The 121,896-nt window shown below is 40.8% G+C and overlaps 5 protein-coding genes across 6 annotated transcripts in view; 4 read left to right on the plus strand and 1 right to left on the minus strand.

Moving 5' to 3' along the window:
• Positions 1 to 43,710, plus strand: part of LOC139626998 (uncharacterized protein C1orf21 homolog) — a 246,058-nt gene extending 202,348 nt beyond the window's left edge. The window contains exon 7 of the transcript XR_011692482.1: positions 43,681 to 43,710. The gene's annotated coding sequence lies outside the window, so the exon portion shown is untranslated. The remainder of the gene's footprint in view (positions 1 to 43,680) is intronic.
• sema6bb (sema domain, transmembrane domain (TM), and cytoplasmic domain, (semaphorin) 6Bb) overlaps positions 1 to 51,958 on the plus strand; it is a 117,865-nt gene extending 65,907 nt beyond the window's left edge. The window contains exons 7-18 of the mRNA XM_071487587.1: positions 6,522 to 6,620; positions 8,174 to 8,264; positions 8,793 to 8,912; positions 9,643 to 9,731; positions 10,605 to 10,822; positions 17,256 to 17,387; positions 17,952 to 18,101; positions 19,671 to 19,850; positions 22,532 to 22,672; positions 24,902 to 24,979; positions 28,950 to 29,008; positions 48,031 to 51,958. Of these exons, the coding sequence (XP_071343688.1) occupies positions 6,522 to 6,620; positions 8,174 to 8,264; positions 8,793 to 8,912; positions 9,643 to 9,731; positions 10,605 to 10,822; positions 17,256 to 17,387; positions 17,952 to 18,101; positions 19,671 to 19,850; positions 22,532 to 22,672; positions 24,902 to 24,979; positions 28,950 to 29,008; positions 48,031 to 48,938 (2,265 nt within the window). The 3' untranslated portion in view covers positions 48,939 to 51,958. The remainder of the gene's footprint in view (positions 1 to 6,521; positions 6,621 to 8,173; positions 8,265 to 8,792; positions 8,913 to 9,642; positions 9,732 to 10,604; positions 10,823 to 17,255; positions 17,388 to 17,951; positions 18,102 to 19,670; positions 19,851 to 22,531; positions 22,673 to 24,901; positions 24,980 to 28,949; positions 29,009 to 48,030) is intronic.
• Positions 51,959 to 81,044: 29,086 nt separating this feature from the next.
• Positions 81,045 to 95,862, plus strand: rorca (RAR-related orphan receptor C a). Its single transcript, XM_071487592.1, has 10 exons — positions 81,045 to 81,397; positions 87,799 to 87,884; positions 88,019 to 88,160; positions 88,312 to 88,752; positions 89,012 to 89,133; positions 89,579 to 89,711; positions 90,930 to 91,037; positions 91,189 to 91,299; positions 92,186 to 92,298; positions 92,425 to 95,862. The coding sequence occupies exons 1-10, from the start codon at positions 81,391 to 81,393 to the stop codon at positions 92,584 to 92,586; spliced, it is 1,425 nt and encodes a 474-aa protein (XP_071343693.1). The 5' UTR covers positions 81,045 to 81,390; the 3' UTR covers positions 92,587 to 95,862.
• Positions 95,863 to 97,994: 2,132 nt separating this feature from the next.
• sh3gl1b (SH3-domain GRB2-like 1b) lies at positions 97,995 to 113,360 on the plus strand. 2 transcript variants are annotated; one of them, XM_071487594.1, is made up of 10 exons: positions 98,033 to 98,403; positions 104,074 to 104,142; positions 104,705 to 104,777; positions 104,860 to 105,003; positions 105,336 to 105,469; positions 105,660 to 105,818; positions 107,271 to 107,374; positions 107,542 to 107,675; positions 108,400 to 108,447; positions 110,624 to 113,360. In XM_071487594.1, the coding sequence occupies exons 1-10, from the start codon at positions 98,359 to 98,361 to the stop codon at positions 110,815 to 110,817; spliced, it is 1,104 nt and encodes a 367-aa protein (XP_071343695.1). In that variant the 5' UTR covers positions 98,033 to 98,358; the 3' UTR covers positions 110,818 to 113,360. The 2 variants fall into 2 exon arrangements, with proteins under 2 accessions (XP_071343696.1, XP_071343695.1); XM_071487595.1 differs by lacking the exon at positions 108,400 to 108,447 and having other exon boundaries at positions 97,995 to 98,403.
• Positions 113,361 to 113,517: 157 nt separating this feature from the next.
• On the minus strand, positions 113,518 to 120,511 carry mpnd (MPN domain containing). Its single transcript, XM_071487593.1, has 13 exons — positions 120,038 to 120,511; positions 119,304 to 119,506; positions 118,887 to 119,108; positions 117,996 to 118,095; positions 117,812 to 117,890; positions 117,625 to 117,721; positions 117,464 to 117,536; positions 117,277 to 117,353; positions 116,434 to 116,602; positions 115,103 to 115,173; positions 114,862 to 114,951; positions 114,669 to 114,761; positions 113,518 to 114,545 (listed from the first exon to the last, which is right to left on the minus strand). The coding sequence occupies exons 1-13, from the start codon at positions 120,039 to 120,041 to the stop codon at positions 114,459 to 114,461; spliced, it is 1,365 nt and encodes a 454-aa protein (XP_071343694.1). The 5' UTR covers positions 120,042 to 120,511; the 3' UTR covers positions 113,518 to 114,458.
• Positions 120,512 to 121,896: the final 1,385 nt, after the last annotated feature.

The following is a 121,896-nucleotide window of genomic DNA, read 5'->3' on the forward strand; positions in this document are numbered from 1 at the left end:
GCTCCATCTTTATCTGACTATAATGCATGCAGACACACAACATGCTGGTTCTTACATACATGTAGGTGGGATCACCAACCCCTTTCTACATACGTGCTGCACGTTCATGCATATTCATGACTTCAAGTGTTCAAAGTGGTTTTTTTTAGCAACTGTCTATCCTACACATAGATGAACACAATTAAAAAAGAAAATCTCTACAAACGCATCTGTCAGGAAGCCATTTTCTGTGTCCCTCCCACGCCTTCTCTCACCCTCTGCACCCCTCTTTCTCTCCTCCCCTTCACCTCCTGAAAATGTCCTGTTCTGCTTGGGGGATGGTTGTGTCAGATGTGATACATTCGCCACCTCGTAATTGGTTTTGTAATTAAATATTTCTGCTTGGTTGATCACAAAGGACATAGTATTCCCCCTAATTAGGCTGAAAATTCAATATCCTAATTCTTTTGCCTTTTTACTTTTCCCGCGTTGACCAAGTGATTGTTGATGAATGCAACAGTCGCCTCGCTGTCACTCACAAATTCCCATCATATCTTCTTTTGTCCTTTGCTTTCCGATGTGGCTTTATCTCTCCTGTATTTGCCATTTTCATTGTCTCTTGCTGTCATTGCCTCCCCTTCTGTCACCCCTTCCCTTTCTCTTCCAGTGAAAGCAAAAGACAGTAAGAGGTAGAGGGGAGACGTCCCCCAGAGGTGGCTCTGTGCCAACATATCAGGCCATGGCAATGTGGCATGCACATGCAAACAAAGGCAATTCCATATAGAACGCTTTTAAAGAGCATTTGGGCATCGTTATAAGCAGCACTTAGCGAGATTGTTTGATCAATACAGCGTTGATCTTGCTCTCGGAGGAGCCCTGGGTTTTCAATCGTCCAAACCGAATGCCTTTTCTTGGTTGGACTGTCAGAGGATTTGGTTTCACAGCCTTTTTTTTTTTTAGCTCCTAAATTAATCAATTCGAAATACCACACGTGGAGTCACTTTCATTCCTTCTAGTTGTGGTTTTAAATCTCACTGACGTTTCATGTATTTAAAGTTTCTAGTTTCCCTGCCTTTTTTATTGAATCTCTGAGCTCATTTTACACTTTACTGTACATTATAGGTTTTGCTAGCTGTTTTTTCTCTCTGCAAGTTGTCCCCCACTTGGGACAAGATTGATTTAAATTCAACCTTTATTGTATCACAGTGTTCAGAAGTTCAGAAGTTGTCATTTTGAGAACATTACCACACTCACAACTCATATTTATGGTGTAAGACAACAACAAAAAATTTCCAGTATAATGAAGTAATGATGACACAGTTCTCGGTTAGCACAGCGAATGATGCAAAACACAAATAAACTTAATGTCAGCTTTCCAGATGTTTGTGCAGCATTTTCTTCCCTTCAATTACTTTTTGATTCTTTTTTTCCCATTATCTTGGCTGTCTGTATTGATTTATCTTCAGTTTTGTGATATGTTTTAATTGTAGTGTATATTATGTATCTGGACTGGGAATTTGCAGCTGTGATTTCTCTTGTGTACTTGCATGATGTCATTATAAGGTTTTTTTTTTTAAATTTGGCCTAATGAAGGTTTAGTGACTAAAAGATCATGAAATACCTGCATTGGACTTCTGTGTGCAGAGCCTCTTTTCCTCCATATGATCCCAAGAAGCCAGTTTTCTTACAGTATCACACACACATTAATCACAGTTTGGTTAATGTGACAGTTTGCCAGTTTTCTCAGCAGGTTGTCAGACAGAGAGCCATCCAGAGGTGACTCGGGTTAAGTGTTGTGGTCAAGGATTTAACGCCGGTGTGTGCGGGTGTGTTTGTAAATGCCTGGCGTGTGTATGTGTCCACCGGGGAGTGGAGGTCAGCTGACATGACGATCTGTAGGTCCTGCTGCAGGTCAGCTCCACCACTGAGGCTGCCACATGGCTGACTGGCCTGGAAAAATTCTTCTGGTTTTCTATGTTTCTGTCTCTCTCTTCGTCGCTCCCTCTCTCTCTCCTATCTCTATTATCTCACTTTCTCTTCCTCTCTTCCTCCCTCTGGTGTCTGATGTTTGTTTGTGGCCTGTGGTGTGTTCAGTCAGAATTACCATCAAACACAGAAGAAGGGTTGCAGAGGGACACGGATTAGCTTTAACATGCTGAGTAAGACCGCAGCACTCAGAGCAGCACATTGCTGCTAATTTGGTACCGCTGTTAATTTATCCTCCACCCACATGCACATAAACATACACACGCTTTCTTTCTTTCACTCAAAATTGTGCATCAGGGATTTTTCTGGAAGTGACAGGCCTGTTGGTTATGAGTGGAGAAGAGGGCTTCCCAATCCTTGTGTGTGTGAGTGTGTGTTGTGTATACAGTACATGTGTGTGTGTGTGTGTGTGTGTGTGTGTGTGTGTGTGTGTTTGAGTATGTGTGGGAGAGTTCTGGCTCAATGGCGGCTCTTGGCAGAGCAGAGCTCTCCTCTCCCTGGTCACTAACATCAGGGGACCAGCCAGGCATGTAATGGAAACTTTGGAGATTTAGAGGAGCAGCTTGCTAAATATGACCCCCTGATGTGCTTCCTTAGATGGCTCCTATTGTACGAACATTACTAAAGCAGGTCAGCAGGATTACTTGTTATATTTTATTAGATTATAAAAAATGCTGTGGTTGCTCCTAAATCTGGGAAAAGAGCAGAAGATTTTACAACTTATCAACCTGTTTTGTGTTTGGGTTAGACCAAACACAAGAATGCTGATTGTAGCCAGGGGTAAAACCCTGACTTCATTAGGTTTTGGGATAAAGCCTCATCGTCAGAACAAACATTGAGCCCGGGCTTAGGCCAAATGAGAAGGCTGTTTATCATCTCAGTATAAAGGTAGCATTACCGACAATAGATGGAAAGCAGATGCAGAAGGTCGAGTCTCCGGAGTTTTAATGGTGTCTGACTGATGCCGGTTGTTTGGAGCAGATGTTGTTGTAGCAACAGAGACCTGGTTGTCAATCCTCTGACTGTGTGTGTGATCACTGGCATTTATATGACCAGGAATACTTTTGTATATACGTGTTTTTGTGTGTCAAAGGAAAATGTCTGTGTCTGTGGCAGAAATCACAAAGGCGTGGAATGCAATTGCGCGGTGAACATCTGCAGAGTAGAACTCGCTTGGCTAACATCTGCCTCAAGAGCAAGAAACTGATTAAAAACCTGCCAAACGCAAAGTCTCTAGTTTTTATAAATGCAGATTGACACATGCAAACTTGCTCATGGACTCACATATACATGCTTCTAGACGATCTCTCCCTATCTCTCACCACCCTTTCCCTCGATCTTTAAATCTCCCTGTCCATTCACAACTAAGTCCCTATTTGCACTGAGGCTTGTGCTCCTGTGTAACTCATCTGTGCTGCAGATTAATTTTTCAGAGCCCAGGCAGCTCTGCCACTGTCAGTAAGAGGAGCAGGAGGAGGTTGGAGGAAGAGGAGGAGGAGGGCTGCAGTCGTCTGGGTCTCGGAAAGGCTTGCCAGCCTGCACAGGTGGCGTTTTGTCTGGATTCTGCCCAGGGAGTGAGGGAGCAGAGAGAAGGGAGGAGGCAGAGGGAGAATAAGGAGGCACCAGGACGTACAGCATTTGGATTTATGTATAATTGTTTAATTCTGTGACTCACTGCTTTATAATTCCTTTTATAATTGGGTTTTGTTTGTTTTTTTTATGTGGAAACCACAGTAAAAGCCTAATCCTGCTGACTGAATAGTGCTTTAATAAAGAAAGATCCATACCTGGAAGTGCCAAATTGCTTCCTGGAACTGATGAATAAGGGTTAATGAAATATGTGTATGCAGCAGGGGATGAATTTTGACGATATCTGTTAAGTGCAAATGACAATCAAAGCTCAATAGCTGAAATGTTACAAAGGCTCCAACCCTGTTTTTATCCTGTAGCCATGAAATGTTTCATTTTATGTGTACAAGCACTGCCAATTGCCCACATTTGTGCAGTGGCTTGGCTCTTTGAAGTATTTACTCCCCTCTTTGAGATACTGGCAGTGGGACTGGGTTGTTATTAAGAGTGCTTCATCTGGCTTTGTGATTACAGCTCTGACCAAGCTGACAGACTGCAACCCCACCGACAAACAGCATGCAAATGATACTCACACATGAGCACGCATCTGTGCTGTGATACACAGATACACACACAAATGCACGGACATACACACACAGATGTAGGCTATGCACACATGAACACATGCTGTTATGTGGGGAGTGACACACATACATATAGAGCGGCTGTCGCTCCTCAATTTGTCGCATAGTGCTGCGCCATTAGAAATTTACACTTCACACTTGACACAGCCCCTGCACCAACACGCGCACGCACACACACACACACACACACACACACACACAAAAACACTTCCTTCTTTCCTGTTTTTTTGCTGTTGAAAAACGAGAAGCCTGCAGGGAGTGAAGTGGGAAGGTGGAGGGGCAGAGGGATGTAGGGTGGAGCATCTGGAATAACACTCACCCGTCTCCCATATCACTGCTGTCCCTCTGATCTCTTCCACACACACACACACACAATCATAGTCATTTGACATACCCACTATCACCACCACCACTGCTTGTGCTCCAGCCCTACTTCGCTTTCCGATGATATCAGTGTGAGTGGTGGTCTTCAAGTAGACCCCATCTGGTGTGTGTGTGCGTGTGTGTGTGTGTGTGTGGCTGGTGCCATCCTGACTTGGAAACTAGTTTGAGGAGGGTTGCTGGCTGTTGTCCACCAGTGATCTACTGTATATCACCACTCACTCTACACTCACACACACACACACACACACAGGTGGCGGACTCGGCTCTGCAAAGACAAACTGCTGTCAGTACTTTTTGGCTTTTAAAGTCAAAGGTCATGGCTGGAATTTAGGTTTAATACTTGGGAAAAACTCCTGCTCACACAGATTCACTGCTGTGTTGACAGGTTTTTTTGTTTGTTTGCTATCATGTTACCTTTTGGTTGTAAAGCCTTCACTGTGCTGCTCACAGTCTCAAGTGAGAGATCGAAACTCCCTCTGAGGTCCTAAGATAAGTCTGAGTGATCACTAGATGATAAAGAAAGAACAATAAACCTTTATGTTACCCATACTGTAAGTATGTTTATATTGTCTAACTTTTTACCTGTGAAATCCTACAATCAAAAAAGCTGCAATGATAAAATTACTTTAATCAAACTGCACACAAGGCCAAGCCTTTGGTGAGAGGCCATAGATGTTGTATTGCTTTATTTTAAAGGGGTCACAAGCCAAAAAGGTTGCATATATATCAATCGTTAGAATCTAATCTCAATCTCATCTGTAGGAAATATGTGAAAAGCTAATAAAAAGTCGGTCCATACTTTAGGTCCGTGATTCCAGACCATACAGTTCTTATACCCCAGGGGAAACTCCTCTAATTCTGGTAAACAGAAGTAGCTTAACAAATTTGATAAAAGTTAAAAGATAAAAATTATAATATGATTTTGACATATTGAGCCAACTGTAGCTAGATAGCTAGCTAAAAGTCACGAATAAGCTGCTTGAATATTTATGTAAATGATAATGATCAAACGTAAAAGTCTGAGCATTTATCATAAAGTAGTGGATCAAACAATTTAAATAGATTGCTAATGGAAAAACAGGTGGATAGATAGCTAAAAGTTAAATAGCTAGTGAAAGTAATGGTGAAAATTGTAAGTTAACTAGTCAAAAGTGATGACTAAATGTTTGAATAGTCTGCTAAAATAGTGGATTAGTAAAACGTAATAATGTAAGTAATAGCTAAATAATAGCAATACGTTTTTAGCTAAAAGTAAAATCACTGAAATAGATAACAAAATGTAACTGAACCAGTGTTGCAGAATTGTATGATCAACAATGTAAAGGGTAATTCAGAGATTACATGTGTTTAGCGATTTCTACTATGAACACACTGACTTTTTTGTGGAGGCAAGAGATTAACTTGAATGTCATTTTTCTCTGTTTCACTAAACCAACATTTATTACCATCTGGCACTGTGGGGGAAAAGCAGCCATTAAGTCATGTGGTGCTTACACGACTTCTCATTTCAAAGAAAGAGCATGGAAGAATGAAACCATGACTCAGGTTTATTTAGTCATTAGACGGGCATCATGTAGTTTGACACCTCACGGTGGAGGAATTAGCCTTAAATCTGTTACTTGTTTTAAAATCCTGAAGCTGGTTTAGATTACCATCTGTCAATCAACAGCAACTGTGTACGTGTGTATCTGTGTGTGCATGTGTGAAGAGGGTAGACACTTAAATTCTCTGCAGGCTACATTCAGACTGTATCAACATGATTGACAGCGTTAATGGTGTGATAATTCCACACATCAGGCAACTGAAAAGCTTCATTTCACAGTGCGGGCTGTATAATCAGTCTGAAAAATAAACTCAGTTTTTCCTCTATTCACTCCATCTTTTTTTCCTTTCTTCTCTTCAGTTTTAGCCCTCCCGCATATTAAGCTCTGCCTCTCTTCATTTCTCTTTTTCCTGCAGGATGAATGCCGTAACTTCATGAAGGTGCTGCTCAGCAGGCAAGGAGGCCTGTTTGTGTGTGGGACCAATGCCTTCAACCCACTCTGTGCCAATTATACTGTAAGTAAAGACTGAGCATGCTCACACCTACCATCACAACACCACCTGCACCAAACATGTGACTGGTCCACACCGTGCATTAATTCTTACGACTGGTTTGGCGTCATTGACAAATGGCTTATCTGTATTTCCAGAAGAGAGGCTCCGCTTCCATAGTATAATTACTAAGTCTGTTCAGGTGAAAATTTACAGCTTGATTAAAGTTGTTTGCTTAGCGCTCGAGGCAGTGTTGACTTCCTCTTCAGGAGTTATTTATCCTTGTTCTCTGGCAGCTCCAGTGCCTTGTTTTCCTGAGATACAACAGTTGTTATTTCTCAGTGGTTAAACTTTGTGGTCTGCTGAGCCTGTTATCATTGAGAGTCAGGGACAACGGATAATCAAGAAGAACATACAGAGTGAAAAAGAGGAAGAGGAGGGTATTCAGAGACAAGGGTGCTGTAGACGTGACTTGTTTGTCTGGTTTGATTTTCTGTTGCTGGTGGTTAAGAAAGCAAAGCAACTTTGCAGTTGGACGCAGAATTTTAGAGACAGCAGGGCTCAGGCTACAAGTGTAAGTGTTGGCTGACCCGATTCATACATTTGTCAGACTCTGAAGATATGTATCCATCCAAGAGCAACTCACCTGAATCCTCCAACATGCAAGCTGAATGTACTCCACTTCCCACCCAATCCCTGTCTCTCTCAATTACAGTAACAATTTTAAACTTGTGGAAGAAAAACTACACATAAATATTAATCATCGGCTCGGCTGATTTCACATCATTCAGCAGGAATATTAAATGAGGGATAAAGGCAGTTGGGCTGGAGAGAGGAAGAGAAGAGGGGAAAAAATCCTTTCACTATCAAAGGCTTTTTTAGATAAGTGTTATTTTCAGTCTCTCACATTTCAAACATAGTGGGACACTGTGACGTACCTGGCCCATTATCTGTCAGCCACTAATGACATTCTACAACAGTGTATAACACACCTGTCTCTGCCTGATAGGCTGTCTTTTACTCTGGGGACTAGTTAGCGATGCGAGCTACTGTTTTATTTATAGCAGGGTTTTAATGAAATGACACCTATAAATTATTTCATTTTTAACTGTGGATGAGTATTCCAGTGTGCTGCTGAAATAGTTTGCTTGAGGCTTTTTTTTTTTTTGTGTGTGTTTGTGACAGTGTTTGTGAAAATGAAAACGGTAGAGAGAGAGAGATGCAGAGATTTCACTGTATATACCCGTATGTGTACGTTTGTGTGAGAGCTGGAAACTTGTTTGAATTACCAGCGTGACTCTGTGTGGGTGTATGGACCTCTGTGTGTCTGCATGTGTGTGTGTGTGTGTGTGTGTGTGTTTATCTGTTTTATCTATGTATGAGAATGTGACTCTTGTTGTTGCTGCTCTGCCTAATTGCCACCAGTGAATCATTAGTTTGCACTTACGGTAACACTCCCTAATTGCCATTCTCTTGTGCCTTGTTTTCATGATGCTGCTGTAGACGCATTCATATTGTTTGGAGTTTGCTGATTGATGTATCCATCTGTGTGTGTTTATGTGTGCACGGGGTAACAGGGGGACAATCTGGAGATGGTCGGGGACACAGTCAGTGGGATGGCGAGATGCCCTTATGACCCCAAACACGCCAACGTAGCTCTGTTTGCAGGTAAGACACACCTTTTGTTTTAGTCCCGCCTGTGCGCGGATCACACGTTTACTTTTAGTAGTCGCGGCAATGAATATCATTTGCAGAACATCATTGAAAGATATTTTGACACCTCAATATGTTAAATAAGCTCAGTAAAACTGAGTGACTGTGATTCTTCAATTTTATTCATCTCTTGTGTTTACTTCATCAGATTTAAACACTTCACCATAATCAAATCAACAGTGTTCTGGGGCTGTACTGTACTGTAGGGAGCCATTACTGTTCAGCCATCAGTCCATTATCTCACATTAGCTAGCAGTAAAAAAAAAAATGCAGTTTCTTGCATGGGAGTAGTGCAAAGTTGCAATTATGTCACTACAATTACATTGTTGACTGGTCAGTCATGTCAGGTTTATGATGCAGGGCTTTCAGAAGCGGTAACATTGACTCTGGCTTTATTGTTTGCAGTTATGCTGTTGCTTTGGCAGGCTGTCCAACTCACTAATGTGTGTGTGTGTGTGTGTGTGTGTGTGTGTTTTGTGTCAGAGGGGAATCTGTTTACAGCCACAGTGACAGACTTCCTGGCCATTGATGCGGTGATCTATCGTAGCCTTGGGGACAGTCCCGCTTTGCGCACCGTGAAGCATGACTCCAAGTGGTTCAGAGGTACCTGAATGTGTGTGTGTGTATTGTGTGTGTGCCTCTGTATACTTGTCAAGGCATTTTTTTTTTCTTTTTTTGTTTTGTGTTTTGCAGGTGTACATGCATTAGTGCAATTCTCTTAAGCACGTCTTCTCGTAAGCATCGTGTCTGTTATTGTTGTCGTCAGAGTGTGATGGGTTGAGTGTGTGTCCACATCACTTAGCTGCATACAGGATCAATACATGTGTCAGTAGCAGAGGGCTGAGTCAGCAGGCTGACGACTCTGTGTTCAGGTCACTGGGCACGAACCTGTCAAACTTACTGCTCCTTGACAGAGTTTTGATGATCCACATCAAGGCCGGTCCGCAGTCAAACCTAACCATGACAACGGGACAGTCAAAAAAACACAATATCAGACATACAGGTTGTAGCCGGTCCCCGGTGTAATAGCACCGCAATGCATAGCGTGAAACTAATTTCTCAGAAACATCAGGGAGCCATAATGTGCTTATTGTTTGGTGTGAAATCCCCTTTCACCATGCAATGAAATTAAGCATGGCCTGTGGCTCTTTCTCACTGCCCTCATGTTACCTCGGTGTCATGGGAGTGAACAATGCATTTGCAAATGGACACGCTGTTTGCTGTACACTTTCTCATGCTGCATTATATTTCATCAAACCTTTACTCTCCACAAACCGTATGTACTTTCCCCTTCTTCTCCTCTCTCTCACCATTTCGCTCTCTCACAATACAGAGCCGTATTTTGTCAGTGCTGTGGAGTGGGGACCTCACATCTACTTCTTCTTCAGAGAGATAGCCATGGAGTTCAATTACCTGGAGAAGGTATAGAAGTCATTCTGATGAACGTATCCTCTTTTCCTTCTGTACTTTCAGTATTTACACAGAGGAACCGCTGGTCCTTTCAAAGCATTTTTTAAAAGGACTGTAGAGTATGTGAAACGTGTCGTTAAAATGCACCACCATGAAAGGAGATGCATACCTAATATCCCTCTGCTGCTATTATTTGAATGCCAATTCAACTCTTTTCCCACAGCTACACTGACCTTTCATCCTCGTATTTGTTTGTCTGCATATCTAATCCAACAAATCATGGTCTGAGCAAACAACTCATGTCTTTATTAACCTGAGAGAGGTCCTTTTTTTATATAGTGACTGTATATTCCCTGCCCTTACCAGATAAGCAAGCTAAGTGTACATCTTTAAGAAAAAAATAGCAGCATCAATAAACCTAGTACCATGATAAATTAGCAATTCACATTTGGGAAAAAGCGCTTGCACAAGGTCTCTGGCTTTGACTTGTTTACAGAAAGCAGAGTAAATGGATACTTAAACAGCATCACCGTTATTTAGATGAAAGTGTTCAAAGAAATAATTTTGAGATGCGCTGACATTTTCATGAATAATTGATATTAAATTTACCATTATAAAACAATGATCTGTCAGAACAGGGTTTCTGCATTGCAAATAGCATGCAAATGACTCTTTAGAGATCACCCTGGAGTTGAACAAAGCTTTTAAACAAAACCTTTTTGAAGATGAAACCCAAAGCTTGGGAAATATTTCCTAGCTCCCTGCCTCGTCATTGGAGTGGTATGTGAGCCGTAGGATGGATATGCCTGTCAGTATCTTGCAAATGTATTTTGCACACTCATTTTCTATGGTTATGTCTGCTTCTCCCTGCCTGACTTCTCACAGGTGGTGGTGTCTCGTGTGGCCCGGGTGTGCAAACGAGACCAGGGCGGGTCTCAGCGCGTCCTTGAGAAGCAGTGGACGTCGTTCCTGAAAGCCCGTCTCAACTGCTCCGTCCCCGGTGATTCCCACTTCTACTTTAACCTGCTCCACTCCACCAGTCCCATCATCAGGATGCACGGCAGGGACATCATCCTGGGGGTGTTCTCCACACCAGCTAACAGGTACCACATAGACAAAACATGTGCTGAAAAATCTGTAGACAGTGACGTACACTTAAGTTGTGTCCCACAGTTCTGTCAGATGAACCCAAGTACCCCTTTATCAACTCTACAACAGTGTTATTGACCATTAAACCAATACATTTAGCTAACTGTTTCAAACTCTCTGCTCTTTTGTTAGTTTGCACAAACTGACTCAATGAGGACATATTTTTATATTCTAGTTGTAATTTCTGTTTTTTCAAATTAGTGCTTCTCAAATTACTACAACTGCTACTTATTGCTATTCCACAATCTTTCCACAACCCCAGGCAACTGCAGATCCTGGTTGGGAATCACTGATTAAGATCAATACTCAGCCTTTCTGCCTTCAAATAAGAAGCTGTATTTGTGTGTATATGTGTGTGCACTTGTGTGACTGTGAGGGTTGAAATGAGAGAGAGATTTCAATCGATGCCCTGTCTCAGAGAGAAAGGGGGAATCACACTGAGAGTTTTTTAAGAAATACACAGACATAGAAAGAGCAACTTGACATACTTCCTGGGGAGACGGGGATAGACACCCGGTGTGAAGCTACACTCATCTTGAAAATGTAGTGGACCACCACAGTTTGTTCCTTCACCTGTGAAATCAGAAAGAGCAAGGCTTCCTATGGGCCAAGCAAAGCTCTGGAGAAATGAAAGAGGCGTGTGTGGAGGTGCAAAGGTCAGGATTGTGGGGTACAGAGTAATTTAAGACACATGGAACGCTTTCACTAAGGACAAAGGGGCGATTTGTTGAAAGACAAAATTAAATTGAAAAAAGGTGAGAGGAGAGAAGAGGAGAGGTGAGGAGAGGAGTGATGCTGCCTGGTAAATGGGGAATAATTGGAGAGTGAGGGTGTTTTCAGAGCCAGAGACAACACAGACAGCAAACCAGAGAAACTGAACAACAGTTGAGCTACACATACATACACTTCTGATGCTTTAGATGCACCAAATACAGGATTGTTTCAGCTCTAACCAAGAACAACTTGTGAAAACTTTTCACAAATCACTAGTGTTGAGTCCTAACTTTTCCTAAAATGAAGGCGAAGACCACCAGTGGAAAAATTCCCCCTTGTATCCAGTGCAAATAGTTTTTCAATTCCCCCGTCTCGTTTCCAATGCATTAAGCGTAATCTGCTTTGTTTGAAGATACTGACACAGAAAGTGGTGTATTTTTTTTCAACAATACAAAGAAAAATATGATCTTAATACTGAATATAATCTTTACTAAGAGGTGTGTGTGTGTGTGTGTGTGTGGAGGAACATTCAAGCGGCACACAGATGAACAGGTACTCTGTGCTTTAAAATAAAGTGTTTTTATATCATGTTGCAGCCTAAGTGGCTTAAATCATAGAAGAGAATCCAGTATATTTTTCTTTGATGGCTCACTCACCTTACACTACCATAATGGCCCCAATACCACTTAGCATGTCTGGTAGTGCGTGCACATTATAGCCAATATTTAGAAATACTAACAACTGCCTGCTATTTAACTCTGGACTAGGACAATACAGTCTCTCACTTCATTGTAGCCAGCAGCATAACTATCACCTTGTCAGTGTTCCCAGTATAATACCATCTCTGTGTCTTTGAAAATAAAGCACTTTACTAGTTGCAGGGCAGTGTCTCAAAGCAGAGGTCTTCCCATCTTACAGTATGAGACAGGAGAGAAATAGAGGAAGGGAAAAAAAAAAAACAATGATCAAGTAAATACAAAAAGGAGAGAGGGCACATAGGGGAGTAAAGAAGGAGATGGCGAGCAAGAGGGGGAGAGACGGATGAGAAACTCTTGGAGGAGGAAGTCAATAATGGACAACACGTGCATCCCTCGCTCTCTGAGATCTAAAACTGTTTCATCAGCTGCATCTTATCTGCGTGTTTGGAAAGGCTACTCTGTGAGAGGAGGCCACTGCCTGCAGAGACAGATGGAAGCTTCACACAGACAGACACACACACACACTCCCACTTTCATACACAAACACACACGTCCACAAACACACTTAACAATGGTTCCCAGATAACAGCATTTACAGCTTGCCACAGAGGAGAACCAGCTGAACTCACACACACACACACACACACACACACACACACACACACACACGCCCCTGCCTGGGTAAACTGCTACTGGGTCCTATTTTAAATAACTTCCAGCCACGACAGAGAGAAAGGGAGGTTTAGACGGATGGATAAGGAGACGTGTGATGGAGCAAAATGAACACAAAGAGAAAGAGGGAATGTGTGAGGTGAGCTGCAAAACTCCCACTAGCCCCATGTGTCCCACTGTGCCACACTGGCTAAGTGCTTGCCAGACAAATTGCTTTGGCTGGCAGCGTGCAGTGAAAACAGCATGAAGCAGGACCTGTGACTGGAGGAATAGCTACTCTTTCCTGCCATTTGGCCCTGTGCAGCATGTATGGGGCTTTAGCATGAGAATGACAGGATGGAGTCAAGATTTTACCCTTTTCATGTACAGTCTATTGTTTTACTAAGAATCTCCCCTGGACTCTCTGAAGTTACTCATCTCCCCCAGTGCCCACACTCCAGTGATAATTTTACAGCTACATACCAGCTCCTTCACTGTTATGGAGCTGCATTTGTAGAATCCTTCAGTCATTGCTTCCAGGGTATAAAATTGCCCCCGGTTGCCAGTTCCTTTGTGCACCCACCTCTGAAGCCCCAGGCCCTTCCTCTCAAAGACGTCTGAAAGAAGCTTCAATTTCCTGCACTCACACTCCTGATGCTGAAGTGGTCAAGGAAGCATAAGGAGAAACAATATAAGACCACTGGGGAGAAGAAGACAGAAAAGTGTATTTTCTGCTTTATTTAGCAACATAAATAAGTGTATGTCAAAAGAACAGCAACAGGATGTCAAATGGAAGTATTACTGTCATCCTGCTGCACTGGGCTGGAATAAAAACAGAAACAATTGTTATTATTTAGCTATTGTTGTGGCAGCTGAAATGTCTATTGCTGCTTGAGTAGACTGATGTAGGCTCATCAGGCTTAATGAAGTCATGCAGGAATGCAAGGAAAAACATCCCATGCAAAGTGAAGCCAATCTAGTGCATCCTGAATGTGGGAGGCCATGTTTGGTTTTGGCTGTAAAGAATCCCACGTGACAGGGTCAGACGGCAAGATGTCCCTCTGGGAAAACACGGCAGAGGAGGGGAAATGAGGAGGACGAGGAGCAGGAGGAGAACAGGTTTACAGCGCCAGGAGAAGTGAGGCACAAGGGAGGATGCACAGATGTGCGAGCCAGTCCCCCTCGGGCCCGCAAATGGGGAAGGAAGAGGAATACATGGTTAGGTAGCTACCTGGAGACACAGAAATGGGTATGGGAAAGGAACACCACATGTAGGTGACAGCAGAGCCATGTCACAAGGAAATACAGAGTTGTTACAGAAGTGTTAGCTTGTCCACAAGGACCAGGATAGTCAGGTTAGGGAGAGAAGAGAAAATCCCCAGGGAAGTGATGTGAAAAGGTCAAGGAAAAGTATGAAAATTGGGTTACTTGAAGAGAGAAAAAAAAAAACATCAGGCTGGAGGTTTTGCTGGAGAATAGATGAAAGTGAAAAAAATGATGTAATAATATTAAGAATAAAGATAAAGGGTAGACCTTCAGAGGGTGCAGAGGGTCTGGAATTTGAAGGTTTATTATGAAAGTTTTTTGATACAGTTTTTATGCTGTTTAAATATTCATAAAGTCAACTACTAGTGCACCTTTTTTTTATCCAAGTCTGACAGATTACAGACCAGAAATGGACCATACATTGTCCCATTCTAAAGGACCGTATATGACTATACATTACACATATATGTGGTGTGTGGTGTGCAACTCCCCCTAAAACTGCAGTTTGTCATTTTTACACAACTAGACTGTCCTGTGTTCATTAGTGAGCTTAGTGATTTCTTTACATTTGGACAGAGCTAAATGTTTCCTTCTGTTTCCAGTTTTTATGCTAAGCTCAGCGAACAGTCCACTGGTTTCAGCTTCATATTTACCACAGTGAGAATGAGAGAGAGTGGCCTCGATCTTCTCATTTAACTCTGGCAAGAAAACAAATAAGTGTATTTTCCAAAATGTCAAAGTGTTTCTAAAACATTTCTAAACACATTTTGGGTTAATTAGACTGAAGGTAATTAGCTTAGTACAAAGCCACGACCCTTGCAAAGTTTCTGCCGCTGTGGTGGCCAAACAGTTTCTCTGATTTTACTGAAAAAAAATAGGATAAAGTGTATCTGAAACCCCTCTGGCTCCATTTCATGTTTGGTATAAATCAAGTCAAGTCAGTCAGTCTAGTCACCAACAAAAAATAGTTCCGATTTGGAAGTAAGAAAATGTACAAAGACTTACAGGAAATGGTCCAATTGGCAAGCTGGTGCTGTACATACAATCAGACTAAGTGTGTGGGATTTATGACCTTTGAATTAATAAACATTTTAATGGATTTTTTGTTAAATTGACTGTGACTGTGGTATGTGGTGAATTTCAAGTCTCCACACTTTATCTATCTAATTAAAGGATTGACTTTGAAACGCCCACCTTCTTCTCATCTTCCTCGTCTTCTCCTAAGAGGCATCGTGTATCAGTGAGGGCTGTGTTATTCCAAGCTCTCAGTGACCTTGTTGAATAGTGAAAAAGAACCTATGACTCCACAGCAGCTCTCTCAAACGGACACTGTATGTGTCAAGCCTGGACAGCCTGTCACTCAACCACAGTCAAGGAGAAAGACTGAAGGAAGGACAAACTCCAACGGACAGAGAGAGAGAGGAAAGAGCTTAATTTGAAAGTAAACAAAGAAAAGTAGTCTCAAGTGTGGAGAGTGACTGAGAAAATTATTGAAAATTAAATTTGTGTCCAAAAAAATCAACATGAATGGACCAAGAAACAAAAGCAGGAGAGACTACAACAGAGAGAACATTTAAATAATTGAAAGAATTCAGAGAGAAAAACAGCCTGGGGCCTTTTGTCTTGCGTCTGTTAGACAAAGATCGTTACATGGGGCAAACCTAATGACCTGCAGCAAGAGAGGAAGAGAGGGTGGAGAAAGGTAGAGGAAGTAAGCCAAACTGGCGTTGGTGCAGAGCTGGCAGACATGTCACACCTCACATCTGGTGCGTGCGGTCTTGAGAGAGAGATGCCGTATCGTCCACAGCTCCGCCCGCAGCTCCGCCACGCTGGCCGGGTTAGAGTTGCATCCCTGCCTATGAATGATAACTACTACAGGAGACGCCAAGACCTGATCAACTGCAACATCAGAGAGAACAGCTCCCTGCTGCAACTAAAATCCAGCCTTCAGGCGCTGCCTTCTCACTGGGAGACTCAAGAGAAACACTGCTCATAATCACGGGGGCACAGACACTCAAATCCGCAGTTGGACATTTGTTTTTTAAGAAAAAGAAAAACAGAAAAAGAAACAGATGGGGTATGTGTGGGATTCATGTAGCAGCAGGCAGCAGGTGATTCAGTCTCTTTTTTCACTCATGTATTAGCACTTAGTCACTAGCTCTCACACCGCACACACGCCATTAGTCATTGATGGGGACACATTCAGAGCAGAGAGTTGAGTCTCGGAGCAGGAAGCATGGGATGTTTTTTTTTTTTTAACTAACTTCTTATCTCATCCTGACACTGCTCTGTTTGTTTCTGTCTCTGTAGTTTCTGTAGCCTTAAACAGAAAACGTAGCGTCAGACACAGTGAAGAGATAATCAAATTTTTTGTGAATGTGTTTCTATTTGTTGCAACTGTGCGAATTGTGTCTGTGAGCATGTGTGTGGGCTATGGACAAGTCTTTTGGAACAGATGTTCTGTTCCCTGTTGCAGGGTTCACGAGTAGTTAAACAGCCTCTGAGGTGCACAGAGCTTTTTACTGGAACAACGTGTTGTTGGGTTCATTTACAAGAATCTTCCCCTCCTTTGTGAAAGGCAGAAAATTCAGTGACTCATTTCCTATTTCGTTTCATATTCCAGGAATTCCAGCCAAGATCTTTTCATGGGTCTAATCTAGCCTCTGCATCCGTTGCTTATCTATTCTTCACCCACAGAGTTGACAGCATCTATTTTATCTTGTCTTTCTCTGCCTCTCAATAATAATTTCCTTTTGTGTTCGAGCATTGACTGTCAAAACACGAACAGCCCAAATCCAGTTTGTCATCTTCACTGTGTGTCGGTCCCTTTCTCACACTCACAAATGACTTTCTATATTTTAACTTCTACTCTTGAGTCTTATTTTTCAGAGAAGGTATTCTCTACTTTATCTTTTTTTTCCGTCACTTATTTTTTCTGTACCCCTGACTGAAGTGAAACCCACTTGATGCAAGACTGACAGTCACTTTGTGTCAGGTCAAAGTGTTTTATCAATCAACAGTCCCTGTCTCAACCTGTCGCACCACTCTGTCTCTCTAGTATCCCAGGTTCAGCGGTGTGTGCCTTTGACATGGAGCAGCTGGCGGCGGTGTTTGATGGGAGGTTCAAGGAGCAGAAATCACCCGAGTCTATTTGGACGCCTGTTCCAGATGAAGTCATCCCAAAGCCAAGGTGCAGATGGCTGTAATCAATTTATGCATCTGTGTTCAGGTGGTTAATCAGGGAACCATGAAAAGAAAACAGTATAATGAACAACTTTTATTTAAGTTAGCCATGATTCTGTCTCAGTCAGTGGGTTTTGCAGGGTGAAGTGCATGTCAAGGAAAAACAAGTCTGATTAAATATACAATAATGTAATGGTGAATGCATTAAGATACTGCATGTGGTATTACAGCCTCTGAAAACTTTGTTCAATGAACTGAAAGTCACGTAGAGGTGCGAAATGCATTTTTCACATGGATAGAGCTCTTTTCTAAAGGCACGTCTTCACCTCATTCAAATATCCATCACTTTCAAATACTTATATACAAACATATACAAAATATGAGCTTTTGAGAAAATCAAATCAGTCACTTGTTCAAAAAGAATATCTGTCTGAATCTGAGGCATTCAGACAGTCTAGACTGTTTAATTATATAACTGCATCTTCACCAAGGCCTGAAGTAGGCCGAAATGAGAACATTATTCTGCCTGTGTGCTGTGTGCTAAACTTGTGCTGAAACTTCTTGTCTCCAGACCCGGTGGCTGTGCTGTTGAAGGATCCAGGTTTAATTCTTCCAATTCTTTCCCTGATGACATGCTCAACTTTGTCAAGACCCATCCTCTGATGGATGAAGCTGTCCCGTCGCTCGGACAAAGACCCTGGATAGTCAGAACCATGGTTAGGTGAGCGTGAACTCAGACAAGCAGTCAAACGCCAACTCTGTATCCTAGAAATGATGTTAATGTGCCAATAATTTGCTGCAGCAAACACATTATGAAAGAACTGTATTGCCACTTCAATTATATTTCTTATCAATATGACGAGGAACCGTTTTTAATGAACATATCTGACAAGCTGTAAAATGTTTATATAGAACACATTTGTAATATAACCTCATTCATTTGTTTCAATATTCATTCATGGCAACTAAAGTATAATAAAAGCTCTTTTACAGAAATAGTGCATACTGAGTGAATACTTTAAATACTGAAAAAGTCAGAAGCAACTACTTTATTAACATTTAACAAAAATCCTTGAGGTATAATTCACAAAAAGTGCTTTTGTTGCTTAAATCTAACCTCATGCAACAGAGGATATGAATTCCAGTCTCCAGTGTCAAAGTCCTTGCATAATAACCATCGACTCAGACCACCTCCATGTGACTTCTGTGCAATACTAAAATGTTCTGCTCTCAAATAAATGAACATAATCCAAGCACCAATTACATTTCTCTTCAACCATATTTGACAAAGTGGTTTCGTATTTTACAAACTTAATTTCTGTACGAAAAAGAGTGTGGTGAGTTTTAACTCACAAATATTGCATGCTGGGAAGTCTGCTAATAAGCTAATAAATTGCTTTTTTCTCCCTAGAGACTTAATGAGTTTATTCAACACTCGGCAGTGCATTCATTCAAATCATCACAAGACTTCAAGGCAGAAGACAGCCTGAAAATAAAACCTGGCCTGGCCTGAAAATAAAAGCTGGAAATTTTGAGCTGACTTAACTTTAAATGAACAAAACTTATATATTTATATTGAATCAATGATAAAACATTAGTTGATTCCACTAAATTCCCGTGTGATGTTTTAGGGCTGCAAACACAAACAGATGTATCTCTGCACACACACACGTGGCCTGCCTGCTCCTTCTGTTGATGTTACCCTGGTTTGGTGTTGAAGCCTGTGGTAACAGGCAAACAGCTGTAACACATCAAGTCTCACATAAATGCACGCATTCCTCTCTCTATCTCTCTCTCTGTCTCTCTCGCGCTCCACAATCTACCACTGCCGTCCGGCCACCGGGGGATTATAGGGACTGGATGTATGTGGAATATTAAACACCCAGCATAACATGGCTTCTATTCTCGTTTATTGACTCATACACACAGGACTGTGTGTAGTTCAGCAACACTCAGCTATTGTTCCAGAACAAGCCCATTTACTTGACTGATATTATTAATGACTGAACGGCTGCTGTAATTAGTTTATTATGCAAATTTGATGAGCAGTTTTTTCTCTGTGGAATTCATTTCATTTTACAGTAACTTAAGAGAAAATGGCATATTATGATTTAAATTCACAAGAGTCCATATTTTACACCTAAAACAATCAGCTGTAATGCACTTAAATCATAAACTTGCCTTGAGGAGCTACTTGAATATGCTTTTAGCTTTTATTGAAGAATAGTCCCAAATGAGCCACACAGCTGTGTGGCGTTAATGTAATGCTCTGTCTCTCTCTTGCCTGCAGGTACCAGCTGAATAAGATTGTGGTGGACACAGAAGCAGGGTCTTACAGAAACCGGACCGTCCTGTTCCTCGGGTCGAGCAGAGGGACCATCCTCAAGTTCCTCATCATGCCTAACCAGGACAACACCGTCACCAACAGCAACATCTTCCTGGAGGAACTGGAGGGATTCAACCCTGACAAGTAAGATGTTGAAGCTAAATAAAAGGAAAATGTTAAAAGATTTTTTCACCATTTTGTGAAAAACGCTTAGTCGCTTTCTTGCTGAGAGTTGGATCAGAACATTGATACCACTTTCCTGTTTGTCTATTAAATATCAAGCTAACAGCTAGGTAGCATAGCTTAGCACTACAAACAGTGGTAAACAGCCTGGGTCTGTCCAAAGGTAATTAAATCACCTACTAGCACCTCTAAAACTCACCAGTTCACACATTAGATCTTGTTTGTTTAGTCCATATATATAAACTGAAGTGTCATGTCATTGCCATGTTGTCTTCAGAGGGGGGTTATGTGCTCCTTGTTATTTCTTGGCAGCATGCAATGACTTCCTAGAGCGCTGTTGTCACTTTGAGGTTGCCTGATGTGTTCATTAGTGAGCTTTAAAGATGTTGCTGGGCAATATTTTTTATTTTATTTTTATTTTTAATTTTTTTTACACACTAGCTCTTTCCTCCTGTGTCCACTTTACACTAGGCTAAGTTAACCAGCTGTTTAAGCTACATTTCCCAAAATGTGGAACTACACCTTTAAGACACATGAGAAGGACTGATGTAAAACGGCTCACAAAGGGAAGATATACAGCAGCAGTCCGGGGCTGGAGGTGTGAATCACCTAGAAAGGAAAAAAAACAAAAAAACATGATGTCCTGGAAACGTGATGTGTCCTGAATTATGCAGAAAACCTCACCTTTTCTCCAAGAGATGCACATAATTGTTTCGGCTCTGACTGAGACGCTGCCACCCCATGCAGAGAATACAGATAGGGCAAACAGAAAAGAACAGGATTAGAGTCTAATATTCATTATCAAATCTGAACATCTTCTAATGAGGTGGAGATGTACTGTAGGATGACATTAGGGGAAAGACATCCGAAAGTAATGAAATGATGACAAAATCACATTATCCTTAATCTTGACCAAAATTACACTCTGTCGGGAAAAATGACCCTTTATCTTCGATCTGAAGCTGAATCATATTTAATATGTGGCTCTTGACAAAAGATCGGAGTGAATCGGGCTTGTCCCTCTCTAATTAGCATTTTGCATGAAGCAGGAAACTCTGAGGCTTCACTGGATGCCCATCAGTACATAAGAAACACTGAACACAATACCTTTTCAATCTTCATTTTTGCTTTTGTTCTTTGTTGAGATGCACTGTTTTACATGGAGGAGAGCTGTAGGGGCGGTGGGGGGTGGAAGATTGTCACACAGAGGCAGGCACATTTGGCTGGTGATTATCTTTCACCAGGGCTAATTAGAGGCATTTTAAAAGAAACTACATGTTTCCAAACACTGGCTTTCTGTCATGGTAATTGTGCTTCCTGATATATGTGCCATTTTTCTGCAGCAAGGGGGGAAAGGGATTATTTCTTGAACCAACTGGCTGGAAACACACTTTCTTCCGATGCTACAGTCCAATTTACTTGTACTATTTCATTTCTTATCTAGTTATAAACTTCCTTCCTTTCCCATTCCCATCCAAAATACACTCACCAATTTGTGTCCCAGCTCATTTGTTCAGCTTCACACATGGCGAACTGAGGGATAGTGATGGCAAATGAAATGAGGGGACTTTGTGATGAATGAGCTGGTGTAGACTGGAGCCAGTGTGTGAGGGTTAATTTGGTGTGCATGGTGAGCCCACCAGGAGGTCACTGACAGTCCAGCTATCACAGCAGTCACCCAGCTAATCAGGAGACAGAGCACAGCCGCTTTTTTTTTTTTGTCCTTTTATGCTCCAGGCCACCCCCCAACCTCACCTTACATACACAGACAAAGCAAAGCCTTGTGTGCTGCAATAAACCCCAGGGTATGTAAAAGCATGGCCGCTAACCTCTAAGAGATCAGCACAGATAGAAATCACTGGTTTATGACTGGTGTGTTGCCATAATGAACAAGGGAATGAACTGAAAGAGATGCAACACTAATAAAGTCTGTATTTTCTCCCCCTGCCTGATCCTGGTCCTGTCCCTCTGTCACAAGTCTCTCATTTTTGATTCTGCCTTTTTCCTCCATTTGTTAGTTGTATATTCTACTTTCTCCACTTTCTCTACATCTCTCCTTCTCCTTTTCCTCACCTTCTGTGATGCAGGCTGTGAAGAATGACTCACAGCTTGGCCTTAGCAGAATGATAGATTTATCTTAATGACTGTGGGCCTACCTCAATGTTATTACCATAAACCATCCACATACAACTGATGCATGAGTGCACATGTGCATAAAAAGGTATAAATCTGCCACATGAAGGCAGGTTGTTGCCGCCTATAGTAGCTCGAAGTGCCAATTAGATGTGATTCAGCTCCTGGCTGCAGTTTTTTTTTTTTTTTGATGGTCAGCAGACCTCTCAAACCTCTACAATCAGCACAGCACATATTTGGGTTGACATTGTGACATCCAGAAAGACAGATGACCTCTCATCAGTTTTATTGTGGCTTTTATTTATAGAACTGTTAGTGTTTGGTTTTTTGGTCTTTCACAATGAGTCATAAGGAATACTTTGCTCTTGCCATGATGCTCAGAGTGAGGTCAGAGATTTATTGTGCAGTCTCGGTCTGGTAATTGAAGTTACCTAATGTGTTTGTGTGTGTGTGTGTGTGTGTATGTGTGTGTGTGTGCGCCTGCCTGTGTGTGTGTGTGTGTGTTGCAGGTGTGCAGAAGACTCTCCTCAGGCCAGGCAGCTGTTGTCTCTGACTCTGGACCGAGCGAGCCACACACTCCTCCTCGCCTTTCCCTCCTGTGTGGTCAGAGTACCAGTGGCACGGTGCCAGCTCTATTCCCGATGCATGAAGTAAGTCTGCACCAAATACTGTGCAAGCAGGGACACAAGAGTGCAGCAGGGGCAGCATAATAAAAAGCCAGGTGACCATGCAAGAAGTATTTTGCCTTCACAAGTGTCCTTGAGGAAGACTCGGTGGAGCTCTGCCAGCTCCGGACTTGCTGTTCTGCAGCTGACCTGAATTTCCTTGCAATGATAATAACAATAACAACAGCCACTGTGCCCTTGAGCAAGGTGGTAAACTGTTAACTGCTGTGTAATATCAAAATGACCCAAAACACAATAAAATGTGCCAGTAAATGAGAAGAAAATCTAATAAAAGCCGTTAGCGTAATACACTGTCATTAAAACTAATGCTGTATTATCGCCTCAGCCAGCAATTTTAACTTTATCATAGATGCACTGTAATTGTACAAGATGATAATAATAATAATATTCTCTGACACTACATAATAGCGTCAATAAATGATAATAATAAATGATAATAGATATGAGAACACTGAACATGTATTCTTTCTTCATCCAGCAGTTATTAGATTATCAGAAGCCTCAGAGAAAAAGTTTCCCACTTAGTGTTGTGAATGTTGTGACAGCGTTTAACTTTAAAGAGCAGCTGTGGAAAAGAGCAAGTACCCTGAGTGTACTACTCCTATCTTAATCAGAAAAACGCATACATTCAGTGTGATATATTCCATATCATTCATAGTGAACGATACTTCATCTGCATACGCCCACACCAACACCACGATACAGACTCCCTCTCCCTGACTGGCACACTTACTGAGCCTCGATGCCCGTGGCTGTGGCCTGTTAGGCTCCACTGACACATTAACACAAGCTGGTACACACCGCAGCACATCAGGCGTGCAGTGTGTTCAGTGAACCAGGTGAGTCATACAAGAGTGAAATCCAGAGCACATTAAGAAACGTTCACATGCTCTCTGAGGTGTGGAAAATGCGAGCGTTTATGTGTTTAGATGCGAGCATGAGAATTAATGTGCGAGTATATTCAACATTTCTTTGTGACGCTTCAGCAGCTTCAGGTTTTTAACCTTTGAAGAGTGTTTGTGAGAACTTTTCATCTTGTATGTTAGCAGCTAATGGACTGATTCCTGTCTGACCAGCTTTCAGCCTGCACGGTCAAATAAATCGTTAATAATGTAACATCTTACAGTAAATGGTCTCCTCTCCAGTATGTACAGAGCATACACTTGCAGATTGACCTTTTGACCTCAATTACTCCTCATATAGACTCATCTTTAAAAACTCATGTTTTGCTGTCAACCACAGAGCAAGCAGACCATATCAAAGGTTTTGGTCAGCAGTGACTAATCCCTTATGGGCCGCGATGCCACAGACTCTTAGATTAATGTTCTACCTTCCAGTCAAAAAATGCTTTCTATTCATGACACTAGTTTAGACTGGAAATCCTGCCCAGTGAACATCTCACTGGCTTTGTGTTTTTGTCAGAATCACATCATCATTGTGTGGCAGTGTAGTAACTCTCCTTATAACTGCAGTCAAGGACATTCTGATATCTGATATTTTAGAGATTGAGAACAAATATGGAGTAAAAGATGATGTAGAAGTATCTCATTTATGAACCATGTCTTCTGAGAATCTGATTCAAAAGACAAGTCTTAAGCAGCATGGATGCTGTGGTTACTGTAATGACAATTTGCTGAGCTCTTGCATGTAAAAGGTTGTTGCTGTACAAATCGCTCTCATATCTCAGGATGTCTGAATTTCCTAAAACAATCTTAGATCAGATTCCACATACTAGATTTTTCCAGAGGTTTGAACTGCACTGCAAGTTTTGAACTTGTAAGTTGACCAGTTTTGTCCAAATGCTTTTTCCAAGGTCAAGGATAAACCTTCACACTTATACTTGAATCACTTCTATGCACCAACATGGAGTATTTTTAAAACTATCGCTGCTCAAGTGCATTGTCTCAGCCCAACTAGAAAATGAATGACATTATCGAGCAAGCTCCAAGTTTCACTAGTTGGAAATGGCAGAAATCAATGGCTTCCTCTGAGGTAGAAACTCAGTCTACAAATATATGACATTCTGTAGAAAATTGTAATAATTTGCTGGTGTTTGTGCTTTGTAGCTGATGGTCTAAAATGTGCAGAAAGCATCAGTATGGTCCTTTAAATTACAGCCAAGATCAAGCAGAGCAGAACACCTGAAAACCTGGAGTTAACGTGAATAAAGTGAATTTTTGTGTGTCTCTGCAGGAACTGTATCGCCTCCAGGGATCCTTACTGTGGCTGGACCAGAGGAAGCACCTGCTCTTTCCTCAGACCTGGGACCAGGTATAACACCTTTCTGTTTGCACTAAGCAACACCATGACACACACACTGTTTGCTCTGCTTTATACATTACACAGTACCCGCTATATGTCACCACACTGCCACTCTGCCTGCCTGGTTTATTCATCTGCACATCTGAAGATGTAAGTGTTGTTTTACCACCTTTCTCTGCTCTTTCACTTTAATACAACACTTTTTTTTCTGAACTGAATTTGTTTTGTTTTGATTTATTTCTACCTTTATCATTCCTCTCAAGGTTATTTTTCTGACAGCACACCCATAGAGACATCCTATAAATTATTTATTTGGTCTGGAAGTCCTTCGGTCTGTCTGCAACTATTTGAGCCTCTGAGCAACATCTGTGCCCTCTAAGTAGCCTGTCACACAGTCTGCTCTGTTTACCCGTATTGATTCAACGTGTCTGCAGCTGCTGTTAAACAACGGCCTTTCACTTTGCTTGTTATCAAGTAGTGGACATATAAAACTCTGTAGATGTGCAGAGTTTGGTGTTTGTCTCTTGTGTAACACTGTTGGTATTATGCACAGGTACCCAGACAGTGTGCTGTCTGGGTGTGTGCATGAATGTGTGTATCTGCCTGGATGTGTTTTTGTGTGTGTGTGTGTATGTGTGTGTGTGTGTGTGTGTGCGTGTGTGTGTGTGTGTGTGTGTGTGTGACCTCCCTCTTCTCCTGCTACTGAAACGCAGCGGTCTGTCTTGACAGCTCACCTCCAGTCGCAGCTTGCTTCCTCCAGTGAAATCAAATCTCTCTTTAGTCGGGCTGCTTACTGAATTAGGTTTGCAAAACACAGGTGTAGTACCAGCAGAACAGACAACATGGGCCTTAAAGACCACCTCAGGCTGCCTGCTTATACTATTAAAGGCCTCTGTGTTGGTCTTGATTTGATTTACCAAGGGCGGTCAACTCGACAATCGATTTTGCATCGAGTTACTGTGGATTTCCTCTTTGTGGAATAATGCAACCTCTCTTTGCAAACTGACGCCAGAGGAGAACTCAGCAACTGACATTATATAACATCAGATTGTGATGTGGGCTGTTTCTGAGGAAGAGAAGTCTTGTACTTTTTAATGAAAGGAGTTCTTGTGGTTGTTTTACTGCGAAGTAAAATGGTTTTACGTTTGTATGTGTGCGTATGTGTGTTTCTAATTATCAAATTTTGTTCACTGTAGTTATGGTACTGCCAGACAAGGTGGTATAAACTAACTTCTGCAAGGTGACAAAACAACTGTTTATTAATCACATTTAATTAATATTTCAACCATTTATTCATTACTTGTAGTTAACTGTTAACTAACTAAACCCTCTTAACTGCAACATGTGGTGTTCTGGTGTTGTAGCTGACTCAATATATGGAGATTAGTTTTTTTATTAAATAATAATTTTTATTTCATTAAATTAGTTGAGCCACTCCATAATCTTTCCACGTACCCTCTGGCTATCCCCTGAGATACAAATACTCCTGGCCGGGTATCTGTAAACATTCTCCACAGGACTCAATATGCATAAACATATGGTCTTTATCACTTTCTGCTTTATTATGAAGCCTGGGAGAATTTGTTCGAAATAAAGAACAGGGAACAAAACATGCAAGCACACACAGATGCACAGACAGAGCTAACTCATATAAAGTAAATGACCCACAGTTCATCAGAGGCAGCCAACTGAGCACAAAACATTGTTCTTTATTAAGATGACAATCGCTGTAGGTTCGCAGCACAGTTGGACTCATTTGTCACAATGTTTTCTAGGCATTAAAAGCACACATGTTGGCTGCACTGCTGCCTGAGCCTTTAGCTAATTGCAGAATACTGATGTCTCTTGTCCCAGTGAGCTCAATTCAGCATCCCCGGGCAGTGCATGCTCTGGTTCTTCAAAGGTTGTTTGTGCGCCAAATGGTGCTTCAGTGTAAACCATGAAAAACGCTTAAATAGTTGTTTACTTCTTCATAGCAATTTTCCACGTTAATCCAAATTGTCTTCAGTGGTTTTGACTGATTGATTAAAACAACAGATCATGACAAAGAAACATTTCTCTGTACATCCTTGATGGGACAGGACATTTTCAGATCCTTTTTTTCTATCACGGCTGCTTCCCTGAAGGCTTTATAATTTTTAATAAGATCACATATGTCTTAATCTCACTTAAATTATTACATAGGCTTGCATCAGGTCAGGGCATCTCTCCTGCCAAGTTCACTGATACAACACATCCTTACTAAGACAGCCCTGAAGTGTTTGGTTAGTGTGACTCAAGTCTCAGTGGTTCATTCTAGCAATTTATGCCCAAGTCATCAAATGAAATTATAGATCACGCATTAAAGTCAAAGGGATTTTTTTTTTTTTTTTTTAATTGAAGGAATAGTTTGACATTTTGGGAAATACATGTATTTGCTTTCTTGCCAAGAGTTAAATGAGCTCAACCAAGAGATGGTTTAAACATGTAACTCTTTTTACATTTTTTTTTAAAAGTTATTTTTTCGGGCTTTTGCATTTATTATAGTGACAGTGAGAGAGACAGGAAAGGGGGGGAGAGAGAGATAATGACATGCAGCAAAGGGCCACGGGTCGGACCCAAACCCGGGCCGCTGCAGCAAGGACCAAAGTTCAAACAAATTAGATGAAATATGTTAATTAGGGAGCTTTACAGGTATTTTTTTTACCTTCAGACAGAGCCAGGCTACCTGTTCCCCCCAGTTTACAGTCATTAAGCTGAACTAAGCTAACTTGTTTCTTCCTGTAGTTTAATATTCACAGTTCAGACATGAGAGTTTTATCAATCTTCTGATCTAACTCTCAGCAAGGACGTAAATATGTGTATTTCTCAAAATACCTTTAATACACTTTTTGTTGTGTATGTAGATGTTAAGGTTACAAAAGTAGTCTCCAGTGTTAATTATTTCTAAAGCACATACCACCACTGTGTTACATGGGCATGGTCATGATGTATAACTGTTGATTTGTCGGTGTGTGTGTGTGTGTGTGTGTGTGTGTGTGTGTGTGTGTTGTTTTCCCATATCAGTTATAGCAAAAACTAAAACAACCATGTCTCATGTTTTACCTTAATCACTCCATTACCAGTGTTTACAATGCATGGTCTGCATTGTAAATGTATTCTGTACTGACATATACATAGAAACACACACATCCATACACACACTAACTCAGCCTGTCCATTGCAACTTTTCTATTTTCCCCAGTACCCTGAAAGCAGATGTGGTTTTCTTTCTAAGCACCTGGTCTGTGCTGTTCTCATTTCCTCTCTGCTTCCGCACTTCATCGTATATTATTGTCCATAGTTTTCCATGCTCCCCTGTTGCCCAAATAGGAAATTAGTTTTTAAGCACGGGGTTGTAGAAATAAGATATGTCATCATTTCTGTAAAATAATAGGAAGGTTTTTGTTTTTGTTGAATGTTTAATGTATCTGACAAATTACTTTTTAACAAGGGTGTTTTTCATAAAGTTGATATGATGATCTTATGATTTTTTTTGAGAACCTCCTTACCTTAAAGCAGCATATTAATGACGGACTCCCTGATACTTGAAGGCATGAGGTTTATATCTACACCACAAATATCTCATGTGAAGACGCTGACCTAGAAATATTTGCAATTTGGTGCATTGATTAGCTTAATTAATTACCCTGCAGGCGCAAGTGGTTAACTTCAAATTATAAAGATGATTATTGCAAGATATTAGGCAGCTCAAAGGCCTCTTCTGTTCTACTGCTGTTTTAAATGTTTTTTTTTCTCACTTTCTTCACAATAAAAACAGACTTCAAAATCCTTGGTGTCAAAGGAGCTTGCAGAGATGTACGCTTCCTTGTTACTTGTCCTCTGCCGTAACATTGAGATAGTTTTCCTCTATCAGAGTAGATCTGTGCTGTGTGTCAGTGGCCGAGTTGCTGTGCCTCTGTGTCTTCTGATTAATGACTGTGTCTCTTCTCCTCTGCAGACTGCCGTTCGAGCAAGATGTTGAACAGGGAAACGTGGCCCACTTGGGTGACTGTGACGGTAAGAGGAGTGATTCTCAGACTGTGTGTGCGTGTGTTTGTGTGTGTGTGTTTTGCCCACAAGTGTTAAAGCTAATCGCGCTCTTGTCTTTGCCCAGATCCTTACATAACTTGTGTATCTGCAGGGTACACAACAATACAGTAAAACAGAGGAAGAGCCTGGTAGTTTCAGTTTATACAGAGGAAATCCACAAATAAACACAGAGACAAGTCCCAGTCCAGCTCACTGCTCTGTAGTATCTCACTTCTCCCAAGAGTAACCACCAGGATCCAACACGAAGACGGTCTGCTAGTTTCGTTTTGTCTCTGTGCCGGCAAGAAAATCCCTGTGTATGTTTTAGCTAACTTTGTTCTCCTTGCTGTTTACTCTGTCCTTACTTGTATGCTATCTTTGCTTTGGTCTGGTAGGTTTTGTTGCATGTACATGGTGGTTAATTATATTCAACTCCAGCTTGAATTCCCCTTGATGTTTCCTTTTCTTTTTTTTTCCCCCATCCCCATATCGTTATGAAAATAGAAGTGGTACACAGCAAAGCAAAATCTCTATTCTAGATACACAGAGGTTTTGGATACTCCCATGACACCCCCTCGCTTTGATGTGAGAGCTAATTCCAATGCGTGCAAATTAATCCTTTGCTTCTGAAAGTTCCCTGAGTTCATGTGCCGTGCTCCCCGAGAAAAGAACAGATAAATATTGCATAATCGGCACCCGCATACAACTCTAATCCTGTTTCAGATGGGTGCTCTGTTTGATGCTGCTCTCTCACTTCAGGTCCTCTGACCACCAAACCACGGGGGACGGCCTCTGTAACTGATGGCTGATGCTCTTTCTCTCTGTGCACGGGGAAGTTAAGCTGGTTATTTGTCTTCATTAAGCCCATGTGTAGCTCCTTATAGAACATGTAGAGGGACTGTATTCAAGCTTTTGGTTCGGCTCATACACAGACACACTTGATCTTCCAAAAGGTCTGTTTGATTTAAAACAGGTCATGCTCTGCAGCGTTCCTGTTTTTGATTAGTTTTTGCTAAATAACATAAACTAGATGAAAAATGTGAGAAATTTCTTCTCCACAAGGGAACTCCACTTCAGCAGATACATGCTGTTGTGCAGAAAGCTTGTAATTAAAAGTGCAACTTCTATGATCATTACTCTACTTCTGCACTACACCAGTGGCTGAGAGATGAACATAATTACTCATGCTCAGTGCTAATGGACTGTTTTACAAGCTCCAGTCTTGGATCCTCTCCTGTGCTTGTTATATCTCGACCTCTGGTACATGGTCTCAGGGTCAGAGAAAGTAATGACACTCATATTGAAGGTGTAGTTACATCGGTTTTCCACTCTCTGCACAGTGTAGAGCATCACAGAACTTTTTTTGTGTATCATCAATACTCCAGCGATTTAATATTTAACTTCTATAAAGTTAGTGGACTTATAAGAGAGTGGTTTGAAAAAAAAAAAAAAGTCAAATAAGGCAGCAGAAATATCCCGACTTTTATTCCTTAGTGAATGAGAGTACCTAGTCACCTCACATACTCTATAAATATCAGACAGCTAGACATACTCTCTCTCTCTCTCTCTGTGTCATCTCCTGCACATCCATGCCCTGCTGCATCCACCTGCAACGTGTCATGTGGAATTTGAAACTGAGCAATGCAGCACTTCTTCTTCTTTGGCTCAGATTGTACCTCATTTCTACATCACTTTGGACAAAATCCAAATGAACACATGTAAATGTAATATAAAAATGATTTGTATTCATCAAATATGCCAAGTCATCACACGGCCCATCCCTCTGTTATAAGATTATAAGAAACTTTTACAATATATCAGTGTCTACATGCAACAGGGAAGTGATCCCACAAAACAAATATTAATCTTTACTGATAGAAAGATTACTTGTTAAACTCTCATGCATTTACAAAGTACTAAGTTCTAAACATATTTTGATACATGTCCATCAAAAATTTCCAACACAAACAGCATAAAAAAAAGGATACTCACTTAGTATTCCCTCTATATCAAACATTGGTAGAATTCAATTTACTTCTCCCAAACAGCGCACTGACCCTTGTTCTATATGAAGAGGCGGTACACCAGATCTTATTTTAACACAAATAGTAATACTTTTTCTCAAGTTGTATCAACAAAAAAACATATTTGTCACTTTTTCTGTTTTGCCTAGGAATAGTTGACATTGTTGACAGTATCAGTACCAATCTTCCACAGCTAGTATGGGCCAAGCTCCAAAAACAGTGGATCCTACACTCCTCCCACTATGCATCTTGATAGTGTCTTTCTTTAGACTTGACGAAGCTTCCTCCAGAGCAACAGAAGACATAATAGATGGTGCTTCACAGGGTGTGTGATACCTATCACGATTAATGAACTAACTTTGATGTGTAAAGTTAGTGGAGTACTTTTTTTTACCCCGCCACAAATAGTATGAAGTAGAACATGAATTTTCAGATTTGTACACATCAGCTTGCTCAGTTACACTGGGATGAAAGTGCGCTGCTCCCTGGTATCTGTTCTTCTTGGACCGGTGTCAGATAGAGATGTACCGTCCTGCTCTCTGGACCTGCCTTTAAGGAATGTCATAGCTCTGAGGCACATTTGTGCCTGCGTCTGATCCCGTCATGAAATATGCCCAAGCTGAACTCCCTTGACAGAGGTGAGCTCCGTTGTCACCAGATGAACGAGAGCTGCTGGGCTGGCCTGGCTGCAGTGTGAGCCAGCATCTATTTGACGGCTGCCACCAACGCTTTATCTCAGATATTGTGATGAACTCGGTGCCGTAGCCTATCTTTTCATCATATCCCCTTTTTTTTCTTTATTATTTGACACTTTCATTGTCTCTGATATGGATGTTTTCCTTGGTGTTTCCTGTTCCTAGTTAACTCTGAGTCCATCTTTCTTTGTCTTCCTTTGAGACAGATTCTTTCAGCCATCTGCAAACACAATATTCAGTCAGAAGAAGACAGAGAGGCACAGCTTCAATGGGCTTGTTATGACAAACTGTCACTGACACCGTTAAGACTTTGAAAACTGCCTGCACACCCTCTCTATATGTGTCTGTCAGTATCTTTCTCTGTGCCTCTCCTCACATGCCTTATTCCTCACGTACAGGGGACGCACTATGTACATTTGTGGACTTACACACACAAATACTCATAGGATTTGTGTCTGTTTGTAAGTAGACACACCAACACAAGCTCCTCAGGGACTTGGATTGGTGAAACAGACAGAAGGCTTTTGGTTTCTGAATATTTCATATCTCTATATTGGACTCATTCCACCTGCCTGTATCTTGACCCAGCAGATGGGAGGTGAGATATGGTCTGGCCTATCTATTTCTCTTTGGGGAAATTCAGCAATCTCATTTTCGCCCTCCCTTTGCTTACTTCTTCCCTCGAGGAAGAGTCTCTTTCTGCAGCTGCGTGTCAAACTAAATTTTCCCTCTTTGGCGTCCAGTCATGGTCGGAATTCACACATCTTCAACAGTCAATTATCAGAATAAACTGTTTATTTGTTTTTGTCACGATCTCATGAGATTATCTTTTTATTAACACTGTTGTTAGCTACGAGGTAAGCGGTAAACTGAAAGAGTCACCTCAACCACCAGGTCCCAACCTTGGGGTTTGGGTGTCTCTAGTGGATCACAGGATAAATCAGAGGGTTATAAATTTGTTCTCTAATCCATGCCTTTTCCCAAGGGCCGGAGAGTTTTACCTCTTCTGGTGGCTAATAAAATATTCTGAGACGTTTACTGGGAAAAATTCCTCTTTGGTAGCAACCTGTGACTTGGGGTTTCAAAGAGACATTTTATCGGCTCACAAACCAAAAAGGCTGGGAATCAGAGTCCTAAATTTTACCTAAATTACAAATTTTCTCACTTACCTCATAGCCACTTGATAGCATTTACTTTTATTTGCCCAGACCTTCTTCGGTACAAAGTAGCTCCACTAAAAATTTCCAAGGGAATGGTTACATTGTGTGTTGGAAGTTGTGCTTTTCTTTGTTATCTTTTAGATATATAATAAATTGAAATCTTTTTTGCAGCTGAGCCTCTTCTAGATTATTTTTTCAGTGTGCAGGCATTCATTTCCATTATGCTTTTCAATGCTGTGAGTGCCAGAAACAAACCGCAGTTGTGTTTGTGGTAGCAGAAATATCAGAGACAGATATATAAAAACCTGGCCAAATTAAACCAAATCTGTCTTCATGGCCTGAGTACTGAACGTGAGAAAATATGGTTTTTGTAATTTGGCTGAACTAGCCCGTTGAGTTTAAGCTGGTCATATTCAGCTTGTTAAGTGGAAATTATGCTGGTTTTGTCTTTACAGTTTTTCTGAAAAAAACAAGTAATTTAATGTACCAAAGTCTTTGCTCTTCTGCTGCTTCATCCCTCTTCGGCCTCAGTCAGTGCTACACTGATTTCAGAGCGGCCTTGTCGTCAGACCTCAAAGGGAGATGGATGGACGGCCTTACTTAAAGCCCAGCTAACTGCCTCCCCTTTCTCCTTAGCCAGAGAGTAGCAGTTGCTGGAAGGAGAATCGATTTTCATCTCTCCTCTGGCTGATGGCAGTCGAATAGATATCAAGGGTGATTCTGCAAGGGGAGAGGAATGGGACTGAGAGGAGCAAAGAAGGGGAGGGGGTGGCTGCGTAAATCAGATCAAGGAGCAGGGAGCAGAGCAAAAAGAATGAGTAAGGGATTGAGAGATCATAGGAAGAAGGCAAACTTTGAGGATGGAAAGGGTGAAATGGTTCAGGAGATCAGAAGTGTGGAGTCATAAGGGTGAATAAGAAAAGAAGCAGTGATGGCGAGAGAGGACAGAAAAAGTGTGGTTGCAGGAGGACAAAAAGATTTGGTGGCAAGGGGGTAATCACAGAGGAAATGCGAGAGTGAGGAGGGATGAAAGCTTTGAGAATGGAGGGAGGTGCAGGGAAGGGAGAGGAGCAGCTATTTTCATGGGTGCCAGGGCCAGGGCCGCTGTGACAAATGGTCTGAGAGTGCCACCGGCGTCTCCTGTGTCACGGCGCTGTCACTGGCCTCCTCAGTGGGCTTGTGGCCAGGTTGTAACTCTGCCAAGGTGATGTAAACCACCTGCCTCTTATCCTCATAAGTTTTTCTTTCATGTATCACTGAGCTGTTGCTCTTCTCCTCACTTCACACTATCTTCATCTCTAGTTTGGAACAGTTCAGTTTATCTTAATTTGTCATAAAAATCAATTAACTGAGCATAATGTTCCTTACACCATTGTTAACCAAATGTACATTTACAAGGTCACAGTGTGAGATCACTTTAGTTACTGCAAACTATGAGGGAGTCAAGTGTAGCTAAGGGTATTGCCTTGTGGTTATGCATGGTTCTCTCTGCATTTATTGGAAAACAAAGATCACCCTCCCAAATACACACACACACACACACACACACCAAATATTAGTATGTAGAGACATGCTGTTCCTCTAAGCCCGCTCTGATCAAAGCAGGGTTTGGAAGCACAACGTCTAATTTAGACGATGTGTTGTGGGAGGGACACTTTGATGAAAGAGATGAGGTCAGAGAAATATCTGCGTTCAATTATGTGTGTGTGTGTGTGTGTGTGTGTGTGTGTGTGTGTGTGTGTGTGTGAAGTCTAATGTATGTCCATCAGTCTGTATGGGCTGTACTTTCTCTCAGGCGCTAAGCAGGCTAACGTTGTTGTTCGGTAATTTCGTGACTCCAGACATGCATACTTGCACTGAGGCAGGGGGGGCAGAAGTGACGCAGCTGCTCTGGCATCAACTTGTGTTTCTATTTCCACCTGCTCAGACGACATTTTTATTGAAAACACAAGTGCAAAGAGCAGTTTTTAAGGTTTGATTTAGCAGATGTGCAAACACAGACTCCCTTGAAAAAACAAGCAATTTTGAATTTGCATTATTGATTTTGACAAACACACATCAAAAGACAATTTTCAATGTGATTAAAGCAGAATCTCTATTTGACTCTACAGCTACTTTGAGTATTTAATGTATAAGGTCTTCTTCTCTTGCCTAAACTCATAGGTCTGTCATACAGCAGCATTGTGGTTGTTTCGCCTGCAGAGTGATGTAGTGAAATACTCATATTTATTCTCAAACTTTGAGGATATGTTCATCAATTATTCAATTTTATGACACGTCAACAAGATCTAACCAAAAAAGATACATAAGCTCCTCAGCTTTTCCTCCAGATTAATCCTGAGGTTTGTCAATAGTGTCTGGATGATCAAATCGCTGCGTACCATTTTCCTCTGGAAAGAGAGAGTTTATTCCTCTCAGCTCGTCAAACTAGCAAAGGGTGTAAACACACTTTGAACCCAACGCACAGCTACTCTCAGAGATCAAAAATGCAGAAGCAATGCTGGTGCAACGCTCTGGCTCTTTCATGTGTTTTTTATAGTGTTTGGGCAACAATGCCTTTGTATGGCACAGAGGCATGAGCGATATCAGGCTTTAGCAACACAAATAATAATGTGTTAGTGGCCTACATTTATTTCTGATTGTAGTTTCTTCAGGAGAATGGTTGATAATAATAAAAAGTAAAACATCACCAGCTTTATCTCTTAAAAGGAAAAATTGTCTTGAAACTTATTTGGAGTGCTGAAACCTGTATTTGAGCTGCTTACAGAATGTGGTTTTGGATTCTGCACCAAGACATTTCTTGGCTCATTAGGAAACTGTCAGACCTGACAACCACTGGCCATTAGTGAAGCTTACCCTAACTCCACCTGCTGATGTTGTATTCCTCCAACTAATAATGCATCAATTCCTGCTTCAGCCTCCTTTCTAGTCTGCACTGTGTTGTGCCTCTGGTCTCTAAAATTGCAAAAAAAAAAAAAAAACTTGGTCACACCCATTTGTACCCAGAGTTTCAACCAGCAGTTTAGCTTGCAGGAAAATAAAGCTATTGATGTATATGTGTGAGCAGTTGTGTGCCCTCTAAATTAGTAGGCTCTTCACAGTGGACAACTCAGCCAGCATGATAAACTGCAGCTGGATTTGTGCTGGATTTAATTTTAATGATGTTTGAGCAGAACACACTCAGCTGACTGAAACCACCAACTAACTCTGAACTGCTGGGGGCTTTGGGTGTGTGTGTGAGGTGAGCATGTGTGAATGGGTATGTGATAGGTAATATAAACCATTTTTGTAAACAGCGTAATGAGTCAGATTTGGTTCGGGCGTCGACAGACGTTATAGGATGTCAGATCCACTTACGGCAGGTTATCACAACGTGTCGATTGGCTCGCTTCACTTTTTCCAGGTTGTGACCCTTGCTGACAGGCAGATCGGTTACAGCATAAACATGGTCTAAATGGTCTGTCACAGCTCAAGCATCTCTCTTTAAATTTGCCATGAGGGTCTCTAGAATCTAAGGGAAAAGATTCTTGCATCCAGATCTTTTAGTTGGGACCCTGCAACAGCCTCAGGAATGCCAAGCGCCTCAATCTCCCTGCAGCAATGAGCTAAACACTCCCTCATTTTATTTTGCTGTTTGCAGGCATTTGGGGAGAATGACTCAAATTGTGTTTGCACAGACAGTTCATCAGCTAAAGTCAACTCTGTTAAATCAGCCATCAAACAGGCAGAGGAGGCGGTGTGTGGGGGTGTGCGTGGTGCTCTAGCTGCAGACACGTCCTGCTTCATCACATTCCTCCGTTGTTCCAGCTCAACACATTTCTCAAATCTCCCTCCCTCTGTTGATAAAAGCAGAGCAGGCTCCTCAACGAATGCATGCATCCAAACCCTCACCGACACACACACACACATTCACACTCGCACATACTCCTTCGCCACCCGTTTCACTGTGAACTCACTCAGGCGTAATGACATAGCTAGTGTTGCCACAGTGTAGCTACAGATGGAAGCAATTATGGTGCTGTGAAAATATTTCCTGAACTAAGGCAGTGTTTTGACTGGTGGGACAGCGGGACGCAATCACTCAGTAATTGAGGTCCACTGAAACATCAATAAGGTGAAGGGAGATTGAAGAATCCTTGTTGTGCCGTGACGTTAGAGTGGATGATGGTCACTGCGTACCCAGGGCTGACTCTGTCTTTCTCTCTGGTGGTTGTGATTTTGTGAGGAGCTTTGTGCAGGAAGGAAAATTTGTTGCCAAATTTACGACTGTGGTCTCATCTAATTCCATTCTAATTGCTGTGAGTTGGAGAGAGGCCTGAGTTGAGGCTTAGGAGGGAGAACCCATAAAGTAGACACAGCTCTTTGTATTTACATGGCAGCTAGTTAAAGCGCATGGTCATAAGTCTGCTGATGATAAATGTGCTGCCCTGTAGTCCGAACCCCAACAGAGCGGCAGAGACAGACAGGAAACAAGAAGGAAAACGGGGGGTAGTTCGTTTTTTGTTTGATGCGGTCTTCTCTTTCAGACGGAGCGAGAGAGGGCTCTGTAACCTTGACGCCACAGTCCTCCCGCCTCCTCCCCTAACTCCCTCTGCTGTCACTCCTGCAAGTCAGACACCAAGGGCACACTCAGAGAGAGAGGGAGAAAGAGGGAGGGAAAGAGAGATAGAGGAAGTGTGGTGTGTAGCTGAGCATCCCCAGACACCAGACTGCGCTGTAACTCACACATCTCTCCCACCCCGAGGAGTTTCTGAGAGAACAGAGCTGATCCCCTCAGTGAAAACCGTTGGCTGATGAAATATGAGGACCTATGTGCCTTATAACTATTGACGTGTGTGCGTGTGTACTTGGGCAAAGAGAAGTGAAAAAGTGTATGGTGTGTGTGCAGTTTTTAGAGCAGAGATGGAGAATTTTTTTTAGCGAGCTCTAAGAAGATAAGAATAGCAGCCTCAGCCTCTGGAAAGCTTGGCGAGGTGCGAGGACTCCTGAAGGGCTTCAGCTCTTTCATCTGACTTCCTTCTCTGAGTCCTCCCTCTGCTCCTCACATCTCCTTCCTCTCAGCGGGAGCCACAGAGAGAGCAGTGAAAAACACAAAGGGCCTGCTGACCCCTCAGCGTACCACGGGTCTTCACTGATAGATGCTTTTGTGTGTGTGTGTGTGTGTGTGTGTGTGTGTGTGTGCGCCATCTATCAAGGACTGGTTGAAGTGAGATTTTGGGTGGTGAGGGGTGTATGTATAGAGACTACAGTTACTCTTAGCCACCCTCTTTTTATGTCCCCACACATCTAAAACTTGTTCCATTGAGCAAAGAGCCAATGATTAAAGCCATTTACAGTAAACAAAGCCCAGTTGTAACCTCGATATCTTAAAAAATGCTTCAGGTTTTACTAATTGAAGAGAAAATGCAGGGAGTTTCAATGCAAATGCAAATGAACTGCATCAGAGTCCTGGTGGGTAATTAAAAAATAAAAAGTAAAATGGACAAAGATGTATTGTATGTAAATCACAAATGGCATTTTTCATTTTCTCTTCTGCACATTGTCTGCACATACCAACAAAAGATTTCCACCAAAGTTTTGGTTGTTTTACATGGGAGACTTCTGTATATCTGTCTTTTCTTTTTTGGCCTCTTCTTACTGGTTTAGTGGTTGTGGCTCTACTGGAAAATGCCATGAACCAATCAAGATTTTACAACATTTGAATCAAAATGTGACAGTTGTTGGAGGTTGTTTACTGATGTTTACACTTTGCTGTCAGTCAGAAATGATCAAACCACACCCACAACATTTTGAACTGTTAAACTGATAATCGGTAATAAGTATGTTTATTTTTATTTGTTCCTTCTTTAGTCACGAAGAGTAAAAGATTCTATCCCACAGCAAACATGTTTTGATAAATCTAAAAGTTTTCTAAAAGAGTAATAATTTGTATCTCATGTTTTTTTACCATTTAAAAGTAGTTCATCAGCCAGGTTGAAAATATTTGGAATTTCATCTGTCTCCTTTATTTTTAAATCCAGAATTTATAAATATGCAAATATTTTTTGTTTGGAAAGTTTAACTAGCAGATGACTGAGCATGAATGTGACAACAAGCAGCACACTGACAGTGGCGAGGAACTATTTTTATGGAGAAATATTTAAGTTTTGAAAACCAAGTTTTCAGGGGCTTTAGTGTCTAATTTTAGTGCTGCTGCTTTTTTTGGATTAATTAAAAGCTGGAAGCCACAACCTTGAAAAACTGTACCTGTAAGGCACAAATAAAACTGTTGGGGTGCTTGGTTGCAAAAACTCCATCAAGTAGAACAACATAATGAAAAACATTTCAAAACAGCAGCATTAAACTTAACTTTAATACATTTCCACTGATTATAGTAGACAGTTTAATTTTGTACTAAATTGTAGCAAAATTGACTACAATGTATTAAAATGAAAAAATATAAATTTTTTGTCACATATAAGTCAAAATCAGGTGGCGAAATTAGGACTGGTTTAATATTGTTTTATTCACAGCTTCTGATTCCGTGACCCAATAATATCAAACAACACTGACAGGGGCAGTTCTGAATAAATAGTGCCACTACTTTTGATACTTCATGTACATTTTGTTGTTTGATGTACTTTAAGTTGCATTACATTCAAGCATCTGAGAGACCTTGTACCTTTTACCTGTATTTGCATGATTGGATGAATGAGTTGATTATGTGATCCAGATGCCAGCCTCAAACAGAAGGCAGGTACATGTGAGTGTGTGTGTGTCTGTGTGTGTGTGTCTGTGGAAAGATGGGAAAAACAAGATGGATCTGCACATTAACCATTGTGTGCTGGGACCTAGAGCCTTTTTACACACAGCTACACACAAACATACACCAGCTGAAGCCACCAGCTCTGTAACACCAATCAGTGGCATTTAAGAAATCTGGCCAAACTCACATGCGCACGCACACACACACACACACACACACAGATGATGACGAATAAGAGCCCGGGGCAGGTCTGTGTCCTGTGCTGAGTAATAGTTGTCCTGTAAAGTGCAGGCAGGACCTGGAGGTGCTGTGTAATGCCTCAACAGAGAGTCCTGCAGCGTGACTTCAGATTACTGTAACTACTCTCCACTCACACAACTGGGGGTTGTTTCTGTGCCTATCATTCAGGCAGAAATCCACTATGGTGAGTTCCCCTAACTCCCTGCATCAAACAACACGTTTCCTCCTTTCTGCAACACATCAATAACACTACGCTACTTTTTTCACACTCCCTCCCTTGCTCTCTTTCTTCATCAGTCACACACTCTTTCCATCTCAATCTCTTATTCTCTTCTTATGTTCCTCTTCACTCCAACACTTCCTCTCTGCTGTTTCTGTCTTTGTCACATCTCCCATCAGCGTCTTCCTATGAGTTTCACCCCTGAGTTTGTTGCAGCACCTCGGTATTGATCACCTTAAACTACCTTTAGTCCAGGTCAGCTGACAGGCACTGTGAATCTGAGTGATCGTTTGGTCGAGGATGTTTCCTGACAGCATGTCCAACTGCGAGGCCTTGGTCCATGTCACAGCGATGACATTTCATTAAAGGCAGCCTGTAAATTAAGAGAACGGGGGAGGCTGAACGGATGGGGCGAGAGCAGATTCAATCAGCCACCAGATGGCGTGCAGCCCTGACATGAGGCCTGATGGTTTAATCATTCGGTTAAACTTCCATAAATTTGTATTGGGAACGAGTCCAACACTACAGTGCTGGGGGTGTTAACATAAAAACAAATTGGCATGTGTTTTCAGCGGGTGGGCGTATAGTATAGCACCGTGCATAGCTCCGATGTGATATGTGGATGTAGCATGTGAGAAAGATTAAGTTGAAATTGCCTGGTTCGTGATTTGGGAACGAGAGATATGAACCCTCTGGGCGGATAGTTAGACTAATGCTATGCGGACCTGCGCTCCAATTTATTGCCCGTGACATGTTTGTGAATATTTATTATTGCTCTCCACAATCTGCTCTTGGCTTTGCACCTAAAACGAGAATATCAATTACCAAATGAAAACACCAGCCAACACCGTAACCTGTAAGTCATGGGGTATAGAGGGAAAGAATAAAAACTTAATCCTGCTGAGAAACCCGCACATGTACATTTGTACACACACAAAACTCTCTGTAAAATAATTTATTTCTCCACAGCGTCTACCTCAGCTCAGCTGCTTTTTTTTGGACTGGATGCGGCTGAAACTGTTAACAGCCTCGCCTGTGTTAAGTAGCCTTCCACTGAAGGTTGACCAGATTGGGAAAACAAGAGCTCCTGGTGTAATTGAACCCACAAATTCAATGAGGGACATTCCTAATAGCAACATGTGTGTGGAGGCTGAGAAAAAAAAAAAAAACGTCCTGTAGCTTTTGATTATATGGCAGCAGGAGGGAGTTAGCCCCCCTCTGATGATTTTAACACATAGCATTTTCCTAAAGCAACTCTAGACTTACCTCATTTACCCCAAGCAGAGATTTTCCCATAAGCACAAAAAGGAGAACGAAACCAAAATGAGGAAGGAGGGACAGAGCTGAAATTTAAAATACACTGGGCAGCTAGAAGGAGAGAGCGAGAGGTGGAAGAGAGGAATCTAAAGGTAACAAGAGAGTCATGCAGGTATATTATTATGCAGTCATCATTGCAAACTTTGACTGTGAGCCAGCCAAAAGCCTGATCTGCCCTCGCTAATAGACCCAGCTGAAGACCTGAATCTATTAACCGCGTTTTTTTTTTGGTGGAGATTTTATGGAATTTTAATTGCAAACACATGGCCTGTGCACATAAATGTTTTAACATATTGATCATTCGGGGAGAGACAGGCAGGTCTGACTGGCCCTCAGGAGCCGAGGTTTTGGGGGTGGTTTTAATTTTTTATATATTTATCTTTATTTTACCAGGGAGCCGAGCAGAACTCTCCTGCAGCTTCCCTCAGCCGTGCTCTCGCTGTCAGGGAGGGACTGTAAATGGTTTTACAATCACCCCGAAAGTAAGCACGGTTTACGAGCAAGCCAGGTTTTGTCCAAGTAAGGAGCTCTGCAGCATTTTTGCTTCTTTTTAAAGGGCTTTAATTCTTTCTCAGTTTCTTGCTATGCTCGTACCACATTGGTGTTAGCTTCACAGCTCACAACATTAGGTGTACTCTCTGTCTATGTGTGAATGAGAGACAGATGCATTAGCAGGAATAGTGTATCTGCTTCAAGAAAAGTAATGGCGATGGTAAAAAAACATAATAATCATAAAAGGACAGCGGGAAGGGGGGGGGGGTACTAAAACCAGAAACAAAATAGTGCCTGCAGTCTTTCAACAGAGGAAAAGGAGAGAAGGATAATGAGCAAAATCACTGAGCCATGGGTACAAGCAGTGCATGTTGTCACTTATTAACACACGCACATATTCATACGTCTATACACACTTCTTCACATGACAGTGCACATGCTTTGCCACGTGCATCCCCTGCCATTGGCTGGTGCGTAAACACATTAACATGCAGAGAAATGATGGATTCTGAAGATGAAAGCCCCTCAGATCAGTGGCTGTACGCTGACACAGTCGTAACCCATCAAGCTCAGAAGTGTGTGCTTGTGGCATCGACAGGTCCACCGGGATGCTGTGAAGTCTCTTTGTTCTGGTTTGATGTGCTGTGTTTCTAATACATGTATTCCAGCTCTCAAACTGCATAAAAGTTCCCCTGCCTGGCTTTTGATTAAGAAACTTATCGAACTGTAGGCAGCCCCAAATAGTTACCAAATTAATTCCTTAACATCAAAAATTGTGAACACCTCCAGATGGTAATCAAAAGCAGTATAGGAAGCAAGGAGGTGAAGCATGCATCTCAATGCCATTTAGTTGTTCTGGTGAGAATTTTATTTAAGACTAATTCTGGTTTATCACAACCACGGTCTTATATTGGTAGTTTTGGTCATCATCATCAGTATAGGTATGTTACCATTGGAACATGTTTTTATACCTTTTATACCTTGTTAAACATCCCTTGGCTGCTCAGATCTGTCTTGCAACCCCTTTTTGAGGCTCGACCTCCAGGTTGGGAACCATTGGTTTAGATACTCAGGCGTCACCATTTGTCTTTTTTCTTGGCTTCTCAGGCTTTATTGAAGCAATGCTGCAGTGTTCCCAGATTTCAGCCATTACTTTGATGAATACAGCACTCTCATCCCCCATAGAAATGATGGCCAAAACTATGAAAATTAGACCCCAGCTGTAATAAACTGTGATTATCTTTTGGATGCATCTGTTTAATCAAGATCATCACCACTGAAGGTGGGTTGAAAATCATCTTCTTCCCCTTCATCCCACTCTCCGTCTTTATCTCACGCACACACATGTTCACAAGGCCATTGTCAAAAGCGCCGCCAAACTGTGAGCATGGGCTGAGCAGATACATGGAGTCGTCTGCCAGCGCTTTAATCAAGGGAAATGTTTAACAACTGGCATGGAGCTAGCAGGGCTTTTCATTAATTTCTCTAACTCACCGGCAGAATGGAGGGAGGGAGGGAGGGAGACATGGGAGAAGAAGACATGAAGGAAAAGTTAGAGGCAGCCACACAACTCTCTCCGATTAACATGACCACAGCTGCCACGATCGCCGAGTAACAGAAACATCACTTTGTAGCTTTAATATTAAATCTGATAGTGCAGGAACAACCTTGATTTGATTTGAGAGTGTGCAAGTAAAAGTTTCTTTACATCTTTTATGAATTTTTAAGCCATTACTCCCATCATGCCGCCACCCCTGATGATCAAAGGAGTGGGTGAGTAAGAGAGAGAGAGAGAGAGAGAGAGATACGGAGAGAGGATTAGCGGCTAACAAGAGGATTGGAGAGAGGGAGGGACGATACGGGATGTGAAGGAGCAGATGACTGTGGGTTAGAAACAAAGGAAATCAAATACCAAAGAAAAATTGAAACTATGCACGAGCGTCTTTGTGCTTTGAATTTGACAGTTAATTAGTGTGAATGTATATATACACAAATATCCTATCGGTGTTGCTTTCAACAGCACAGTCTTTCCATCTGCTTCTGTCTCTTCTCTCCTCCAAACTCCCTTCCTCTATCCTTTTGTCTCTCCTCTTCACCTCACTTATCCCCTCCTCTCCTCCTTCTTATCTTCTCACCTTTTGTATCAGGTCTCCTTCTCTTATGTCTCATGTCCTCCTCCAATTTCCCTTTTTTCCCCAACCTATATAAAATCTCTCCTCCTCTCTCATCCCCTCTCCTCTCCTCTCCTCTCCTCTACTCTCCTCTACTCTCATCCCCTCTCCTCTCCTCTCCTCTCCTCTACTCTCCTCTACTCTACTCTCCTCCCTCTCCTCTCCTCTACTCTCCTCTCTTCTCCTCTTCTCTCATTGTTACGCTGTAATTGGAGCTGGAAGCCTCAAGACAAGCGGCTCAGTGTGCGTCAGGCTGACAGGCAGCCCCGTTGGCTTCTATTAAGCTTTAATAAGTTGGAGGATTGGAAGAGGGAGAGAAAGAGCTGAAGGGAGGAGAAAGTGTGCACACTTCTGCTTCGACTGTCACCCCTCGGTAGGATGCAGAGAAACCTGTCTGCTGTCACACAAACACACAGACTACCCTAATCTCTAAACACCTGCCCTTTCATATTAATTTATTTTTTCATCTTTTTACCACTGGCTAAAGATTTCATCCACATGTTGTTTATCTAAGAAAGACAGTTCTATGTGGGGGGGATGAAAGAAATTGACAAAAATTATTAACATATGTGAGAGTGTCTATGTCAAAGAGAAGGAGAGTTGAGGAAGTCTGTCCCTGCTTCTCTCAGCCATACAGTACTAGCACACAACACACACACACACTTGTCAAGCCCTCTCCTCCTGCATGAAGATGACAGCAGTATTATTGCACCGTGCAGAATTTAATCTGAAGTGCCACACAGCAACCCTGGACCACAGTTGAGGTAACTGTTAGAGAAATATCTACAGCCTCTGCAGCTGAGTACAGCAAGAGCAATTCCAGCTGTGATGTATGTGAACGAGGGGAGATTTGTGGTTTTCCCCCGTTATATTGCTGCCTTGTTCCGACTTTTTCTGTGGTTGCAGCGCTTCCTTTTTTGTTTACAAAGTCATCAAGGCTGCGGTTTATTGAAAAAAAAAAACCAAAAACATCCAACCATGGATCAATTCATTACCTGACTTTTCATATTCCTCCAGTGTTTGTGTGTGTGTGGAAACTATAAATGAACATGCTGGCACTGTAACCTCCAAATGCCTTTCTTCGTGTCGCATCTGCTGCCCCCAAGAACGCCCTTTTTACTGAGGAGAGGAGCGATAATGTAATTGAAGCTGGCAGTCATTCCAAACTGAATATTGGCCTGAAACATGAAAATAAATACAGCAGGAGTCAGGGCTATGTTTAGGCTTCTGCAACAAAGATGCCAACAATGTGCTCAAGGAGAAAAAGAACTTCCAGTGAACAAATGCCAAATTCAATATAAACACAGAGGAACATGGGTGCTTAAATGAATACACAAAGACTACAAGGATGTCTGTGCTGGTTAGCCTGTGTAACCACGAGCTGGCTGCGTGACAGTTTGAAGGAATGAAGTGAGGAAAGATACGTCGTGTGATCCGAGTTATGAGCTGCCATCTGTATTGGGAGCAGTTTTGAAATATTGAGCAATCAAGTTTTTACATCCTGTGGGTGAAAACTAACCTCCAAAATAAACATTAATACTCAGTTAAATAAACACTTTAAAATGCATAACTTAAGCCTCATGTGAGGAGCAACTTCAGTAGAATGTTAAACAAGGTTGTTTTTTTTTTTTTAACAATCCTATTTTAGTCCAAAATATTAGCTGGAAATATATATTCTTCCTAGATAAATACAAAACTATTTAAGACCGACCACAAAATGTGATGTCCAGTTATTCAAAAGGATTTGCCTGAACCGTGCATGTCACATGATTGAACAGGCTGTAACTAAAACCTGTGTCCACGTATATCACTGAGCTTATTGGATTTGCGATAAAGGACTAATTAATGCTGAAAAGGACATTGATTGACTAACAGGTCCAGTTGATTAACGTCAGGTTTCAGTCAATGGAAACTGCAAACTTGCTGAGAGTAAGGACTCATTTTGATTGATAGCACTGAGAATCCACTGTCAGAGCTACAAGATGAAATCGTAAGAGACAAAATATTGATGAATAGTTTAACATAATTGTCACCTCTTTAGAATGCAGTTATGCTTTAACAAAGCTACATTTACAGCCCAACAATGAACCTTAGTGTCTGAATAAACACAGGCATTATATTTTTAACACCATGTCTCCAGTCCACCATTGGCTCCCAGAGGATCGATCCCAATTAAGTGGATCCCTTGACATTTCCTTGTTTTTTTTTTTTTTTCTCTGTTCTTTGGGTTGCCTTGAAATTTGGTAAAGACATTTATGTCACACACAAGATTACTTGTAATCACTACTTTGTAATCCATATTTGAGTTTTTATCTAGCACCACCATCCAGTACTTTGACACTTTGACCTGTTTTTCCTGCTCTGTCTCTCTGTACTTTGTGAAGCCCTTGTACTTGTACTTGTTAAAGTCATTAAAAAAGTCATTAAACTCATTGTTTTTCTTGGCTGTGACATAGTATTAAGAACGAGTTGTTACTGTAGGCCTTTTTTTTTCCTTTTTTTTGGGGCGGGGGGCTCACTAATGCGAACCCGCTTCGAGCTCTACCCTGTTGGGATGAGATGAAATCATACATGCCTGTGCAATCGAGATGAATAGATTGCACTGTGGGTATAGAAACAGTTACTTTGTTTTTGGGTGAACTGCCCCTTTAATGTGTACAGGAGCACCTCCGGCTCACAGCAGTTCAGCAGTCTCTCACATGGTTTGAGCTGCCATTCCCCAGCTTAATGTCAATGTGGAGAGTAGCACATTATTATACAAAGCCACAGGCCACATTAATTAACCACCAGGCTGTCTCATACTGGAGTATTTGCACCACAACCAGCCCCATTTGTCCCCATTGAAAATGAATTTGTCAGACAATAAAAGTATGTTTGTTTAAAAAGAAACGTTGCTGTTCTCAGTATTTTCATTCTTCCTCCTGTTCTTTGTCCTGCTCCTTTTATGTGCCGTGTGCAAGTGAGTAAGTGGCTCCCAATGTCTTTTAATGACATCCATTTATTTGCTGTGAGAAAGGATTTATTTTGCTGTCCTTGTGGAGACAGTCCTCCCTCTGCCGCTATTGGTGTTGTAATTTAACAACTATTACTATGTTTGTCTAAGGCCCCAAATGTTCGAGTTCGCTTTAGGCAACTTCTCTCTCTCTCTCTCTCTCTCTCTCTCTCCCCTCCTCTTTCCTTCATCTGCTTTTCTCCAATCTGCTTCCCTTGGCACAATTTCATTGTATTCGTTGGTGTTGGTCCCAGGAGCTCACGCAGCAAAGAACAACTTCTCTTCTGGCATTTTCCTAATTGATCCATGGCAGCCTGTGCTGTGGTCTAGTTGAATTCATATCTTCAATAATTCATAAACGGTTTCCTCCGAGGGAGTTCATGACATGTTCTTATACCAAAGAAATACAGAAATTCATGGTCTTGTGTGCTGATGGGATATCCTTCTATGAACGCAATGCCTTATGTTCATCCTTGCAATTGCAGTTATTTGAGCAAAAAGGAGTACTAGTATTTGTATATTTTTAAGTCACACCATTGAAAGCAAGTTCAGGTGTTGGTGCACAACAATAAATTGCATGTATAGCAGATTGTAATGGTATGAAAACTTTAAAATATTACTCACTATTATTGCCAGACTTGGCATCTCTCCCAATAAAGCTAATGTTGTGAAACATGTTAGGGCTGAGAGCTATTCTCAATCAGGAAGACAGTTATTACAGCTATTAAAATCACCATCCACTTTATATAATGAAGGCAATTAGCTAGAGCTACCTTGGCTGGAAAGCATACAACCATTCCCACCCACAGAGTGGAGAGAGAAAATAGGCCATTTTGTCTTGCCATTTGTCTACTCCCACGTGTTTAATACAGGAAATACTGATGCTATTTAGATGTTTCCACCAGCTGACTGATGGCTTTCTTTTTGTGTGTGATTTTATCTCTTTCTTTGTAGGAATGCTGCTCCAAGAGAGTTTCATTGAGGAGCCTGACGGCCTAGTGTCTGTAAACCTGCTGGTGGTGTCTGCTGTTTCAGCCTTCGCAACAGGAGCCATTCTCTCAGGCCTCACCGTCTGCTGGATCATGAGTCACCGTCACCGCCACTCCCGCAGCTCTGGAGCCAACGGTGCTCGCCGCAAAAGTGACAAAGAGCAGAGCATGCTGGGGCAGGGCCGCAGCGGGTCAGTGATGAGCGTAACAAGAACCAGCGGTGGTGAGAGGCGCCGTTCCCAGGCAGACAATCCCTTTGTGACACCCAACGGTTGGCCTAAAGGGGAGATGGACCCAGGATTGCTGCCTACTCCAGAGCAGACCCCACTGCAGCAGAAACGGTCCATGCGTCTCCCAGACACCGACTGGGACCAGAGCCAGACCTTCCTCACTGCTGTGGGGACTCCCTGCCCCAACAACTCTGTCATCTACCTGAGCTCCAAGTTCCTGCATGGAGGTGGAGGGGGTGGAGGGATGGTCCGGATAGAGGACCCAGGGGAGGTCATGCTGCCCCCGCACACAGAGCGCCAACGCTACCTGATCCTAGCCACCCAGAGAGGGGAGCATGGTGGCAGCCGTCCCAGCGGCACCCTGAGGAACTCAGCGGGAGAATACATCTACCCCGCTACACCGCAGGACTCCCCCGACCGACGGAGGGTGGTTTCCGCTCCCACTCCCCACGTGGACTATGGGGAGCCTCGCTGGAGTCACGAGGCGCTCAACTACAACAGCAACAATGGAGCGCCCTATCACTCCCAGCGCCAGGGCCTCATCAGGCCAGACATGCATGGGCCTCGAGGGCTGGGAGAACTGGCTGACTTCAGCCATCTTCTAGGGAAGAACATGGGAGAGCGCACCCCCAGTGGCCAGTGAGGTGAAGTACGTGAGCCCCAACACCAAACTCTCTCTGAAAACCCATTCCCTCCAACAGTAAACTGGAATAAATCAACCCCTCAGAGTCACTGTCCCGGTCCAACCTTACCCTTTCTGTCCTCTCTCACTGTCATTCAATGTTCAATGACGTCATTCAGCAGACTGAAGAGAGAGACAGAGAGAAAAGAAACAAAGAGAGAGTTGAAAAAGAGGAGAACACTCTCCTCACATCTCCGTTCCTCTGCTCTTAATCTGAGGTGCACCCCTCTGCTCTGTTAGTGGTACGACCCACTGAGTGTGACTTTGACACCACAGGACAAATAGTAAGGTAAAGGGAGGGGTGCAAAGGAAGGGGAATCTTCTAAAAAGGACAGAGTGGAGATTTTTAAAAAAATGACAATTTCGCTTGCAGCGCCAAATGTGAAAGGTCTCCCTCCACCATTTTGTTCACTGTTTTGACACCATGGATCTTCTTTGAGAGTGAAACTTTCTGCTTTTGTTTTTTGTTGTTTTTTTTGTGCCAGTGGCATCCAGCAGACAACAATGTGCTTTACTTTGGATTTCAGATGAGACTAAAACTGTTGTAGCCGTGCCAGAGGGCAGTTACTCTCAATGAATCATGCAGTGTGTGTCTGTGTGTGAGTGTGATTGTGTGAATGTGTGCGGCCACAACAACCCCAACCAGTGTCCTGTCTTAACTGTGAAGAATAACTATATAATGAAGTATCTGTAAGGAGAAGGTTGATGTTAAAGATTATTTTCCCTTTTTATAAACAATCACAGAGAGACAAGTGGATTTTATTATGTGTCTCTCTATGTGTTTACCAATCAGAGGTTTGGATGGTTGACCAGTGTCTAGTGACGGGCTGAGACTCTCAGTGATTCCCAGTACCTCAGAAGCAGCACTGGACAGAGCCATGATGAAGTGAAAGAGAGCAATAATAAGCAAGAAACATATAATGATGAAGAAAAAAGCCAATTGAATTTGATATTTTTATAATATCACTGTTTTCTCAGCAAAGAAAACTAAAGCTTAGGGACATCAGAAAGAGCGGAGCGCTGGGAAAAGGAACAATATCTCCCCTCCATTCTTCTCTCCTTCCCTGCCTCTCAGTATGCCTGGGTCTGACTGACCTGACCTGAGGCCTCCCTGGGCTCCACAGTCCATTTGAAGGGGGGAATGTGAGCTGTGGCTGTCTGGCTGTCTGACTGAGGCTGTGAGGCCTGGCCGCTTGGGACCTCCATTCAGCCTCTTCTGCCCGACACTGAGCCTCTTTGTGCCCCAGAAGCAGGAGGAGACTGCTGCAACAAATAGCCGTTAAGAGTCAGGGACCTAGCCCAGCACCACAGCATAGCAGAATATCAATGAGGAGGACAGCAGCTCCATCCGTCATGTGAGATGTACCAACCAGGCCCGGGCATCTCTTATGCTTCACCCACTTGCCAGGACAGGGAGGAGCTGAGGGCCAAAGCTGGGGCTGAGGCCAGGATTGGGGCACTGCTAACTGTCACAATGGTCATCCCTTGTGGCTTTATCCCCTTTCTGCCTTTCAGCGTGTTTCCCAACAAAAGCAGGATAAAGAAAACAGATGGGCATGGGTCTACTTGGGTGTGGAGTTACTCTTTCACACTGTTGTCTTTTATGTTTTCAGCTTCTGTGTGTTCTAATCCATTCTTGATTCAGACATAGATCCAGAGATAGTCTCAGTTCATCTGGGTCACGATGCTGTTTTCTGTCGGCTTGTCTGTGTGTGAGTGAGTCTCTTAGGGCTTGTATCCATTAATGTGTTGCTCATATTGAGTGGAAAAAAAAAACAGCATATGCACTCATTCTCATCCTTCCTTGTTTTTTCCCAACCTCATTCTTTTCTCTGTTGAGCCATTAATGTTGTGCAACAACCCTTTGCTTGACATTCACAAATCTGTGCTAACAGTGTCAAGGTCCTGCGTGGGAGCAGAACATGCTATACAATATAGTTAAACCATTATACAGTGCACAAAGACATGCAGATAAAATGGAGATGATGGGCTGTGCTGAGGGGAATTTAGGGTCAGATGGTAGATACTACCCACATAATGAAATATCACAGTGTACAAAAACCAAAAACCAGGGCTCAGTATTTCTTGAAACTTTTATAAAACTAGTGCCAATATGCTATGACAGCTTTCATTATTGAGATCATAATGAAAAATATTTTTATTATTAATATTTTCCATTTAAAGCAACTCTCTGATTCTTTATAGCGTCTTTTAGCTCATTGGTTTTCTGACCCATAACTGAATTGTTTTGGTTCACTCTCACAGCTGTCGTCACTGTTGTTTTCAGTCTCAGCAGGCAGCTGTTTTCAAGAAAAATGCTTTAAAAATCAATGCCACCTGCCTGCAACAAACATCAGTCAAAGTTAGCGACTAGCCAGTGCACATATGGGAGCATTTAGCAGCTAAACATTCAGATATATTCCTCAGGAGTTGGTAGAGACCAAAAATGGAGCTTAATGGAAAGTAAATATTGGACTTACACAAACACAGCTCCAAATGAATGATATTGTTGCTTTGTATCTTCTGGATGTGTAAATTGACAACTGTTTGCTAATACATTAGCCTTATATTGTGATAATATGTCAGTGTACCCTTCACAACTTTTACCGTCAAGTGGCCAGAAAAATCAGTTAGTGCATGTTCAATGTAAAAATACTAAGGCTGGGTATTGCTCTAAATGTTTAATTCTGAAGGCTGATGAGATAGCAAATAAAACATTTATTGATACATTATTTTGTGAAATTCTACAAAATACTTTTTCCACTCAACAAAAGCCAAAGCTATGAATTATTAAACACTGTCTAAACAGTGTACATTTGACAGCATTTAGATGTAAATCAAGAACTGTCTGATCAAAGAAAAAGTAAACAAGCTTGTAACTCAGACCAGGTATTTGATACCAGCTGACATTTTTGTCACTGAGATTTGACACCCAGTCCTAAAAATGAGACAGCCAAGAGTCTGAGGTGGTGCATGAGACAAGCCAGGACAGAGGAGGAGGTCAGGCAGGCAAACATGATGTTACTGCATTACTGCCTCTCCACATTAGTGCATGTATTCTTTATACATTCCACCCTGAAACAGGTCATTAGTATTGAGGATGCTGAGCTTTCCACCAGCCCGGCCCCTCATCTCTGCCTCTCTTTATCTCTCTCCTTGTCTCCCATCTCTGCCGTGGCCTGAGTTCTGCGTGTCTGTCTGCCAGTCTGTGTGTGTGTGTGTGTGTGTGTGTATGAATGAGGCCTCTCTGTCTTGGCCAGTGTGCCCATCCAGCCATGTCCTCACTCTGCATCTCCTCTGGTGTTTCACTAAACATGCTTGATTAGGCAAAGTACATTCCCAGCCCTCTAATGGCCTGATGAGCCCCTGAGAAGATTACTACAGACACATCAGCCCTGAGAGGGAGGTGCACGTTCAACCAGCTCTTTACCCCTCCGCTAACCAACAGCCACACACACACACACACACACACACACACACACACACACACATTCATGCACTCACAAACACACATAAATTCTGCAGGGCTCTTTAACAAAATGCAGGATGCAATTGAATTAAGATCAGAAATAGAGTTCACGCTTGAAATAGGCCAACAGTGACTGGTTCTGGGAACGGTACCGTACATGATGTTATCTTACTGACCGCATAATTTGATTACCTTAGTTCAACGTTATGGGGCAGCTAAAGAACTCAGATGTAACCTCTTGCAGGTCAGTCTGTTTATTAAAGCCATCAACCTCCCCCTTCTTTACATGCTTCATGTCATTCCCATTTCTCCTCTCACAACAGCTGCACTTTGTCTTCGTCTTCTTTCAAGCTCCTTTTATTATCAACAGACTCACACTTTGTCTCTGTACACACACATACACACACACACACTCAAATGATATCTCTACCGAGGCTGTGCTTTCATCCTGTTTGTCACTATTAAAGGTTAGCTACTTAATTTAATGAGTTGGTGACAGGAACAGAAATCAAAGTAATTCGCAAAATCCTGCTTTATTTCACATCCAATCTTTAATGTGTTACAATTTTGTTAGACATTTTCGAAGCCTCTCATACAGTAAATTGTTTTCCTCTCCTTAGAAATTATTTTGTTTGGCATTTTTTGTAGCGCATATTGCGTCCGACTCTGCACACACACACATTCGTCGTTTTTATCTCTTCCCTGCACATATTGTCACACGCACACTTGAAATTCCCACCCAGCTCTCGTGACCCAGTCTGTCTCTTTATGTCATTATTCATCAGGTTGTGTTTGTGTCTGAAGAGACCATGCCTTTCTGTTTTGGGGTTGTTTATGCCATGTGGCCCGGTGATGAGGTGCCCCCCAGCCAATAACTGCCATCTTGCCCTGCAGTGCTCCTGTACTGTACTGTCTGTGCTCTATGCCCTAGAAAGAGTCCTGAAAGGGAGGCTAACTTGTATTAAATCCACCATCGCAGTGAGGAGCAGTGACATGGAACTGCTCCCTTCCAAACCAACCCATGAGAGGAAAAAGCACAAAAAGGCAAAAATAAAATCAACATTTGCATTTTTGTAAAATTGTAGATGTATTTAGTCAGCACTGATCATTTTTGTCAAGTTTGTTTTTTCTATCGTTTGTTTCTGTGGTAGATATTTGGTTTGAAATTATATGGGATATTATTGTATATGATTTCAATTTCAATTCTCTGGTGTGCCGGATTTGATGATGACAATGAAGACAAACTTGATGACTATCATTATTGTTATTATATTGACAGTGGCAATGAAGCAGTACTGTGATCAGCACTGAGCTGTTGTGTCCTGTTTGGATGCTGAATCTGAAAGGAGGAAGAGGAGGAAGAGAAGGAGCAAATGAACTCACACAGGCTGAGGTTCAAAAAGAGACCTCTCTGCTTTAGAGTGGAGTCTCCTGTTACTGTGAAGGACCCCGCCGTCCTGTGGCTCTCACCAGAGGCTGGCCCCCCACCATCGCCCCGGGTACCTCGGGGCATGGTGTCATCAGATGACAACACATGTTCCTACTACGTGTACATAACCTTGATGCTTACATGTAATTAAAGTGCAGTAGCTGCATGACGACACAGCCTCTGTGTGTGTACAGAAGTAGCGACGTGTGAATTTGTACAGTACATGCAAGTGTGTGTGCTTGTGTCCGCGAAGAAATCTGTTTGTCGTCACGCAAAAAGCAACACGTGCATGCACCCTCCAACAACTGCACAGAACACGTACATTAGACACAAACACACATACACAAACACACTCCAGCAGTTGTTCACCATTCTCCACATTGTCCTGAGCTCTGCCTGTCACTCCGCATGGAGACTTTGCTCTATGTCAACTTTCTTATTCTAATAAACCACTCAGACATTGACCTCTAAGTTGTGTTCATTGACTACAGTGTTTGACTTTCTCAGTCAATTCAATTTATTAATTTTAAATCTAATGTTAGCATAAAAACTGTAGCACATTGATTTATACAATGTGAAATTAGTTCATTTCACAAATGATTGCTCTGTTACCTGTTATGTCACTGAGTTGCACAGTGCTGGAAGAACTATTTAGATAAAAATGGTTCAAGTAAAAGTAACAATACAATAAAAATACTTTATCACAGGTAAAAGTATTGCTTGTGTAGAACTACACAAGCCTTAAAATGTACTCAAAAGTAACAAAAAAATTTGTATTTATTTTGCAGAATGGACAGGTATGGAGGACCTATAATAATACATCATACTATTTAAGTTGATCATATGTCTTGTATGTGTAATACAAGTAATTATAGTTATTATAGTGACTATAGCTGTCATATCAGTGTAATGGAGTAGAAAAAATATATAAAATATGATTGCATGGAATATTCCATTCCATGCAATCATATTTTATATATTATACTTTGAGTGGAGTACAAGTAACTCAAAATTGTACTTAAGCAGTACAGTACTTTAGTAAATGTACACTGCATGGTACAGACCACGACTGAGAGTTTTCACTCTACTTTCTAATGATGCTTAATTTCATTTGGTTAACAGGGAAAGTTGTTAATTTTGTTTTTTAATTTGCCAGTCTCCTAAATTAATATGGAGCAAAAAAGGAAAGTCTAATTTGGCCAAGCATCAATTTTCAGTGGTATCTGATGTCTAGTGGGCTCCAAATCCCCCCAACTTTTAAATTATAGCTTTTATAATCAAATCACTGTGTGTGTGTGTGTGTGTGTGTGTGTGTGTGTGTGTGTGTGTGCTGAAATAGAAACTAATGAATGCAGTTACTTTATTTGCTCATAAGAAAAATATTATGATTGGTTTGCTGGCTATGTCTGTATCGTAGACTGTAAATAAAAATGGACGTGGACTCTGGGTCTGTGAAGTCAATGCAGAAGTGCCTTAAATCTGCTTTCTAGGGGGACACCACTGGTTGCAAAAAGAAGTTGGATTGTGTGGAAGTCAATGGTAAAATGACCCTAATTCTCACTTAATTATTACCTCAGTAAATGTTTTCTTAATGAGTTTATGGTCTCAATCGTTAGTTCTAAGTTTTCATCAATATGACATGATGTAAATTTTTTAGTTATGGTTCCATTTAGAGGAAAATAGACAATCAAGTAAAGTATGCATTAGGGCGTGGCTACCATGTGATTGACACACTGTACCACACACGGAGACCTGCCTGACAATCAGGATAGACTACAGAGCAGGTCAGAGCCTCCACAGCTCCACCTTCTCCTCAAAATGTGTTTTTTTTTTCATACTTCTGGTTTCAAAAACCCAAGATGACAACGGCAACATGGTAAACTAGAGACTCCACACGGCAGTTCATTAAAAAAATTTAGAAAATAGAAAAATAAATAGAAAATGGTAGTTCACAAATCATTGGGTGTTCACGGTGGGTTACCACCAGGTGGCAACCCACCGTGACGTCACCCATTGGTTTGCGAATTGCCGTTTTGAAGCCTCGAGTTTGCAATTTGGCCGCCGCCATCTTGATTTTTTGAAACCAGAAGAAACCATATTTGGACAAGAGGGTGGAGCTGATTAGGAGCGAGGGGTGGGGCTGACCTAAGAGCCAAGGTCACTATCCACGCCCACCTAAACTGTCTACCTGACAACGGCATCAATCTTTCGGCTCCTCAGCGCTGCTGCATCCGAAGTCATTTTCCATAAGTCGAGGTAAACTTTATTACGAAGTGTTAAAGTACTTTTCATAGTTAATAGTTAAAAGGGACTGCTCTAGAGTGACAAGCCAAAATGTGTCAATCATCCTTTAGCCACGCCCAAATGCATACCCTACTTTATCGTCTATTTTAAATTAAATGGGACTATAATTTAAAAAATGAACATCATGTTGTATTGAAGAAGACTTGAAACTAGCGATTGAGACCATAAACTCGTTATGAAAACGTTTACTGGGGTCATAAACCAAATGAGAAGTAGGGTCATTTTCTCATAGACTTCCATACAATCTGACTTCTTTTTGCAACCAGTGGTGTCGCCCCCTGATGGTCATTCGATAGAATGCAGGGTTAAGGCACTTCAGCATTATATACAGTCTATGGTTACCACTTGGTCTGTATCAAGTTGAGAAAGGGTCAAGCTGGGTTCAAATTACGGGGGGGATTGGAGCCAGGTCTGACCCCTCTGATTAAGACTTGCTGCCCCAGAAGAGGTAAAAATAACAGCTTGGGATGATGTTGAAACATTTATACTTGCCTCTTACTATATATTGCATACTCATGCCTGGAAGAATCCTGTAAAACGATTTCAGACACAATTAAAGTGGACTATACCATGTCTTAATTGATCATCTTGTTGGCCGGGCTCAGAAGCTCCTGTTCTGCTCCTGTGAGTTGCATAGACACTTGTTGATTAAGGTAAGTAGCAGTAACTATCCCGCTTATTTAATACACTGTACTTTCTTACCTTCATTGTTTTTGAATTTTTGAGTTTTTGTATCAAGTATCTACGCATGAATAATAATGTCAGCTAGTGTCTAACTTTTGCCTCAAGTTAGCTAGCTGACAGTTCACACTTTCATTTCCAGTGTTGGCTAGGCATTTCATTACCAATATAAAATGTGATCATTTCAGTAAACACTGGAGACAATGGAGGAGTAAAGATACACTTTGACATCAATATAGAGTTTATTATAGTATTTTTATAGCTGTGGTGGTTTAGATACCCTTACCTTTTGTTATTAGCTTTTTATTTAGCCTGTTAGCCTATTATTTTATTAGCACCCCCTTTGTTTTCACTCAGGAATTCAGGGCTTTTATCTGGTTGGGTAACTGGACGCTATTAAAAAGCCATCTGCGCTGAAAGCTAAATAATTGTTTAGCAGTGGTGAGAGGTAATTAAGAACATGTACTCTAAGTACTGTACTTAAGTACAATTTTTAAGGTACTTGAGTATTTCCATTGAATGCAACATTATACTTCCACTCCACCACATTTCAGGGAGGGAAATATTGTACCGTGTACTCAACTACATTTACTTGACAATTTTAGTTAAACAAGCAAGATACTGTAAGGACTGTAACACTCCAGTTCACTGAAGCATGTACCTGGACTGTACTGGGTTTCCTTTGCCCCTTAACACTTCTTAAAACATCATGATGAGCAGCATGACGTAAGCTTTCTCTCCTATTGTAATTTGTTGACTATCCTATTTTAAGGTATTCTTGTCTCCTAGGTGTTGTGTAAATACATCTCCTAGTTGACATTGGTTGTTTCTTGGAACCATTAGGCTGTTGTGTCATTGCGTCTCTATGTCAGGATGTCTGGTATGGTGGAAAGCCTGTATGATACAGGTTATATACTATATATTATCATTTACTATAGGTTGATCTACGCAGAGCAGCTTGAATCGATCACTGTGTGTGTGTGTGTGAGAAAGAGAGAGAGAAACTGATGGAAGAATCTGATGACAAGAACTATATTAGTGGAGGTGGGGCAGAATGTGCTTGTGTCTGCTATTCAGCTATACACTGTAGGTCAATGTGTTGATATTGTTGCTAAGAAAATGGCAAGGGAAAAAATTGTTGCAATCATGTATTGTAAATCCTGTATGATAGAATATCCTCAAGTGTTGATATTTTCCTTCAGGTAGCGATCATAAATTGTAAGCTGTCAGTGTGAATCCCGCATAAAATACAGGTGCTTGCAACAGACAGTTGCCTCCACTGAAAATCTATTATTCAAAACCTGGATGCACGTATACAGTATGTGGAGAGCAGGGGGCCCAGGATTTTGTGCCCAGGGGTCTCTGCAGTCTTAATCCAGGCCTGAAGTTAGCGCAGGCTAACAAATTGGCTACACTGAAAAGCAACTGCAATATCCTGTTGAAAACTATAAAAAAAAATAAAAAAAAACACTACTAAGTAAAATTCAATGTTGTTCATGCATTAAGGAGTGAGAGGTCAACTGAAATGAAAACATGAGGCACAAAAACATTTAAAAGCTATCTATATATTCTGGCTGTTTAACGAGAACTTTGTAGCCTATTGTCATATCTTATGTTATTTTTTTATGTTTTCAGAAAAACTGAAATACTCATCTCTTGAGAAAAAACAATAACACCCTATAAATAAACGTGAAATGATTCAAAATGAATTGTACCTTCATCTAGTACACAGTGCACTGAGAAGCATTTTAAGTCAAAGCTGCACAGTGAGCAGGCATTGCAGTGTAGTACCATCAGTCTTCACTAGAAGGTGCAGTTGTTCCACAAGAAGATTATTGCAATAAGTGCCACAAGCCTGGAGCAAGACCTCTGCATATTCAGGAAAACAATCATAACAAAGTGTAAATCAGTGACAGGAATTGTAATTTACCTGTCTGTTCATATTGCCCCGTGTAGACAGGCATTTACATCACCTTTTTCTTCACCCTCCTCCCCACCTCGCTGTACTCCTACTCCTCTGCCTCTCCCTCTCCTCCCCATCCAGCTCTTCATCTCTCTGGGGAGCCTATCAGGCCATTTCACATCTGTTGAGTGGTGGAGGACCGTGAGGACCTGTCAGGGGCTCTCATTCGCTGGTGTTTTATAGGACTGAAGCCCTCCAGTTCTGCAGTACTCAAGTGATAGGAAGAATGGAGGAGGGAGGAGGAAGGTGGGGAGGAAGAGGGGGAGGTGGGCGATCTGTGTCCCACACTGTGCTTCCAATTCCACAGGAGTGGCATCATTGTTCACTGTCCTCTGCAGATTTAAGGAGACTGCAATGTGCCAGCTTCGGGATAATTTACAGCTTGTTTACACCTGGCCCGTGTCCTATTAGATCTGCGAGAAAATAAGAGGCAGTGTACGTGACACCAGGCAGCCGTCTATCTTTCTATCTATCTATCTATCTATCTATCTATCTATCTATCTATCTATCTATCTTCTTCCTCTTCTTCTGTCCTTTCCTCCCCCAGGCTCACACACACACACACACACAGAGACACGCACACTCTCTCACTCTCTCTCTCTCTCATTATGATGAATCTGATTAATGAAGAGGCTGAAACAGTGCCAGTGGGTACTCTCCTTGATTTGACTCCCTACTCCACAGCTGAGGTCCACATAATGCCAGCTCTCATCTGCCTCACCATCTCAATATTTGGACTCCACGTACCCACTTTTATTCAGCTAGGTATTCTTTTTCCATTGTTCTTGTGCTTACTTTGCTCTGTATAATTTGATTTAACACTAAGAATCCACAATGCTGCTTTACGTCAACATGTTATCACAATGACAATGATAACTTATTGATGTGAAGCAGGTTATATTAACCACATTGTTCCAGTTTTAGTAGAGCCTGTTAGGATGGCAACATTTGATAATTAGCACTAGTGCAGCACAAATTGCAACAATTTTGACCTGAAGGTGGCACTAAATAGTCAGGGGATCATCAAAAACACTGGAATTCATCGTGAGGGAAACATGAATGTATGTGTCAAATTTTATGTCGATCCATCCAACAGTTGTTGAGAGATTTAACCCAAAACCACAAATGTTCACCTCAAGGTGGCACTAAAGGAAAAGTCTTGGACTGACTGACAGACTGATGTTGCCGTCTCTAGAGCCACAACACTCATCACTCACAACATATCCAGCATGAGATATGAAACATGTCACACCACTCTGAACAAACGACAAAACAGAGGTAAAATGAAGTGATTTAGAGAAGCAGCTCAGTCTAAGACATGTGACTGTGTTTTCACAGGGTTTAATGCAAAAACATTCACAGAGCATAGAAGTCTGGAAAGAAAGAGGTCTGCAAGGGTCAAGGTGTTAATTCTCAGCCTTGAATGTTGCATCGATAAGTGCCCAGACACCCTCTGACACATACACACACACTAAAAACCCAGCTTCCTGTATTTGTGTGTGTACATGTGTTTTTTTCTTATATTGTTTGTATCTATGAATCAGAAAATATTTATCACACAATAGAAATCATCATTTAAATAGGCCAAGAAGAGCCTTGCTCTTAATAAAACAGTGTTTTCTTACATAGTTTTCAGTCAGACAATACTGCCAACATCTGTAACACACTGTATGTAGTGAGGAGAAGAATATGTCCTAGTAGAGGACAGGTTGTTTTTCCACCAACAAAAAAATATTGCAGGTGCTTTGCAACAACAATCTTGACCAGTAGGGGACGGTGTAAGCTTTTGGGGGAAAGAAAAACTAGTGAGCTGAAACCACTCAAATCCATAAGGCTAAATTTAATTCCTGCCTTTTTGTCCATTTCTCCGCTCCAGCTTTATAGCTCGCAGGACTCAGTGTCAGATCAAATCAAACCAATTTAAAGCACATTTTCACCATTTTAAGAGTATTTCACACTGTATTCTGAAATGTTCTAAATAATTCACAATAATTGCCTGGAATGTATAACAGCCGACTGCGAATCATGTGTGGATTTGAGAGGAGAAAAGCACAGTAATAAGGGAGGGAGATAATGAAATAAGAGCCACATGCGAGAAAATTTACAAGAAAGGACGAGAGAGAGAGAGGAAGGGAAAATTCAGAGGAGCTGGATGTGTTAATAGAAGGGTCCATAAAATCTAATTTGGCAGTTTGAGTGGGAGCGGAGAGCCCCCAGGTGGACATATACAGAGATGTACAAATCAGAAGGGAAGGACATTATGACTCATTATTGCTTACATTAAAAAGGAGTAGCTGTTTCTGTGTGCACTGGAAGACTTGTAGAAATGTTGAGCTCTATACTAGCTGGGAGTTTTTCAGTTTTGAGGACATGTCGGTAATATCACACATTAAGTGGTGTTACCTGTATATATGTTGAGGTTTGGATATGAGGGCAAGCAAACCTTATGATTCTTATTAAGGTCTCTGTCTTCATGCAGGTCCCTATGAGGACAACCCCCCACCAACTATCTCAGGACAGTGTGCTGGGGGACTTCAAACAGCTCCTCCAGCTAAGGGACAGTAACACAACTCACATGGGGTGATACTCTTTTTTTTCAATGTAATTTAGAGGTGATGCGGTGTCTTGAGGGTTCAGAGAGGTGATTCTGGAAAATAGAATTAAAGCTCAAGGTCCACTACCTCAATGTCTTGTTATTTCTTCATGCGTTACTCTGTGACAACTCTACAGTCTTTATTTTCTGTGCAGAAACAAACAACCTTGTATTTAGAGGTACAGCAGGGGCTGACTAAATAGGCCAGTTCAGTTCAGTTCACTGCAGTCGTAAGCTCTCCAGTTAACCTCAGCTGACCACATGTTGAATTCACTTTATTGTAACTACTCAGCTATGTATGAACACAGAAAGCCACTGCCTACCAGGAAATGCAGCGCAGCTTCATAATTTTCCTACTGCTACTTCCTTAACATCTCATCACTTGTCATCTTCACCTGTTTTTCCACCTTTATTTGAACTGGTTTCTAAATTGAGTTTGATTGCTTTACATTGTGATCCGTAACCGCCAGCAGTCATGCACAATATGCACATGTGTGAGATGCAGAGAGCACGTATATGGGCCCTAATTGCAGTCAGCAGAGTGTGGGACTGTGTAGGTGTAATTGGAAAATCAGCAGGGTGCCTGAGCAAATGTGTCGTTCTAATTGGCAAGTCAGCAGGGTGTACAGCTGCATCCTGCACAAACAGTGTAGTCAACAAACATCTTTATAAACACAAAAACCACTGAGGTCTGGGTGACTGTGTGTGTTTTCACCCCTCTTCATGGCACCATTGCAAAGAAATGCTTGAAAGAATATGTTTTATTACCGCAGGGTGCAGTATGTGAGCTGTAAGCAAAACAATTTATCCTTCCAGTGCATTATGGTGTGTAATCCTGTGGATAGTGTCTGCCCTCTGTGCTTGGGCCCGTCACGTCCACAAATTGTCAGCATAAAGTAATACCCAAGGGGAATCAAGACAAGACTCAGTTAGAGCAAGGTATGCATCTGGAGGGCTTATACGGTCATACTGTGAAGTTGGAACTCCATGAACAGAAGACAAAAATCATGAAAAGAAAGGGCATCTACCAAAAGAAAGAGGAGGAGAAGAGAAAGCAAACAAACTAAGTAACAAGAATACGTTTTTGACAGACGCTCACCAACTCAGTCAGCTGACCCACGAAAACCCCACATACCACCACAAACACCCATGTTTTCGCCTCATCCTTCTGAGGATCAGCACAAAGCATTTCAGGTGTTTTTAAGAGATGATCTGAACTATCAGACTTTGTGTGAAATTACAGCAGCCTTAGCTAATTGGTACAGTGCTTGAGAGGAAGGTTGAATTATCCCAAACTGCTTGGCAACACAGTGGTGCAGTGGTTAGCACTGTCAGCTCAAAGCGAGAAGGTTCTGGGTTTGAACTCGGGGCCTTTCTGCACGGAGTCTGCCATGAGCTCCCTCTGGGTACTCCAGCTTCCTCCCACAATCCAAAGATATGCACAAGCGGTCCGTCTCTATATGTCAGCCTTGTGATAGACTGGCGACCTGTCCAGGGTGTACCTCACCCAGTGTCAGCTGGGATTGGCTCCAGCCCCCCCCCCCCCACAACCCTATAAGGATAAGTGGTATAGCAGATAAATGCTCTTCACTTAGTTGTTGTCTGGACAGAATTTGCTCACCTAGTTTTATATAGTAGTATATATATGATATATATAGTAGTATATTTTACACTCTCAGTATAGTACCCCTCTGGACATAAATAGCACTTTGACCATGATGGTTATAGTTAAAGAATCCCCTAAACTAGACCCCTGTAGTAGCAATTAAATATGGCACAGTACATGAAAGACTTTTGTGTTATTTCAGCTATAATGGTTACGAAACATCATTACACACATCTTTCTATTAGATATTGACAATGAGGATAATGGAGATAGTGATGAGATAATGAAGCCATTTTCCTTCTAAATGCACCTACAAATTGCCTGCACTCTCTCAGTTTCCATCTGTGTGATGCTATTTGCAGGAGTTTGATCATTTTTTCACAAAGAGCGGTTTTGCTCAGACAACAGAATAAAATGAGCAGCTTTAGACAGAGGAGATGGTTTTGCATATCAAAGTGTTTGTGGCAGTAACACGGTCCCAGAGACTCCAGTCTGACAGGCAATACTGCATGGAGCAAAATTGCCCAATTATACTACAATCTGACATTTATATCATTAGTACACAGCAGTGTTCAGGCTAAAAAGAAAAAGGGGGTTGTAACAAAAAATGTCTTGATATTTTTGTAAAATTTCACCTTTTTTTTCGTAGAGAGCAAAATAATAGTTTTTATCCTGTGGTGAAAAGCAGTTAATGTTCAGATCCCTGTGAAAACATAACTGTCCAAATTGGCTTTTATACAATTGTGCAGTCATTGAGATTAAAAGAAAATAGATCTGATATGTTTTGCTTTCATCACATTCAATCAAAATGTCATTAGCTATCATCTTTCATTCATTCCCATTATTTACCAAATGTCTATATGTAGGGCAATGTATTTTTTTAATGATTGAATTCAGGCCTTTCCTTTTATGTGACTGTTTGTAGCTGCTTGTGTGACAAGGCAGCAGAACACAAAAAAGGTGGTCAACTTGTAGATGTCAGAGTTTATTGGGGCAGTAGAGCAGAATTCTGTTTCATCGGTGGGGTCCTTTGTCCCATTTCCATTCCCTGTGCACCCTTTTCAGTGCAGTCTCCACTTTTGCCTCAATCTCTTTCCCAATTTACCAGTAAACTGTCCTCATTTTTTCTTTGCTGCTGCACACAAATGTGTTCACCTGCTTTATGTGATGCTGAGATTACCTCTACCATTGTCCAGCTGCGCGGGTTGGTGAGGCAACCACGTTTCCATGGAAACGTGGTTCAGGGGTCAATGTGTTGCAGATGCACTTTGCTGAGATGTAAAAAAAAAAAACATTAAATTGACACATCGTGACTAGACTTTGAGTGAATCCTGGTTGGACATGCTGTCCTACATCCTCTTCATATTAAAAGCCTACGTATTGGGTATATATATATGTAGTTGCCCACACATTCAGGTCCCTAGAACGTACTTTTCCCATAAACAAATCAAACAAATATAGGTATTTGTATTCATAAAAACCATATGGAAAATATGTTTAAATCTCCTAGAAAAATATATTTTCAGACTAAAGTTTCATTAAATTTTTTTTATTTTATGTTTCTCTGTCCTGGTATTGCATTTGTACTTCCAATTTCATGTGTTGTCATGTGTTTCCTGTTATTTTATTTCATTCTGAGCTGTGCTTTTTCTCAGTTTTGTGTCCCTTTTTAACTTTTGTGTGCAATAATGTACTATGAGAGTGTCATAAAAATCAAGTTATTATGAGACAAAGAGAACTAAGAACTTGCATTATTTTTCTTGACAATGTAAAAAAAGTTATGTAGATATCCTTCTTCCTCTGGCTATACATAAACACACTCACACACAAACACAAGAACCAACACACTCACATCACATGCATTGCTCTGAGCAATCACTCAGAGGCTTATCAGTGAGTGTTTGTGTTGTGGTTAGAAATTTGTGTCAGTGTGTTAGTCCCGGTCCTGGTGATTAGCTGTGGTACTGATGTGCTGTAACACAATGAGGGTTGGATTAATTGAAAACTGAGCCTCCTCCGATACGTTATAGATCATTCGCTGTGATATGTCTTATCTTGTGCCTGGTCTTACCACAGTCCGCCGACCACAGCAAGACTGAAAGTGAGACTGGCAGCACTGATACACAGCACTCTCTGTCTTTGACCCGGTCAACTCGGCCACATCCCTCACCTGAATGTCACATTTCTAGAGCACCAGTTGTTTCAGGACAGGTTCAGCGCGAGTCCTCGCTTTGGTTCAGGCTCTAGTGCGTAAAATGTGAGAGGCTTGGGACAAAGATGTCTGCCAAATTAATATAATGCAGATCACATTACATTTTTTAACAAAGGGTTTCTGATGCAAAGAATTATGTAGTTGTTAAGTACTCGTGTGATTTTATGTCTTCACTCTGTGTGCAGCCAGACGTTTGAACGTCTGTGAGCAAAGATACAGTAAGACTATGTGAAAATGAAAACACACATCATAAACACTTTGTGTGTGTGTGTGTGTGTATGTGTGTGTGTGAGTTTAGTTGGTTTTAGACCTTGACAGTGTGGACATTTTCCATCAGTAAGGAAACTTCTTCAGGGCAGTTTGACGGCTTTGACTTTTTCTGTGTTTTACAGAAATAGTTGAACAGGAAACTGGGATAGACAGCTAGCCTGGCTCTGTCCAAATGTTACAGAGTCTGCCTCATGGCATCTCCAAAGCTCACTCATTAATGAAATATACCGTGTTAGTTTATTAACATAAAAAAACCAAAGAGTAAAAACAACACATTGTGGTTTTACAGGGGGATTTTTTAATGGAATTGTTTTACCCTAGCTAGACAGACCAACTTCTTTACCCTGTTTCCAGCCCAGGCTAAGCTAACTAGCTTCTGGCAGTAGCAGTGGCTTCAGAAAGTATTCAGACTCCTTCGCTTTTGCACATTTTATTATGTTGTAGATTTCTTTTTAAAGTTATAATATGGAACTTATCCACATTAAAATGTCTTAAATGACTATACCTACGTCAGATATTTTTTGGAGTTGTGTATTATTCCAAATGTTTCCAGGAATTCTCAAACCTAGAGAAATACGTTATTTTAATCATGTTAACAGTCTGTTTCATTTGGTCGCCTATCAATAGCGTTATATCCCTGCATGTGTTGGCATTATGGTTGCCTGTCAGAAGCTCAAAATGGATTTTTATCCAGTTTTAAGCCTCATTTTTAAGATACATTTTAAGATACAACTATGTATTTTTACCAATTGAAGGCAAATGTTAGGCAGTTCAGCTCCAAGCCCCTCCAAGATGTCCTGTTTCCGCTGAAGACCATTAGTGGTTTTCAACTGGTTTCCAGCATGAAACAGCTTTATTTGTTGGCTCTACTGGTGTTAATCCCCTGGTCCATTCGTTATGGAGAGGAGGATACCTGTGTGGATAATTCGGCTGGAAAACCTCTTGAACATCTGGTTTCTAAGTTATCAGAGTGACAATAGAAACAAAGTTGAGCAGCAGTCTGAGCTCCAGCGCTGGAGGGCGACCATCTCAGCAGAACTCAATCAATCAGGTCATTATGGTTGAGTGGCTAGATGTAGGTCACTTTGAGTAAAAGGCGTATGGCAGCCCACTCAGAGTTTGCCAATTGACTCTGAGAGCATGCAGACAAAGATTCTCTGGTCTGATGAGACAAAAGCTGAACCCTTTTGGCAGAACGCCAACTACTATGTCTGGCAAACACGAGGCACTGCTGATGACCTGGCTGATACCATCCCTACACTGAAGCATGGTGCTGATGGCAGCATCATGCTATGGAGGCGATTGTGGAGAACCCTGAAGATGTCAGTTCACAGACACTTTACTTCCAATGGGACATGGAGAAATGGGACAAACTGCCCAAATCCAGGTGTGCAAAGCTTGTAGAGACTTGCTCAAAAAGACTCAAAGCCATAATTGCTGGCAATGGGGCTTCTAGAAAGAACTGAATTAAGGATCTGAATACTTTTGTAAATAAGAAATTAGGTTTTTTAATGAATTTGCAAACATTTCACAAACATGTTTTCACCCTGTGATCTCACTTCATCCAGTAGTATGCTTATTTCTCAGACTTATGTCTTATGACTATGTCTTTCTTATGTCAATGAGAGCCAGAGAATTTTCAAACAGATCTTTATACACTTGCTATCAGGCTGAAAGAGAAAATAGAAAATAGCATTGCTGCTAATGGTAGCAGGGTGCAGCACATTGGAGGTGTACAACACCTTCGTCTTAATTGAAGAAGAAAAGATGGAAAACAAACAAAGACACTGAGTTTGAAGAGAAGCTGTGTCTGCCGCTACCCTCACCTCTAGTATTGATCTTTAAAAGAATGAGTACAGCAGACAAAGCAGCTCTTCTTCTTCTTGCCTGGATGTTGCCATTTTGATTCAATTCATAATGAGCATGTGTGGAATATGTGGATGTGCATATATATGAAATGTTATGTCCAAGTGGAGTGTAAATGAAAACAATTACATATTCATGGCGTCCACAGCTGCCTGTGTATGTAAGCTAGTATAAGCGAGAACTAAGGCCATAACCTGTGAGGGTTAGGACTTACAAATACACATAGCTGCATTTTAAACGGTCACAAATGTAGTTTTAAAAACGTGTGCATGTATACGTTTGTGTTCACTCCTACTTCTGAGCTTTACATAAGTGTGCACTTCTGTAGTCGTGCATGTCCATTACACAATATGGAGTTTTGTATGACATCATTCCTATTCACTCTTCTATTCATCACTGTTTTGTGCATCATATAATTAACGGGAAGAGAAAGACCATATGTAAGATGACTAGGGAAATTACCATCTGACATATACATAACAGCTTTCTTTACATACTGCATCACACCCATATAATGCCTGTGTCATCATCAATGTATTCTTCTCCTTTCACATGCTGCAAAGGTAATTTAACTCCGGGCGCTTTGCTACCTCAGTGGCTGTCAGATAATGGTAATGAATATTATGTACTGTAGAACTGACACTGTTGCCTGAATAAATTGTGGCCTCTTAAAATCCCGAAGGCTACAAATTCAAAAGCAGTAATTTCCTTGCAGAATGTTAAAATTTAAAATACTACACAGCGTAGTCAGAGTGAGGCAGAGAGCTCTATTTCTAGCCTTTAAAGAGATCAAATTACTTGATTACAGCCACTGGTAATTTGATTACCTTCAAGTGTGATTTTACTATTTTCCCCTGATTGCCTCTGTTCAAGAGGAGCTGTGTAACCAAAACATCACCTAATTTCAGCTGCTTTTCTTCAGATATGTTGAAGAGGCCCACTTTTTCCTGTAACCACACCCACATCATACTGCATGAGAACAATTGGTCTCCATGACAATAGATTAGCAGCTATGTGTGTTTGTGTGCATATGCGTGGGCATATGTTTCTCCCTTGAACTCCGTGTTCAGTGATATAAGTCTCTTCATTCTCCAATAACCCGATGAGAAAGGAAGGATTTCATCACTAGTTTCCTTTGTGATGGTTGTCAAGTAACATGAAAGGAGCTGAGCATTACCCAACCTTCCATTTCTAATACGTTTATGTACAGAGACATTTTTTTTCATTGAAAAGCGTTATGGTGAATACCAATCATCCTCCAGTCCAGCTGTCATATAAATAAATTGGCTTCAACATTAGTTACTTTGTTTCTGAAGTGTCTATACGTGTGGAAAAATTGGATAATTGGAATTTTTTGACGGATTGTTTTGAGCATTTGTACTATGTGAAAGACTACAAGCCACAAAATACTTTCTACCTCTCTCTCCCTCTTTTTCTGTGTCTGCACGTAATCCATTTACTGCTTTTATCTACAGATTGCACAACTGATCACAAGTTGCAATCACAAGATGTGGAACAATCACAAAGTCTGTGAAACAGGACAGGAAAACAGGAATATCTTTGTTGTCTTGTTTGTGTCCTCGTTTCTGAGGCGGACATGTTGCGCCACATTTTGCAAATTCTGTTAAATTTAATCTCCCATGTTTTTAGGGGCATGTAGATCATCTTTGACACATAAGCTAACAAAAAATGTAAAAATGTAAAAAATAAGACAGAAAATAGAAATAAAAAGAAAATCTAGGTCAGTTGAACTGTCCTCGGACAAAGTGTGATCTATTATTCACAACTTCTGGCACAATTTACATCAGGTCAGACTAATTAGGGATTGTTTACTGATACTTTGTTATGTAACAAGAGATCCTACACACTAACAGAGGTAAATAATGCTTACATTACATTATGTGTACTAGTTAATAACAGATGCTACCATTTCTGAGGCAACACATACTGTGCCGTATATACAAAGCCTAACACCTACAATTCAATTATAGCAAGCAGCATTTAAAGGCATTACAGGCATTTAAAGTAATTCAGTTTGATAAATTTGTTTAAAATAGCAGTAAGTGTAATTCTCAGAAACTGCTATGTTCCAATGAGAAATTCACTAATCAACTTATCAAGTATTTAAATACAGCCTTGAGCCTTTTACAATTTAGTCCTCTATAACATTAAACTGTAACATTATTCTCACTTTATTTCCCACCAGAAGTACTATGAGCTGCTGTTTCGGGTTCAGACCACAGCTAAACTAAGTGTTTTTGTGATGTGTTTGAACTTCACACAGTAGTTTTTTGCAGGCTACAACAATGAAGTACCTTTTTCTCTTTTTCTCAGATAACCTAGAAACTCTCATGGGAAAAACAATAAAGTGTCAGTCTGATCTCATCTAATGTCTTTCTGTATTGAATCTGGCCAGAGATTAGATTAAAGCTCCTGGGAATGTCTCTGAATATTATTGAGGGGGTTATGAGCAGGAAATAATAAATCCATGGTTAAATTCCTGCAGCAATCCAATTCATGCAATCACCTACACTGTGTATATACTAAAAAAAAAATCCTTGGTGCTGTATCTCGGTCTTTTCCACACAATGATGCAGCTATGAATGCTTTCATTGCTCTATTTACAACTGCTTTGCAAGAAAGGTGGCATCATTTATACAATAATGAGTATTACCTCAAGAAGCGGCACGTACCAGCAAGCTCTGAATGCCATTCTTTAAGCCTTAAATCATCTCCTGAAACTACTCAGCTGCTGCTCTCCAACAGCCGCTCTCAGAGAGGATATTGAGAATACAGGTTATTCTAGCAGCAGTAACAGGACTACTGAATGCTTCCCTGCTGTTAAATGTGTCGCCTTTGTGTATCAATGTAAATACAATATGTTGTTACACAGGATGTAAAGGGTGTGGTTGAGACTGGGTGGTGGAGCTGTGCAGTGATTTTCCTCTCAGCCCGGAGATGTACGTAGCCCCCTCCCCTGTTCTTCACCTCTCTTGCTCACCTCCCCTTCACTCTCCTGATCCCTTCTCCCCTTTCCTCACCTTTCACTTCCTGTCTCCATTGTTTCCTATTTTCTCACACATTTTATTTCTTAACCTAGTGTCTTACCTATCGATCATATTGAAAGCATGTACACCCAAGTATATTTGATCCTGTACATTTATATATAAGATATTCTGTGTGAATGAAAGATAGGTGAGATTTCTTCAAATTTTAAAATGTAGGGCAGAAAAGCATTGATAGCCTTAGATTTAGATTACAGTAATCAGTCAGTTTGTGATTGCAGGTCTTGATCCTTTGAGTTTTATGATGATGTCAGTCAATCAATAAATCAATAGCACCTTTCATACAGGTCAGTACAATTCAAAGTGAGTTGCAGGTTGATAATAAGACAGTATTAAACTGTAAAACAACTGGAGGCCAATGCACACACACAAAAAAATAAATCATAGACATGTGCATTGCATGGTAGCTCTACAGTCATTAGTGTATGTGTGTGTGTGTATGTGTGTGTGTGTGTGTGTGTGTGTACGCGCATGCATGCGTGAATAAGAGGCAATTTGTAAAGCACATTGGACAGAATCACTGTAAAATGTCCATTTACCTTGTTTATGCGTAATTGCAGCAACTTCTTTCTGTTTTTACTATGTTTGCACAAATGCCTACAGACCAAAAATAATAAATAATAAATAATCTCATTTAATCAAACTTTTATTATGTGTCAGTGCATGTGGATCTTTTTCTTTTTCTTGCACAAACACAACTTGTAAATCACTGCACCAAGCTCTCTCCTACAGAGCAGTTGCATAACAGGAACTACTTTAATTGTGTGTGTTCAACTGATTAATCTGGCTTAGAGAGAATATTAATGCCTGAGTTCCCAAACATGCATGAACAGAATTATAATGTTCTCATTATAACCACTGAGCTCCATGAGCTCTCATTTACACTGGATGCAGAAAGCAGCTGTGCCGAGGGGCCGGGCTGATGTCTATTAGGTAAGGAGTACAAGCGTTACGAGGTGCCTTCACACTTAATATCACCAGGGGTCGTTGTTTCACCGTAGTGGGTTGTTATTCAAAACAATCCTTGCCACATGACTCTAATAAACCCAGAGAAGGAAGAGGGGGACATCGATAAACAAAGAAGTGTATCTCCTGCTGAGTGTGTCTCCTGCCCTCCTAAGACTGTTTTAAACTGAGTAACCAAACAAAATAATCTAATAATCTACGGCACCTGTGACGCCTAGAGAGACAACATGTTTGTTCATTCATTTGTTTATCCATTGTGTAGGAAAAGCAATGATAAGGCATGAGAGGTTGTATTGCGATTTAAACAATGAAGTATATTGTAGAAAATACACACCCATGCAAACACTCTTAGGGTGCATAGAAGTTACAGATAAATCAGGTCATTTTAGTTCATTCGTGACCTTTATTTTTGACAGTCTTCTGTATTAGGACAAAGGCAGTTTGTTGAACAGATACATCGGTTTCTCTTCTGTTGTATTCGTGACAAAGCAGCTGCTCAAGGAGTCTTTGCTCGAACCACAGGTGTCACCAGATCAGTGAGGACAAAATCTTCACAAATACGTATACAGCATTTGATAACACCTGTAATGCCTGCAGTAATTTATATTAAACTTCAGTTTGGTATGATCTTTTACCAGAACATCTGGTTCATACATTTTGCCTCTCTATTTTCAACCTTGGTGCACTGAATTATCAACACTTACACAAGCAAAGTGTGCTTGAATGATTACATTCATATTTAACAGAAAGGAAGGAAAACTTTGTCTTTGACAGGGCTGCATCTCTCAATCCCTCTCTGCATGATAGGGAGTGTGAGAGAGGAATGGAGAAGGAGAGGGATGGGGCCCCAGGTCGACCCTTAACAGCTTTTGAGTAATAGATGGTTTGTCAAACACTCCGATTGCCACAGGCAAAGAGCACAGAGCAGCCATGGGTATATTTGAAGCATGTGTGAAATTTGAAACTCTCCTCTTCTTGATCGCTCCGATCAAAACATGTCAGCCATTTCATCTAGCAGAGTCTGACGTTTTCCAAATGTAAGACAATCAGCGTATTATAGGTGCTCCTTCAGCTCCTTCTTGAAAGGTTTGACTGTCATCACACACACTCCCTCTGCTTCTTCAGAGCAGCTGTCGGGAGAAAATGGATCCTGCTTTTTTTTTTTTCTTTTTTTTTTTTCACAGATACATACAAACATGCCTGTGTGGGTCACAAGGATATAGCTAGGTATACGGACACAGGCTCACATGTGGAGACACACATACATGCACACATGAACACAGTTTCCGGGTGTGGCTGAAAACCATTAATCAGAGCTGGTCATTAATCAGCATTGGTGTGGTTGAATGTACAATCCACTTCACTCTTCGTTCAACAGGCAGCAGTTGAAAAACAATCCTCTTGATGTAAACAAGCATTTGTGTGTGTGTGTGTGTGTGTGTGTGTGTGTGTGTGTGTGTGTGTGTGTGTGTGTGTTTTTTTTCTCCTGACTCTACTTCTGTTAGAGGTAAACAGGCACTCTCTGAAAGCCAATCTCGCATGAGAGGAGAACATAGCTGTGTGTGAGCGAGTGTGCATGTGAGCGTGTGCACCCATGCAGTGTGTACATGTGTTTGCATGCACATATGTGTTCATTTGTGGGTGTTACCTCACCGTCAGGGCAGATGATTCATTACAGACAAGCCACAGGGTCGGGGGCCCTGCACGGCTGTTGTCATGGAAGCAAGTGTTGGAAACAGCAGATCTCCTTTCAGTATCATCTTCTGATTGTTGGGACATCGACTTGGCTTTCTGCCTCTCACTGTTTTACTCAGTTTCTCTATATTGTCTCTGTGTGCTGCTGTGTTTATCTCTCTTGCTCAGATGATTACTTGTTTTGTTTGTTTTCATTATATATGGAAAAACAATGAACAGGATCAGTGGCGTGTGGTGACTTTTACAGATAGAGAAGCGAACAACCAACTACACTCTCCAGTGACGACGCAGAATCCTGTATTTTTTTGTAAGCTGTCGCAAACCTTTCAAACTTACTGCAGGTGTTGCACCGAGAACGCTACACCTCGATTAACAGAAACAGGAAGATGTCACAGACCAGAGCCTTTCCTGACCTCCCTGGCACCCAAAGAAAAATTCTGGTAAGGGGCCTTCCCGCCTGACCTGTGAGCCATGTAAACCATTTGCCATTGCCACACAGCCACACCTGACACCCAGTGCTCCCACTACAGTCCTGCCTCCTTTAGTTTGCTCCATCCGTCAGTCTAAGAATAAATAGAGGCATGCAGAACAGAATGAGGTATAAACAAACAATATTTATTGTATAGAATAATTTCTATGCTAAGTCTAAGTTCATATCAACATTGACATAAATAAGAAACTGTACAAAATATAATTCTGCTGCCTCGTAATTAGTTCAGTCCTGACAATATTTTACACTTAGCTTTGGCTATGCAATTAAAACATAAACAGCCTATTTGGTACATGCACATATGGACAGATGTACACGTGTTAACTTTCCCAAGCTGCAGTTCATAAACCCTGTTGGCACTCCTCAAACATAATAAATAGTTGTATACACAGACAGTTAGAGAGATGACCTGCAAACACATCAACTTAATGTTATTTGCTATTGTTGTTACCGAATTCACTCTCATGGTGTTTTTTTTTTTTTTTTCTGTTTTTGTGACCAGAAGGATAGTTCAGCTTTGTTTGTGGGGGAGGCGGGGCCCTTCACTACTTGTATAGGAAGCGTATACAGGGTTGCCTGACTCTGACTGAGACTAGTGTTATACTTTCCTGAATCCTCGTTTATGCGAGGGTCAAGTGATATGGCCATGACAGAAATGATAGATGGTACGGCTGGTAGTTGGGCCAGCTTCCAGAGACAGTAGCCTGTGACCGCCACAAGTGTCCAGTAAATTGCAAGATAAATGCAAACCGACAATATCAGATCCTTAATGGAACAGAGCACAGTTCTGTGATGTAAGGAGAGATATCGCTTCCACTTCAGTATCGTTATTGAAGTCAGTTTTTAGCTTTAACTGGTCAAGTTCTGCTTGGTTTGCGAGTCCTGAACAGCGCACATTTTTTCCGTTTTCCAGAGCAAGAAACAGACTGTTAAAATGAACCCACACCAGGTCATGCTCATGTTCACGCATGTAAACGTCTTCCTTTTTTCTGAGAGTCTGCAATGAATTTCCACACTGTAGCATGCACACAGACTCACACACACAACACTGAGGCCCTATAACCCAATTGTATGCACAGCTGACATATTTTTCTGATTGTTGCCCACCTTCATTCAGGCATCTCTCTTTTCTCCTTTCTGCTGTTGAAACTGAGACTGGCCTTGGTAAACTGGTTTGTGGAGGAAATTCAGCAGAGGAGATGTGAAAAAAATGTGTAAAGCAACAGAGACAACTGAGTGACGGATTGCATTTGATAATATATATATATTTTTTTATTTTCAGTTTTTAACACTTGATATACAGCCTTTACATTTGTATAGCTTCATTCAACTTCCATACTGTAAGATCGCTGCATTTACTTATAGACAAAAGAAGAAACAAAACAAAACAAAACATAACGCTCAGAACAGGAATGCTCCTCCTATTAAAGAAAATGGTAATCTATATACAATCAATTATTGTTTGTAATCAGAGCAAATTAAAACGCATATATAGAAAAAACTATATAAATCTTTCAAGATTGGAATCTGCATTGTCCACAAAGACTAGTCATCCACTTCTTCGTCTGTTAAATCCAAGTCCTTAATGTAGTTGATGAAAGGGCTCCATATGTTCTCAAATACATGCCATTTAGCCTTTAATATGTAAATTATTCTCTCTAATGGAAGGCTTGCTAACATCTGTCTTATCCATTGAGTAGTACTTGGTCTATAAATCTTTTTCCACAACAATGCAACACATTTCTTAGCATAAAGCAAGCTGAGGTCTATAAATGTCCGCTCATTCCTACTATAGTTATGTTTCTCTGGGTATAAGCCCAACAAAAAAAGTTTAGGGTCCAGCAAGATTGGTTTTGAAATAATCTTCTCGGCTATAGCTCTTACCTCTTCCCAGAATATTTTAATCTTTCTGCATTGCCGAATGCAGTGAAACAAAGTTCCTCTGGATTCCATACATTTTGTGCATACATCTGGTATATTTTTATTGTATCTATTTAAATCTATCGGTGTCACATATGTCCGCATTAACCATTTGTACTGTATAAGTTTAAGATGTGTATTTATGGACATAGTGTGAGCCTTAGCACAGGCTGCTTTCCAATCCCCATCCGAAACTTCTAATTGCAAGTCTTCCTTCCATGTATCAACTTATACTGTGCATTTTCTGATGAATAAGATGTCAGCAACCTGTATACTTCTGATATGGTCCCTTTTCTTAAACTGTCCTTTATCATAATTTCCTCCAAGGATGAATGTGGGGGTCTGGTAAGTAAATTATTATGATTTGCTTTAACAAAGCTTCTAAGCTGAAGGTACTTGAAAAAATGTTTCCTGTTGAGGCCAAATTTAAAGCTCAACTCCTCAAAAGACATCATAATACCTGAGTCTGTCAAGTAAAAGTCTTGGACCATTTTAGGTCCCTTAGAGTGCCGCGTTTGATAATATTTTACAAATATTGCGGAACGCTCTTGAGCCTATTGATCTGAAAATACTTGTATGGATGGTATGTGATGCCTCAGACAATGGACACACACAAAGGCATGTGCAGACATGCACAGATATTGGATGGTGATGACAAAGCCCAGTTTTTCCCGTTTAGTAAACATATTTTTTCATTCGTTCTCATAGAACCAAGCCATAGAACCATAGAAGTAACCACATGTGGAGAGGATTTGCACTTAATTACCAATGAAGGGAAGGGTGGGAAAAATAATAGCAGATGTGGGGGGTGAAAGAGGAGGTAATGAACTTCCAGTCCTTCAACCAGCCTTTGGCTCCTTGTATGTGATCATGGTTATTCAAAGATGACAGAGGAAATGAAGGGACTTACTCATAATGAAGTTTCGAGTCAACAATATAAAATGCTGTGACTGTGTCAGTTGTCACAAGGTAGAAACACAGCAGTTTTGCCTGTGTGTCACACTGAATCTCATCTGAACCTGGCTCAGAAATATCATCCTGATAAGATAAATATGAGTGCCAGTGGGCTGCCATCCCTGGTCCAGATCCATTCTTATTTAATATTCCTCTAAGATCTGGTTTTTATCTCATAGACATAATCTCTGCTATAATCTCTTCTGGGACCCAGTATTATCTATAAGGCTGTCTAAATTCATGTTTATTTCTCTATCCTTTTATCAAACCCATGTCACAACTCTGCAAAAGCCTGTGGTCGCTCCTTCCTGTCATGACTGTCAGATTCAATATTATCGAGATGAAGGCAGAGCAATATTGACAGACAACAGGACAAACACTGCATGCGGAAGCAGCGCGGACAGATACACCATGGTAAATGTCAGCTTTAATTGGATGCCTATCGTTTAAATATTTCCCATCAAGACCAAATAAACAGCTTGATTCCCGATGACAGGATGTGGAGCTAATGCACACCTCAGGGCAATAACTTCAGCCATATCTGGTATCAACAGCTGCTGAGGGCGGACAAATACCAAGTCAAAAGTGACATGAAGGGCATTCCAGTTTGTTGTTTGTTTGTTTAGCTCATTAGAGGCATGCTACCCATGTTACATATAGTTTATCTTGCCACAGGCCTAACTCCGGCTGATGAGGGTTTTAGGTAAGCAGCAAAATACAGGAGCAGCAGCATTAATGCAGTTTCAGTCTAAAGGTTATTTTAAATAAGAGCAGTCGTCTACAAAATCACTTAAGCAGGAGCAAAAGAGCTTCTGTATACCGCTGCAGTTTTTTGCCAAGCTGGCACTGTGGCTCAATGGATGTCAGTTTGTGGATAAGTCCATCACTTTGGTTCAGAGTAAAATGCCTCAACAAATGTCAGATGAATTTTTTTTTCCAAACATTCATTGTCACCAGATGATGAATCCTACTGATTTGACAACCCTTCGCTTTTTCCTCCGGTGCCACCATTGCTGTGCAATTTGGTGCAGATGTTCATGTTCCCCTTGGGAAGAATTTTAATGTCTTTATTGATCCTCTGACTTTTCATCTAGTTTCATAATTATCAAGCATTAGCATGGTAACAAACTTAAGTGAGCTGGTGAACAATATACTAAAACATCAGCATATTCGTGTTGCCATTTGAGCCTGTTCGCTGACATGACGCGGCTGCAGACTCTTTGTTGTCAGCAGCTGGATGAATGAGAGACGGTGGCAAACAAAATCAGTCACTGAAGTGACACCAACTCAGATTACAAGTCCTGTAACTGGAGATCTCAGGGCTTGCCATTGAGACATCAGCGGCAGTAATTATGGTGTGTAGCCACATTTTAAATACAGTGTAAAAATGTGAGCCATACAGCTTTCCCGAACATGGAAACAGCATCCGACAATCGTCTCACAGCACTTGCTGGTTGTGAAGCTTTACCACACAGTCCTCATCAGCAGAGTGAGGTTGCTCAGTTGCCAGTAAGTTGTTGATGTTTGAACTGCTGACGAGGACTATGTGATGCAGTTGGAAATGCCAGAAAAGTGTGTAACTGGACCTTGAATAAAAAAAATAATAATTTTTTTTTAAATCACAGCCTGTCAATAAATAAATAAATAACTGTCCATTTGAGAGAACAGCTCCAGGAAAAACAAGGGCGGTTCCATGACAACTGGACAGCTGCCGAAGATTTTGTGTGATCTTCAGAAGAGCTACTAAGTAAACCTTGTGGAAAGATTATTTTGTCAACTGCTCTTTTCAAGGTCTGCACTGTGAACTCTGTCTGAAGACATCAGCACTGCCATTGGCCTTCAAGCACCAATCAAACGCCAGAGAGGGCATCCCTCGGGTTATGGTAGGGTTAGGAACGATTATGTCCAAGGGAACAGGAGATGAAGGAAGAGGCACCCTGTAGTTTGGCACACTGACCTATTGATGTGAACCCGGTGCAGGTGAAAGATAGGTACAAACCAGATTACAGCCACACACAGAGACGAAGTGGGAGAGATTAGAGGGCATTTGAAAGGGGAGAAGAGAGAGGGTTTAGCAGGATGAGGGAGAGGAGAGAAGAGAGGATTATGGAAGCCAGAGCTTGGATCCTAAAATAATCCTCTCAGAATACTGGGCTTTATGCGCTGTGGCACAGAGGCCAGTTTAAGCCATTAAATTGTCATTGCATTCATGCGCCGCACTTTGAACATGCATAAAACACTTCCAACTGTCACTGCCTCTGCTTTAGAGGTGGAGGTGTTTTGATTTCTTTTTTTAGTTTATGTCTGACCAGTACACGCAGAGTACAAACGTACACACACACTCAAACATGCACACATCCAGACAGACGCGTTCATTCCATCTCCCTTAATCTGGAAATCTGGTTGGGAGCTACGTGCCTGTGTGTGAAGCACTAAGCACCTCCTTCTTTCCATGCTCCATGTTCTAATTTGGGTATTGCCATGGTTACGTAAGATTCAGGGTTAGGAGGTCAGTGATGTTGCAGGCGAACACCGGATGGATGTGTGACTGCTTCATGGCGGCAGGGGGACATGCTGAGGGACATAATATAACCCGAGAAAGATGGCAGATGCGGATCAGGAAGGAAACCATCGGACTGACAAACCACCTAAATGGGAGGAAGAGGAAGTTTACAGCCACAGCAATACTGCATTTTCCCAGCATTGTGTTTTTAAACTGTGCATTCAGGAAAAGCAATGCATTATTGCTTTGCATTTATGCTGAAATCTTTCTTTCTTTCAGTTTTTTTTTTCTTTTTCTTTTTTTTTTTTTTTGAGCAATCCCACAAGTTTAAGAAACTATAGAAAAGTATAAGCTAGATAACACATCCACAAACATGAGGAGGAACAATAGAGAGAGGTAGGACCATAAAGCAAGGTGGTGCTGAGAGACTGTGTGTAAACATATGAGTTTTGACTTAGGAATGATTCAGGACAAAAGCGTTCACAGCGGAAAAGGACAGAAACACAGGGAGAGACTCACCACGCATGCACACCAGAAAGACGAGCGAGGGAGGGGTGTGAAAGTTGTGTGTTGCTCTACTAACCTACTTAACCATAATCTCTCTCTTCTCCTCATTTCATAACTGTGCCTAAGTTACATGATACATTCGTCATCTTACCCCACGCCTGCAAATCAATTGATTTCATCGGCATTGTTATTAATGGTTTTGGTCACAAGCTATTCTCTGGCACAGGGCGTGTCTGCTCTCTTCCTCTTATTCACACTCACATTTCAAAAGGAAACAACTGGAATGAAGATGAACCTGGTGAAGATAGACAGATAGATAGATAGATAGATAGATAGATAGATAGATAGATAGATAGATAGATAGATAGATAGATAGATAGATAGATAGATAGCAAATGAAAAAAAAAACACAGCACAGCACAACAGCATGGTCACATTTCATTCCTCTACCAAGATTAGTGTTTGGTAATCCAGTGATATAATGCAGAGTTAGTTAGCAAAATAAAACTGAGGACACAATAGCCATTTCATTCACAAGAAATAAGCACCAGAACAAATTTAGCTTACCAGTAATAATTTAGTAATTGTTACTTAATATGGAGAAACGGTACCTGTGTTGTTTGTAGAGTTATGGGCTAGAACTTTGGTCCGTTGTTGGTCTGTGTATACACAGAAGCAGGCCCACCCCTTACATCCCAGTGTCCATGCTTCATATCTATTGACAGTGACAGAAAACTGTGTCTTTGTGTCTTCAGTATTTAAAAAGTGATAATACTGAAACCACCGCGGTGGGTAACATTTGAAAAATCAAAATGCACTTTTTGTGATTATCTGTGCTTCTTAAGGAAATATCATTTGCATCCATGCAACCAATTAAATGTAATTAAAGTAATTATAATACAAACTGTACAGTGTTATGTTACCATAAAGGTGGAAGTCTAAGTCAATACAATATACTTTTCCATTACCCTGACTACTATTAAGCAACCATATAGCTTTTTGGATTGTAAAAAGCATGCTGCCTCCCTTATGTGATCACATTTGTCACATATGTGACTAAATCTTGCTCCAGGAAGATAAGTTACTCGGCTTGTGTACTGTGAACTTCCACTTGCATCACTATAATTTACAAAAAACAAAAGGAAAACTTGATTGAAGCTGCGAGCTGGATTATACCTCTAAAGTGTTTGTAAACACCGACATGGCCTTTTAAATATTTATAAACTGTCAATCAAATCAACTGGGCTTTCCATTGGGACCGTCGCCCTTTTCATACTTATGAAGCTTATCTAGAAAATAAAGACGCTTCATTTCGCTCATGACTTATTATCGCTGCTTATTAAAGCAGAGGGGCCTGGGCCCGCCCGGAAATAAAACACTGTTAGTTTGTTATTAAACAGTTCCCACGCCGCGTGTCTCTCCCTCTGAGCTGACACACTGCCACACTTTCCCACGCACGCGAGAGCCTCCTTAAAGCGCGCGGAGGGCGTCGCAGCTCGCGCGCGCGCGCGCGCGCCTCGCCTCACGGGGCACGAGGCGGGGTGAGGATCATGTGTAGTCCACGCGCCGAAACTAGGTTACATCGAGCCGCGGAGCAGGAAGGAGCCGAGGAGGCGAGGAAAGAGCTGCCTTCATATCCTGCAGGGGTCCAACACGGCGGCACGTCTGAGACTGCGCGGAGCGGGCAGAGAGTCGATAACAGAGAAACACGCTTGTTGTTTTTAAAACAATATATATTTTTTTTTAAGGTCGGCGCAAGCGAAGGAGAGGTTAGAAAACCCATATGAGGATTTGTTGTTGTGACAGTTTTCAGCTGCTCCGGTTTGGGGCAAATAAGTGCGCGTCGCTCTCACTGTTTCTTGGCTTCTTGTCCATTTGGAGTTGTATGACTCGAAGAGTTGGCTAGACTGCACCGCCGACATGAGAGGTGAGTTTAAGGAAATGATCGCATTCGTTGCAACGTATTTTGAAGCAGCCAGAAATGTGTGGTGTTTGTAAATGATAACTTTTGAGCTGCAGTTTACTGTAATGACGGAACTCTGGAAGTGCGTAGTCTGCGTACGCGCACTGGAATAAACACAAGACCGCTTAGGAGGAAAATACAAATCTTTTTTCTAGGTTCTAGCCTATGTAAAAAAATAATAATAAATACGTCACCTTGTGGACCTAAAAAGTTGTTTACACAATGTTGAATCTCAATAGACACATGACATAATATTTAAAAGTGGATTATTTTAATAATAGCGCAGATACATTTCATTACGCACAGGTTTAGGCATGAGTGTGTTCAGGTTATTTGTATAAACTGCAAGGGTTTTGTGCAGTTATTTATTTTCGCCTGTGACGAGGGGAATGCGTTGCAGCTGTGGTTACTTTATTTCGCCGGTAAGCGACTCCACTTATGTAAGAGACAGGGAAGGGAGGGAGGGAGCGGAGTGATCCAGGGGCTGTCAGCCCGCACGCATATCTGTCGGTAGGGAGTACTTAGGTTGGAGAAATATCCAGTTCCCTTGAATTCACATTTTCTTTTACTGTATTTTATCAGAATTTTGAGTTACTTATGTGTGACCCAAACACTAGTTTTACAATATTATTGAGGGCATTCTGAAGTTGTTCTCTCTTAAGTGTTTGAAAGTGGCTGAAAGCACTGACAGCTCGTTTTGCAGTGCTGTAGTACTGTTACTGTTAGTTAATTCAACGTGTTTTTGTTTTCAGCATCAGCAGTATGGCGGCCAGTGCGGAGGGGCGAGGGGTGGTAGAGGCAGAGATAGGAGGTGCTCCATTGACCTAGTTCTGTCATTGAGGATTACAGCGTGTGTGTGTGTGTGTGTGTGTGTGTGTGTGTGTGTGTGTACGTGCTTACGTGTGAGAGTGTGTGTGCGAGGGAGGGTGGAGGGCATGGTCTGTCGTCATTACTGATGAGACAATGTTGATAATTTAAATCAGTTGTCAGTGGTGATTGTTCCCTTATAGGATACTGTAGACATGAGCTGCACTGGAAAATCCTGATTTCAGTGAATCTTAAGCTGCCTGCTGCCTTTTATGACTTTCAGCTACAACATAAACATCACTTTTACATGAAGTTTTGTGACAGAGATTACATTTATGAAATCTACTTTAAAAAGTCACGTTTATTTTTACTGATAAGAATTACCAGACATAAATAATTTGTTTTTGTGGTGTTATGATGTCAAAGCCATACTGTAACAAGCAGGATATGGGCACAGCAAGCCCACATTTAACCATGAAGCACAGCAGGGGTGAGTTAAGCTCGATTTCCTCTGTCAGCTAAGGTTACTTACATCAACTAGAGTGTATGTCTCTTCAGTCAAGGATGGCTTGTCAGTCATATTCTGTAAATATACAACACAAAAAAATGTAATAGTCAGTTTTCAGCTGAATTTACTATTTAAAGGGAAAAAAAACAAGACATGCTAGAGTGTGAAGGTCACAAGCAGTGTTTAGATTTTTCTTATGTCACCTCCAGATGCAATTAACAGTGCCGTTGTACTTGTTTAGCCCTGATTTATTCTTGGCAACTGTTGCAGTTTGGGTAGGTACGATGCAACACAATAAAATAAACAAACTTCAATAAAGCACCCTTAGTTTTTATGCCTCAGTGCACTGATGGTGTGCACATCTGAAGACACATAAGACTGTGTTGGAGCTCAGTTAGCCAAGGATCAAAGGTACAGTAGCAGTAAAGATAAAAGGCCCACTCTCTGCTCTCCCAGGATACTGCTGTGCTGAGCTGAAGCTCAAAGCCACTATCTGTTGAGTGTGCAGCCTTGGGGAAGTTCACAGTGAGCTACAGTATGTGTCAAGGTGCCCTTTCTCTCTGACAACTGCATGCTGAGATTCCACTCCTCTTATCTAAAGCTTTAACTCTTCACCCAGCCTGTATGTTGGTATGCAAGCAAAATGTCGAAATGTTAGCATGGATCCGTGCCATTTTGAGTCTTATGACTACATTTCATTTTGCAGCCCAGTAAGGCAAACAGTGATTACTTAATAACAATATTTTGCTCTGTAACATTTGTTTAGGTTTAGTTGTATCTTGAGGCAAAGTCATTTTGATAGGTCATATCTATTTTCCAAGCATGCATAAGGAAAAGTGACATCTAAACAGACATAAAGAGATTTTAAGTCAAGGCGACTGTGATTGCAGCAGCATGGTCCTAAATTTGTTCCTGTGGTTTGGAGCAGAAAGCAGAATTACATGCTGAGAAATGAATTCCTCAGTCTGGTTTTCCTTGTGCGGCAGAGGACCTCTTGGGTTTGGACTTGGCGCTGCACATACAGCGTGATCAAGCGCATGCACCTTATCTTTTCTAATCAATGGGCAGGGATTACACAGACATGGAGTGCAAGGCTGCAGTTCTTGGCAGGCGTAGCACTGTGGTTAAGCATGTGAATATTAATTATAGGTCCAATGGGAAAAGGTGTAAGTTCTGTATGTATTTGTAAACCTTACTCATGAGATGAGTAAATTGTTTTCACAGTATAGTTTTAGATCAAGTCGCTCATTTAACATATAGTTTATCAGTGGATAATTCATAGCATAAAACTAAAGGAATGCAACAAAAAAGAAAAGGAAATATGAAAAGTGAAAAAAAAGTATCTTTACCTGGTTGGGCTGACAGCTATACTGCCAACCTCCAGTTTGGGACGTGTGCAGACACAAATACAAAAAATATTTTCTTCTTCAAGACTGTATCGCAGAAAGTATTTCAGTAATTCAGGTCACAAGGAAAGGTTAAATGAATGTTAAATGAATTACATTTTCTGTAGCCATGTGTGTGTCTCTTATTTGCCACTTTGTACATAATGTACATACCATGACCTTGCTGGCTTGCAGTTACAGTCAGTGCAAATATAGCTGAAACATTTCTTAGAACATACACACACAAAAAAAATTCCTATTCAGTTTTAATTTACTGCGGTAAATAACACAGGAACGTGGCTACAGCAACAAGTTGAGTTAAGAGTGATGCACGATATGGGCCTCTGTGTACAAGGATACCCCTCATTACACTACTGCATCTGCTGAGTAATTACCTAAACCTGCAGTGCATTTTTAAAGAGTTAGGGGTTAATGTCAGGCCATATTATACGATCCTTGTTGGGTAGGTAGGTCAGTGGGATTAGAGGAGGAGAAAAACTGTCATTTTTGTCCACATACAGTAGCTGTATAGAAAACAGGTGGTAGTTGAAGCCAGGAATTTGGAGATAGGTGAAAAGAGAAAATGGCAGACACAGGACACGGCTGTATATTTGATAAAATAACTGCCAACTCTGAATGTACAAAGCCTTGTATTATGTTGCACAACACACCGTATATGTCATTCCTCCCATAGAGCCCCCAGAGGCCCTCTCAAATGTAGGTTAGGTATACAGTATGTCAGGTATATGTAAAGCACAAGATAAATAGGACCTTGGACTCTATTTGATTAGCTGGGATGAGAGGGCAAAGTCTCCCTAGCCGAGGGTTTATGGCACTGATGAGGAAAAGTGCTGACCAACAATCACTGACACACCAACACACTGACTGACTGACACAGAAAGGACTTTAAAATCAGACAAACGCAAACCTTCAATGTAAAAAGATGATTTTCTGCAATGCATTGTGATAGCGTGTATTTATCCTCACTTTAGCATCAGTTCTGCACGAGAAGACGACTTATAATTACTGAAATGCTCACAGAGTAGACTGTTGTCACTATCTGAGACCAGTGTAACAGCTGCTAATACACACTGTTATTTACACTAAACAGTGTATATGTAAGTTCAATGTTGTGATTGGTGCAACATTTATTTTCTAATGGACCAGAACAGCAGAAGGAATCTCTGGGCAGCCAACTGCAGCAGAGTAAAAATAGATTTATGGTCTAGCTCAAACACAGCTGAAATTTCACTCAAATACTTGACATGCTGCAACAAGTTGAGAGCTACTATTAGCTACGTCTGTTCCCTCCTGCCGCAGCATACTGTACTAGATGTTTTTGAAAATATTTCCAGACGTTGTGGGGTAGGTAGACCCTGTCAGTTTCAACTGATCATCCATCTTTCAGTAATCAAACCTTCCACTGTTTTCATTTCAAACCAAAAGGAGGCCTCCACCCCCCCCCCCCCCCCCCCCCCCCCTTTTACTTACAGTCTGAGTAACATTTGGTTCCAACTTAAGACTTGCAAGAAACCAGATTGTGTTCCTTGTGTTGTGAGGCTACCGCCACTAGCGCCTCCCCCTTCATTGAATGGGAAACTGTGTCAGTGGAGCAGCTCCTGCTCTCTGGGCCTGGCTGTGCCGCTCAGCTGACTGGCAGGTGAGGCGGCGAGTCACAGACAAAGCCCTCTCGCTCAGCAGCCAATGAGAGCACAGGAGGGTGAGGGAGGTTCGTCACACCGTTGCCAAGACAACCACCTTTGAATGAGTGTGTTCATGGAATGCGGCCAGACGGTGGTTATATAACAGGCTGAAGGGCGGGGGTGAGGCTCTGGAGGGGGAGCGATAAAGGGAGCAATGGAGAAAGGGACTTTTTTTTTCCATTGCCCTTTATTTATTTATATCCGTCAGTTGCAATTCGCTTACCGTCAGGAATTCAACTCAAATATGTCACCTACACTGCACAGAAAGTGTCTTTAGAGGGAATATGTAGACAGATTGTCGTCTCGAGTCATGATTTTCAGGGTAATATCAGTCACTAACCTCTTTCATTTTGCCTCAGCGCGTGACGCATGTCCCTCCCCACGCTGAGTGACTCATGTTTGGTTGATTGTGAGCAGTTTATTAAAAAAGCCTTTAGAAAACAGCAATTTTCTGTGAAGAGCTGCGAAGGCCGGTTAAAGCCTTCACAGCGATTTACAGGTTACCTAATACCCTGTGTGATCCAACAGAAGTGCTTTAGGGATTGTTTGGCACACCCCGCAGCCCTAGCCAAATCAAATCTTGCACACAGTCCTCACAGTAACAGTGGGCAACAGTTGTTTTGTGGGTTACAATTGTGGGGCTTGGAAGGTTCAGCACAGCAGTATGGTCTTGTTAACCTGATAACATTTTGTTCATCCTGGACAAGGAGTGGCAGAGCGAGAGACAGAGAGAGAGACGTGAAACTTTATAACCCCGGGCCTCAGCTAATGCAATTGACCTGCTATTCTGGGCTTGAGGAGGCCCAGCTACTTAGATAAACAACATAACGAAAAGAACAGGCTGTTCCTGAGTAAGAAGGCTCAGGCTTCCCCAAAGAACACAAGGTGCATAATGTATACACAGTTTCCTTTGTGTTATTGACACTTTTCTTTGTACTGCTGTAACATTATCACAAATGTATCATTATTATTAGCTCCAGCTTCAAAACTTGCACTGCACAGATGACAAATTTGACTCATGAAATAACCTGAATTCTTGTAAGAGAAATCCACTTGTACCATATCGCATCACATGTAAGGTGATGGTTGTCTTGTGTGAGTTCAGTTTGAGTAAAAAAAAAAATCATAGTTTTCTAAAGTAAATATTGATTTCATATGGCTGAGGTGTTTTATTGACAATAGCTGTCAGCACAATAGGCCTAAAAAGTAAATGTTGAATCCTCCTGTAACTGACACACACACGCACAAAAAAAGCTTCTTTAGCGTAGTGCTTTTGGCAAATATCCAAATATTTGTTTCCTTATTACATACCTGTGGGATGGGTTTCCTATACATGTTCATATTGCTGGATGTTGCTGAAGAATGACAGCAGATAAAATCTCCTCTCATGCTGTGTATCATTGTAAGGTTGTGGAGCAGCTACACATTGAACCATTATTTTTAATATGAATGAATCTCAAGATTCATTTCTCAATTAAAGATTAGTTGTTTTGTGCATAAAATGTCAGGGGAAAAAATCCATCACAGTTTCCCAGAACCCAAGGTGACGTCTTTAAATGTTGTATTTGACCAACAGTTCAAAACGCCAAAACATTCAATTTACATTGATGTTGAACAGAGAAAAGCACCAAATCCTTACACTGCATGTTTGCTGGAAAAACTACTCAAAAGATTAATTGATTTTCAAAATAATTGAATTACTGATTACTTACTGATTAGTTGGCTAATGTCTGCAGATCTAGATCATTGTACCAAATAAAAGAAAAACAGTTTTATGACTGTTATTATGATTGACAGCAAAGATCATTTAATAAATTTTTTTTCTCATTAAATACATGTCCATTTATCGATTTATTTGTGTTTTTCAATGGCATAATTAAACTATTGTTTTAGGTACCATATCTATTGAAATGTATTTTAGTATTTCACTGATCTTTTTCCCTCATTCTTGTCTCTCTCCAGCTCAAATAGAGGTGATTCCCTGTAAAATCTGTGGGGACAAATCATCAGGGATTCACTATGGTGTCATCACCTGTGAAGGCTGCAAGGTGAGCTATGAAATAGCTTTACATTAAAACAGAGCTTTAATGTACTCAGTCTAAGAAAAGCCTCTTGTTTATTATCTACAACATGCAATAGATGCTGTGTTGGATGCTCACATTGTGTGTCTCTTTGTCTGTAGGGCTTCTTCCGACGCAGCCAGCAGAACAACGCAATGTACTCCTGCTCTCGACAGAGGAACTGTCTAATTGACCGGACCAACCGCAACCGCTGTCAGCACTGTAGGTTGCAGAAGTGTCTCGCTCTGGGCATGAGCCGTGATGGTGAGTTCAGGTTGATCTAGATCTAATTAACTGAGAGTTTCCATCTCCTGCTTTTTGCTTATTGCAATGAATGAGTCATATATAACCTCATTTGACTGAGACCATACCTTCTTGAATGTTTAATTTATGTCCTTACATCGTCTTGTTGCAGCGGTGAAGTTTGGTCGGATGTCCAAAAAACAGCGTGACAGTCTGTATGCAGAGGTTCAGAAACACCAGCAGTCCCAAGAGTGTGCAGGCATCAGTGCCCATGAGGAGAATAACGACATGACCGACCTCAACCGTCCCTACAGAAGAGGCTCCAGCACTGCACTCAGCGATCTGGACGACATTACCACGCTGCCGGAAGGCCTGCTTTTTGACCTGCCACTGACCCCAGAGGATGCAGGTGGAGAGTACTGTAACCTGGACATGCTGGGCGGCAGTGCAGGCAGTAGCTCATCCTCTCAGAGTTCACCAGAACAGACCAACTTGGACTTTGTAGACGGCAACCACAGCATCAAGCATGAGTACCAGCTGTTGCATGACTCTGGACTCTTCTCACATGCTATCCTCAACCCACTGCCTGGGGGCTGCTCCCTTCTTGAGATAGGTCAGTATAGGTCCAGGAAACATTAAACCTTAAATCAATTTAAAATTTACCAATAACTATAAAGGTGAAAAGACATAACTTACTATTGTGTTTGAAAAGACATAGTTTAACTGCAACATCTATCTATCTATCTATCTATCTATCTATCTATCTATCTATCTATCTATCTATCTATCTATCTATCTATCTTTAGTGTTGTCATAGAAGAAGTTAAGAGGTGACCTTTCTAGAGAAATGACAAATGTTTGCTCCTGTTTAGAGCGTATAACTCAGAGTGTGGTCAAGTCCCATATTGAGACGAGCCAGTACAGCACAGAGGAGCTGAAGAGAATGGCATGGACTTTGTATAGCCCAGAGGAGACACGCTCATACCAGACCAAGGTATATACCAGACATTTTGATATCCACTTACAAGCATTTGACAGTAGAACCTCATCTATATCAGGAAATCTGTTGAAAATCTCCACCATCTACCTTGAAGTTTGAAATTAGTTTGAGCAAAATGTATTATGAACTGCTCATTACAGTTTAAAACTATAAACAACTATCTAACAGTTAAGTTTGGTACTTAAGTTTGGCTCATCATGCCCTGTTATTTATTTGTACAAGGTTCAGAGAGGAATGGTTTCAGTTTTTAACCTTGTATATATATCAACAGAAAACTTTAAAGAAATGTCAAACATTGTGTAGGCCAACACTTATTTAGCTTAAAATCTGATCACACAACTAGAAAATCCCTGTTGTCACTTAGGGTTATCGTGTCTACTTGCCCCTAAGGTGTTTTATTTCTCATAAAAACCTTTCTGTCTCTTGTTTTCTCTTTCAGTCAGCTGAGGTGATGTGGCAACAATGTGCCATTCACATCACCAATGCCATCCAGTATGTGGTAGAGTTTGCCAAGCGCATCTCTGGCTTCATGGACCTGTGTCAGAACGATCAGATTATCCTTCTCAAAGCAGGTCAGAGCATGACACGAGTTTGCACACCGCCTGTGTGCTAAAACTCAGCTCTTCACGTTGTGTTTAGCCACATAACAGTCAGGTGCTGTTTTTACAAGACAGCCAGCCTGCTGTGTGTATGTTCATTAGTTTACAAACTTCAGCTATGACAAAGATAGCCGTTGTCATATGAACAGTATGCTACCCTCAAGTGGTAGCTGAGTTCACGGAGTCCAAATACCACCTGTGTGCAGAGTGACTTGAAGGGGTGCATGGCTTGTTTGAATCACGCAGCATCTGTGATTGTCATACTGTAAAGAATCATGAAAACCTGATCTACTTCTTGTATGGAATGTATGGAAATTAAGTTCTTTATGGTTTTCTGTGTAATCCAGGTCAGTCCAAACATTAGATAAAAGGTTCTGACAGGTAGCCAAGGTATTCTTCTTCCTCATTTTTATGAAGATGAAAGAAACAAGGGCACATACACAACATGTTTCTCAGAAAGTATTTAATTAAACTAATTAGGTGTTGCAGCCAGAAATGTCTGAAGGAAGGAAAGTTTCCACACCCATAGACTATTACCAGAAGGGTAGAGAAAGATTACAGGTTTGTAAATCATTGCTAGTTATCAATATTGAAACACATCACACATTAATATGTCAAAACATCAGCACTCAATCAAAATTGGCAATACAAAAGCTGCTTGATTAACAATGACCAGTATGCACATGTACAAAGGTTTCCTACATCGGTTATGACTTCATGACAAAATGCAATGTGAACCTTGATTACATCAATCATATCTGCAGTTGCTCAGGTGATGTTTCCCCTCATTTTCTCAGTAAATTATATATAATTATCTTGTCATTAAACTTTTACTGTATATAATCGTGACAGTGCAGATTCAACCAGCATTACTGGTTATAGCTGCTTCCTGAAACATGCAGCAGTGCTGAGATGTTTTTTACAAAGTAGACCATATATAGGGATCCAAAGTTAAATCAGATTGTACTGTTCCTTTACATTTAGTCATAGCAAATTTGTCTTACACATCAAAACTTTCAGTCAGTTCTCAAATGCACTATGTGCCTGTCAGAGGACCTGATGTAAACAGCCTAGTTAAATATTTAGCAAAGATTTTAAGAGTGTGGGCTTTATGTCTTAAAGCATCGGCACAGCAACTATGTCAACATGAATATGCTGCTAAGCTTTCTTCTTTTTTGCATGTGTCCACAGGCTGCATGGATGTTCTTCTGATCCGTATGTGTCGGGCCTACAACCCCATCAACAATACATTGCTCTTTGATGGAAAGTTTGCCACTGCTCAGCTTTTCAAAGCTCTTGGTGAGTTAAGAGTTTCACTGTCTAGCTTTCTCTCATGGGACACAAATGTATAAATGTGATAAAAGGATGAACAGGGGATCAGTTCAGGTCAGATCAGGTCAATGAGTTTCTGTTTTGATGATCTTTATTTTTCTCTCTTCTCTCTACTTAGGCTGTGATGACCTTGTGAACGCAGTGTTTGACTTGGCTAAAAGCCTGAGCCGTATACAGATGTCAGAGGAAGAGATGGCTCTTTTCAGTGCTGCTGTGCTGCTCTCACCAGGTAATTCTTTAACTAAATAGATTAATCTTATCTTAAGTTCTGTATCAGCCTTGCAAAGGGCTAGATCCCCACTCAGTGTAGCACTTACACTTAAACTAGAGTGGTGAAATAAACCTGTAGATGCCAGTGTAGTTCACACATTTCACAGGTGTAAAGCTCTTTCCTGGCAGACAGAGGCAGTTTATCATAAATGTTATCCAGGAAAGGTTGTAGCACATGTTAAACACTCAACTTAGGTAATTACAATTGTGATTAGATGCTATTAGTTGTCTGTTATTAGTTTGCCAGCTATAGGCTTCTTATATCACAGGGAAACATAATGACACAGGGAGGCCCTAAAAATGACAAAGCATCATTCCTGCTCTTTCAAACTGGTTCATTGACATATTTTGACTATGTAACCCCATTTATTTACTCACATTTGAGAAATGATAGGATAATTATATACGTGACTAAAGAGACTCCCTAAACAGTCATACCCATCCTTTGGAATGTTATAGCACAATAGATGTAAATAATATAGATTACTGTTCGCAATTTTCCAAACCATGAAATGAAAATTGGAACAACATGGCTTGTCAGTTAAGAATGTCAGAAGCATAACTTTGACATTTGACTTCAAAAAGCTCACTCATCTCAAACAGGTTTAATATCTCTGCAAACTAATTAACATTGCATTGTGAAGCCAACAAGCTGCCTTAAAGAAAATCAAAGACATCAAGTCGAAAAATGTATAAGCTAGTCATTCATCTGCCAAAGGTTCATAGCACAACTCATGTATCAGTCCAAGCATTTCGTATTCTGCTTCTAGACACTACATTGTAAATATTGATGCGGTGTCATGACAACACTAATGACACCGTCTTGTCACTATTATTTCCTTCAGACCGACCCTGGCTCACAGATGTCCAGAAGGTACAGAAGCTGCAGGACAAAGTCTACATGGCTCTGCAGCGGTGTCTACAAAAAGAGGGAGCGTCAGAAGACAAACTAGCTAAGGTACACATCCTGCTGTACTACTGTGCCAATTTGGTCAAAATTACTGTTATGATGGTTTGTTAACCTACTGATTAATTCATCAGTCTAATAATGTTTTACTCCCCCTTTTCTATATGTCCTATCTAGATGGTATCGAAGCTTCCTATAATGAAGTCCATTTGCAACCTTCACATCGACAAACTGGAGTTTTTCCGTCTGGTTCACCCTGAGACAGCATATACCTTTCCTGCTCTGTATAGGGAGGTTTTTGGCAGTGAAATCACCTTCCCTGACTCCACAGAGGGCTAGCACCTCGTAGCTAAATACGGTAGCTTGATTCAAATAGAAACACTGAGGTTTAGGGAGGGGGGAGATTTTTTTAAAATGTGGCAACCAGCTGAGGCAAAATCAACCAGCAGCTCAATGACAATCCTGCACGCTACACTTTAGGACACACTCCTCTCACCTCTGAACTCCCAACCTTGTGGAGTAGCTTACACTGCCCTGCAAGGCAGTGCTTTCAGCTTCAACCTAACACCACAGGAACTCCTGCTAGGTGCTCAGTGCATGTTACCTCTTTTTTTTTAGGGAGTTAAAGAAAAGAATAAATAGAAGCCTACATATTTTTCTATGTGGAGACCTTAAACCTCTTATCAAGTTGAATTCCTTTATAATATAAATTTGACTTTTAGCATTTTCACAGTTCCTGTAAGCTATTTTTGAATGTACCCCCTTTTCCCTTTACCGTTCAGCACAGCCCTAGGCTTGTAATAGAATGTACATACTTAAAATCCTCACTCACATTGTGGAGGTTTGCAGTAACGATGCCTGTGTGAGTTGTCAGTCTAGTAACAGTTTATTGTTTCATCAAACATTTTTTGGTAGTGCCCATATTTTGCAGTTTTGGAACATATGAACAAACTGTTTAAAGGGACCATGATCAAACTCACAATCAGACAGGGTTTTTAAACTGTGTGAATCATGGGCAAACATTCAGTGTCTGCCGCCATGCACCTACAAACGCTTGCACACAGAGCACAAAACATAGCGCTTATGCTGATCTTTGTAGGTATTTTTACGAGCACACCCTCAGACACTGATGTGAGCTCTTTCTTTTTTTTTTTTTTTTTGATGCAATCAATGACCTCAGTCCTAATACCTTTTCCCTTTACAAATGCCACTTAGAGAGTGAGAGTGAGAGAATCACAGAGGTATTGTGAAAGTATTTTCAAATGTTCCTTTTTTACATATACATATGTCTATATTAACACCTATATTATCATGTAAGATAAGAGCAATTGTGAATTCATAGAGCGAGGAGGAGGAGGGTTGTGTTTGTGCTCAGGTCTCTCAAACAGATAACTGCCTGCTCATACTTTTGGGTTCTGTGATGAAAAGATTGTTGTCATTGAAACGTAAATCTAGTGGATAATTAGCACTTATGAGTCCTAAATCCAAAATGAACTCTTAGCACAAGATTTTACGTGTTCACACTCAGCCTGCCATCTGTGAAACTTAACCTTAAACCAGTCAGAGATACACCCTCCTACTGTAAACAAGTTGTATGAACAAGGTGCTGGGCAGCCAACCACTGTGGGGTTATGTGCTCCGGTGGAGGAGCATCTGGAACTGTCACACCACAGCCCCCTCCGAAGAAGAGTGTCTTTGGGTGTACTGAAAAAAAAAAAATGTATAATGTTGAAATGTGACGGTTAACTACATCAACACCTACATGGTTGAATTAGGGGCAAAGAATAGAGAGTGGAGAGGTGGGTGGTGGTGTTATTTAAGCTCCTTAGACCTCACTTAGAGGGATTCACTGTCTGTCTCAGCTCTCACTGCTTTGGGGTCGGGCAAGATTGTGCTGCCAAGCAGCCAAGATGTTCTGATTGGAGAATTAAATCCTCTGTTCCTTATTCCCCACTCCCTTACTACCTCACCCTCTTCAAACACTATATGGCACAGAAAAGGGTTGACAGAGCCATCAGCTACCCCCCTGAGTTAGAATATCTGCATTCATACTAGAGAGCCTCGTTAAGAATATAACAATTAGTGGTGAAATTTGAAGGCCAGTGATGACCAAACTATCCTTAAAAGAAAAAAACATTTTGCTCTTAAAACTGGACAGAAGACAAAAGCAAACAGAAATACTAGATCTACTTATACTGACTGCTTTTCTGTCATATGAGAACAGTTCAAGCCTTAAGGCCCAGGAAGCCCTACATAGATACAGATCTATCTGAAGTAAACTCTCTGGAGGTGCAGGAAGGTGTGTTCAGATGAAACCTTTATCTTCAAAGTAGGGCAACATATTGTGTTTCTGTAAAACTACATTGTCTTATCAGTATACTGAAGAAGCTACGAGAAAAGAGGAGTTTTAATCTTAGAAATGTACTGCCTCATAATTATTTCTAAAGCATTTAAGACAATCACATGACCGGTGTTGGATATCTAGCTTTATTTAATATTCTTGCCGGGTTTGCTTTGCACTGCTGGGACAGTGCTTTTCCCAATAGAAATCAAGTTATCTCACACAGTATGAAGGGGTATTACCCCTTTTACTGTGTACACAAGACAGTGGCATGGTGGGATTGTGCAATAATGTCTTTCCCATTGTTCTCAATGTGTTGGGCCTTTGTTGCCATGTATTACAGTTAATATTTTCATAAGCACTCCAGCACAGTCAACCTCACAGCACAGCAAAATAATGTTATATAGAATATAACGTACCAAATACACAGCCAACTACGAAGCAGGTCGGCTACCAGCTGACATGTCCAGATGATACTTACAGATTGTAACAAAGTGCAATACTTTGTGTGTTTAAGTCAGAGAATGTTATATATGCTGGTTTCAAAAGATTCAGTGTACTTTTGCAGGCCTAGAATCTGTCCAGGGGGCAGTACTGAAGATCTGCACTTATATTTCCGTTTAGAGTTACTCAGGGAGATAGCTGGGCTCTCTGTCCTACAGTGTCTGCAGTTAGTCTAGCTAGCAAGACACCTTGCACCAACATAGAAGACCTTAAAACCTTGATCACTGTGTACAGTACATGTTCTTGTGAATGTTTGATTACAGAAGTATCAAAGATTTTACCCCTGTCTAATATCATTATTGCAAGACTTTTTCAAGTTTGAGTAATAGATGAAATAGGATATAAAAAAAAGTAAATATAGTAAAGTAAATATAAATGATGGATTATAATCTCTGAATCTTGTGTTGGTTTTGTTGTGATCTTTTTGTTTCTTAATTTTTATCCTTATATGTACTGTTTGGGGTTTTTTTCTCATCAGTTTAGTGTCCTTTTTGTCTTGGAGAGATGTAATTCTATTTTTTTTAAAGAGCATTTTTAAAGATGTCTCCCTAAAAGTTTCTCTTTTGTCATGATCCTTCTGTTTATGATATTTTCACTCTATTTTAAGATTATTATTATTAAATCAATATAGATTTTAATAAGAAATAATTTATGATATGTCATGGATATAAAGCCCAAGAGGTTTTAACACAGTAAAGTGTTATTGCACAATGGTGATACAATATGTGGATTTAAGAATGTAATAAAAGTCTTTTTACAATTAAAAGAAATAGTTGTTATATTTTTTTTTTTACTGTTTAGAAATAAACATGTTATATTCTGTGGTTAAATGAAATAATACATTTATCACAGTTTCATCAGACACAAATTTTCTTTAAATACATTTTGCAATACAATTCTTTTTTCATTTTGTTATGTTGCAGGCTTATGCTAAAATAAAAAATTCAATTTCTATGATCAACCTGCACTCAGTGATGAAAGTGAAACCAGAATTTTAGAATATTTTGCAGATTGATTAAGAAGGAAAAACTGAAATATCACATTGACAAAAGTATTCAAACACTTTACTATGACACTTGAAATTGCTCAGGTGCCTCCCATTTTTCTAATTTCCGCATCTGGATTGGAGTAAATTTTATTGATTGGACGTGATTTGGAAAGGCACACAATTGTCTATGTATGGTCTCACAGCTGACAATGCACACCAGAGCAACATCAAAGCCATGAGGTGGAATTAACTGTCTGCAGAGCTCAGAGACAGGATTGTGTCAAGGCACAGATCTGGAGAAGGCTACAAAAACATTTCTGCTGCAGTGAAGGTTCCCAACAGCACAGAGGCCTCCATGATTCTTAAATGGAAGAGGTTCAGAACAACCAGGACTCTTCCTAGAGCTGGCTGCCCGACTAAAATGAGCAATCAGGGGAGAAGGGAGCACCCAAAGGACTCTGACTGTGAAAAACAAGATTCTCTCGTCTGATGAAACCAAGACTGAACTGTTTTGGTCTCAGTTCTAAGCATCATGTCTGGTGGAAACCAGTCATGACGCTTAGAATTGGTTGTCCTTCTGGAAGTTTCCACACAGGATCTCTGGAGGATAGAGAACGTGTTCGGAAAAAATTATGACCTAAGGCAAAAAGGCAATTTAGAAAGGAGCATAAAATTGTAATTTCTGACTCATTTAGATGAGTACAGTTACTCTGTTGCGAAACAATAAACCTATTTTAGCTGTCCTTTAGATGACGTTCACAACACCATGTTGACATTACACACTTAGATTATACTGCATTAGTGCTACAAATACTACTGTTTTCTTAAATCAAAGTTAATTGCACTGAAAGAGTATATTAAAATAAAGCTCATCTATCTTTGCAGTTTGCACTTTGTCCCTCTGCCGACCTCAGACCTGTGTGTTTGTCGTTCCAGTCTATATGCTCTACACAAAAGTAGGAGGTAAATGATCTATATTGGAAACATCTTGTGCAATATCATCGAGGAATGGTAGATGAGAACTGTGGTTGTCAAGCTGGGGTTCATAAACCCACTGGGTCCTTGGATAAGTTATTTTTCCTGGTAAGATGATTTCTTTGCAGCCAATGAGAGAGAGAGAGAGAGAGAGAGAGAGAGAGAGAGAGAGAGAGAGAGACTTCACTCTAGTCTTTAAAGTAACAGTGTGTCTCCACCTCAGGCGCAAAAAATACACTCCTATACCTCCCTACCATGATACTAGGCTGTTTTGTTTTAACGCTGCCATAACTGCGGCCATTCAAGTGACATCCAAAGACATGTTGTCTATAAAGTTTTCAGTTACTTTGAGCCCCAGAAATGAAATTCAGCTCACCACCGTACTGTCAGAAATCTCAAGAGATGTTTATCTTAAAACGTCATTCCACATATCCAAAAGAATCTGAAAACTGAGGGGGCCCCAGAATGGTTCAGGCCTGCTGTATGTCAGATGGTGTGTGCTGATTTCATTTAAAATTTAGCTTGAGGTTATGAATAACTAAAACTTAAGATAACCTGCCAACCTAATTATTCATTTATTTGCTTAGCAAAGGCTTTTGTGTCAGGCAATTTGTATGTGTTTGTAAGTTAGGTTTCCTTCAAGTCACCATACAGAAAACCCAGGGCAAAGCGCAACACCAGTATAGAAAAGCAGCTCATTTCTGCACAGAAAATGGGATGGACAAGGGGCCCAGCAGCTCATTTCTGCACCCAGCTACGTTTCTAGCAAGAATAATCTCATCCCACTTGTGTTTGCGAGGAAGGCCTTGTCATTCTTTGTGTCTCCAGGCATGAGCAGTGTGAAAGTATATTGCATGAGCGCATACGGACGGCTGTGGGGTGGTGGGGGCTGCTGCATCCAGCAGGGGGCGCTGTGCACCAACCCAAACATCTGCTGCGTAAACTCGGGAAACTGATTTTCTCAAAGTGGCTCGGGCAGAATCGGTGCTGTGTATAACTTATCGATGTGCCCTCCGCTGTTCGTGCTTGATGTTTTTCCGCTCGGGGGCTAACGCCGTCGACTGAGGGGGTCTCCGCACGGCTCGGCCCCGTTATCCGCGGTGACAGTGGGTGAGGATCACCCTCGACGTGGACGTGGTCAGCTGGCGTGTCCCGACTCGGAGTGACGGCCGTGCAGTCCTATGATTCCTCCTAAACATTTCTGCGTTGGCCCCTTTTCCCACAAACTAAACCGCTAACTTTTGTTGTTTTGTGACCTACTTACAACTTCAGCGTCGGAACTTGAAGACGGTCGGGGTTCAAGATGTCTGTCGCGGGCTTGAAGAAGCAGTTTTACAAAGCCAGCCAGGTTTGCAGAACTTTTTTTTTTTTTTTTTCCCTTTTAGCTAGCAACTGTCATGTATCGTTAGCCGCTAGCCTCGTTTAGCACCAGAAGCTAGCGGGTTATGACTGGCTAATGTTGATAAAAGCTGTGCTGATGTGTTATGTTATTGTGTGTTGACGACAGGAGGCTGGATTACAAACCCTTTGTGTCAGTGTGTAAAATGTCAGTGTTATTTTTAGTTGGCACTCCGTGTGCTTTTACAGCTAGCCTTAAAGTTAACAGGCGTCTTCGGACGTGTTTTGCGTTAACGTTGATTAAAGTTGTGTTAACTAACTTTAACTAATGCTGAGTAAAGTTATCATGCTGTAACCATTTACGGGAATTTCACATTTTTGTGCTTTCAAGTTTCCTTACTCAGCGGTGCACCACTTCAGAGTCAGTAAATGCACATCCTGTGGTAAACATTAGCTCTGTTTGCCTCAGGGACTCTCCGGGTGAGTCAGTAAAAAACTATACACAGAAAAGTAGTACAATATGACTAAACCGAGCCAGCACGTAAACATATGGGGTAACTTCCTGAAAGACCCACCTTTTCCATGGGTGCTGCAGTGAAACCTGAGCAGCTTGGTTTTGGTAATGCTTCTTTGAAGTCACCTATTTTCCAGTTGTCTACAGTGCTACTCTTTTGTGAAGTGAGACAAATCAATATTTAGAGCATCTGAGGGGAAAAGGTGAAGCACCATTGTGTATGAAATGTCTCTGCTGGTCTTGGAGATATAAAAGTTCCTTAGTGTGATTGTCTGTACACTGGTGTGAATGTTTTTAATTTTGGCCAGCTCTCTCAGTCATGGGCGGGGACGGTTAAAAAGATTTTTGAGTCTCTTTTCTTCCTACCCCTGCTGATCTAAGCAGGAAAGACATTTGGTTTCTGCCCCTGCTTCCTGTCAGGAACAGACTCAGATCCCCGTTGGTTTGGTTGGGAGGAAAAATAACACGATTTGCAAGCTGTCATTTTAGGCCTGTTGGTACTGACTGCAGTGAAAATGAAGAGTGAAGGTGACCGAGGGAGCTTAAGTGAATTAATGCTGGAGAAAGTGACCCTAAGAGATGATGAAGAGAAGGAGGAGGAGAGTGTGCTTTCCCATTATTTGACTGCAATGCAGCTTCCTTTCTTGCCAAAACTCCATGAGAGTCAATAACACTTGACATAGCCCAGATTTTCTATGCTGGAGCCATGCAGGAAGTTGGCTGTGGAAATTATATCTGTGCCTTGTAGTGCGCACATCCTTGTTTTTTCTCTTTTACACTCCTCCTCTCACCCTCCTATGTGTTTGTCTAAAAATGACGACACTAAATTTAAGGCCTTATAAGAATAATTGTGCAGTTTATCAAGGTAATTTACGCACCAATAGAGTTATAAGTCTAATGGTTCTGAAACATTTGTGTACAACTGAAAATAAATAAAGTTATGGTTACATGTAAAGACACAGGAAGTTAACTAAGGGATAATAATATTGTAATGGACAATTCTGCTGATGTAAAGCACCAGCTGGTGTGAAGAAAATATCAGACACATTTGAAATTATATGTCTTAGTTTACTAGCTCTGCCTCACTGTTGCTGTCCTTACCTTGAATTTAACACTTCCTCTGACAACAGCAAACACACGTCAGTTGTACTGTTTGGTCACCAGAAATTAATGGACTCCTGCCAGACAACTGCGGTCAAGAATTGCCATAGATATCGATTGGTTATTTTGATTTATTATAGTTATCTCTTTTCAAAATTTTAACAACTTAAAGAAGCATCAAATCTATATGTTGAGAGGAACATATCACTTACAAAAATGCTTATTTTATTAATGTTCTTAATGAAATTGTTGGACCAGGTTTAGAAGCACTGCACAAGCCTCTTCAAAACATGCACATTTTGTAAGCATCACATTTTACTCCATCTGGCCCAAAATGTTCATCATAATGGACCTTAAAACAGAGTTCAGTCAGGAGAGATTAGTTGATAAAAAGTAGATTAGAGTCAGGTTTAGACGTCATCGAGGATTAAGCTGGCTTATATGAATGATAATCGGTCTTCAGTATAATCCCCATTTTGGTTATTATTACTCTTAATCAAGATCAGGTCATAATGCAGGTGCAGGTGAATGGATGATGACGTTAGGGTTAGAAGCAGCAGACATCATGCTACTGGTGCGGCTAATTGGGCCAATTAAGATCAAGGAGGAGCAATATGATGAGAGAATTTGAGATTGTTGTTCGTCCACGCTGTTAATACAATGACATCAATCTCTTTAATATGTATGTAAGTAAAAGACCTTTGTGGCTGAGCAGGACTACTTTATAGCAATGTTGTATTTTTATATGATTTTACTTGAATGTGAAGATGTACTTTCATCTAACAGGTGTTTAATTTCCTCGTTTAGACAAAAACAGGAATTATATTATTATATAGATATTATTATATACAGTTTGTACAATGAATTATATTATGATATGTATTGATATCATGACATAAATGTACATATGGTAATTGTAGAGAATTTTATTTTAACCCTATTGCTCACCTGAAATGCTGATAAGTGCTTGGCTCCTGTGTGTGTGAGTTAAAAGAACACTGAAGGCTTACTGATTTACTGGAAATAACCTAGAGGGAGGTAGAGTGTGAATTTTAAATACAGGGTGGTGGGAAAACATTGAAACTCATACAACCCAAGAGTCACCACTGCAGTAAATTAAGAAATTACAGAAAAAATCAAATGGTCTTTTTAATTGAACATTTGCTAAGCTAAAATGATGTAATTTGAATACCAGCCAGCTTCGTGTCATCAGAAAGGCTGCTAAATTGCTATCACACCTTCCCTTTCCGTGTCCAATCACAGTAACATAATTTCCTTTTGAAGTGAGGTTTGCTCTCACGCTGTGGTGACAGAGCTATTTTTTCATAACCAGCTTTGATGTCAAACAACTTTGACCTAGTTTTCGGGTATCTAACTAGGATGTGATTTAGTTTTCATACCAAGTATAGTCAAGACAGAATTCTGTATCTAAAAACAAGTTGTTTTTTTACCCCCTTTTAATTCTGCACTTAAAATTTGTTTTTAGATAAGACAGCTTTAACAAAAGCCATCATGTATGCTGCAGCTAATATGCTAGAGAGGAATAATTGACTTGGAAAAAAAGTGGTTTTACCCACCAACTGTTGTTTACCAGCTGATTTTCATATGCAGTGCGACGAAAAAAACCCCAGTATGAATCACATTTACTGCTGCTACTTTCCCTCTTGCTACGTAGTTGGTACCTCGGCCTCTGTATTAGACAACCCTCTTCTGTGCCTTACAATCTTAAAATCATCTGAAGCCAAACAAGAACGTGAAGCATGCTTTGTGATAGTGCACTACCATTTAACTAATACCCAGTCATTATGATGGAAAGAGTACCTGTTCTAGACTGATCCCTCTGTGTAGCTCTATGCGTTGTTTATACCAACACTTCCCAATGATAACCTTGTGTGGATGTTTTTGGGCTCAGTTCCTTTGAGCCTGTGTGCATGTAAATAAAATGTTACATGTCTGAGAACATAATGTTTTCATTACCAAAGGAAAAATGTTATATTTAGTGGCTGTTATTTAAATAATTCACTTTTCTACTTCCCAAAATGAGAAAAGACAGAAATCTCAAACTTAGAGGCAAAAACAAAAAAAGAATCACCCCATTTATTGATTAAATTAATTACTCTTCCCTAGAAGTCTTATAAGGCCTGTTAGTGTGCAAAAAAGATGAGACAGCAAAAATTTAGGACTGCAAACTGCAATCTTATCTTTACTCAGAGGTAGTCAAAGTATGGTCAGAGCTGAGGCTGTATCTTTACTTGTGACCTGAATCCCCCAAGGCCCCCAGTCATGTGCCTTCTGTGTACAGCAGAGATTCTGCAGTATAGCTCGAACATACTGATACTAGACGGTTCAGCAAAAGTCTGTCAGCTGCTGTGGAGGAGCAAGGGTAACCTTGATGCATTTCATTTTCTGTTTGTTGTATTTATATGTTAGAATCTCCTTGTAATAGATAAAGAAACTCTTGAATATTTAATCAGTGCACTGGTATGAAACATCATGTCACCTATCATAATACTCTTTAAACAAGCATTTCTGTCAGACCCAGAAAAGTCTTGGTAAGTCCTATAATCACAACATGGTCACCAACAGTAGTTTGAGGCAGAGAGGAAATGACCCAAACTCATCATAGATGATTGAATTTGACTAAGGAAAGGAAAGACAAGAACATGGCATCTAAATCTCTTAATCGAAGGACTGGATATACGTAATAAACTACTCCAGAGTCAGAGACCACCTGAAAAGATCATGTTGCCGATGTGCAAAGGTGTCAGTATTGAACCAAATTATATTTGTCTGAAACCTAATTAGGTCAGCCTGTCAGAAAAATCCCTCACTGTTGTCATGCTTAGTGTTATTTTATGAAACTGATAATCTCACTTCATTAACTGTAGTGTCTTACAGTATAAAATTCAAATCTTACAAATGAAAGGCTAATTCATTTTATTTAGTTGTTTATTTCTTTTTCAGGGTCTCTCTTGTGGTGTTTCATTAACAGTCCAGACAGCTTGAATTGCTCCCTCTGTTAATACTGCAGGGCGAAATAATTAAAAATTAACATCTGGGTTGTTACAGCTTCCCTCAAAAAAAGACAGGTTCATAACAGCATGTCCTGGTGTGGCAAATGTTTTATTTCTACAAAGGTATCGTGAATAATTTTGACTGGAATCATGTCATAAACCAAGGAAAACCACCAGTTAGTCATTGTGGTTTGCTCTGATCTTTGTAGAATAGGTTTTCAAGATACTCTGCAACCAAGGTCTTTTTGTTGCATGCTATGTTTATTATCTTAGTGGAAGTGATAGGAATTGTTTTTCTGCCCATTCCACTTGGAGAAACTCGGATGTGAAACCATGTGGCTCATGGTCACAACAGACAGGATTTTAATTATCTTAAATTGCCACAGACGTACAGTCTCATTCCCAGAATAACAAGTTTCATTTAATTTACAGTTCTCTGTGACTGACTTTTGTCTCTAAAAAGAACAAACCCTTCTCATGATTCAAGAAATTAGCCAAAAGGTACCGTACATGTACAGAAAAAGGACTGTTTTCCATTTTCCAGGCTTTTGTCTGTGGCCTAAAAACATGCTGAGAGATCTCACTTGGAAATACATGTGCTTTCAATCAACGTGTTTCAGTTTACTTAAGTTTTAGCATATTGTCTGTATTGAAATAGAAATAATGAAGTTAGCTGGTCCTACCTTTTTCAAAACGTAAACAAAAGGAATTGTGTAACACTGTTCATGTTGTTGTCCTTCATTTGATTTCTGGTGTTTTGCTGCACAGTTATCTGTTACTCAAAATTTCTTCTTTAAAGTCACCTGAGTAGTAAGGATAAAGGTAGGATTTGTTCATACAATATGCTGCAATCCACACACACATTTTCCTAAAAGAAGACATGTCCATTTTCTACACAGAGCAAATGTGCATGTGTAAATTAGATATGAGCTTTGGTTTGTTTCCAACTCAAATCAAAACCTTATGAGCAGTATTAATTAAATTGCACTCCTCTCTCTCTCTCTCTCTCTCATGCCCTTCTTTCTGTCTCCCTGTCTTTCTCTCCCTCTAGATGGTTAGTGAGAAAGTTGGAGGTGCAGAAGGAACTAAACTTGATGATGACTTCAGAGACTTGGAACGGGTAAGAGGCATCTTTCTTTGGAAACAGCTGTAATCAAAGCTGTGGGTCGGGCTGTTTTTTTTTTCATGCAGTACACAAACATGCTGCCATTTTTTGTTGGACTTCAGCTCTTGCTGTTTGCACCTCACAGTGTTTATGAAGAACTTTCAAAATTGTGTGGATGACACTGAAAACTTGTTGCCATTAAATTCCTGAACTGTAAACTGCAAAAATGCTAAAACGTACTGGTCCCAGCTTCTCAAATGTGAACGTTTTCTGTTTCTCTTTGTTGCCTAATATGATAGTAAATTGAATATTTTTGGGTCTTGGAACAACAAAACAACTGATTCAAAGATTAACATTGGGCCCTGGTTCAGTGCCCAGTGTCTGGTGCATGCAATTATAATATATTGTGTGTATCCAAACTAGAAGGGAACCAAAATAAAATAATAAACCAAAAAATAAAATAAATACTTTTAACTGTGGGCAAAAAGTTCTCTGCCTATTACTTTTATTATAGTTCTTTGGCTTCAGTAGCTCTGTTGCACACTTGTGATGTGTGTGTGCTTGCTGTGTTTTGTAGAAAGTAGATGTGACCAGTAAAGCAGTAGTGGAGGTAATCTCCAAAACATCCGAGTACCTTCAGCCCAACCCAGGTGAGAACATAATCTGTTTAAATGCATGTATTTAAATTGTTTAAGCTCTTTGATTAACATTTGTTTCAACTTCCGTCTGCAGCATCTCGGGCCAAACTGTCAATGTTGAACACCATGTCCAAGATTCGTGGTCAGGTGAAGAACCCAGGCTATCCTCAGGCTGAGGGACTTCTAGGGGAATGTATGGCCAAGTATGGACGGGAACTTGGGGAGGACACTAACTTTGGTAAGATGTGTGTGTGTGTGTGTTGTGGTTTAGAATAATACATTCTTGGCAGACAAATGTGTGTGTGTGTGTGTGTGTGTGTGTGTGTGTGTGTGTGTGTAATTATAAGTTTTGATGTGTGCATTGTTTGTGCTTGCTTCACTCACTGTCAGATTCCAGTGCTTATGAAACACTTTGACTATTTTAAGTAATGTACTTCTGTCTGTGTGTGAGTGGGTTTTTATGAGACACTGTCTGTGTCTGTACTTGTGGTCTGATGGTGCTATAATAACTATAAATGTAAACTGTAAATTTACTCATGTCACCGAGCCTTTAATCTCTGTGCATTTCAGGCGGAGCACTAGTAGATGTAGGAGAGGCCATGAGGAGATTGGCAGAAGTCAAAGACTCTCTAGACATTGACGTCAAACAAAACTTCATTGATCCGTTGCAAGGGCTCTGTGACAAGGACCTCAGAGAGATACAGGTATCTCACACACTGACAAGCTTTTTTATGATAGGGAAATAAACTGTAGCCTGCTGATTAGTCCCTCTCATGGTGCAGTATTAAATGATAACAAACCAAACCTTCAATCATCATTCCTCCAAAATGTCAAATTGAAGTTCCTGTAAGGTATTGATCACTACTAAACTAACTATGGCTCTGACCATTTCAGCACCACCTCAAGAAGCTTGAAGGCCGTCGCCTGGACTATGACTACAAGAAAAAGCGCCAGGGCAAGATCCCAGATGAGGAGGTTCGACAGGCTCTGGAGAAGTTTCATGAGTCAAAGGAAGTGGCCGAGACCAGCATGTACAACTTGCTGGAGACTGACGTGAGGAGATATTTCTTACTGTTCAGTGTGTGGTGTTCGTGTTTGTCTCCTGGCATAATTTGTAGACCACTCCCTTTAAAATAATAATAGCTGTAACTACATCCAAAGGTCAGGCGTCATCATCTATAAAGATAGATTCTGATGGTTAGTCATGCTTAAAGCATTCTGGCATTTGTGACATTTACCCATTTTCAACACAGCAGAAAAAGAATATTTACATGCCTGAAATATACACAACTCTATCACGTCAAACTTTTCATCACTTGCGGCACTGTGGAGCTTTCCTGACCTTTAAACTTTTGCTCTGGAAGGCAGCTGTCTGCTGCACACCCACAGGACAAACACATGGCAGTTACACCTGTAGAGATTGATGTAACACACCCATTTAGCACAAATGACACTGCAGGTAAACATGCCTTTAAATAGCTGTAGTTGAACAGTTATAACATCTAATCACTATTTGGGTTTCACAGTTAGAGCATTTGCTTGCCATGTACATAACTGCAGGTGAACACACCTGTAGGTGAGGAGGCATAGAAGTACAAAACGGATTAGAGCATAGATTCAATTGCCAGTTAATCACTGCTGGTACACCTAGCTAAAACAAATGCAGTCTAATATAGCAGTCCAACAATAAACCCTTTGTCATGAAGGTTTTAATATTCATTTTGTGTGGAAACTGTTATAGAGAAGTTGAATGAACATTATGATCATTTTGGAGGCTGCAGTTTGTAGTGCTGTTGAACTGTGTTGCATGATACAGAGAGATGTGTGTGGTATCTAGCCTACATTCTTTGATTTAAAAGGACTGGACAAATTAATAGAAACACCTTTCAGTTCAACAACCACGAACTACATCTTCCAAAATGATCATAACGTTGAATCAGTACATTTAGGGTTTATAATTGCAGGACTGTTACATTAGCCGGCAGTCACTTTAGCTAGTTGATTTGTGTGTTTTGTTATAGTACAGCACAGCAGTTAAGAGGTTAGTTTTATTATTGAGGACGATATGAACAGTATGGTTGACAGTGCATGAATATGACCAGTGCAGTAGGAGGAAGTCTGTCTTTCATATTTCCTCTTTGATGTTATTTCCTATGACTGTTTAAATACTGGGTATGCGTGAGTTTGAGCAGGAAATAAAATTTTTGACCTTGGAAACAGTAGTTTGATCAAATAATCTTAATCTTTATCTATTTATTATCCTTTGATTACATCATAAAAAGCAAAGCAGACCATGAGTTCTGATTAATTTGTCAAACAAATGTAAACATTATTTATTATTCATAAGCTTCATAATAAGGTTTCGCCAAGGTGCAGTATATGTCCACATCCTGTCACTGGAGCTGTCACTGAGTAACGTTGATTGTCTTGTAATTTATTTATTTTGTGTGTGTGTGTGTGTGTGTGTGTGTGTGTGTGTGTGTGTGTGTGTGTGTGTGTGTGTAGATCGAGCAGGTGAGCCAGCTCTCATCTCTAGTGGAGTCCCAGCTGCAGTACCACAGACAGGCTGTGCAGGTGCTGGACGAACTTTCTGACAAACTCAGAGACAGGTGCAGTAATGATGCCTGACACACACAAATACCTACATACTGGCTGTACAGCTTTCTGCTTGGGGCTTTTCAAGTCAGGTTCAGTCTGTCCACACATCATTTTCAGCATTTGTATTTATTGTGAAGATTTGAAAACGTTAGATTCATTCATGTATCTTCTGGAACAGGATGAATGAGGCTCAGTCTCGACCAAGACGTGAATACACACCCAAACCCAAACCTATCTTTGACTTTGGAGACAACAACCATTCAAATGGTGGATACTCAAGCTCAATGGCCCCTCCACCTTCATGTAACTCAGGTAAGAGAGAGCTGATGGGCTCTGAAAACAAATACGTAAAAGGTTGTTACTGTAGATCAACATAAACATTTTGTGATTTTACTCTGAGTATTTAAGTAAAATAAATCTGAACTATTAATGTCAAAATGATGAAGTGGCTGACTGCACAGTTGGCAGCGGAGAACAGATGGGCCCTTGACATAACAAACGACAACAAAAACTCTCTGTCATTATTTTCATCCTTACACTTACATCACTCAAAGCCACACAAAAGAGCTTTGGAAGAGAGCTGCCATACCAGAAATAAAAAAACAACCGAACATCCAGCTGCTTCTGTACACACAGAAGAGGCAACAAGCCAAAGTAAAATGCCTGCATTCTTAGAAATATGACCGAAACTAAACCCCCATAGCCAACATGATTACTTAAGACCTGCAACCAGTCAGTACCACTGAGCAGAAATATGTGGAAAACATTCAGCGTGCATTTGTTTTTCTGTTCTCCAGTCTGTTTGTGAGGCTCTGTAAGTGGTGGCATGCACTGAATGTTTGACTCTCAAATACACTCAGTCGTTGACCATGAGAAAATGGATGTGTGAGGGAGGAATGACTGTGAGTATGTATACGTGTGTGTGTGTGTGTATGTGTGTGTCCATGTGTGTGTGTGTGTCCATGTGTGTGTCCGTGTGTCATCTGAATGGCCTTTCTCCAACTGACCTTGTTCCTCTTTCCCGTGACGTCATCAGAGCCGTCTTTTCACTTGGCCAGATTGTCCTTTCGGAAACCCAGATTGTGTGAGTCAGATTGTGTGGACCGTTTGTCAGTGTCACAACTTTAGCTGTGGTCTTGAAATGGTCCTCTGTGCTTGTACAGCCTCTGATGTGAAATGTGTGACATGTGGTATAAGTTGCTTTTCACAGATTAAGCACACAGTTGGTGGTTTATGTTGCATGTGTCATTTGAAAGCATTATATGTGGCTTTGTGTGAAACTAACATCCTGTGCTTTAGATACTAAAACCTGTATTAAGTATTAACAGCCCTGCAACCACTGGTTCAATCTACATTTGATTTAAACACATATTTATTTAACACATTGTTAAAGAACAGTCAGGATTCTCTTAATTCAAGGAACAATTGACAATCCTTCAACTGATCTTTGAACAGATCAAACAGTTAAGATACAAAGGTATCGGCCCTTGAATGGCGAAACTACATAATGTTCATATAGTATTAAGTTGCACGTTGTGAGATTTTATTTTTTTCAGAGTATTGTACACTTTGTTAATATTAAAGGAGAATGTATAACTAAAGCTGCTTTAACTATTATTTTCAGAATTGGTATTATTGCTCAGTAAATTTGTCCCCTGAGGACATTTGACCCCTTCATGTGACCAGTGCTGTTTATTTTGGAGCAGTGTGTACCCACAGTACTGCACCTCACAGTTTTTAGACCAGTGCTTTGGGCAAGTGCACTTTCAGGATTATTACCTAACATGCGCAGTTTTTTTAACATGAGCTGTTTGTTTCAGTAATTTGCCCTTTTTTTTGAATAACAGAGTTGAGGTTGGTGAGTTCTTAATCTGGACACCAGATTTTCAACTTTTATTGCACACTAATTATTGTAACAGTGTTTCAGTTTTTATGTCCTCCCACCATATTGCGTAATATGCAGAACATCATTAGTGTAAACAAATGATTTTAAACCCATTATCTTGGGGACAGTACAGTGTAGATGTGACTTGACTCACAGTTTGCTGCATATAGAACATTTTATATTGAGGTGACACTACTTAAAATTGATGTAATTAAAGTCCTGTTTTCTTAATCATATTGACTTTATATTAGCATAATTAGTGAGCTATATGAAGACAAGTACATTGACATCAATAAATATTTACTAATGAATGCATTTTGCCTTAGTTATTATGATGGGTATGGCAGTTAGAGAAAATAAACACTTCATGAAGAATAACTAATTAGCAGTATTTGTAACCTTTGTAACCTTTTCAGACGAAAGTGTTAGTCCCCAGACATTTTATCAATAACAATTATACAAATTGACATTAACTCTAATATAACCTCAAAGAATTGTGAAAGGGCTTGCACCCAGTCTAGGCTTTTCAAAAGATATATATTTATAGAAATATATGTATATTATTATTTTTTTTTATATATATAAATAAAAAGTAGAAGAGGCTCTTCAAATGTGAATGTTTTCATTCAGAAGCATAAGTGATGCTCATCATTGTCAACACAGCACAACTTCTGTGCTGATGATGGCCTTTTGACATGGCCTCTTGAAACATGCACCTTTTTTGCACATTGAATAAACTGATTCTTTTTGTGCATTGAAAGAATCTCTTGTAATATAATCTACTTTTGGAGAAATGTTTGTTATTATGATGAAGTTGCTTCAGAGTTGGGCTTACTCCATTAAGTGTTTACGTTATTTTTTCTGCTCTTACAAATTGATATAGTAGGGAGTAAAACAGAGAATGAGAGGCCAAAGCTTTCCCTATCTCGAGCCTACCCAGCAGCCTGTGGGGTAAACTTGATACAATGAGAAAATTGTTTGGCGAGAAAAACAGGGTAGTTTGTCTGTGCATGGAGCCCACTCTGCTGATCTATGTGAGGTCACAGAGAAACGGATAGACGGAGGAAACCACGGATAGGGAGGGAGGAGAACAGTCATACAGAAACCTGTTGTCAAAGGATACTGTGGTTTTTGGTTAAAGATTAAACCTGTGAGCTTGTTTGCAGTGATGCTGTGTTGCAGTTTATCTGACTGTACTACACACTAATGTGTTACTAACATACATAAAAAGGTGTGAACTACAGTACATGCTTCAAATTTTCCTGAAACTGGTGCTGCTGTGGCCCTTCACTGAGTGAGACCATCCTGAATTTAAGTTTTCCTGCTTTTCTTCCCATCATCTTCATCTTTTCTCCCCTTAACTCTGTTTTCTCAGCCCCGGAGCAACCGAGCTGTAAGGCACTGTATGACTTTGAGCCGGAGAACGAGGGAGAGCTGGGCTTCCACGAGGGCGATATCATCACCCTGACCAATCAGATTGACGAGAACTGGTACGAGGGCATGCTGAACGGCCAGTCGGGATTCTTCCCTCTCAACTATGTCGAGGTCCTCGTTCCGTTGCCACACTAATACAGAGAGAGCAAGAGAGCCGAGAGGAGACTGATGGAGAGGAGAGAGCAAGTAGAATTAGTAAAGAGAGAGGAAATTGAAGCCAAGGGATGGTCAGCAGAAGATTCATTTTCACCTTCAGCTCCAAAGTCATCCTCACAGATGAGCACTTTTCATCATCTAGAGTTCTTCGGAAGATGGTTACATTTCAAAGTCCAGACCATAATATATCAACCTGTTCCACCTAAAGGTGAAAGGACCTAGACTAAGATGGATACAAAATGTCGTTACCCGTTATCTGACAGTCAGAAACATTTCATGAGGACTAACTGATGAAACATTTATAGGCAATATTTTTCTTTAACCACAAATTACTGATATAGCAAAAAGAATCGTATTAAATCTGGTGATCATTGGTGATTGGGATGATGCGTTTATATCATCCCCTATGTGTGAGTGCAGTCTGTGTAAAACTCAGGTTGGTCACCAGTTGAACAGTCAGTTTTCAGCCTGGAGAGGCCAATTCACCTCACAGGAATGTCATGTAACTTGACTGAATATTAGTCATTTCAAAACTGAAAACTTTGTGCCCTTTAAAGAACTGGAGCTCATCTCTTGATGCCACCTGCTGGTGTGACTGAGATTTACTTTTACTCAAACTAAAATGGAACTACACCTGAACAGAAGTGTAGATTTTGTGGATCTAAAAAAAAAATACTGCTTCACATTTTTAATGAGAAACATGAGCCAAAATTTGTGTAATAATCTAGACTGTTTTCAGGTTTTGGCCTATTTGTTAATGCTCTTTTTCTAAACTGTGATGACGATAGCTTCAGAAGACAACAGTGGGTTCATTTATATTGTTTCAGTATTTGATTTATATTAGTCTCAACTAAGCATAACTGCTTACTGAATATGTGAGAAAATGTAATTGCACCTTGGTCCTCAAAAGAGATTGATGTGTGTGTGACAGAATTACTCCACCATTATACATAGACCCAAAGTTAAATGCAGACATTGCACCTTTTTGTCACTTAAGGCAGGTGTGTGTGGAAATGCAGAATGATTAGTCGTTTAATGGTTGTCTGTTAGTCTGTTTAATAGAAGAGACAGAGCCAAAAAGTCTTTGTAAAATGCAATAGCAACATATTGCTTATTACGCCTATTTGTTAAACTGCTAGATATCCTATAACAGCCATATATTCATTTCATTTTGGGCGTGTTTGTCTTAACATGCTAAGCCCTGTACTTTATCTTCTAAGTCTTTTGAAACCTGTTATAGGCACCTGATAAGACATTGCTGCTGGCAGCGACCCAGTCTTTTGTATACGTCACTAACTGTCCTACTGTTTCTGTCTGCCCTCATGTCTTTGAGAATGTGAAACTCATCTCTGCTTGGTCTGACCCTGTGATTCTGATCACTCACAATGGCTCTGATTTGTTTTTTTTGTTAGTATAATGGGTTGATGTAGACAGGTGTCTATTCTACTGAGACAAGGCTGGTTTCTTGTTTTGGATTGAGCACAGTCAACACACGCAGATGGAGTTTGATCCAGCACACACTGGACAGTATGAGGGACCTGGAGTGAAAGGGAAAACATCAAGGGAAAATAATTGGACTAATTTGGAGAACACTTGTTACATTAATCCTTACCAAACAAGTATCATCAGTCCAATTGTCTTAGGCGGGGAAAAAAGTTTTAATTGTGAATGACAAATACGTGCTCTTTCACTGTTTGCAGTATCTTTCTGCTATATTTCCCCTCTGTTGTGTGTTTGTCCTTCACTCCATGCTGCCAAACACATCCCCCGCTCCTGAGTTTGGTCCTTGTCTATACATGTTTACATCTCTGATCTACTACATTTCATTGTTGGTATCAAGTTCAGGGCAAAGTTAAAGGACTGTTGGAGGTGCTGTCTGGATCACACTGACAAGTCCTTGTTGGCTTTGCTTTTAGTGCCTTTGGAAAAGAAAGGAGGGAAAGTACCGCAACTAATACAGCAACCAAAACCTAACCTAGCTTCTTAAGAACAATGGTCAAGAATTTCTTTTTTCTACTTTTGGTTTTATTTCTAGCCATTGGCATTTTTCCTGTGTAAAGATGAAATGCATGTGTGCACATTTCTGCACATTTATGACACTACAGCAGTTTCCTGAACATGTTGGTGTTTAGATCATGTGAGGTTCATCAGCAAACCACCAGTGGAAACTGCTTTTATGTAGATTTTAATCCATGTTTTAAAAAAATGTCCCAATGATTTCTTTTTTTAAAGGGCTATGCATTTGTTTAATTAGTCTTAAATGTTCTTTTGAACAACGTTAAATCATTGTGGCTCTCTATAGTATTATTTTTTATATACAAGACCTTTAAATTAATCTTTGCATGTAGTCCTGTATCACACCTTGTAAATGTATGTCATAGATTTAAGTTGCCTTTTTACTTTTGGTATGAGTACAGAATTTAACCGCAATATTTTGTCTTTTACTATCAAAGTATTTGTATGTGCTTCTTTTCCATCCCCCACCTCCCCCATTCTTACAATAAATAAAAAGGAAAAATGTGTTATCCTTGTATTTGATCAGTAGTGAGGTCTGTTGACATCAAAGTATGACTGGCTCTGAAAATGTATTTCATGCAGTTGACCTGGAGAACACAAAATAAAAGTAGTACAGAAATGATCCTCACATAAATGCACACAATGAAGGAAGAGACAGTCATGTTTAAATAGTTCCAGTGTGTATATTTTAATGCTTTGTGGATCATCAATCAGCAGGCTTAAGGCATACATCTTCATACATGTACATCACACAATCCACAGCTAATTATAAATACAGTACAGGTAAAGAGGAAGCAAATATGTGTCCTAACAACAGGACTCTTGTCTCATGTGACCTGACAGGGAGACAGTAGAGGAGCACATTCACAGCACAGCTCACAGACACACACAGGTTCATTAAAAAAAAAACTTGTTTGGCAAAATGGATTTACTTGCACCACATTTGAACCTTTCGATTTAACTTGAGGAACACAATCATTCACAAAAACTATTGCAGAGTTAAGTTTATGTCAAACCAAGACAGTCATGCCTTTTTTGCTTATGTTGTATGCTAAAGATATTTAGCACTACCATTTTCTTACATTTTGTTTTCCAATCACTGTTCCTGGTTTAGTCTATGAAGGCAATTACAAGTTTACATTGTACATATCTGGCAATATCTGCTCATACCACAGGATACTGACACAGATAGGCACATAGGTCCACGTGTAGGAGTTAGGAGGCCAGTGCTTATCGACAGGCTGATGTCTGGTCTACGAAACAATTCCATTTAGTGTCCTACCACAATTTTTAATCTTAGTAAAACATTGGTTTTTAACACTAGTTTCACATTGTTTTCACCAACGGTAAATACAAACTCCTAGAGTGACTAGCATCAAAGATTTAGCACCTTCACCTTCAAAGTCATTGAGGTGTGTCTGAACTCACAATAATGCTGTATCAAACTACGTATGAGAGAATTCAAGGCATCTACATGTTTTTCAAGCAGGTTTTACACTGTACGCACATCAGACCAGAGCCTGTCAGCTCTGCACAAAAGGTGTTTGAAATGGAACAACTTGAGATGGAGAGCAGCCACATGCACACATGCAGAGCAGATCCACTCAGTGCATGTTGATCAGCTGACTGTAGACATGCTCCAAGATCTGAGAGTAGGCCTGATCTTTGGGGGCATGGCAACTCAGAGAGCCCTGAGGGGGAAGAAGACGGACTAGTTAGGTAAGCTGCGGGGTCTGAGAATCCCAGAAGCATCACCCCTAATAACTGTCCCAGAATAAAATGAGGTGCAATCTATTTTCTATAAATCATCCTACCTTGATCTTGTCCATCATGGTCGTGTCGGGGCACCAATACTGGCTGAACTGGACGAGGTCGGGAGCTGCCCTGTAGTAGTCGACCAGCAGCATCTTTGGACAAAAACAAATCAGAGCCAAACATTTTACAGCATTTATAAAAACCAGTTACACAAATTATATTTCTCTGTTGTATTTTCAAAGGTACCAGTACCATCTCATTAAGAACGTCGCTGGTGAGAAAGTTGTCCTGTACGTAGGTGACTTCTACAGCCACTGGGATACCATAGTCATTAGGCCGTTGCTGCAGGAAGGCAGATGATGCATTATTTCAGCAGAAAACTGAGCACAAATGTTTAAAATGAACTGTGACAGGAAAGACTTAACTAAGTAACAAAGCTATGAAATAAGAAGACAACTGTTTTAAAGTCCATTAGTTATGTCTGTGTCTTTACCTCAGGTGGTGGTACCACCCAGAATGGAGTTATTGTGGAGGCCACACCTTGATTGCCATGATAATATGGTCCTGTTAAAAAAAAAAAAAAAGTTAAAAGTTAAGTGTCATCAAACCTGGCTGATGATTAGAAAGGTTTTGACCAGACAACATGATAGTGATGATGACGATGCCTTCACATGCCATGGCAAATACTGGAAATACAAGCTGTAGCTGATTTAGAAACTGCAGCAAATATCCCTTTAAGACATTATTAACAATTTGGTTGCAATCATTTCAGTCATGTTTTGCTGACTTCACTGCAGTGACAATTACCCATCAGCCTACAGGAACTCAAAAGTTTATGTTCACAAAAGACCTCACTTTCTTCCGCTTTATTCTGTTGCAAAATATTAATTACGTAGAAAAAGAAAAATGCAAATGCAAAGTGCAAATGAATTGACAGCTGGGAAATGAACTGTAAGTTTTTTGTACTTGTTGCACATTTTATGGAGCAGTCTATGACAATTGCTGAAGGTATCTTTATGAAAGTCATTCAAGTCTCATTCAAGTGCAATATTTGTAGTCTATTTTATGTTACCTATTACATATGTTGCTATCTGTAAACACTATACTCATTACTTTATTTCATTCTTATTGAAGTATGCCCAATTTATGGGCAGTGTAACTTGTGGGTAACCACTTCTGACATTGCAGTACACTTACTATGCACGTACTGTAGATAGAACCTCTATGTCCCCTGCTTTGTAATATATACAGTACTATAGTCGTGTTCTAGTACTTGAGTCTGGACCCAAGTCTGACTCACGTTCTGATTTTCAGGACTTGTGACTCAAGCTGGACTTGAGATCTGAGACTCGGACTTGGACTCAGACTTGAGCATTTGCTGCATTCAGAGTCTGAGACTCTGGCATTTTGCCTGCAAGTGCATTTGTTTGACATTTGTCACACATTGTAAATAAACGCCCTTTGAAATGGTGACAGCTGAGTCCTTTGTGTTTAATGTAGACCTTTTTTAATTTGTGTGTCAGCTCTTTGACTGTATCAGAGTGCAGTACTGGAGCCCATCTTGGAACTTGACTCAACCTGGATGACTTGGACTTGGACTCAGGTAATGGGGACTTGACTCTGACTCGTCTTTGGTGACTCAGACTTGGACTTGGATTTGAACACTGGGGACTTGACTCAACGACAACACTGGTATATAGTATTACTTCAGCGATAGTATTGAATTCCTTGCATGGGATGAATAAAGTGCGTCTCCCTGTGGATGAAGCATTCAAAGAGAATTCCCTGTACAGATCAACACTGCATATAAAGGCAGGCACTGACCACAGATGATGCCCAGACAGGGCTGGAAGCCGTTGTTTGAGCCCTGCAGCCTCAGCTGGTGGTCCATCTGGGAGTCAATGTCCTGCAGTGACGGCAGAGCTGGACCTCGTGGGTGACTGTGGTACCAGCCCACCAATGACAGCCCGCGCATGAACAGGTTCTGACAGATCTGGAGGAGAGCAAACATGACAAGAGACTGAATTTTTTTTTTTAAAGTGGGAGACATGCTCTACATTTAATTTCACCCTAAGTTAATACACATACACTAAGACAGTAGTTATTATGCACAGTGCCAGTTCACAGAAGAGCCTCAGTGATGATTTAGAAATGGATAAGACTATTCTGATTGTTTGATTAGTATTTTGCAAATTTGGAAAAATTATCATTTGCAGCCCAATTTTAAAGCACATGTCCCAACTTGCATTTTTGTATTTCCTAATCTGTAAACTGATCAGTTTTCAGTGCATAATATCGTTTCACATTTCAAATATATTTCTGTATGCCAGAGCAGTTTGTTTGACCTAAAACACTTAAAATAAAATGTGTGATGTTGCTAGAAATGAACTTGTATTACTTTACTATTACTTAATCTTCAGGGTTAGCACACTTGGCACTGCAGTCCTAGTTTTTTATTTCCCTGTGATGGAAATTCAAGAGTCGGTTCTTTGGTTTCTGGCCTTTGGAAAAAGAGATGCACGTTGACAAGTGCTGGCTGCTGAACTGTCCTGGGGCACAGGAAGAGCTTGTGAATTTTTAAAATGGGTGTCATTCACCTTGATGTTTTCTGAAAGCATATATGCTGTTCGTGCAGACTTGTGATCTGCTGTCCATGTGTTACTGTACCTCCTCCTCGACAGCAGAAGCAGATTCTCTGTCTGCCAGCCTCGTCCGACACGGGAAAGCCCTTAAGACGGTCAGCACTGAAACACAGCACCACCATAAAGAGGAACACGTGTGATGAAGGCTGCCTCATTCTAATTTATACTTTCTTCCAGTTGCTCTCCCATGTCTATGGTAAAGTCCTACTCACGTTGTGTATTAGTATCCCACCGTCCGCCGAGGTATCCCACCACCTCACTGGTGGTCAGGTGACAGTGAAAGTCCTATAAAAGGACAAAAAGCAGGCATCTTGGTCTTTTAAAATGTTCGTCAGTGTTTAATTATCCTGCTTTAGCTGTGACTGTTGCTTACCATTAGCAGCAATACATTACTGGACACAGCTACGTTGAAAGGCTGGAATCTGTTGATGGCTGAGAAGGCTGACAGCTCCACTAGTGTGTGTGGATCTCTGAGGATACACATTAGTGTCTCATTCATCTCATGCACAACACAATGGTCACATAAAATGACACTGATTGGTCTGAATGATAGAAAGTACCTGGCAGCATCCCTGGTGCCCAAGGTGCAATATCTGACAGGAACTCTCTCTCTGTCAGTTCTTCGTGAAACCATTACATCTGTAACAGTAAAGAAGATCTTCTTTTAAGCTTAAAGAGAGAAGAAGAGAAGAGAAGAGAAGAGAAGAGAAGAGAAGAGAAGAGAAGAGAAGAGAAGGATCATACCATGTAATCCAGGTTTGGTGTTCTTGTTCTTCTCATCTGCTTGCACTGCCGTCTTACCTTCCTCTTCATCCTCGTCATCATCCTCCTCACTCACCAGGCTCTGATATCACAAGAAATGAACACAATATGTGACATAGGATAATGTGGATACAGTCATATAGACGAACAGTAGAACAAATCATGCCCGCCCTCCCATGAGGTCCCCAAGATAAAACGAAAGGTCACAAGATAATTACAAACTCTCCTTCTTCAGGCCTTTAACCAACCTTCAAATTAAATAATGTGATAAAAGAAAACTACTCATGTCCACAGTGAACCTGTAACAAGGGGACACGAGTACAGGAGACATCGCTTCATTTTTAAGTGTAAAGAAGTTCGGAAACTCTGCCCTCAGATCTATAAGCCCTTACATCTCTGTCTTACTGTAATGGACTGTATGTCATTACATTATATACTTTTCTTCCACTGTGAGCAAATAATCTCAAAGTAAATATTACTTCAAATGAACAACGTACTGTCAGTTCCTCTCCCAGTGATTTCATCATCCCTCTTTCCAAATCAGCGAGTTATTTTGCTTCTCCCCACCTCTTCACTTCTCTTTGCATGTCAGATGTCAGGTGGGGCCGTAACCTGAAGTCCTGTCTCTGTATTGATCCATGAATAACTATCTGATTGGATGCAGTGCTACAAAGTTAATGGGCTTCATACTCATTCTGCTTCATTGTCCTTCCATTAAACCTGACTGAACAATGTTTTCTTAGCACAGAATTGTATGAGAAAAATGTTTTATTAAGGGAACTGGTTGGTCTAAACTTTCGGTATATTGCCTCAGATATTTGCTTCATTAAGAAAAGATAAAGGGAAAAAAAGGCTCTATCATTGCGCTCTCACCATGTCTGCACTGGGTTGGTACTTGTGCAGCCAGGTGGTTTTGTACTGGACCAGTTTCTGTCCCCGGTAGCGTACAGACGCCCAGCCACAGCCAGACTTCTTGGCCGGGTTCACCAGACGTTTGCAGTGTGTTGCCCAGGCACTGGGGGAGTTGAAGATCTGGCCCGTCTCCACCCATCGGATCTTCCCATCATTCAACAGGTCTCCGACAAAGTTCTTACCCTGAGGACAGAGAGAAAGTTTTAAGGAAAAACAAAAGACATGCACATGTTTCTTTGAAGCACCTGCCTGGTGCCTTTAATTACCTGTGTATCAGAGACACAAGCCAGGTGCAACCTCGCATCATATAATACAACACTTGGATAAATAATAAACAACAACACTCTCACTGTCTACTGCTGTGTTGTGTGTTATTACCAGGTAGTGGATGCCAAGCACCCCGTCCCCTGGCTCCACCAGGCCGTCCTTCAGCAGCACTCTCAGGGTGATGCCTCTCCGGGTCAGCAGGGAGCCTCGGCCGGAGCTGGACTTCAGGTCTGCCTCCTCCCCTCCACTCAGCTCCTCCTCGTCCTCCTCTCCTCCATCCTCCACCACCTGTGGAGAGCTGGGCGGCTCTGAACCTGAGGACACAAACAAACACTCACACACCGGGTCTGCTGGAGTAATATGTGGGTGCAATGTTATTGTTGAAAACAATGCTGTAATTTTGGATCTCTTATGGTGCATGCACTTCATGTTTTCTCTTGTAAAAGGTCAGGTTACTCAGAAGTTTCAAAATTAGCCAGAACAGCAGAATACCAATTTACCATCTGTACATTAAAGCTACATCAGGGATACAGCCAGTGTAAGTGTCCATTATTTTAATTGTAATGACTTTATGATGAAAGCTCCACTGTAATGGCAGCCAGCATCACTCATAACTACTGCATGCTAAAGTGATAGCAATCCTATCGTGGTGAGAGGAATCTCAAGGGGCCAAAACAACCAAAAGATAATCTAAATTGGCATTTCATTAATTACGGCTAAGCTATGCGGTTGGCCTTTGTTTCCACCTCCCATTAGGGCATGGCTCTCCCCACAAGCAGAGGCCTGCGCCTGCTCTGTTAATTTCCCCCTGAATTACAATTAAAGCCCTCTTTCATTATCCTCACCCATATCTCTGAAAGCGTCGGAGAGCGCCTTTAAATCCAACTCGGTGAAAAGCGGCTTCTTCTCGGGCACTTGCGGCTGTGCGGGGCTGAGCTACGGGCAGATTTCACACACACACTTCGCCACACTAGCTCCGGCTATTATTCAAAAACATAAAATGAAGGCGTCTGTGGCTCTGCAGTGTAGTTTCCTTGTTGTGTTGCTTTAATGTCAGTTCCCCTCCCCTTTCTTTCTCCCCGTCCTTGTCACCCTCTCCGTGTGTTCTTATGAGCGGGTTTTGTCTGACGTGCCATGCCGGTCTATCTGCCCTTATCCACACACCCATTAGCCGCAAAACACTACTCAGCCATCGTTACAGCTACAGGGATGGTGTGTAGCCGCGGGGGAAAACGCCTTATGATGTCCCGAAATGTAAACAATAGCGACAAATCTCCGGGAAAAATGAAGTGTCGCTCCGTCAGCCGACCGCTATTTGGCGTTTAGGCAGATTAAAAGTGCATCCTGAAGATCTCAGGGTGTGTGGATGTGAGAAACACTGCGAGGCAACTGGGGCCACTGGTTTATGTGGCGGTAAGATACACCCTCGTCCCATGCTATACTATTTTATACAGTGATTTTCTTCACTACACCGAGATGTTCCTTCTTTATCTCCGGAGAGAAGCACATGTACCGGTGAGTGGCCTGCGGGGGGCAGCAAACCCCGAGCAGCCTGGCTCAGCCGGGTCCAGCTGCCCCCACCTGGTGGCAAAACAGAGCCAGGGTTCAACAACAGCTGGAACAAAGCTGCACATTTGACACCAAACACCTCTGTGATGGGGGCAGGTAAATGTATAGCTCTGCAGTAATTGAGATGTAACATAAGAAGCTTTTTTTTTTTTGGTCATTGGTGGCATACAACGAAATTAAGAAACCAACAGCGATAAAAAAAAACAACAAAATATAAATAAAATATACCAGAAGACTAATTTAGAAAAATAACAGAGGCAAGGTGCAAGATAAAAGATAAATAGCCAGATACAAAGTTGAAATGTTGGGGTGGTGACAGGAGTATATATACCCTAAATATGGATGAGGGGTGGTGAACAGCAATGGTTTAAAACACTGCAGTGTAGAGGAGTATTGCACAAATACTAAATAAAAATATAACATACAACAATTTGCTAGAATTGTTTGGAATTCAAATCATTTAACGGTGCAAAGACATTTGAAGTCCTGAAAATGAAAATCAGCTGTGAAGGTTTACAAAATATAAATTGTGTAGTAAATGGTTACCACTCAAGTCAAATATATTATCAGGCATCAATAAATTGTATTGTTGGTTTATTAATCGAATTGGAAAGTAAAAGAAATATATATACAAGTAAAAGTAAGTTTTATACTTTCATTTTCTACCATTTAATTGATAAATTAAAACATTAATTTTACTCATCTACTCATTTTTTTTTGGCACACATTCTTTTATCTATTCATTTTCCTCATGAAACATTTCCTTTTCCTCACCACAATTCCCATTTCTTTATTGCTTTTATATTAATGAGAGGACTTACTAACTTTTGGCATAAAAACTACACCATCCAGGATGCAGCAACACTGCTTAAAACTTAACTTGCTAACTCTAATAATCATTGTTCTGGACATGCCCATTTCATTAACATGTAAGCACTGGGAAAATGGAGGGGAAGAAAAGCATGAAAAAAATAAGAAACAGACCAATGATTAAATGTATGCCAAGTAAGTGGTAAAATTGGAGGCATTGAAAAATAAAATGAGCTGTTAAATCTTACACAGGAGAGTAAAATAAGTGAGTTTTAATTCATTTTATTAACTGACTGGTGAGAAAAGAAAGAGAAATAAATGACAG

The sequence above is a fragment of the Trachinotus anak genome, unplaced genomic scaffold (genome assembly GCF_046630095.1).
Source record: "Trachinotus anak isolate AG129_WGS33_773 ecotype Australia unplaced genomic scaffold, CSIRO_AGI_Tana_v1 ptg000010l, whole genome shotgun sequence".
Classification (NCBI taxonomy): domain Eukaryota; kingdom Metazoa; phylum Chordata; class Actinopteri; order Carangiformes; family Carangidae; genus Trachinotus; species Trachinotus anak.

Excerpts from the sequence above, each read along its gene's own strand:
- rorca (XM_071487592.1), top strand. Across the intron at positions 87,885-88,018 it reads TCACCTGTGAAGGCTGCAAG|GGCTTCTTCCGACGCAGCCA; the intron begins GTGAGCTATGAA and ends CTTTGTCTGTAG. Across the intron at positions 89,712-90,929 it reads GATTATCCTTCTCAAAGCAG|GCTGCATGGATGTTCTTCTG; the intron begins GTCAGAGCATGA and ends ATGTGTCCACAG.
- sh3gl1b (XM_071487594.1), top strand. The coding sequence starts at position 98,359 with ATGTCTGTCGCGGGCTTGAAGAAGCAGTTTTACAAAGCCAGCCAG. Across the intron at positions 107,375-107,541 it reads TCTGACAAACTCAGAGACAG|GATGAATGAGGCTCAGTCTC; the intron begins GTGCAGTAATGA and ends CTTCTGGAACAG. Across the intron at positions 107,676-108,399 it reads TCCACCTTCATGTAACTCAG|AGCCGTCTTTTCACTTGGCC; the intron begins GTAAGAGAGAGC and ends TGACGTCATCAG.
- mpnd (XM_071487593.1), bottom strand. Across the intron at positions 117,891-117,995 it reads CACCAAACCTGGATTACATG|ATGTAATGGTTTCACGAAGA; the intron begins GTATGATCCTTC and ends TTACTGTTACAG. Across the intron at positions 117,537-117,624 it reads GTAATGTATTGCTGCTAATG|GACTTTCACTGTCACCTGAC; the intron begins GTAAGCAACAGT and ends GTCCTTTTATAG.